Here is a 144,179-nt window from a genome sequence, read left to right as displayed (position 1 = left end):
AGGATTCACATCCCTTCCTGGTCTCTCCTGCTTGCTGTTCATTTCAACAAAGATAAGTTCTGGCTTTGTTTTTGCAGCCCACATGCTGTGGGCCTTATTGTTCAGTGCATTTCATGTATTTTCTTGTCCAGCTTTGTCTGTGTAAGGATTTATGCAGCCAAGCTGGTATCTCTGGAGATGCAGATATACCCTCCATATCTTTAGTTAGATGTGGAGATTTTGTATTTTCTGTGGTGGATATTTTCTAGTGTTTTAATACTGACTGCATAGTACTCTGTCCTATCCTTTCTATCTAGCTAGAAGTGGCCTCCTTTGCTTAATCCTGATTTCAGTCTGCGTTTATTATTTCCCTCTCCTCTCACAGTCAATATTTGTGGGGGGCTGTCTATCCTTTGGGGATTTTCTCTGAGGCAAGATAGTTTTCCCTTTTCTATCTCTAGGGGTATTTAGTCCTCCGGCTGTGTCGAGATGTCTAGGGAGTCTTAGGTACATTCCACGGCTACTTCTAGTTGCGGTGTTAAGTTCAGGGTCTGCGGTCAGTACAGGTACCACTTTCTCCAGAGTACGTCTCATGCTGCTCCTAGGCCACCAGATCATAACAATCATGCAAATTATGCAACACCAGAAAACGACAATCTTCCTGATGGGTCGGCGCCATGCACATGGTCACCTGTGTCCAAAACTGGGGTTTATTTTTGGCCAAAGGTGTAGCATCAATGCCCCTTAAAGGAATAGGGTTCTGCAAAGACTGCAAGGGGAAACCACAACGCTTGGCAAATTCAGTGTCCATTAAGTTCAAAGCGGCACCTGAATCCACAAACGCCATGACAGAAAATGACGACAATGAGCAGATCAAGGTCACAGATAACAGAAATTTAGGTTGTACAGTACTGATGGTAACTGAACTAGCGATTCTCTCTGTACGCTTAGGGCATACTGAAATGATATGAGAGGCATCGCCACAGTAAAAACACAACCCATTCTGACGTCTGAATCCCTGTTGTTCCGCTCTAGACAGAATCCTATCACACTGCATAGGCCCAGGTATCTGCTCAGAGGACAACGCCACAGTGCGCACAGTTCTGCGCTCCCGCAAGCGCCAATCAATCTGAATGGCCAGAGACATGGAATCACTCAGACCAACAGGCGTGGGAAACCCCACCATAACATCTTTAACAGATTCAGAGAGACCCTTTCTGAAAATTGCCGCCAAAGCATCCTCATTCCATTTAGTCAGCACAGACCATTTTCTAAATTTCTGACAATACAATTCTGCCGCTTCTTGACCCTGAGACAGAGCCAACAAGGCCTTCTCCGCATGATCCACAGAATTTGGTTCATCATATAATAACCCTAGAGCCTGAAAAAAGGCGTCTACATTATGCAAGGCTGGATTCCCAGATTCCAGGGAAAATGCCCAATCCTGAGGATCGCCACGCAGCAAGGAGATGACAATTTTAACCTGCTGAATGGGATCACCAGAGGAACGAGGTTTAAGAGCAAAAAACAGTTTATAGTTGTTTTTAAAACTCAAAAATTTTGACCTGTCCCCAAAAAACAAATCAGGAGTAGGTATCCTAGGCTCTAAAACCGGAGTGTGAACAATATAATCTGAAATACCCTGTACCCTAGCAGCAAGCTGGTCTACACGAGAAATTAATCCCTGAACATCCATGCTAGCACAAAACTCCTCAGTCACCCAGAGGAAAAGAGGGAAGAAAAGACAAAACAGGCTACAGAAAAAAAAAATGGCTAAAACCTTTCTTCCCTTCTTCTGAGATGCATTTAACTCATTGTTGGCCAGTTGTACTGTTATGATCTGGTGACCTTGGAGCATTGTTTGGCCCCAAAGCCATAATCCAGGGTCACACTCGCTCTTGGACTATATCTCTGGGTGCCTCCAGCCAATTCAATGGCAATTCCTGGTCCCTTTTGAATTGCTTCTGGTTGAATTACTCGAGGATCGGCTATGGTAAGGAAAGCTCCAGTGTCACGGAAGCCAACAACTTTTTGGCCATCCAGCATGACCTCCTGTAGATGTTTGTGCTGAAGATCAGAAGAACAGGTGGCTGGGGCTCGCACCCCATAGACTCCTGGTAGGGGAGCCAGGATATCAGAGTCACTTGGCAAGTCATCAGGGACGTAATCCAGCGCTTCTCCTGGTGAGGGGGCCTGTAGATAATGAACAGGCAAAGGCGGTCTGTAGCTGTTCTGCCTCCGAACACCTGGACATTGGAATTGCAGATGCCCAGGCTGCCCACATCCATAACATCTGCGCTCTGGTATTCTTCCTCCACGTCGTATTCCCAAAGGTGGAGCAGGAGTAGTGCGAGGCACAGTCACACAAAGGTCACCATGAGTTGATGGTCTAGTGGGATGGTGAATATTGGAGGCCGAAGGACCAGGGGCCGCCAGTGTTGGGGGGCTGGTAGTTTTTTTCTCACTGAGTAGTAGTTTTTTCCACTGAGGCTTGATGGTGAGAGCCTCATCAGCTAGAGCTTCCTCTACAGTGGCTGGTCTCCTCTCACGCACCCATTCCCGGATCTCAGCAGGGCACTTGAAGTAAAACTGCTCTTTTAGGATAACCTGGAGGAAGGTCTCCCAGGTTAAGGCCTCCTCTGCCTCCAGCCAGCGATGACATATTTGTTTGAGTCTGTGGGCATACATCTTGAAAGACACTTCCTCATCACAGACTAAAGTACGGAACTGAGTCCTGTAAGTGTCTGGGGTAACAGCATAATGTTCTAGAATAGTCTGTTTAATCTCCGCATACTCACAGTTCCCCCGAGGGTCCATAGCTGTATAGGCTGCGGCAGCTCCACCCTCTAAGAGCCCCACCAGATGTCGGACTCGCTCCCTTTCCGGGACTTCCATTAATCGACACTGTTGCTCAACGTCCTGGAAGAAGCCCTCAAAGTTGCCTGCAGCCTCATTATACAGCTTGAAGTCTTTGCGGGACACTCTGGGGAATTACCTCACGGTGGGTGCTGGGGTTACAGTCTGTCTGGAGCTTCTAGCTGCTTCCAAAGCGATCTTCCTCTCCAGCAATGCCATCTCCTGAGCTCTGTGAATGGCCTCCCTCTTATCGTCTATGGTGGCCTCTTCTCCCAGCAATGCCAACTCCTCCTCGTACCACACAACCCACTGACTTTTTTGGGTATTTACCTCTGGCTGCCGTCTTTCCTCTGTTTGCTGTGGGGATCCTTCCTCAGCGTAATCTTGCAGGCGAACTTCTTCCAAAGCCTCAATTAGCTGCTCCTTGGAGACTCCCTTGCAGCTGACTCCCAGTTCACGGGCCTTTGTTTGTAGGTTCATCGCAGTCCAGTTCTTGTACTCTGCGGTGCTGGTTCCCGATGTTGATGGGCCTTTGTCCTCCATTCCTTCTGCTCTGATCCCACTGCTGCCACCAGTTTGTGACGGGGTGTACGGCAGAGCAAGAAGGGACAACAGGCCAAGGGATGATTCAACAGATTTATTATCAAGAACGCTGGAACAACACATGCAGGTAGATCTACAGAGTCCACCATTAGTCCAACGGAACAGGTTCGGGCACCTCCCAATAATCCTTGTGCCAGCTAACAAAGCAATAGTCCACACGAGTCCAAAGGAACAGATTCAGGGGCACCTCCCGATAATCCTTGTGCCAGCTAACAAAGCAATAGTCCACACGAGTCCAAGGGATCCCAAAACAATCCCACGAACGACGAGATATGTCCTCGGCTCAAGTCTTGCCCCGTTCGCTTCCGCAGTCACAGATGGACGTGGGGACTTGACTCGGCTAAGAATCCCCACTCCTTCTCCTTCAAGGGTCAACTCACATCTGATCTCAAAAATATGAATGGATTGTCTGAGCTCCTGGGATCAGCCCATGAAAGGGGTACGGGTCACACCTTCTATTCAATGGTTGGGTCCACTAGAAGATTCTAGACTGGTCGGCTCCGCTTAGTCTATCCAGTATGTGCCTTTGACTAGCCACCTGCTGTGAGGAAGAATGGCTATTCCTTGACTAGTGGTGTTGACAAAGCTTAATTACATTATAGCTTAGGCTAGGTTCACATTGCGTTAGGGCAATCCGTTTAGCGCTAGCGCTAGCGGATTGCGATAACGCAATGTAGTTTTATGGATCGCGTTTGGGGGTCGCGTTAACGTCCCCGCTCTCGCAGATCCCCGATCTGCGAGAGCGGGGAACGGACCTCGGGCGCGCCGCGGACGCTGCAAGCAGCGTCCGAGGCGTGTCACAGAAGAACGGCACATCACTAGCGCGAGCCGAAAAAGGCACGCGCTAGTGATGCGCTGCTGGTGAAATTAACATTGCTGTCAATGGGTGCGCTAACGGACCCGTTGCACGGCGCTAATTGCGACATTTTCGCCGTGCAACGCTGTCCGTTAGCGATCACCCATTAACGCAATGTGAACCTAGCCTAAGGGCTGCAAGTATTGGGGGAAGGAGACAGGTTAAGTTACATACATCCCATGACACTGCAAAGTGTACAGTAAATACAACCAAAGAGAAGTCGCACCACATCATGACATATTATACAAAATAAAGGACAGGGAAAAAAGTACATATCATGACACTCCCGAGTATAATGCAACCCCCCAGAGAATATAATGCAGCCCCCTCATAGAGCATAAGGCAGCCCCCTATAGAATATAATGTAGCCCCTCCATAGACTACAATGCAGCCCTCCTCATATAGTATAATGCAGCTCCCCATAGAATATAATGTAGCCCCCTCATAGAGTATGATGCAATCACCCCTCATAGAATATAATACAGCCGCCCATAGAATATAATGTAGCCCCCAGAGAATGTAATACAGCCCCCAATAGAACATAATACAGCCCCCCCATAGAATGTACTACAGCCCACCTCCCCACAAAATATAATACAACCCCCCATGAAATATAATGTAGCCCCCATAGAATGTAATACAGCCCCCCATAGAATGTAATACAGCACAGCCCCCATAGAATGTAATACAGCACAGCCCCCATAAAATGTAATGCAGCCAGCCCCCATAGAATGTAATAAAGCCCCCCCCCCATAGAATGTAATACAGCACAGCCTCCATAGAATGTAATGCAGCCAGCCCCCATAGAATGTAATAAAGCCCCCCATAGAATGTAATACAACACAGCCCCCGTAGAATGTAATACAGCCCTTCCCCATAGTATGTAATACAGCACTGCCCCCATAGAATGTAACACAGCCCCCCCATAGAATGTAATGCAGTCAGCCCCATAGAATGCAATACAGCACAGCCTCTATAGAATGTAATAAAGCTACCCCCAATAGAATGTAATACAGCAATGTAATGCAGCCAGCCCCCATAGATTGTAATACAGCCCAGCCCCCATAGAATGTAATACAGCACAGCCCCCATAGAATGTAATAAAGCCCCCCATAGAATGTAATACAGCACAGCTCCCATAGAATGTAATGCAGCCAGCCCCCATAGAATGTAATACAGCACAGCCCCCATAGAATGTAATACAGCACAGCCCCCATAGAATGTAATACAGCCCTTCCCCATAGAATGTAATACAGCCCTTTCCCATAGAATGTAATACAGCCCAGCCCCCATAGAATGTAATACAGCCCAGCCCTCATAGAATGTAATACAGCACAGCCCCCATAGAATGTAATACAGCACAGCCCCCATAGAATGTAATACAGCACAGCACCCATAGAATGTAATGCAGCCAGCCCCCATAGAATGTAATAAAGACCCCCATAGAATGTAATACAACACAGCACCCATAGAATGTAATGCAGCCAGCCCCCATAGAATGTAATACAGCCCACCCACAGAATGTAATACAGCACAGCCCCCATAGAATGTAATGCAGCACAGCCCCCATAGAATGTAATACAGCCCTTCCCCATAGAATGTAATACAGCACTGCCCCCATAGAATGTAATACAGCCCCCCATAGAATGTAATGCAGCACAGCCCCCATAGAATGTAATATAGCACAGCCCCCATAGAATGTAATAAAGCTACCCCCAATAGAATGTAATACATCAATGTAATGCAGCCAGCCCCCACAGAATATAATACAGCCCAGCCCCCATACAATGTAATACAGCCCAGCCCCCATAGAATGTAATACAGCACAGCCCCCATAGAATGTAATACAGCACAGCCCCCATAGAATGTAATGCAGCCAGCCCCCATAGAATGTAATAAAGCCCCCCCATAGAATGTAATACAGCACAGCACCCATAGAATGTAATGCAGCCAGCCCCCATAGAATGTAATACAGCCAGTCCCCATAGAATGTAATACAGCACAGCCCCATAGAATGTAATACAGCCAGCCCCCATAGAATGTAATACAGCCCTTCCCCATAGAATGTAATACAGCATAGCCCCCATAGCATGTAATACAGCCAGCCCCCATAGAATGTAATACAGCACAGCCCCATAGAAAGTAATACAGCACAGCCCCATAGAAAGTAATACAGCACAGCCCCCATAGAATGTAATGCAGCCAGCCCCCATAGAATGTAATAAAGCCCCCCCATAGAATGTAATACAGCATAGCCCCCATAGAATGTAATACAGCCCTTCCCCATAGAATGTAATACAGAACAGCCCCCATAGAATGTAATGCAGCCAGCCCCCATAGAATGTAATACAGCCCCCGCATAGAATGTAATACAGCACAGCCCCCATAGAATGTAATACAGCCCTTCCTCATAGAATGTAATACAGCACTGCCCCCATATAATGTAATACAGCCCCCCATAGAATGTAATGCAGCACAGCCCCCATAGAATCTAATACAGCACAGCCCCCATAGGCTGTAATAAAGCTACCCCCAATAGAATGTAATACAGCAATGTAATGCAGCCAGCCCCCATAGAATGTAATACAGCACAGCCCCCATAGAATGTAATACAGCACAGCCCGTATAGAATGTAATACAGCACAGCACCCATAGAATGTAATGCAGCCAGCCCCCATAGAATGTAATACAGCCAGTCCCCATAGAATGTAATACAGCACAGCCCCATAGAATGTAATACAGCCAGCCCCCATAGAATGTAATACAGCCCTTCCCCATAGAATGTAATACAGCATAGCCCCCATAGCATGTAATACAGCCAGCCCCCATAGAATGTAATACAGCACAGCCCCATAGAAAGTAATACAGCACAGCCCCATAGAAAGTAATACAGCACAGCCCCCATAGAATGTAATGCAGCCAGCCCCCATAGAATGTAATAAAGCCCCCCCATAGAATGTAATACAGCATAGCCCCCATAGAATGTAATACAGCCCTTCCCCATAGAATGTAATACAGAACAGCCCCCATAGAATGTAATGCAGCCAGCCCCCATAGAATGTAATACAGCCCCCGCATAGAATGTAATACAGCACAGCCCCATAGAATGTAATACAGCACAACCCCCATAGAATGTAATACAGCCCTTCCTCATAGAATGTAATACAGCACTGCCCCCATATAATGTAATACAGCCCCCCATAGAATGTAATGCAGCACAGCCCCCATAGAATCTAATACAGCACAGCCCCCATAGGCTGTAATAAAGCTACCCCCAATAGAATGTAATACAGCAATGTAATGCAGCCAGCCCCCATAGAATGTAATACAGCACAGCCCCCATAGAATGTAATACAGCACAGCCCGTATAGAATGTAATACAGCACAGCCCCCATAGAATGTAATGCAGCCAGCCCCTATAGAATGTAATAAAGCCCCCCCCATAGAAAGTAATGCCGCCAGCCCCCATAGAATGTAATAAAGCCCCCCCATAGAATGTAATACAGCACAGCACCCATAGAATGTAATGCAGCTAGCCCCCATAGAATGTAATACAGCCCCCCATAGAATGTAATACAGCACAGTCCCCATAGAATGTAACACAGCCCTTCCCCATAGAATGTAATACAGCACTGCCCCCATAGAATGTAATACAGCCCCCCATAGAATGTAATGCAGCACAGCCCCCATAGAATGTAATACAGCACAGCCCCCATAGGCTGTAATAAAGCAAACCCCAATAGAATGTAATACAGCAATGTAATGCAGCCAGCCCCCATAGAATGTAATACAGCACAGCCCCCATAGAATGTAATACAGCACAGCCCATATAGAATGTAATACAGCACAGCCCCCATAGAATGTAATGCAGCCAGCCCCTATAGAATGTAATAAAGCCCCCCCATAGAATGTAATGCCGCCAGCCCCCATAGAATGTAATACAGCACACCACCCATAGAATGTAATGCAGCCAGGCCCCATAGAATGTAATACAGCACCCCATAGAATGTAATACAGCACAGCCCCCATAGAATGTAATACAGCACAGCCCGTATAGAATGTAATTCAGCACAGCCCCCATAGAATGTAATGCAGCCAGCCGCCATAGAATGTAATAAAGCCCCCCATAGAATGTAATGCCGCCAGCCCCCATAGAATGTAATAAAGCCCCCCATAGAATGTAATACAGCACAGCACCCATAGAATGTAATGCAGCCAGCCCCCATAGAATGTAATACAGCCCCCCATAGAATGTAATACAGCACAGTCCCCATAGAATGTAACACAGCCCTTCCCCATAGAATGTAATACAGCACTGCCCCCATAGAATGTAATACAGCCCCCCATAGAATGTTATGCAGCACAGCCCCCATAGAATGTAATAAAGCTACCCCCAATAGAATGTAATACAGCAATGTAATGCAGCCAGCCCCCACAGAATACAGCCCAGCCCCCATAGAATGTAATACAGCACAGCCCCCATAGAATGTTATACAGCACAGCCCGTATAGAATGTAATACAGCACAGCCCCCATAGAATGTAATGCAGCCAGCCCCCATAGAATTTAATAAAGCTCCCCCATAGAATGTAATACAGCATGGCACCCATAGAATGTAATGCAGCCAGCCCACATAGAATGTAATGCAGCCAGCCCCATAGAATGTAATGCAGCCAGCCCACATAGAATGTAATAAAGCTACCCCCAATAGAATGTAATACAGCAATGTAATGCAGCCATCCTCCTGACCATAACCCTTCCACTTGACCAAATACTGAAGCTTCCGCCTCGAAAAACGAGAATCCAAAATCTTCTCCACCACATATTCCAACTCCCCCTCAACCAATACCGAAGCAGGAGGATCAACGGAAGGAACCATAGGCGCCACATATCTCCGCAACAAAGATCTATGGAACACATTATGAATGGAAAAGGAAGCAGGAAGGGCCAAACGAAAAGACACAGGATTGATAATTTCAGAAATCCTATAAGGATCAATAAAGCGAGGCTTGAACTTAGGGGAAGAAACCTTCATAGGCACATGACGAGAAGATAACCAAACCAAATCCCCAACACGAAGCCGGGGACCAACACACTGACGACGGTTAGCAAAACGCTGAGCCTTTTCCTGAGACAACGTTAGATTGTCAACCACATGAGTCCAAATCTGCTGCAACCTGTCCACCACAGAATCCACACCAGGACAGTCAGAAGGCTCAACCTGCCCCGAAGAAAAATGAGGATGAAAACCAAAGTTACAAAAGAAAGGCGAAACCAAGGTAGCAGAACTAGCCCGATTATTAAGGGCAAACTCGGCCAACGGCAAAAAGGTCATCCAATCATCCTGATCAGCAGACACAAAGCATCTCAAATAGGTTTCCAAGGTCTGATTGGTTCGCTCCGTTTGGCCATTTGTCTGAGGATGAAATGCCGAAGAAAAAGACAAATCAATGCCCATTCTAGCACAAAAGGACCGCCAAAACCTAGAAACAAACTGGGAACCTCTGTCTGACACAACATTCTCCGGAATGCCATGCAAACGAACCACATGCTGAAAAAACAACGGAACCAACTCAGAGGAGGAAGGCAACTTAGGCAAAGGCACCAAATAGACCATCTTAGAAAACCGGTCACAAACCACCCAGATGACAGACATCCTCTGAGAAACAGGAAGCTCAGAAATAAAATCTATGGAAATATGCGTCCAGGGCCTCTCAGGGATAGGCAAGGGCAAAAGCAACCCACTGGCACGGGAACAGCAAGGCTTGGCCCGAGCACAAATCCCACAGGACTGCACAAAAGAACGCACATCCCGCGACAAGGAAGGCCACCAAAAGGACCTAGCAACCAAATCTCTGGTACCAAAAATCCCAGGATGACCAGCCAACACCGAGCAACGAACCTCAGAAATTACCTTACTGGTCCATCTATCTGGAACAAACAGTTTCCCCACTGGACAGCGGTCAGGTTTATCCGCCTGAAACTCCTGAAGCACCCGCCGCAAATCAGGGGAGATGGCAGAAAGAATCACCCCCTCCTTGAGAATACCAGCCGGCTCAAGGACTCCCGGAGAATCAGGCAAAAAACTCCTAGAAAGGGCATCAGCTTTCACATTCTTAGATCCCGGAAGATACGAGACCACAAAATTAAAACGGGAGAAAAACAAAGACCATCGAGCCTGTCTAGGATTCAACCGCTTGGCAGACTCGAGGTAAATCAAATTGTTATGATCTGTCAAGACCACAACACGATGCTTGGCTCCCTCAAGCCAATGTCGCCACTCCTCAAATGCCCACTTCATAGCCAACAATTCCCGATTGCCGACATCATAATTACGCTCAGCAGGCTGAAACTTTCTAGAAAAGAAGGCACATGGTTTCATCAAAGAGCCATCAGAACTTCTCTGAGACAAAACGGCTCCTGCCCCAATCTCAGAAGCGTCAACCTCAACCTGAAAAGGGAGAGAAACATCTGGCTGACGCAACACAGGGGCAGAAGTAAAGCGACGTTTAAGCTCCTGAAAGGCCTCAACAGCCGCAGAGGACCAATTCACCACATCAGCGCCTTTCTTCGTCAAATCGGTCAGGGGCTTAACCACACTGGAAAAATTAGCAATGAAGCGGCGATAAAAATTAGCAAAGTCCAAAAATTTCTGAAGACTATTCACAGACGTGGGTTGAGTCCAATCATGAATGGCCTGGACCTTAACAGGGTCCATTTCAATAGCAGAGGGAGAAAAAATGAAACCCAAAAAGGAAACCTTCTGAACTCCAAAGAGGCACTTAGACCCCTTCACAAACAACGCATTAGCACGAAGGACCTGAAAAACCATCCTGACCTGTTTCACATGAGACTCCCAGTCATCGGAAAAAAACAAAATATCATCCAAATATACAATCATGAATTTATCCAGATAATTCCGGAAAATATCATGCATAAAGGACTGAAACACAGATGGAGCATTAGAGAGCCCGAATGGCATCACAAGGTATTCAAAATGGCCTTCGGGAGTATTAAATGCTGTTTTCCATTCATCACCCTGTTTAATGCGAACAAGATTATATGCCCCTCGAAGGTCAATCTTGGTAAACCAACTAGCCCCCTTAATCCGAGCAAACAAATCCGAAAGCAAAGGTAAAGGGTACTGGAACCGTGATCTTATTGAGAAGGCGATAATCTATACAGGGTCTCAGGGAACCATCCTTCTTGGCAACAAAAAAGAACCCCGCTCCCAACGGTGAGGAAGACGGGCGAATATGCCCCTTCTCCAAAGACTCCTTTACATAACTCCGCATAGCGGCATGCTCTGGCACAGACAGATTAAAAAGTCGGCCCTTAGGGAACTTACAGCCAGGAATCAAATTTATAGTACAATCACAATCCCTATGAGGAGGTAGGGAACTGGACTTGGGTTCATCAAATATATCCTGGAAATCCGACAAAAACTTAGGAACTTCAGAAGAAGAGGAAGAAGAAATCGACATTAAAGGAACATCAGTATGTATCCCTTGACAACCCCAACTAGTCACAGACATAGATTTCCAATCCAGCACTGGATTATGTACCTGTAACCATGGAAAACCCAGCACAACAACATCATGCAAATTATGCAACACCAAAAAGCAAATATTTTCCTGATGTGCTGGAGCCATGTACACGGTCAACTGTGTCCAGTACTGAGGTTTATTCCTGGCCAATGGCGTAGCATCAATTCCCCTTAAGGGAATAGGGCTCCTCAAAGGCTCCAAGGAAAAACCACAGCGTTTGGCAAATTCTAAGTCCATTAAGTTCAGGGCAGCTCCTGAATCCACAAATGCCATAACAGAAAAGGATGACAATGAGCAAATCAGAGTAATAGACAAGAGAAATTTAGGCTGTACAGTACTAATGGTAACAGACCTAGCGACTCTCTCAGTACGCTTGGGACAGTCAGAAATAGCATGAGTTGAGTCACCACAGTAAAAACACAGCCCATTTTGACGTCTGAATTTCTGCCGTTCTGCTCTAGTCAAAATCCTATCACATTGCATAGGCTCAGGACTCTGTCCAGAGGACACCGCCATATGGTGCACAACCTTGCGCTCACGCAAGCGTCAATCAATCTGAATGGCCAAAGACATAGACTCGTTCAAACCAGCAGGCGTGGGGAACCCCACCATCACATCTTTAAGGGCTTCAGAAAGACCATTTCTGAAAATCGCTGCCAGGGCATCCTCATTCCATTTTGTGAGCACAGACCACTTTCTAAATTTCTGGCAATAAACCTCTGCTGCTTCCTGACCCTGACACAGAGCCAGCAAGGTCCTTTCAGCCTGGTCCACAAAATTAGGTTCGTCATACAGCAATCCTGAAAAAATGCGTCCACATTAAGTAATGCAGGATTTCCTGGCTCAAGGGAGAATGCCCAGTCCTGCGGGTCGCCGTGCAGCAGAGAAATAACAATCTTCACCTGCTGCATGGGATCACCAGAGGAACGAGGTCTCAGAGCAAAAAACAATCTGCAATTATTTTTAAAGTTCAAAAATTTAGATCTATCCCCGGCAAACAAATCAGGAATAGGAATTCTAGGCTCTAAAACCGGAGACTGGACAACATAATCCTGGATACTCTGTACCCTTGCAGCGAGATGATCCACCCGCAAGGACAGACCTTGAAACTCCATGTCAGCACCTGAATCCTGAACCACCCAAAGATCAAGGGGAAAAAAAAGACAAAACAAACTGCAAAGGAAAAAAAAAAATGACTCAGAACTTTCCTTTCCCTCTTTTGAGATGCATTTAACACATTGCGGGCCAGCTGTACTGTTATGCTCCGGTGGCTAAGGAGCAACACTGATATGACCTGGTGGTTAAAAGGTAACATGGACAAGCTCTGAGGAGGTGGTAACTTTACTGACCGCAAACCCTACTCCTATCACCAAACACTAGAAATAGCCGTGGGACGTTCCTGTCACTGCCTAGACGCCTCGTCACAGCCTAAGAACTAACTACCCCTAAGATGGAAACAGAAAACCTATCTCGCCTCAGAGAAATTCCCAAAAGGAAAGATAGTCCCCTACATATATTGACGGTGACTATGTACTCCACATTTTGCTGTAGGTTAGAATATATTGACGGTGAGTGGAGTGAGAAATGACATACACAGGGATGAGAACAGACTTTAGCAAAGGAGGCCAATTTCTAATCTAGATAGACAGAAATAGGACAGGGCACTGTGCGGTCAGTATTAAAAATCTAAAAATCCACGCAGAGTTTACAAAAATGGTCTCCACACCGACTCACGGTGTGGAGGGGCAAATCTGCTTCCCCAGAGCTTCCAGCTAGCCTGAATATATCACATAGTGACAAGCTGGACAAAGAAACATAACATAAGCGAGCAATTAGGTCCAAAGCAAATGGACTAACATAAACTAGCAAGAACTTATCTTTTGCTGAGATGAACAGACCATGAGAAAATATCAAAAGAGTAAACTGAATCCAACCCTGAGACATTAACAGCTGGCATGAAATGGAGGCCAGAGCCAAGTTAAATAGCAAGGGTAGGAGAGACGATTAAGTGAAGGCAGCTGCTACAGCAAAGCTCAAAGAGCAGCAATACCACTCGAAACCACCAGAGGGAGCCCAAGGGCCGAACTCACAAAAGTACCGTTCACAACCACAGGAGGGAGCCCAAAAACAGAATTCACAACACCTTCCCCATAGAATGTAATACAGCAAAGCCCCCAGAGAATGTAATACAGCACAGCCCCCAGAGAATGTAATACAGCACAGCTGTAGGAAGGAAGAGAGACATCAGGCTGACACAAAACTGGAGCCGAAGAAAACCGGCGCTTCAGCTCCCGAAAGGCTTCCACGGCCGCAGGAGACCAATTAGTCACATCAGAACCCTTCTTGGTCAAATCCGTCAAGGGTTTAACCACACCAGAAAAATTAGCAATGAAGCGACGGTAAAAATTAGCAAAACCCAAGAACTTCTGAAGACTCTTAACAGATGTAGGCTGAGTCCAGTCATGAAGAGCCTGGACCTTGACTGGGTCCATCTCAATAGTAGAAGGAGAAAAAATAAAACCCAAAAAGGAAACCTTCTGTACTCCGAAGAGACATTTTGAGCCCTTTACAAATAAGGCATTAGCACGCAGGACCTGAAATACCATCCTGACCTGCTTCACATGGGACTCCCAGTCCTCAGAAAAGACCAAAATGTCATCCAGATACACAATCATAAATTTATCCAGATATTCTCGGAAGATGTCATGCATGAAGGACTGGAACACAGAAGGAGCATTAGAGAGTCCAAAAGGCATCACCAAGTACTCAAAATGGCCTTCGGGCATATTAAATGCTGTTTTCCATTCATCCCCCTGCTTAATACGCACAAGGTTATACGCACCACGAAGATCTATCTTGGTGAACCAACTGGACACCTTAATCCGAGCAAACATATAAGATAATAATGGCAAAGGATACTGAAATTTGACCGTGATTTTATTTAGAAGACGATAATCTATACAAGGTCTCAGAGAACCATCCTTTTTGGCCACAAAAAAGAATCCTGCACCAAGAGGGGAGGAGGACGGGCGAATATGTCCCTTCTCTAAAGACTCCTTTATATAACTCCGCATCGCGGCATGTTCTGGTACAGACAAATTAAAAAGTCGTCCCTTAGGGAACTTACTACCAGGAATCAAATTTATAGCACAATCACAATCCCTGTGAGGAGGCAGGGCACCGGATCTGGGCTCATCAAATACATCCTGGTAGTCCGACAAAAACTCAGGAACCTCAGAAGGAGTGGAAGAAGCAATTGACACCAAAGGAGCATCGCCATGAATCCCCTGGCAACCCCAACTTGAAACAGACATAGCTTTCCAATCCAGAACTAGATTATGGGCCTGCAGCCATGGTAGACCCAAAACGACAACATCATGCAAATTATGCAGCACAAGAAAGCGAATCACCTCCTGATGTACAGGAGTCATGCACATGGTCACTTGAGTCCAAAACTGAGGCTTATTCTCAGCCAATGGTGTAGCATCAATTCCCCTCAGTGGAATAGGGAATTCTAAAGGCTCCAGAACAAAACCACAGTGCCTGGCAAACGACAAATCCATCAGGTTCAGGGCAGCACCTGAATCCACAAAAGCCATAACCGAGTAGGATGACAAAGAACAAATTAAAGTAACAGACAAAATGAATTTAGGCTGTATAGTACCAACGGTGACAGATTTAGCGAATTTTTTTACGCGCTTAGAGCATGCTGAGATAACATGAGTTGAATCACCACAGTAAAAGCACAACCCATTTTGACGTCTATGATTTTGCCGCTCAATTCTGGTCAGAATTCGGTCACATTGCATAGACTCAGGTCTCTGTTCAGAAAACACCGCCAGATGGTGCGCAGATTTGCGCTCCCGCAAGCGCCGATCAATCTGAATGGCCAAAGCCATTGAGTCATTCAGACTTGCAGGCGTGGGGAACCCCACCATAACATTCTTAATGGCTTCAGAAAGACCTTCTCTGAAATTTGCAGCCAGGGCACACTCATTCCATTGAGTAAGCACCGACCATTTCCGAAATTTTTGACAATACTCCTCAGCTTCATCCTGGCCCTGAGAGAGAGCCAGCAAGGCCTTTTCTGCCTGATTCTCAAGATTAGGTTCCTCATAAAGCAAACCAAGCGCCAGAAAAAACGCATCCACATTCAGCAATGCAGGATCTCCTGGCGCCAGGGAGAAAGCCCAATCTTGAGGGTCGCCACGTAACAGGGAGATAACAATTCTAACTTGCTGAGCGGAATCACCAGAGGAAGGAGGTCTCAAAGAAAGAAATAATTTACAATTATTCTTAAAATTCAGAAACCTAGATCTATCTCCAGAAAACAACTCAGGAATAGGTACTTTTGGCTCAGACATAGGACTGTGAACAACAAAATCCTGAATGCTTTGCACCCTTGCAGCAAGATGATCCACACTAGAAGTCAGACTCTGAATATCCATGTCTGCAGCTGAACTCAAAGCCACCCAGAGATTAAGGGGATGAGAGAAGCTGGACAGACTGCAGCAAAGGGAGAGGAAAAAAAAAAAAATTGTACTCAGGGCTTCTCTCATCCCACTTCTGCGATGCATTAAACACTTTATGGCCTGCTGTACTGTTATGATCCTTAGTGGCTGAGGATCACAGAATGAACTATCTAAGTTACTGAACATAGAACGAGCTCTAGGGAGGTGGTAACTGGACTGACCGCAAAACCTGATCCTAACCAAACACACTGAAGGTAGCCGGTGAACGTGCCTAAATTCCTGGACGTCTCGACGCAGCCTGAGAAACTTGCTACCCCTATAAAGTAAGACCTCACTTGCCTCAGAGAAATGACCCCAAAGATATAGTAAGCCCCCAACAAATATTAACGGTGAGGTAAGGGGAAAATACAAAACGTAGAAATGAAAACAGATTCAGCAAATGAGGCCCACTAATACTAGATAGCAGAAGACAGGCAGGGAACTGTGCAGTCAGTAAAAAACCCTATACAAAATATCCACGCTGAGAATACAAGAACCCCCACACCAACTAACGGTGTGAGGGGAGAAACTCAGCCCCCTAGAGCTACCAGCAAGCAAGGAAATCACATATTAGCAAGCTGGACAAGGACAAGTAAATAACCAAGAAACATATTGAACACTAATGAGCAAAAAATAACCAAACAGAAAACTTAGCTTCTCTTGGAGAGACTGATAGCGAAAGAATTCAGGAGGATCAAGATAGCACTGAATACATCGACAGCAGGCAAACACTGAAAGTCCAGGTGAGCTAAATAGGAAACCAGCTAACAGATAACGAGACAGCTGATCCGCCTCAGACCTGCAGAAAGACACAAAGAGCCACCAGAGGGAGCCCAGACAGCACTCACACAGTACCACTTGTGACCACAAGAGGGAGCCCAAAAACAGAGTTCACAACAACAGCCCCCATAGAATGTAATACAGCCAGCCCCCATAGAATGTAATACAGCACAGCCCCCAGAGAATGTAATACAGCATAGCCCCCATAGAATGTAATGCAGCCAGCCCCCATAGAATGTAATAAAGTCCCCCATAGAATATAATACAGCACAGCCCCCATAGAATGTAATACAGCACAGCCCCCATAGAATGTAATACAGAAAGCACCCATAGAATGTAATACAGCCAGCCCCCATAGAATGTAATACAGCACAGCCCCCATAGAATTTACTACAGCACAGCCCCCATAGAATGTAATACAGCCAGCCCCCATAGAATGTAATACAGCCAGCCACCATAGAATGCAATGCAGCCAGCCCCCATAGAATGTAATAAAGCCCCCCATAGAATGTAATACAGCATAGCCCCCATAGAATGTAATACAGCCCTTCCCCATAGCATGTAATACAGCACTTCCCCCATAGAATGTAATATAGCCCTGAATAGAATGTAATACAGCACAGCCCCCATAGAATGTAATAAAGCTACCCCCAATAGAATGTAATACAGCAATGTAATGCAGCCAGCCCCCACGGAATGTAAGGCAGCCAGCCCACATAGAATGTAATAAAGCTACCCCTAATAGAATGTAATACACCAGTGTAATGCAGCCAGCCCCCATAGAATGAAAGGCAGCCAGCCCCATAGAATGTAATGCAGCCAGCCCACATATAATGTAATAAAGTTACCCCCAATAGAATGTAATACAGCAATGTAATGCAGCCAGCCCCATAGAATGTAATGCAGCCAGCCCACATAGAATGTAATGCAGCCAGCCCCCATAGAATGTAATGCAGCCAGCCCCCATAGAATGTAATACAGCACAGCCCCCATAGAATGTAATGCAGCACAGCCCCCATAGAATGTAATGCAGCACAGCCCCCATAGAATGTAATAAAGCCCCCCCATAGAATGTAATACAGCAGACCCCATAGAATGTAATACAGCACAGCCCCCATAGAATGTAATACAGCACAGCCCCAATAAAATGTAATGCAGCACAGCACCCATAGAATGTAATACAGCCAGCCCCCATAGAATGTAATACAGCACAGCCCCCATAGAATGTAATACAGCATAATACAGCACAGCCCCCATAGAATGTAATACAGCCAGCCCCCATAGAATGTAATGCAGCACAGCCCCTATAGAATGTAATACAGCACAGCCCCCATAGAATGTAATACAGCACAGCCCCCATAGAATGTAATGCAGCACAGCCCCTATAGAATGTACTACAGCACAGCCCCCATAGAATGTAATACAGCACAGCCCCAATAAAATGTAATGCAGCACAGCCCCCATAGAAAGAAATACAGCACAGCACCCATAGAATGTAATACAGCCAGCCTCCATAGAATGTAATACAGCACAGCCCCCAGAGAATGTAATACAGCACAGCCCCCAGAGAATGTAATGCAGCCAGCCCCCATGGAATGTAATAAAGACCCCCCATAGAATGTAATACAGCACAGCCCCCATAGAATGTAATACAGCACAGCCCCCATAGAATGTAATACAGCCAGCCCCCATAGAATGTAATACAGCACAGCCCCCAGAGAATGTAATACAGCACAGCCCCCATAGAATGTAATACAGCCAGCCCCCATAGAATGTAATACAGCCAGCCCCCAAAGAATGTAATACAGCACAGCCCCCATAGAATGTACTACATCACAGCCCCCATAGAATGTAATACAGCCAGCCCCCATAGAATGCAATACAGCCAGCCACCATAGAATGCAATGCAGCCAGCCCCCATAGAATGTAATAAAGCCCCCCATAGAATGTAATACAGCATAGCCCCCTGTTGTGAACTGTGTTTCTGGGCTCCCTCTGGTGGTCACTAACGGTATTGTGTTAGGCATGTCTTGTTGCAGGCCTGAGCTCCAGCTGTGTCGTTAAGCAGCGGGTGTTCCCTATTTAAGTCTCCTCTGGACTCAGTCTCTTGCCTGGCATCGTTGTATCCAGACCTATATGGTCTCCTCCGGATTCCTTTCAGTCTGCCTCATGCAAGAAAAGCTAAGTCTGTTTTGTACAATTTGGATCGTTTGCATTATTCAGTGTTTTTGTCCAGCTTGCTTTACATTTGATTTTCTGACTCGCTGGAGGCTCTAGGGGGCTGATATTCTCCCTCCACACCGTCAGTCGGTGTGGGGGTTCTTGAATGTTCAGCGTGGATGTTTTTGTAGGGTCAGGGAGATGAATGGAAAACGGAATTTAACACGCCCGAGGGTCATTTTGAGTACCTGGTGATGCCTTTCGGATTATCTAATGCTCCTTCTGTGTTTCAGTCCTTCATGCATGACATCTTCTGGAAATATCTGGATAAATTTATGATTATTTATCTGGATGATATTTTGTTTTTTTCTGATGATTGGGAGTCCCATGTGAACCAGGTCAGGATGGTGTTTCAGGTTCTGCGGGAGAATGCTCTATTTGTGAAGGGCTCAAAATGTATCTTTGGGGTACAGAAGGTTTCTTTTTTGGGTTTTATTTTTTCCCCTTCTACTGTGGAGATGGACCCAGTCAAGGTCCGTGCCATTCATGACTGGACTCAGCCCACGTCTGTTAAGAGCCTGCAGAAGTTCTTGGGCTTTGCTAATTTTTACCGTCGTTTTATCGCTAATTTCTCCAGCGTGGTTAAACCTTTGATGGATATGACTAAGAAGGGTTCTGATGTTGCGAACTGGTCTCCTGCGGCCGTGGAGGCCTTTCGGGAGCTGAAGCGTCGGTTTACTTCAGCGCCAGTCTTGTGCCAGCCGGATGTCTCTCTTCCCTTCCAGGTTGAAGTTGATGCTTCTGAGATTGGTGCAGGGGCTGTTTTGTCGCAAAAAAGTTCTGATGGCTCCGTGATGAAGCCATGCGCCTTCTTTTCAAGGAAATTTTTGCCTGCTGAGCGGAACTACGATGTTGGTAATCGGGAGTTGTTGGCTATGAAGTGGGCATTTGAGGAGTGGCGACATTGGCTCGAGGGAGCTAGACATCGTGTGGTGGTCTTGACTGATCATAAAAATCTGATTTACCTCGAGTCTGCCAAGCGCCTGAATCCTAGACAGGCTCGTTGGTCATTGTTTTTCTCCCGTTTTGACTTTGTGGTCTCGTACCTGCCTGGTTCGAAGAACGTGAAGGCTGATGCACTTTCTAGGAGTTTTGTGCCTGACTCTCCGGGAGTCTCTGAGCCGGCTGGTATTCTCAGAGAGGGAGTGATTTTGTCTGCCATTTCCCCAGATTTGCGACGAGGGCTGCAAAAATTTCAGGCTGATAGGCCTGATCGTTGTCCACCGGAGAGATTGTTTGTCCCTGATGGATGGACCAGCAGAGTTATTTCTGAGGTTCATTCTTCGGTGTTGGTGGGACATCCTGGGATTTTCGGTACCAGAGATTTGGTGGCTAGGTCCTTTTGGTGGCCTTCCTTGTCGCGGGATGTGCGTTCTTTTGTGCAGTCCTGTGGGATTTGTGCTCGGGCTAAGCCTTGCTGTTCTCGTGCCAGCGGGTTGCTTTTACCCTTGCCTATCCCAAAGAGGCCTTGGACGCACATTTCCATGGATTTCATTTCGGATCTTCCGGTATCTCGGAAGATGTCTGTCATCTGGGTGGTGTGCGATCGTTTTTCTAAAATGGTCCATTTGGTGCCCTTGCCTAAGTTGCCTTCCTCCTCTGATTTGGTCCCTTTGTTCTTTCAGAATGTGGTTCGTTTGCATGGCATCCCTGAGAATATTGTATCTGACAGAGGATCCCAGTTTGTGTCCAGATTCTGGCGATCCTTTTGTGCTAAGATGGGTATTGATTTGTCTTTTTCGTCGGCTTTTCATCATCAGACTAATGGCCAGACCGAGCGAACTAATCAGACGTTGGAGACTTATTTGAGATGTTTTGTTTCTGCTGATCAGGACGACTGGGTTACCTTTTTGCCACTGGCCGAGTTTGCCCTTAATAATCGGGCTAGTTCTGCCACCTTGGTTTCACCCTTTTTCTGCAACTCTGGTTTTCATCCTCGTTTCTCCTCGGGCCAGGTTGAACCTTCTGACTGTCCTGGGATTGATTCTGTGGTGGATAGGTTGCAGCGGATTTGGAACCATGTGGTGGACAATTTGAAATTGTCACAAGACAAGGCCAAGCGTTTTGCCAACCGCCGCCGCGGTGTGGGTCCCCGACTTCGTATTGGGGATTTGGTTTGGTTGTCTTCTCGGCATGTTCCTTTGAAAGTCTCCTCTCCTAAGTTCAAGCCTCGCTTTATCGGTCCTTATAAGATTTTGGAAATCCTTAACCCGGTGTCTTTTCGCTTGGACCTTCCAGCGTCATTTGCTATTCATAATGTGTTCCATAGGTCCTTGTTGCGGCGGTACGTGGTGCCTATGGTTCCTGCTGTGAGCCTCCTGCCCCGGTTTTGGTTGAGGGCGAGTTGGAGTACGTGGTGGAGAAGATTCTGGATTCTCGTATCTCTAGACGGAAACTCCAGTATTTAGTTAAATGGAAAGGCTATGGTCAGGAGGATAATTCCTGGGTTGTCGCCTCTGATGTTCATGCGGCTGATTTGGTTCATGCCTTTCACGCTGCTCATCCTGATCGCCCTGGGGGTCTTTGTGAGGGTTCGGTGACCCCTCCTCAAGGGGGGGTACTGTTGTGAACTGTGTTTCTGGGCTCCCTCTGGTGGTCACTAACGGTATTGTGTTAGGCATGTCTTGTTGCAGGCCTGAGCTCCAGCTGTGTCGTTAAGCAGCGGGTGTTCCCTATTTAAGTCTCCTCTGGACTCAGTCTCTTGCCTGGCATCGTTGTATCCAGACCTATATGGTCTCCTCCGGATTCCTTTCAGTCTGCCTCATGCAAGAAAAGCTAAGTCTGTTTTGTACAATTTGGATCGTTTGCATTATTCAGCGTTTTTGTCCAGCTTGCTTTACATTTGATTTTCTGACTCGCTGGAAGCTCTAGGGGGCTTATATTCTCCCTCCACACCGTCAGTCGGTGTGGGGGTTCTTGAATGTTCAGCATGGATGGTTTTGTAGGGTTTTCTGCTAACCGCATAGTCCACTATCTATTTTCTGCTATTTAGACTATTGGGCCTCACTTTGCTGAATCTAGTTCATCTCTACGTTTGTGCTTTCCTCTTGCCTCACCGTTATTATTTGTTGGGGGCTTTCTATATCTTTGGGGTTCAATTTCTCTAGAGGCAAGTGAGGTCTTATTTTTTCTCTCTAGGGGTAGTTAGTTCTCCGGCTGGCTCGAGACGTCTAGAACCAACGTAGGCACGTTCACCGGCTACTTTTAGTTGTTTGTGTTAGGATCAGGTATGCGGTTAGCCCAGTTTCCACCTCCCTAGAGCAGTATTTATATTTTTGCTATCTTGCCGGAATATCAGAGATCCTCTGCCATTGGGATCATAACAGCCCCCATAGAATGTAATACAGCCCTTCCCCATAGAATGTAATATAGCCCCCCATAGAATGTAATACAGCACAGCCCCCATAGAATGTAATAAAGCTACCCCCAATAGAATGTAATACAGCAATGTAATGCAGCCAGCCCCCATAGAATGTAAGGCAGCCAGCCCACATAGAATGTAATAAAGCTACCCATAATAGAATGTAATACACCAATGTAATGCAGCCAGCCCCCATAGAATGAAAGGCAGCCAGCCCCATAGAATGTAATGCAGCCAGCCCACATAGAATGTAATAAAGTTACCCTCAACAGAATGTAATACAGCAATGTAATGCAGCCAGCCCCCAAATAATGTAATGCAGCCAGCCCCATAGAATGTAATGCAGCCAGCCCACATAGAATGTAATGCAGCCAGCCCCCATAGAATGTAATACAGCACAGCCCCCATAGAATGTAATGCAGCACAGCCCCCATAGAATGTAATGCAGCACAGCCCCCATAGAATGTAATAAAGCCCCCCATAGAATGTAATACAGAACAGACCCCATAGAATGTAATAAAGCCAGCCCCCATAGAATGTAATACAGTACAGCCCCCATAGAATGTAATGCAACACAGCCCCCATAGATTGTAATGCAGCACAGCCCCCACAGAATGTAATAAAGCCCCCCCATAGAATGTAATACAACAAAGACCCCATAGAATGTAATACAGCACAGCCCCCATAGAATGTAATACAGCACAGCCCACAATAAAATGTAATGCAGCACAGCCCCCATAGAAAGTAATACAGCACAGCACCCATAGAATGTAATACAGCCAGCCCCCATAGAATGTAATACAGCACAGCCCCCATAGAATGTAATACAGCACAGCCCCATAGAATGTAATACAGCACAGCCCCCATAGAATGTAATACAGCCAGCCCCCATAGAATGTAATGCAGCACAGCCCCCATAATGTAATACAGCACAGCCCCCATAGAATGTAATACAGCCAGCCCCCATAGAATGTAATACAGCCAGCCCCCATAGAATACATCACAGCCCCCATAGAATGTAATACAGCACAGCCCCCATAGAATTTAACGCAGCACAGACCCCATAGAATGTAATGCAGCACAGCCCCCATAGAATGTAATATAGCACAGCCCCCATAGAATGTAATATAGCACAGCCCCCATAGAATATAATACAGCCAGCCTCATAGAATGTAATACAGCACAGCCCCCATAGAATGTAATACAGCACAGCCCACATAGAATGTAATGCAGCCAGCCCCCATAGAATGTTATACAGTACAGCCCCCATAGAATGTAATACAGCACAGCCCCCATAGAATGTAATGCAGCCAGCCCCGATAGAATGTAATAAAGCCCCCCATAGAATGTAATACAGCACAGCCCCCATAGAATGTAATACAGCACAGCCCCCATAGAATGTAATGCAGCACAGCCCCCATAGAATGTAATACAGCCAGCCCCCATAGAATGTAATGCAGCCAGCCCCCATATAATGTTATACAGCACAGCCCCCATAGAATGTAATGCAGCACAGCCCCCATAGAATGTAATACAGCACAGCCCCCATAGAATGTAATACAGCACAGCCCCCATAGAATGTAATGCAGCCAGCCCCGATAGAATGTAATAAAGCCCCCCATAGAATGTAATACAGCACAGCCCCCATAGAATGTAATACAGCCAGCCCCCATAGAATGTAATACAGCACATCCCCCATAGAATGTAATACAGCCAGCCCCCATAGAATGTAATACAGCCAGCCCCCATAGAATGTAATATAGCACAGCCCCCATAGAATGTACTACAGCACAGCCCCCATAGAATGTAATACAGCCAGCCCCCATAGAATGTAATACAGCCAGCCACCATAGAATGCAATGCAGCCAGGCCCCATAGAATGTAATAAAGCCCCCCATAGAATGTAATACAGCATAGCCCCCATAGAATGTAATATAGCCCCCCATAGAATGTAATGCAGCACAGCCCCCATAGAATGTAACGCAGCACAGCCCCCATAGAATGTAACGCAGCACAGCCCCCATAGAATATAATACAGCACAGCCCCCATAGAATACAGCACAGCCCACATTGAATATAATACAGCACAGCCCACATAGAATGTTATACAGCACAGCCCCCATAGAATGTAATACAGCACAGCCCCCATAGAATGTAATGCAGCACAGCCCCCATAGAAAGTAATGCAGCACAGCCCCCATAGAATGTAATACAGCACAGCCCCCATAGAATGTAATATAGCACAGCCCCCATAGAATATAATACAGCCAGCCCCCATAGAATGTAATACAGCACAGCCCACATAGAATGTAATGCAGCCAGCCCCCATAGAATGTTATACAGTATAGCCCCCATAGAATGTAATACAGCACAGCCCCCATAGAATGTAAGACAGCACAGCCCCCATAGAATGTAATGCAGCCAGCCCCAATAGAATGTAATAAAGCCCCCCCATAGAATGTAATACAGCACAGCCCCCATAGAATGTAATACAGCACAGCCCCCATAGAATGTAATACAGCCAGCCCCCATAGAATGTAATGCAGCCAGCCCCCATATAATGTTATACAGCACAGCCCCCATAGAATGTAATACAGCACAGCCCCCATAGAATGTAATACAGCACAGCCCCCATAGAATGTAATGCAGCACAGCCCCCATAGAATGTAATACAGCACAGCCCCCATAGAATGTAATACAGCACAGCCCCCATAGAATGTAATGCAGCCAGCCCCGATAGAATGTAATAAAGCCCCCCATAGAATGTAATACAGCACAGCCCCCATAGAATGTAATACAGCCAGCCCCCATAGAATGTAATACAGCACAGCCCCCATAGAATGTAATACAGCCAGCCCCCATAGAATGTAGTACAGCCAGCCCCCATAGAATGTAATATAGCACAGCCCCCATAGAATGTACTACAGCACAGCCCCCATAGAATGTAATACAGCCAGCCCCCATAGAATGCAATGCAGCCAGGCCCCATAGAATGTAATATAGCCCCCCATAGAATGTAATACAGCACAGCCCCCATAGAATGTAATAAAGCTACCCCCAATAGAATGTAATACAGCAATGTAATGCAGCCAGCCCCCATAGAATGCAAGGCAGCCAGCCCACATAGAATGTAATAAAGCTACCCCTAATAGAATGTAATACACCAATATAATGCAGCCAGCCCCCATAGAATGTAATGCAGCCAGCCCAATAGAATGTAATAAAGCTACCCCCAATAGAATGTAATACAGCAATGTAATGCAGCCAGCCCCATAGAATGTAATGCAGCCAGCCCACATAGAATGTAATGCAGCCAGCCCCCATAGAATGTAATGCAGCCAGCCCCCATAGAATGTAATACAGCCATCCCCCATAGAATGTAATACAGCACAGCCCCCATAGAATGTAATGCAGCATAGCCCTCATAGAATGTAATGCAGCACAGCCCCCATAGAATGTAATAAAGCCCCCCCATAGAATGTAATACAGCACAGCCCCCATAGTATGTAATACAGCACAGCCCCCATAGTATGTAATAAAGCACAGCCCCCATAGAATGTAATGCAGCACAGCCCCCATAGAATGTAATGCAGCACAGCCCCCATAGATTGTAATAAAGCCAACCCATAGAATGTAAAACAGCACAGCCCCCATAGAATGTAATACAGCACAGCCCCCATAGAATGTAATACTGCACAGCCCCAATAAAATGTAATGCAGCACAGCCCCCATAGAAAGTAATACAGCACAGCACCCATAGAATGTAATACAGCCAGCCCCCATAGAATGTAATACAGCACAACCCCCATAGAATGTAATACAGCACTGCCCCATAGAATGTAATACAGCACAGCCCCCATAGAATGTAATACAGCCAGCCCCCATAGAATGTAATGCAGCACAGCCCCCATAGAATGTAATACAGCACAGCCCCCATAGAATACAGCACAGCCCCCATAGAATTTAACGCAGCACAGCCCCCATAGAATGTAACGCAGCACAGCCCCCATAATATGCAACGCAGCACAGCCCCCAAAGAATGTAATACAACACAGCCCCCATAGAATATAATACAGCACAGCCCACATAGAATGTAATGCAGCCAGCCCCCATAGAATGATATACAGCACAGCCCCCATAGAATGTAATGCAGCACAGCCCCCATACAATGTAATGCAGCACAGCCCCCATAGAATGTAATAAAGCCCCCCATAGAATGTAATACAGCACAGCCCCCATAGAATGTAATACAGCACAGCCCCCATACAATGTAATACAGCCAGCCCCCATAGAATGTAATACAGCACAGCCCCCATAGAATGTAATACAGCACAGCCCCCATAAAATGTAATGCAGCACAGCCCCCAAAGAATGTAATGCAGCACAGCCCCCATAGAATGTAATGCAGCCAGCCCCCATAGAATGTAATACAGCCAGCCCCCATAGAATGTAATACAGCACAGCCCCCATAGAATGTAATACAGCCAGCCCCCATAGAATGTAATACAGCCAGCCCCCATAGAATGTAACGCAGCACAGCCCCCATAGAATGTAACGCAGCACAGCCCTCATAGAATGTAATACAGCACAGCCCCCATAGAATGTAATGTAGCACAGCCCCCATAGAATGTAATGCAGCACAGCCCCCATAGAATGTAATGCAGCACAGCCCCCATGGAATGTAATGCAGCACAGCCCCCATAGAATGTAATGCAGCCAGTCCCCATAGAATGTAATACAGCACAACCCCCATAGAATGTAATACAGCACAGCCCTCATAGAATGTAATACAGCCAGCCCCCATAGAATGTAATACAGCCAGCCCCCATAGAATGTAATACAGCACAGCCCCCATAGAAAGTAATGCAGCACAGCCCCCATAGAATGTAATACAGCACAGCCCCCATAGAATGTAATGCAGCACAGCCCCATAGAATGTAATGCAGCCCCCCCCCAATTGCCCCACAATTCAGTTATTCACTCACTGATATATTTAAAAAAACAACTCTCTTCGGCTCTCCTCGTGCCCCAGCGCTACTCCTGGCTCCAGTCTCAGCAGCTGCAGTCTGCCCGGCCACACAGCAGGTGCGCGATGATATGACATCATCGCGCACCCGCAGTGTCAGCGCGAGGCAGAGTGGGGAATGATGGGAGAGGGAGTGACATAGGACGCTCTCCTCCATCATTGCATTCAACTGTACCGGCATCATGGACGCCGGTATAGTTGAATGCGGGGCGAACGATCGGGGGGTGAGTCGGCACTGGCTGGAGGAGTCGGCCCTCTCCTGGCACCGGCCCTTCTGGCATTTGCCAGAAGTGCCCGATGGCCAGTCCGGCCCTGCCTCAAACTATATACTTTCCATATTCAGGCTATGTGCACACGTCAGGATTCTTTGCAGAAATTTCCTGAACAAAACCAGAATTTTTCTGCAAGAAATCCACTCTCGTTTTTTATGCGGATTTTTCCAGAGCTTTCCACTACTATATTATATAGTGACAAATCCGGAGATTTTCTGTAAAATTAATGAACATGCAGCGTTTTTTTTCGAGATGCGTTTTTTTTGCCGAAAAAAACGCAACATGTGCACAAAAATTGCAGATTGCATTCTAATAATATGATACTTAATGTAAGCTTTTTTTAGCGTTTTTTTATGCGGAAAACCGCTGAAAAAAAACGTGAAAAATCCTGAATGTATGCACATACCCTCATACTAAATAATGGCACGGATCTTCCAGACATTATGATTGCACACATCCCTAGTCTTTATAACGATATTGCACTCATTCCTTGACAGACCACAGCATGGCCATTAGTTTGAAGCTGCTATTGATCTTTGGAGCAGGTAAGTTTTCCCTGAGTGGTACATATTGGGCTGTCTGAAAACGGAGTTTAGTCTAGAACAATTTGTCTGCACTACTAATTAAAAGCAGTTACAATACCAAACTAGGGCAGTCCCTATAGGAGAAAAACACAAGAATTATACTGTATTGTCACATACTATCTATTCCTGACACTGGAGTGGCTTAGAAAACTTACTAAGTATATAGTTTGAGGTCTGGGATCTTCCAATATGTGGCTGGTTTTCTGACTGTTTCGGATAACATGATACATGATTTTAGTTTTTTTTTGTCTAGTCTCGCTTGAATATAATCAATATTAAATAGTCTCCTGATGAGTCGCCTTTGGTGAGGACGATGAAACCAGTAGAAATGAGAGGCTTGGAGAGTGAGTGTGTATACGTTACCTCACCCTATATACTGAACTGTGGGGTACATGATTTTTCTATTAGTCACCTTCTGACTAACCTTCAAGGGAGAAATTATGGGTATAGTTTTACATTTGGAATTAATAAAATTTAGTTTTATCCTTTTTTTCAGCAAACATGAGGAATGACAAGAGACAAGATTCAATTTTGGTTAAAACTATTCCAACATTATGAACATAAAAAAGGCTTCTCCCCTATGTGACGTCTCTGATGTTTATTAATAGTTGATTTCCAAGTAAAATAGTTCCCACATTAAGAAAATGTTAAAGTTTTCTCCTCTGTGTGAGTTCTATGGTGATTAACAAAATCTATTTTCGATTTAAAACATTTTCCACATTCTGAACATGAAAAAGGCTTCTCCTCTGTGTGACTGCTCTGATGTCTAACAAGAAGCGCTTTCCGGTTAAAACATTTCCCACATTCTGAACACGAAAAAGGATTCTCCCCTGTGTGAGTTCCCTGGTGACTAACAAGATGCGATTTCTGGGTAAAACATTTCCCACATTCTGAACATGAAAAAGGCTTCTTTCCTGTGTGAGTTATTTGGTGTCTAACAAGATTCTCTCTGAGGGTAAAAAATTTCCCACATTCTGAACAGGAAAAAGGCTTCTCTCCTGTGTGAGTTCTATGGTGCTTAACCAACTCTGGTTTATGCTTAAAACATTTCCCACATTCTGAACAGGAAAAAGGCTTCTCTCCTGTGTGAGCTATTTGGTGTCTAACAAGATTCTCTCTGAGGGTAAAACATTTCCCACATTCTGGACAGGAAAAAGGCTTCTCTCCTGTGTGAGTTCTATGGTGCTTAACCAACTCTGACTTATGTTTAAAACATTTCTCACATTCTGAACAGGAAAAAGGCTTCTCTCCTGTGTGAGTTCTTTGGTGTGTAACAAGACGCGATGTCCATTTAAAACATTTCCCACATTCTGAACAGGAAAAAGGCTTCTCTCCTGTGTGAGTTCTCTGGTGACTAACAAGATTCCCTTTGTTGGCAAAACATTTCCCACATTCTGAACAGGAAAAAGGCTTCTCCCCCGTGTGAGTTCTATGGTGTGTAACAAAATTTGATTTCTGGTAAAAACATTTCCCACATTCTGAACAGGAAAAAGGCTTCTCCCCCGTGTGAGTTCTATGGTGTCTAACAAAATGTGATTTCCAGTTAAAACATTTTCCACATTCTGAACAGGAAAAAGGCTTCTCCCCTGTGTGAGTTATTTGGTGAGCAACAAAATGTGATTTCTTGTTAAAACATTTCCCACATTCTGAACATGAAAAAGGCTTCTCCCCCGTGTGAGTTCTTTGGTGTCTAACAAGAGTCTCTTTGACAGTAAAACATTTCCCACATTCTGAACAGGAAAAAGGCTTCTCCCCCGTGTGAGTTCTATGGTGTCTAACAAAATTTGATTTCTGATAAAAACATTTTCCACATTCAGAACATGAAAAAGGCTTCTCCCCCGTGTGAGTTCTATAGTGATAAACAAACTCTGATTCCCAGTTAAAACATTTCCCACATTCTGAACAGGAAAAAGGCTTCTCCCCTGTGTGGGTTGTCTGGTGCTTAACCAAATCTGATTTCCAGTTAAAACATTTTCCACATTCTGAACAGGAAAAAGGCTTCTCCCCCATGTGAGTTCTCTGGTGATTAACCAAATCTGATTTCCAGTTAAAACATTTGCCACATTTTGTACAGGAAAAAGGCTTCTCTCCTGTGTGAGTTCTATGGTGAGCAACAAAATGTGATTTCTTGTTAAAACATTTCCCACATTCGGAACATGAAAATGACTTCTTTGCTTTAGGAGCAGTTTGTGTTTTAATGCCTCTTTTGTGACTTTGATTTTCCTTAGTAGTCGGTAATGAATCAGAAGATGGGACCTGTTTCATAGGATCAGATGATAGATCTTTGCTGTGAATGGATGATGATATATCTGGAGTAATGGCATTCACTTCAGTTGTATCTTGTAGGATCTCAAGATCATCAGATTTAAAAATTGAAGATGTCAGCTGTCCCTCTGATCTCCTGGTACACTCATCTGCTAAGATAAAAACAATTATTTTTAATAAAATATCATTGAGTCTTATATTTTTGAACATTTCTACTTAAACTGTCCATAAAAATGGCAAGCTACGTAAAAAACTTTAATTACACTATGTAATATTTTTTTTCCTGGGTAGAAAGTGTGTTTTCCTAACCCGTTATGCCTAATACAAATAGAAAATAGTTGTTCCAACAAAACATTGCTTCTGTGATAACGACAATGAAATTTTGAAATTTGTCTGTTTTTGGTAAAAATCTCGATTCGTATTCAATACTGAGTAGTCAGAATATTCTTGAACTGCTAGAATTGTGCAGAAATTTCTCTAATTTTCCAGAAACTTTTAGAATTTTCTAGAACATTCTCTGACTGTTCAATAGTAGTCATACAAGTATAAAAGCACAGGTGACTCAAACCAACATTTCGGTTTATGTTATTGCTGAGTAAGAGAATAACGAATCGTAGTTAACCCCTTTACCCCCAAGGGTGGTTAATGACCAGGCCAATTTTTACAATTCTGACCACTGTCCCTTTATGAGGTAATAACTCTGGAACGCTTCAACGGATCTTGGTGATTCTGACATTTTTTTCTCGTGACATATTGTACTTCATGATATTGGTAAAATTTCTTTGATATTACCTGCGTTTATTTGTGAAAAAAAATGGAAATTTGGCAAAAATTTTGAAAATTTTGCAATTTTCCAAATTTGAATTTTTATGAAATTAAATCACAGAGATATATCACACAAAATACTTAATAAGTAACATTTCCCACATGTCTACTTTACATCAGCACAATTTTGGAACCAAAATTTATTTTTGTTAGGGAGTTATAAGGGTTAAAAATTGACCAGCAATTTCTCATTTTTACAACACCATTTTTTTTTAGGGACCACATCTCATTTGAAGTCATTTTGAGGGGTCTATATGATAGAAAATAACCAAGTGTGACACCATTCTAAAAACTGCACCCCTCAACAAGGTGCTCAAAGCCACATTCAAGAAGTTTATTAACCCTTCATGTGTTTCACAGGAATTTTTGGAATGTTTAAATAAAAAAGAACATTTAACTTTTTTTCACAAAAAATTTACTTCAGCTCCAATTTGTTTTATTTTCCCAAGGGTAAGAGAAGAAATTGGACCTCAAAAGTTGTTGTACAATTTGTCCTGAGTACGCTGATACCCCATATGTCGGGGTAAACCACTGTTTGGGCACATGGGAGAGCTCGGAAGCGAATGAGCGCCGTTTGACTTTTCAATGCAAAATTGACAGGAATTGAGATGGGACGCTATGTTGCGTTTGGAGAGCCACTGATGTGCCTAAACATTGAAACCCCCCACAAGTGACACCATTTTTGAAAGTAGACCCCCTAAGTAACTCATCTAGATGGGTTGTGAGAGCTTTCAACCCCCAAGTGTTTCCCTACAGTTTATGACGCAGAGCCGTGAAAATAATAAGAAAAAAAATTCCACAAAAATTATTTTTTAGCCCCCAGTTTTGTATTTTTCCAAGGGTAACAGTTGAAATTGGACCCCAAAAGTTGTTGTCCAATTTGTCCATATGTGGGGGGGAACCACCGTTTGAGCGCATGGCAGAGCTCGGAAGGGAATGCAGACAGATGGATTGGTCTGCAGGCATCACATTGCGTTTGCAGAGCCCCTAATGTGCCTAAACAGTAGAAACCCCCGACAAGTGACCCCATATTGGAAACTAGACCCCCCAAGGAACTTATCTAGATGTGTTATAAGAACTTTGAACCCCTAAGTGTTTCACTACAGTTTATAATGCAGAGCTGTGAAAATAAAAAATCCTTTTTTTTTCCATAAAAATGATTTTTTAGCCCCCAGTTTTGTATTTTCCCAAGGGTAACAGGAGAAATTGGACCCCAGAAGTTGTTGTCCAATGTGTCCTGAGTACGCTGATACCCCATATGTTGGGGTAAACCCGTTTGGGCGCACGGGAGACCTCGGAAGGGAAGGAGCACTGTTTTACTTTTTCAACGCAGAATTGGCTGGAATTGAGATCGGACGCCATGTCGCGTTTGGAGAGCCCCTGATGTGCCTAAACAGTGGAAACCCCCCAATTATAACTGAAACCCTAATCCAAACACATCCCTAACCCTAATCCCAACGGTAACCCTAACCACACCCTTAACCCTGACACACCCCTAACCCTAATCCCAACCGTAAATGTAATCCAAACCCTAACCCTAACTTTAGCCCCAACCCTAACTGTAGCCTTAACCCTAGCCCCAACCCTAATTGTAGCCCTAACCCTAGCCCTTGCCCTAACCCTAACCCCAACCCTAACTGTAGCCCTAACCCTAGCCCTTGCCCTAACCCTAGCCCTAACCCTAATGGGAAAATGGAAATAAATAAAAAAATTTAATTTTTTGCTAATGGATGATGAAGAGGGGTTTTATTTCCTTTTATAGCGGGTTTTTTAGCGGATTTTTATGATTGGCAGCCGTCACACACTGAAAGACACTTTTTATTACAAAATTTTTTTTTGCGTTGCCACATTTTGAGAGCTATAATTTTTCCACATTTTGGTCCACAGAGTCATGTGAGGTCTTGTTTTTTGCGGGACGAGTAGACGTTTTTATTGGTGACATTTTCAGGCACGTAACATTTTTTGATCGCTTTTTATTCTGATTTTTGTGAGGCAGAATGACCAAAAACCAGCTATTCATGAATTTCTTTTTGGGGAGGCGTTTATACCGTTCCGCGTTTGGTAAAATGGATAAAGCAGTTTTATTCTTCGGGTCAGTACGATTACAGCGATACCTCATTTATATCATTTTTTATGTTTTGCTGCTTTTATACGATAAAAACTATTTTATAGAAAAAATAATTATTTTTGCATCGCTTTATTCTGAGGTCTATAACTTTTTTATTTTTTCTTTGATGACACTGTATGGTGGCTAGTTTTTTGCGGGAAAAGATGACTTTTTCAGCGGTACCATGGTTATTTATATCCGTCTTTTTGATCGCGTGTTATTCCACTTTTTGTTTGACGGTATGATAATAAAGTGTTGTTTTTTGTCTCTTTTTTTTTTTACGGTGTTCACTGAAGGGGTTAACTAGTGGGACAGTTTTATAGGTCGGGACGTTACGGACGCGGCTATACTAAATATGTGTACTTTTATTATTTAGATAAAGAAATGTATTTATAGGAACAATATATATATATATTTTTTGAATTTTTTGGGGGATTTTTTTTTATTTTTTTTTACACATGTGAATATTTTATTTTTTTTTACACTATAACATTGCCCCGGGGGGGGGGGGGGGGGGGCATCATGTTATAGTGTAAGATCGCCGATCTGACACTTTGCTGTGCACTGTGTCAGATCGGTGATCTGACTTACACATCTCCTGCAAGCTTCCCAGCGCCTGCTCTGAGCAGGCGCTGTGAAGCCACCTCCCTGCAGGACCCGGATGCCGCGGCCATCTTGGATCCGGACAAGCCAGATGGTATGTCACTCTCCATAAGGAGAAACATTAACCCTTAGACCCCAGTCCAGAGCCTCTCACCTAGCCAAATCAGTTCTTATGCTTCGCACTGACGAGGGCCAACAGCCCGAAACACCGTGTCTGCGAATTGAGATACTGATTTGGCTTTTATCCTAAGTCATATTGCACGACTCGTTAGAGGGTTGATTGTGACTTGTAGGATCGCTACTTCCAACAGGTGGCGCTATAGAGTTAAGTCCTCTTTTTCTCAGAAGAGGCAATTTGCATATTTAATTTCCCAGAGGAGCATTGTACGGCAAATAAGCCTCCTTACCTTGACAAGCCAGAGATGGTATGTCACTCTCCATAAGGAGAAACGATACCTCTTAGTATGCAGCATCAATAATTAAAACATATGATGTTAAAAATAATAATAACAAAAAAAAAATTATATTCTCACCAGCCTTTCACACTACTCGCAACAATCCGGTCCAAATAATGCATTGCGGCATTACCCGAACATAACGTAGCATTCACGCAAGACGCAATAATCACGTGTTATGGCCGCATGACATTACTGGCAATGGAGCGTCACGACGAGCATCGCTTAAGGGCATGGCCTGGATGCGGGGGATGCTGGAAGGTGAGTATATAACTATTTTTTTATTTTTCAAAAACAGGAATATGGTGCCCACATTGCTATATACTATGTGGGCTTTGTTATATACTACGTAGGCTGTATTATATACTACATACATATTCTAGAGTACCCGATGTGTTACAATCTGTCCAACATCTAGTAAATCTTATTCACGCAGCTTTTCCCAGTTGAAAACAAAACGGCAAAATACTAGGCAGAAACAAGTGTTAACGCTGTGATAAAGTGCATAGTGCTAATAAGGTGATACATATAGTGCTTACTCATGTGGGTATGGTGCCCGCTGAGTACGTAGCTCCAACGCACGTTTCACAACATTTGCTTCTTCGGGAGGCTTGTGTACTGCTGCTTCAGATTGTTGTGTCATCACCAATTATCCATAATTTTGACAGCTATTTTATGACTTTGTGTATTGTTCAATCAGCTTGCAGAAAGGGCTTAATAAACAATAAGTTTATGTAATAAAAAAAAAAAAAACGGCATGGGCTATCGTGCAATTTTCTGTGCCAGAGGGGGAAAGCTGACGGCCGGGGGCCAATATTTGTAGCCTGCTATGAATATCAGCCCGCAGCTGTCTGCGTAGCCTTTACTGGCTATTAAAATAGGGGGACCCCCCAAAAAAATGACGTAGGGTCCCCCTATATTTTATAGCAAGAAAGGCTACGCAGACAGCTGCGGGCTGATATTCATAGCCTAGAGAGGGGCCATGGATATTGCCCCCCCCCCGGCTACAAATACCAGTCAGCAGCCACCCTGGAAATGGCACATCTGTAAGATGCGCCAATTCCGGCACTTAGCCCCTCTCTTCCCACTCCCCTGTAGCGGTGGGATATGGGGTAATAAGGGGTTAATGTCACCTTGCTATTGTAAGGTGACATTAAGCCGGGTTAATAAAGGAGAGGCGTCAATAAGACGCCTATCCATTAGTAATCCAATACTAATAAAGGGTTAGTAAAACACACACACATTAGGAAAAAAGTATTTTAATATTCTTCATTTCACCATACTTACCATATTTCAGAGCCTGCAAAAAACGTAAAATAATAAACCATATACTACCTGTCCGCCGTAGTCCAATTAATAACGAGTGTCCCACGACGATCTCCCCCTTAGAACAGTGACATCGGGTGATGTCACTGCTCTATAGGACACTGAGTGACACACTGACAGGAGACAATGGCTCTTGCAGTGTATCACTGAACTATAGTAACCTCTGAGTCTCACTTTATGGCAATTGCTGCCTGGGAAAATTTCTCAACAGCAATGGCATAAAGTGAGACTAGGGACTATTTTCTCACAGGGGCGTAGGAATACATTGTGAGGAATTGTGGAAGAATACCTTCCATCATTGTATTCCTGGAGCCCCTGGAGAGCAGTCGCATCAACAGATGCTCCTGCTATCCACGGGAGATCGTCGAGGGACATTCGTTTTAATTGGATTTCTGCGGATCAGGGAGTATATTGGTTGTTTATTATTTTAATATTTTTTACAGATGACATTGGCTTCGGGGAACAAAGTGACAAGTGATGGCGAGTATGTACTCTATGTTATATGTACTGTATGTATGTTGTATGTATGTACGTACTGTATGAGGCATGGTGCATGTCGCATGTCGTCACATCGTGCATGTTGTCACATGTCGCATGTCGTCGCATCGTGCATGTCGCATGGTGCATGTCGACACATGGTGCATGTCGACGCATGGTGCATGTCGCATGATGCATGTCGTCGCATGGTGCATGTCGCATGGTGAATGTCGTCGCATGTCGACGCATGGTGCATGTCGTCGCATGGTACATGTCGTCCCATGGTGCATGTCACATGTCGTCGCATGGTACATGTCGTCGCATGGTGCATGTCGTCACATGGTGCATGTTGACGCATGGTGCATGTCGTCGCATGGTGCATGTCGACGTATGGTGCATGTCGACGCATGGTGCATGTCGCTGCATGGTGCATGTTGTCACATGTCACATGGTGTGTGTTGTATGTATGTATGTACTTGTAGTCCCATCGGACAATGCCTGCACACAGAGACACACACACATCCCAAAGACCACCCCCCCGCCGCAAACCCAGCACATACCGGCGCCGGCCCCCACATACCGGCACCGGCCCCCACATACCGGCACCGGCGCAAGCCCCAGCACCGGCACGCAGAGCCCCGGCGCCAGCACGCAGACACCAGCGCCGACACGCACATACCCAGAGCCCCGGCGCCCGCACAATCATCCCTGCCTAGCCCCGCCCGCCCCCAGCACACACAGCCCCACAGTCAGCCCCGCCCACAGCCCAGTCACTCTTGATGAGAGTCTGCTGACTGTGCGGATGGGTCACGCCTGCTGCTGATGTCACGTCAATTTCCAGAGTCTGGAAATTGACGTGACGTCGGCGGAAATAAGCGGTGGCTGCAGCCTGGGGATCACGTGACCCGGACTCAGCCGCCGGAATAGCGCCGCTCACAGGCGAAAACGGCAACAGAAGGTATTTGCACAATTCATCAGGGGCCACGGGGGGATACATTGGGGGGGTTAATTGAAAGTAGTGGACAACCCCTTTAAACATCAGCAGTTAAATATTACACTTGGAAGCCAAGAACATAAATTGTGTCACATGGTGTTATTTAACAAGCAATGACTGTTCACAGTTGAATAGAAAACCTTGTTGGATGAGACAGCAGTTTGTGGTGTTCAACTGTTTGTTCATTCTACCTCCCAAATATCGAATAAAAAGAAACCAGTCAATGTTATGTAGGCGAAAATAATACCAATTCTCATCTCACATAAAAACAAGTCCCCACTCAGGTCCATCATCTGTCAGTGAAAAAACAGAGGTTCCTACACTATTAGTTCCTCAAAGGCTGTTGAAAAGCAACAGAGTTTCTGTTTTGGAACCCCACAGCACCCAGAATATGTTGTGCAGTTATATGTATGTATAATAGGTTCCATCTGAGATGCATGTCCCTAATGCATCAGCCCACAGGCTGCGCCCCTGGGCAGAGGGGACAAGATATCCCAGATTTGAAATCCCCCACCTTTGTAATTCCCACAGTAAATATCGGCAGGCTCCGGCCACCTGCAGATATTGTAATGTATGTCTGGCCTGCCGGTTTTCAATTGGCCTGCCTTCTGTATCTGTGTGATATATTCTGTGTCCTGTGTTGTCATACTGGAAATACGTGGAGAAGCAGTGATCTTTTATATGCGCCCATGTAACCAAGCGATTCCAGCCAGCGTCCTTCATTCAGACTCCAGCCAAAGCAGAGTGGACCTCCTGAAACACGGGGTGGTACTGAAAGAGGTACTCCAGCACGGTAGACCCCGTTACACTGGTGGCAGACAGCGGGATGTGATACCTGTTGTGAATTCCGTTCTTGGGCTCCATCCTGTGGTTGCGAATGGTATTTTTGGGAGTTCTGCTCTTGGGCTCCCTCTGGTGGTTTCAAGTGGAACTTAGCAGCTGCTTTCACTAATCGGTTCCCTGGCCTTGTTATTTAACTGGGCTTTTGGCTGTAGTTGATGCCAGCTGTCAATGTTTCTTCCTGTGGATTTAGTCCTCTCCTGGAAGTTCTCTGTTGGCCAGTCCATTTCAGCTTAAGATAAGTTCTGCTAGTTTTTGGGTGTTTCCCTGCTTATGACCTTCTGTTCAGTTTAAGTTATGTCTCTTTTGTCCAGCTTGTCATTATGAAATATTTCGGCTAGTTGGTAAGCTCTGGGGTTACAGATTTGCCCCTCCACGCCGTGAGTCGGTGTGGAGGTTATTTTTGTAATCTCTGCATGGATTTTTTAGTTTTTATACTGACCGCACAGTAGCCTTTTCTATCTCTGTCTATTTAGATAGTTTTGGCCTCCTTTGCTAAAACCTAGTTTCATTTCTGAGTTTGTAATTTCCCTCTTCACTCACCGTCATTATTCGTGGGGCTGTCTTACCTTTTGGGGTTTCTCTGAGGCGAGATAGTTTTCCGTTTCCATCTTCAGGGGTAGCTAGTTCTTAGGCTGTGAAGAGGCGTCTAGGCAGAGATAGGTACGCTCCACGGCTATTTCTAGTGTTGGTGTCAGGAGTAGGGATTGCGGTCAGTAAAGCTACCACCTCCTCAGAGCTAGTACATTATTTGTTTTACCCACTAGGTCATTTCAGTGCTGCTCCGTAATCACTAGGTCATATCTGTGATTACTGTCTGTGGAGCTGCCACCTCCTCTGAGCTTGTCCATGATTGGTTTTACCAATCAGGTCATCTCAGTACCACTCCGTACCTACCAGGTCAGAACAGTACAGCTGGCCCACAATGTGTTAAATGCATCTCAAAAGAGGGAAGAGAAAGTTCTGAGTCATTGTTTTTTTTTTTTTTCTTGTTGCTTGTTTTGTCTTTTTTTTCTCCTTGATTTTTGGATGGAGCTTGGTGCTGATATGGAGGTTTAGGGTCTGTCTGCGCGTGTTGATCATCTCGCTGCAAGGGTACAGAGTATCCAAGACTATGTTGTTCAAACTCCTGTTTCTGAACCTAGAATTCCTATCCCTGATTTGTTTTCTGGGGATAGATCTAGGTTTTTGAACTTTAAAAATAATTGCAGATTGTTTTTTGCTCTGAGACCCCGTTCCTCTCGTGACCCCATTCAGCAGGTGAAGATTGTTATTTCTCTGCTGCTTGGCGATCCGCAAGATTGGGCATTCTCCCTTGAGCCAGGGAATCCTGCATTGCTCAATGTAGATTCATTTTTTCAAAAACTTGGATTGCTTTATGACGAACCCAATTCTGTGGATCAGGCAGAGAAAATTTAGCTGGATCTGTGTCAGGGTCAGGAAGCGGCAGAGATATATTGTCAGAAGTTTAGAAAGTGGTCTGTGCTTACAAAATGGAATGAGGATGCCCTGGCGGCTATTTTCAGAAAGGGTTTTTCTGAAGCTCTTAAAGATGTTATGGTGGGGTTCCCCACGCCTGCTGGTTTGAACGAATCAATGTCTCTGGCCATTCAGATTGATCGGCGCCTACGTGAACGTAAGGTTGTGCACCATATGGCGGTGTCCTCTGGGCAGAGTTCTGAGCCTATGCAATGTGATAGAGTTTTGACGAGAGCAGAACGGCAGGAGTTCAGACGTCGGAATGGGCTGTGTTTTTACTGTGGTGACGCTACTCATACTATCTCTGACTGCCCGAAGCAAAATAAGAAGGTTACTAGGTCGGTTACCATCAGTACTATACAGCCTAAATTTCTTTTGTCTATTACCCTGATTTGCTCATTGTTGTTTTTTTCTGTAATGGCTTTTGTGGATTCTGGCGCTGCCCTGAACTTAATGGACCTAGAATTTGCCAAGCGCTGTGGTTTTTCCTTGGAGCCTTTGCAGAATCCTATTCCCTTGAGGGGGATTGATGCTACGCCATTGGCCAGGAATAAACCTCAGTACTGGACACAGTTAGCCATGAACATGGCTGCAGCACATCAGGAAAATATTCGCTTTTTGGTGTTGCATAATTTGCATGATGTGGTTGTGCTGGGGTTTCCATGGTTACAGGTACATAATCCAGTGCTGGATTGGAAATCTATGTCTGTGACTAGTTGGGGTTGTCAGGGGATACATAGTGACATTCCTCTGATGTCAATTTCCTCGTTCCCTTCTGAAGTTCCTGAGTTTTTGTCGGATTTCCAGGATATATTTGAGGAGCCTAAATATAGTCCTTTGCCTCCTCATAGGGACTGTGATTGCGCTATTAATTTGATTCCTGGCTGTAAGTTCCCCAAGGGTCGACTTTTCAATGTCTGTGCCAGAGCATGCCGCTATGCGGACTTATGTAAAGGAGTCCTTGGAGAAAGGGCATATTCGCCCGTCTTCGTCACGGTTGGGAGCGGGGTTCTTTTTTGTTGCCAAGAAGGATGGCTCCTTGAGGCCCTGTATAGATTATCGCCTTCTCAATAAGATCACGGTCAAATTCCAGTACCCTTTGCCTTTGCTTTCTGATTTGTTTGCCCGGATTAAAGGGGCTAGCTGGTTTACCAAGATTGACCTTCGAGGGGCGTATAATCTGGTCCGCATTAAACAGGGTGATGAATGGAAAACAGCATTTAATACGCCCGAAGGCCATTTTGAATATCTTGTGATGCCTTTCGGGCTCTCTAATGCTCCATCGGTGTTCCAGTCCTTTATACATGATATTTTCCGGGAGTATCTGGATAAATTTATGATTGTATATTTGGATGATATTTTGTTTTTGTCCGAGGATTGGGAGTCTCATGTGAAACAGGTCAGGATGGTATTTCAGATTCTTCGTGCTAATGCACTGTTTGTGAAGGGGTCTAAGTGCCTTTTTGGCGTTCAGAAGGTTTCTTTTCTAGGGTTCATTTTTTCTCCCTCGGCTATTGAAATGGACCCTGTTAAGGTCCAGGCTATTTATGATTGGACTCAACCTACATCTGTGAAAAGCCTTCAGAAATATTTGGGCTTTGCTAATTTTTATCGCCGCTTCATTGCTAATTTTTCTACTGTGGTTAAACCTCTGACCGATTTGACCAAGAAAGGTGCAGATGTGGTGAATTGGTCCTCTGCGGCTGTGGAGGCCTTTCAGGAGCTTAAGCGTCGTTTTACTTCTGCCCCTGTGTTGCGTCAGCCAGATGTTTCTCTCCCTTTTCAGGTTGAGGTTGACACTTCTGAGATTGGGGCAGGAGCTGTTCTGTCTCAGAGAAGTTCTGATGGCTCTGTGTTGAAGCCGTGTGCTTTCTTCTCCAGAAAGTTTTCGCCTGCTGAGCGTAATTATGATGTCGCCAATCGGGAGTTGTTGGCTTTGAAGTGGGCATTCGAGGAGTGGCGAGATTGGCTTGAGGGAGCCAAGCATCGTGTTGTGGTCTTGACCGATCATAAGAATCTAATTTACCTTGAGTCGGCCAAGCAGTTGAATCCTAGACAGGCTCGGTGGTCTTTGTTTTTCTCCCGTTTTGATTTTGTGGTCTCGTATCTTCCGGGATCTAAGAATGTGAAGGTTGATGCCCTGTCTAGGAGTTTTTTGCCTGATTCTCCTGAAGTCCATGAGCCGGCTGGTATTCTCAAGGAGGGGGTTATTCTTTCTGCTATCTCCCCTGATTTGCGGCGGGTGCTTCAGGAGTTTCAAGCTGATAGACCCGACCGCTGTCCTGTGGGGAAATTGTTTGTTCCTGATAGATGGACTAGTAAGGTGATGTCTGAGATTCATTGTTCGGTGTTGGCTCTTTGGTACCAGAGATTTGGTTGCCAGGTCCTTTTGGTGGCCTTCTTTGTCACGGGATGTGCGTTCCTTCGTGCAGTCCTGTGGGATCTGTGCTCGGGCTAAGCCCTGCTGTTCTCATGCTAGTGGGTTGCTTTTGCCTTTGCCTGTCCCTGAGAGGCCCTGGATGCATATTTCCATGGATTTTATTTCTGATCTTCCTGTTTCTCAGAAGATGTCTGTCATCTGGGTGGTTTGTGACCGGTTTTCTAAAATGGTCCATTTGGTACCTTTGCCTAAGTTGCCTTCCTCCTCTGATTTGGTTCCTTTGTTTTTCCAGCATGTGGTTCATTTGCATGGTATTCCAGAGAATATTGTGTCTGACAGAGGTACCCAGTTTGTTTCTAGGTTTTGGCGGTCCTTTTGTGGTAGAATGGGCATTAATTTGTCTTTTTCTTCGGCGTTTCACCCTCAGACAAATGGACAGACGGAGCGAACCAATCAGACCTTGGAAACCTATTTGAGATGCTTTGTGTCGGCTGATCAGGATGATTGGGTTACCTTCTTGCCTTTGGCCGAGTTTGCCCTTAATAATCGGGCTAGTTCGGCTACTTTGGTTTCGCCTTTTTTTTGTAATTTCGGTTTTCATCCTCGCTTTTCTTCAGGACAGGTTGAGCCTTCGGACTGTCCTGGGGTAGATTCTGTGGTGGACAGGTTGCAGCGGATTTGGACTCATGTGGTGGACAATTTAACATTGTCTCAGGAAAAGGCTCAACGCTTTGCTAACTGCCGTCGGTGCGTTGGTCCCCGGCTTCGGGTTGGGGATTTGGTCTGGTTGTCTATGTTCCTATGAAGGTCTCTTCCCCTAAAATCAAACCTTGTTTTATTGGTCCTTATAGGATTTCGGAAATTATCAATCCGGTGTCTTTTCGTTTGGCCCTTCCTGCTTCGTTTTCCATTCATAATGTGTTCCATAGATCTTTGTTGCGGAGATATGTGGTGCCTATGGTTCCCTCCGTTGACCCTCCTGCTCCGGTGTTGGTTGAGGGGGAGCTGGAATATGTGGTGGAGAAGATTTTGGATTCTCGTCTTTCAAGACGGAAACTTCAGTATCTGGTCAAGTGGAAGGGTTATGGCCAGGAGGATAACTCTTGGGTTTTTGCCTCCGATGTCCATGCTGCCGATTTGGTACGTGCTTTTCATTTGGCTCGTCCCGATCGGCCTGGGGGCTCTGGTGAGGGTTCGGTGACCCCTCCTCAAGGGGGGGGTGGGGTACTGTTGTGAATTCCGTCCTTGGGCTCCATCCTGTGGTTGCGAATGGTATTTTTGGGAGTTCTGCTCTTGGGCTCCCTCTGGTGGTTTCAAGTGGAACTTAGCAGCTGCTTTCACTAATCGGTTCCCTGGCCTTGTTATTTAACTGGGCTTCTGGCTGTAGTTGATGCCAGCTGTCAATGTTTCTTCCTGTGGATTCAGTCCTCTCCTGGAAGTTCTCTGTTGGCCAGTCCATTTCAGCTTAAGATAAGTTCTGCTAGTTTTTGGGTGTTTCCCTGCTTATGACCTTCTGTTCAGTTTAAGTTATGTCTCTTTTGTCCAGCTTGTCATTATGAAATATTTCGGCTAGTTGGTAAGCTCTGGGGTTGCAGATTTTCCCCTCCACGCCGTGAGTCGGTGTGGAGGTTATTTTTGTAATCTCGTGGATTTTTTAGTTTTTATACTGACCGCACAGTAGCCTTTTCTATCTCTGTCTATTTAGATAGTTTTGGTCTCCTTTGCTAAAACTTAGTTTCATTTCTGAGTTTGTCATTTCCCTCTTCACTCACCGTCATTATTCGTGGGGCTGTCTTACCTTTTGGGGTTTCACTGAGGCGAGATAGTTTTCCGTTTCCATCTTCAGGGGTAGCTAGTTCTTAGGCTGTGAAGAGGCGTCTAGGCAGAGATAGGTACGCTCCACGGCTATTTCTAGTGTTGGTGTCAGTAGTAGGGATTGCGGTCAGTAAAGCTACCACCTCCTCAGAGCTAGTACATTATTTGTTTTACCCACTAGGTCATTTCAGTGCTGCTCCGTAATCACTAGGTCATATCTGTGATTACTGTCTGTGGAGCTGCCACCTCCTCTGAGCTTGTCCATGATTGGTTTTACCAATCAGGTCATCTCAGTACCACTCCGTACCTACCAGGTCAGAACAGATACCCCGTCTACAGGAGGAAAGGAATGAATGGAAAACAACTACCAGAAGTTAAAGAGGACTACATTAAAAGATCTGGTGGAAGCCCGAGGGTTAATCGCCAGTAACAAAACAAAAGCAGATTTGATAGCAGCCATCATGGAACACGACAGTGCAGCGCCCCCCAATGTGAACGTGGAGGAGACTGAATTCCAGAGGGAGGTAAAGAACAGACTGGCGTTCTATGGCCCAAACCCTGCAGTAGAGATCATACGAGAGGTGATGGCTGATGTGCGTACCGATCTGAAGGAAAAGATGGCCGAGCGGACCAGGATAGAGCTAGCCAAGATGGAGTTGGCAGAGCGGACCAAAGTGGAGCTGGCCAAGATGGAGAGTCAGTGAGCATCGGGAGCTCTGGCCTCCGCCCAGGTACCTTCAACAGTAAGCCACAAAAAGATCCAGTATAATGCCTTCCGACAGTTGGGGGAGGCAGAGGAAGACATTGATGGCTTTCTGCAGGACTTTGAGCGGCAGTGTGCCCTTCATCAAGTGAAGCCGGAGGAACGGGCTCAGATTCTGGCCAGCAAGCTGACAGGCCGGGCAGCGGACACCTATCGCATGGTACCTGATGAGGACTGTATAAACTATGAGCGGATCAAATAAGTGATCTTGGCCCGGTATGCGCTGACACCAGAGGCATACTGCTAAAAGTACCGCGGACTTATAAAACGAGTAACCGATACCCACGCTGAATGGGCCTGTAAATTACGGCGATCATTGCTACAGTGGGTACAAGGGAGCCAAGCAACCACTAAGGACGTCCTCCAGCTCTTTTTGTTAGAACGATTCTTTAATGGACTAACCCCCGAGACACAGGAATGGCTTCGGGACAAGCAGCCAACGACTCTTGAGGAAGCCGCTCGTCTGGCCGATGAACATCATGATGCCAGGAGGCCTCAGCTGTCTGGATCAAAGATGGTCACTAGGGGTCCGCCCATGAACCTGGAGGCCCCCAAACCACAGAAGATTGTAGGGGGACCAGCTAAAAACTCGGCCTACCACAGTCCCCCTGGGGCACGATGCCACACCTGCCATCAGCTGGGCCACCTGCAAAGACAATGTCCCAACCGGACTCAGCATACCCAGTGGCCAAAGGCGGGAACAGCTACCTTCAGCCGGGCAGCTGTACACTGCTACCAAGGCAAAGCTGACCCGGCGTTGGGGGCTACGACTAACCAGGGGGTGGAAGAGATGGAGGAAGTGCTGCATGAAGTAGACCCCGTGCAGGCAGCGATAATCGACAACAGCATCGACAGGTCTTGTGGGTTAATGGGAATCGTATGCAGGGACTAAGAGATTCCGGGGCAACTTTGACCCTTGTGAAGCCTCATCTTGTCTGGGACCAAGAGAAGACGGACCGGACAGTGGCAGTCCGTGTAGCAGGGGGAGCCATACATCGACTGCCCACTGCCAGGATTCACCTGAACTGGGGAGTCGGGGATGGCCTTGTTGAGGTCTGCTTGATGGAGGATTTGCCTGCAGACGTCTTGCTGGGAAATGACTTGGGGCCCATGTTGTCTGCCTTCTCGGTTGCCCCTCTGGCTGAGACATATCCTGTGACCACCCGGAGACAAGCTCGAACTGAGGAGGTGGAATCACACTCAGAGGAGGCCCAGGTAAGACATCCCAGCCCTACACGTATTCCCATAGCCAGACACATTTCTTGGGCCACTCCAGCTGAATTTAAGAGGGAGTTACTTGAGGATCCTTCATTAGAGGGATATCGTGGGAAGGCACAGGAGGGGAGAGGGGTACAGGGACGAGCCCCACTGTAAAATGACAGCTGGTAGTTCCCAAGAAGTATAGGCAGGAGTTACTGCGAATCTCTCATGACATACGCTTGGCCGGGCACTTCGGCATCAGTCGCACCAGGCATCGTCTGACACAAAACTTCTTTTGGCCGGGGGTAACATATGATGTTCGTCAGTACTGCCAGACCTGTGACAGTTGCCAGCACATTGGCAAGAGGGGAGATCAATGCAACGCTAAATTACGCCTCCTCCCCATTGTGGAGGAACCATTTAGCCGGGTAGCGGTTGATCTGATAGGGCCGTTAGCCAAACCCAGTCCGTCAGGGAAAAGGTATATATTGACAGTGATAGATTATGCCACACGGTATCCAGAGGCGGTTGCGTTACCTAACATTCTGGCAGAGACGGTGGCGGCTGCCCTGCTCCAGGTTTTCTCACGGGTTGGATTTCCCCGGGAGATTATCTCGGACCAGAGTACCCAGTTTACAGCAGAGGTGACCAACCAACTGTGGAAGCTGTGCGGCGTAAAGTCCATTAGAAGCGCCCCGTACCACCCGCAAACCAATGGGTTGTGTGAACGCTTTAACGGGACGTTAAAACAACTCATTGGGACTTTTACCAGGACCTACAGGGACTGGGAGAAATTCTTGCCACACCTCCTGTTTGCCTATCGGGAGATGCCCCAAGAATCCACGGGGTTCTCCCCATTCGAACTGGTATACGGGAGGCGGGTAAGGGGACCCCTAGACTTAGTGCTAGAACACTGGGAAGGGGAGGGCATCATGGAAGGGGTAACTATTGTACCCTATGTGCTGTAATTCCGGGACCGCCTACAGGAGCTGACCCAGGCTGTGCGTGGGAACATGCAGGTGGCCCAGCGGCGCCAGCGCGTATGGTACGATCGGAGGGCCAGAGAACGCACCTTGGAAATAGGACAGAAGGTCCTGGTGTTGGAGCCCACTAGGCAGAACAAGTTCCAAGCTGCATGGCAGGGGCCCTACCAGGTAGTGGGGAAATAGCAGACACCACCTATAATGTCGCTGATTGTGATGACCCCAGGGTTATCCGCATGTTCCACGTGAATATGCTGAAGCCCTACCGGGAGCTCCCTGAAGAGGTAGTGGCCATCTGTGCACCTGAAGCAGAGGATTTATCCGGACTTCCCTTGCCTGATGTCTTAGGGGAAACAACTCAGTCTAAAACATGGGACCAGGTACACTTGGGTGAAGACCTAGGTCCGCGGGAGAGACAGCAGGCGGAAGCGTTGTTGAGGCAGCAACAGAGGATGTTTTCGGGGAGACCAGGGTACACTCGCCTGGCACAACACAAGGTTGAGACCCAGGATCAGTCCCCCCTGCGACAACCCCCCTTCCGCGTCCCTGAGTCTGTACGAGTAGGGATGCGACAAGAGATACAAGAGATGTTGCGTTTAGGGGTCATTGAAGAGTCAGATAGTCCCTGGGCATCCCCCGTAGTGTTAGTGCCCAAGAAGGATGGGACTACACGGTTTTGTGTAGACTATCGTAAGCTCAATGAGAAAACGGTGACGGATGCGTATCCCATGCCGCGTGTGGATGAGTTGTTAGACCGGCTGGCGGGGGCAAAGTATTTGACCACCATTGATCTATGCAAAGGCTACTGGCAGATTCCCCTTAGTCCTGACACTATTCCCAAGTCTGCATTTGTCACCCCGTTCGGCTTATTCCAGTTTCGAGTTATGCCATTCGGGATGAAGAATGGCCCGGCGACCTTCCAGAGGCTGGCTGACCGGCTTCTGGATGGTCTCCAGGACTATGCTTGTGCCTACCTGGATGACATCGCCATCTACAGCGTGACATGGGAAGAGCATCTAAATCACCTAGAGACAGTATTGGACAGGATCCACAAGGCCGGAATCACCCTGAACCCAAACAAATGTCACGTGGGTAAAGCAGAGTATTCAGTATTTAGGGCATTGGGTGGGAAGTGGGAAACAGCGACCAGAACCAGCCAAGATTGAGGCCATAGCCAAATGGCCCACCCCACGCACTAAAACCCAGGTCATGGCGAATCTAGGGACAGCGGGGTATTACAGGAAATTCGTTCCCAATTACAGCAGCGTAGCCAAGCCCCTCACTGATCTGACCCGTAAGAACCAACCCCGCCAGGTTTCCTGGACCCCAGAGTGTGAGGAAGCCTTCCGCCAGCTAAAGGACGCCCTCACCAATACCCCTATATTGGCCGCACCCGATCCAACAAAACGTTTTCTTGTTCACACAGACGCTTCTATGTTTGGATTGGGGGCAGTACTGAGCCAAGTCGGGCCAGATGGCCAAGAACACCCGGTAGCTTACCTCAGTTGGAAACTACTGCCCCGTGAAGTAAGCTATGCGGCCATCGAGGAGTGCCTGGCGGTAGTATGGGCACTCAAAAAGTTGCAACCATATTTGTATGGACGACAGTTTTCCCTCCTAACGGACCATAATCCCCTAGTCTGGCTTAATCGGGTTTCCAGAGACAACGCCAGATTACTGCAGTGGAGTTTAGCCCTACAACCTCTGGACTTCACCATCCACTACAGACCCGGCAAACAAAACGGTAAAGTCGATGGACTAAGTCGACAAACGGAACTTGTACCAACCCCATAAACTTCGGTCATCCCCAAACCAATCCGTTAAGGATCAGACTGTGTATGCCGATCGCATCGCTGAAAAGGGGAGCCGTGTTACGGAACCTCCCAGCACCCAGAATATGTTGTGCAGTTATATGTATGTATAATAGGTTCCGTCTGAGATGCATGTCCCTAATGCATCAGACCACAGGCTGCGCCCCTGGGCAGAGGGGACAAGATATCCCAGTTTTGACCTCCCCCGCCTTTGTAATTCCCACAGTAAATATCGGCAGGCTCCGTCCACCTGCGGCTATTGTAATGTATGTCTGGCCTGCCGCTTTTCAATTGGCCTGCCTTCTGTATCTGTGTGATATATTCTGTGTCCTGTGAGTAAAGTGTTGTCAGACTGGAAATACGTGGAGCAGTGATCTTTTATATGCGCCCATGTAACCAAGCGATTCCAGCCAGCGTCCTTCATTCAGAATCCAGCCAAAGCAGAGTGGACCTCCTGAAACACGGGGTGGTACTGAAAGAGGTACTCCATCACGGTAGACCCAGTTACAGTTTCTATAAACCAAAACAGCAAAATCCGCTCTCACTTCTGAGTCTTGCAGTGTGCTCAATCAACATTTAGGATCCCTGTATTTAGCAATATTATATAGTGAGAAGAATCCACTTACCGTAATTTGCGGTATGTGTCTCCTGGAGCACAATCTATGAGCTGGGTAATAAAATGGCAGATGTGTAATTTTCACTCTCCAACATCCACTGCGTGTTAAATTCCGGAAAGTGGCTGTGGAGTCAAAATATTCCTTCCTCTTACACACGTGATCTAAATTGTTGGTACCCCTCGTTTAACCTCTTTCTGACCTCGGACGGGATAGTACGTCCGAGGTCAGATACCGTACTTTGATGCAGGGCTCCGGTGGTGAGCCCGCATCAAAGCCGGGACATGTCAGCTGTTTTGAACAGCTAACATGTGCCCGCAATAGCAGCGGGTGAAATCGTGATTCACCCGCCGCTATTAACTAGTGTAATGCCGCTGTCAAACACTGTCAGCGGCATTTAACCGGCGCTTCCGTCCGGAAATGAGCGCATCGCCGACCCCCGTCACATGATCGGGGGTCAGCGATGCTTCTGCATTGTAACCATAGAGGTCCTTGAGACCTCTATGGTTACTGATGCCGGCCTGCTGTGAGCGCCCCCCTGTGGTAGGCGCTCATAGCACACCGGCATTTCTGCTGCATAGCAGTGATCTGATGATCGCTGCTATGTAGCAGAGCCGATCGCGTTGTGCCAGCTTCTAGCCTCCTATAGAGGCTATTGAAGCATGGCAAATATAAAAAAAAAAATATATATAAAAGTTTAAATCACCCCCCTTTCACCCCATTCAAAATAAATCAATAAAAAAAAAAATACACATATTTGGTATCGCCGCGTTCAGAATTGCCCGATCTATCAATAAAAAAAGGATTAACCTGATCGCTAAACGGCGTAGTGAGAAAAAAATTAGAAAAGCCAGAATTATATTTTTTTGGGTCGCCGCGACACTGCATTAAAATGCAATAACGGGCGATCAAAAGAACGTATCTGCACCAAAATGCTATTATTAAAAAAGGCCAGCTCAGTACGCAAAAAATAAGTTCTCACCTGACCCCAGATCATGAAAAATGGAGATGCTACGGGTATCAGAAAATGGCGCAATTTTATTTGCACCTAGTAAAAAAGCCAATCAAAAAACAAGTGTGTGATTGCACTTTTTTTGCAATTTCACCGCACTTGGAATTTTTTTTCCCATTTTCTAGTACACAACATGCTAAAACCAATGATGTCGTTCAAAAGTACTACTCGTCCCGCAAAAAATAAGCCCTCGCATTGTCATATTGATGGAAAACTAAAAAAGTTATGGCTCTGGGAAGAAGTGGAGCAAAAATGAACACGGAAAAATGGAAAATCCCAAGGTCATGAAGGGGTTAATGGCAGAAAAACCCACAATGGTCACAGAAATAACTTGAATCTGACAAAAGTAATAATAAATAAATCTATGAAAATTCCCTTAACCTTCTGGCTATTCCAGAAACCTGGATACAGGACTCAGACACCACCGCCGCTGCCGCTCTCTCATTTGGTGTGCTGAAATTTTCACATACCACCAGACCTGAGAACAGACAGGGTGGAGGTGTTGGTTTGCGCCTCTCATCACAATGTGCTTTCCAGGTCATCCCCCCGGTTCCCTCACTCACATTTCCTTCCTTTGAAGTCCACGCCATCAGACTCTTTAAGCCCTTCTCCTTGCGAGTGGCGGTTATTTATCGCCCTCCAGGCTCCTCCCGCCAGTTTCTAGACCACTTTGCCACCTGGCGTACTCACTTTCTATCCTGTGACATCCCCGCCCTCATCATGGGAGACTTTAACATCCCCATCAATGATCCCCTCTCCCAATCTGCCGCTCATCTTCTTTCTCTAACTTCTTCATTCGGCCTCTCACAGTTTACTAATTCTCCTGCATGAGGACGGGAATACTCTGGACCTGGTCTTCTCCCGTCCCGGCTCGCTGCACGACTTTACAAATGCCCCTCTCCCACTCTCGGACCACAACCTTCTTTCCTTCTCTGTCAAGAATTGTCTCCTCACCCGGGACACCCCCACTTACCACACTTATCGGAGTACACGTACCATTAATACCCAGCAGCTTGTGGACAATCTCCACACATAGGGCCGGCGTCAGCACCCGGCGTACCCGGGCAAGTGCCGGGGCCCTGGCGAGACGGGGGGGGGGGGGCATTTAAGGTAGTAACAGTACAGACACGGACGGTACTACACTGATGACCTGGGGGGCCCACGCAGCCAGACTACATCCGGCTGTGCTGTGTGTGTATTAGCATACAAGATCAGCTCCGTGATCTCGGTCTCCCAGCCAGGACTCGGAGGTGGAGCCATCCCTGGCAGCAGGCGCGGCACAGATCTCTCTCTGTGACTGAGTTTCGCTGCGCAGGTGCTGGAATACTCACCACACCGTCACCATGGATATGAAGAGTCACTTCCAGGCCGGCGGTCGTCTGTGTCGTCACTTCCAGGTGAGCTCAGGCGCTCAGCAATCGTCCACTGTCCAGCCAGGTCCGGCACCAAGCAGGAAGACGATGATGAGCACGAGCAGCCAGCAGTCAGTAAACGGTGCACCCGGGCCGTCCCTGTACAACGTGGGCGACGACGTGAGTGATGGTGAAAGCAGTGAGTCTTCCTTCCAAGTTCCAGGCTGGTCCCAAAGCATTGCGGGGGGATGCAGCTTGGGAGGACAAGGACAAGGGGCCACCACAGACCTACAGTATGGCATCTGAGTGATGCTGGGTGTGGGTGGGACTTATAGACTATATACATGACAGCCTGTGCTATATACTACATGGATGTTATATACTCCGTGGGCTGTGCTATATACTCCGTGGGCTGTGCTATATACTACGTGGGCTGTGCTATATACTACGTGGGCTGTGCTATATACTACGTGGGCTGTGCTATATACTACGTGGGCTGTGCTATACAATACGTGGCTGTGCTATACACTACGTGGCTGTGCTATACACTATGTGGCTGTGCTATATACTACGTGGCTGTGCTATATATTACACGGGCTGTGCTATATACTGCATCGGCTGTGCTATATACTACGTGGGCTGTGCTATACACTTCGTGGGCTGTGCTATATACTACGTGGCTGTGCTATATACTACGTGGCTGTGCTATATACTACGTGGGCTGTGCTATATACTACGTGGGCTGTGCTATATACTACGTGGCTGTGCTATACACTACGTGGCTGTGCTATACACGTGGGCTGTGTTATATGCTATGTGGGCTGTTATACACTACGTGGGCTGTGCTATATACTACGTGGCTGTGCTATATACTATCTGGGTTGTGTTATATGCTATGTGGGCTGTTATACACTACGTGGCTGTGCTATATACTACGTGGGCTGTTATACACTACGTGGCTGTGCTATATACCACGTGGGCTGTGCTATATACTACGTGGGCTGTGTTATATGCTACGTGGCTGTGCTATATTTCTCTCCTGTATCTGTACATTATGAATCGTGGTATGTGTTATAAGGGGGGGGCCCACTGAGACTTTCGCCCGGGGCCCTCAGAAACCTGGAGCCGGCCCTGTCCACACATCTCTAGCCCCAATCTCCTCCCTCTCCTGTCCAGACTTAGCATTGTCACACTTCAATAATACACTCAAGAATGCCCTAGATGAAGCAGCACCTTCTACACGCAGAAAGACACGACACAGACAACGGCAGCCCTGGTACACTATGCAAACACGCTTCCTGCAGCGTTGCTCAAGGTGTGCAGAGCGGCAGTGGAGAAAATCTCTCTTAGCAGAAGACTTCATCCACTATAAGTTCATGCTCAAAACCTATAACTCTGCCCTTTATCTGGCCAAACAATTCTACTTCACCACCCTCATCACCTCACTATTCAACAACCCAAAACAACTTTTTGAAACCTTAAACTCCCTTCTGAAACCTAAAGTACAGGCCCCCATCACCAACCTCAGCGGTGAGGATCTGGCCACTTATTTCTTAGAAAAAATCAACCACATCCATCAGGATATCTTAGCGCAATCTCCTCAGTGCCTGGATCCCCTTCCCTGCCGCACCTCAAGCTCACTAGACATCTTTGAGCCTGTCTCAGAAGAAGAAGTTTCCAAGCTCCTCGCTTCTGCTCGGCCTACAACCTGCAACAGTGACCCCATTCCTTCACAAATCCTGCAGTCTCTCTCACCAGTGGTCACCACTCACCTGACTAAAATATTTAATCTCTCTCTTTCTTCAGGTATCTTTCCCTCCTCATTTAAACATGCCATCATAACCCCTTTACTTAAAAAGCCATCCCTGGACCAGAACTGCACTGCTAATTACAGACCTGTCTCTAACCTTTCCTTCATCTCTAAACTCCTGGAACGCTTGGTCCACTCCCGTCAAATCCGTTATCTCTCGGATAACTCTCTTCTTGACCCCTTACAATCTGGTTTCCGCACTTTACACTCCACTGAAACTGCCCTCACTAAAGTCTCTAATGATCTAATAACAGCTAAATCCAAAGGTCATTGCTCTCTGCTGATTCTCCTGGATCTATCTGCCGCATTCGACACTGTGGATCACCAGCTCCTTCTCACTATCCTCCGCTCCATAGGCCTCAGGGACACAGCCCTCTCCTGGTTCTCCTCCTACCTATCTGAACGCTCCTTCACTGTATCTTTTGCCGGCTCCTCTTCCTCTCCTCGTCCCCTATCGGGGTTCCGCAAGGCTCAGTCCTAGGCCCCCTCCTCTTCTCTCTTTACACGGCCCCCATTGGACAAACAATCAGCAGATTTGGGTTCCAGTATCATCTCTATGCTGATGACACCCAATTATACACTTCTTCCCCCGACATCACCCCTACCCTAATTCAAAATAACAAGGATTGTCTGTCTGCTGTCTCTAACATCATGTCCTCCCTCTACCTGAAACTAAATCTCTCCAAAACGGAACTTCTTGTGTTTCTCCCTTCTACTAACCTCACTCTACCCAACATCGAAATTACCCTGGAGGGTTCAACCATAACTCCCAAGCAACATGCCCGCTGTCTTGGGGTCATATTCGACTCCGAACTTTCCTTTACTCCCTACATCCGATCACTCACTCGCTCTTGTCACCTGCATCTTAAAAACATCTCCAGAATCCGACCTTTTCTCACCGTTGAAACTGCTAAGACTCTTACTGTCGCTCTTATTCATTCTCGTCTGGACTACTGCAACTCTCTTCTAATTGGTCTCCCTCTTCGCTACAGGGTCCAGTTTAAACTCATCTCTCTCACCCACAAAGCTCTCCACAGTTCTGCACCGCCTTATATCTCCTCTCTCATCTCTATCGCCCTACACGTGCCCTCCGTTCTACAAATGACCTAAGGCTAACATCCCCCGTTATCCGAAACTCACACCTCCATCTCCAAGACTTCTCTCGTGCTGCGCCAACTCTCTGGAATGCACTTCCCCAGACGATCAGACTGATACCTAGCCCTGACCTATTCAAGCGAGCTTTAAAAACCCATCTCTTCAAACAAGCCTACCACACCAGCTACTCAGTAAACTAACTTTGCCCTGTTCACTCCCTCCAAATATTACTCTGAATCTGCACCCTATTATTCATCTGTCTCCACACCCTCCATGCACACGATTAACTGCACTTGATACTTGACTATTGCACTTAAACACACGGGCTGATGACCGGATCATGCAGCTTTAACTGAAAATCCCTATTTATTATAATTGCCAGACCTGAAATAACAGCACTTTACACCTATTGTGTCCCCCCATTTCCTTGTAGATTGTAAGCTTGCGAGCAGGGACCTCACTCCTAATGTCACGGTTTAAATTGTCTTAACTCTTACCGAATTTATTGTTTGTACATGTCCCCGCTTAATTGTAAAGTCCTGCGAATATGTTGGCACTATATAAATAAAAATTATTATTATTTTTATAAGTAAGTCATTGCTTTTCAACCAAGCTTCCACAGAATTTAAAAAAATTAAAAAACTCATGAAATAGGCCTGGACAGAAATGATGGGACCCGTAACTTAACATTTTGATGCACAACCTTTTGAGGCAATCACTTCAATCAAACAATTCCTGTAACTGTCAATGAGACTTCTGGGAAAAAAGCGACACTCAGACAAAGTCCTGCTTACCCATGTCGCCTGTCAGCATGTGTCCAAGGCAGCTCCGATGCTTGTTCAGTAGGCAGCCTCCCGAAGAAGCCCACGCGAAACTTGTGTCGGAAACACACTGACAGTTGACATGGGTAAGCAGGACTTTGTTTGAGTGTCGCTTTTTTCCCTAGGGTAGTGATATTTGGCTAATGGATTTATTTAGAGTGATGTATACTCTCCCACATTAAGCCATATTAAGCCCTCTACTTTTTTGGCTAATTGGTATAATGTTTGCACGTTATTTGCACTATGCACTTTTTTGCTATTGCATTGAAGTTTATTGAGGTTGAGATTTATGACCTCTGTTTGCTTGCCCAGCCTGCTCTCAGTGCCACTGTTTTTGTGTCCTTCACACAGAAGCTCTCCATGTGCCTTGTCATTGGTAAGCTGTTTTTATCATTATTTTTTTGTGATTTTCGTGTAATATCATGTTTTTAATAAACTTTGTTATTTTTAGGAAATAACTCTTTTTGGACAGTGAGTACCTGTAGCCGTATATATAGGCCACTCATTGATTCCAAGATTGTAGACACCTGTGATGCTAGTTAGTGGACACACCACGATTTAACGTCCCTTTTGTCACATTATTTTCAGGGGTACCATCACTTCTGTCCAGGCCTATTTCATGAGTTTTATTTTATTTATTTTTTTAATTCTATGAAAGCATGGTTGAACAGCAATGTCTGACTTTCATTTGTTCATTTTCTTAGATGTTTTATTTCTTTATTACTTTCAGCTTGCGGCTTGTGTATTTGTTTACTGTTGTGACCATGGCCCGTTTACTGACTACTCTTGTGTCTTCTGATTCTGTATTTTGTCCTCTGGTTCTGACCCAGCTACTTGACTATTCTTCTTGCCATCGAATACCACAGGATAGCAGGTAACACCATGGTCCAAGCCTAGGGGTCCCAGTGTAAGTCCAGATCCATGTAATGGTGTTAAAGGGCAATGAGCAAAGCGATCCTTGGGATATGGAAAGCAGAGAAGATAGTGCCAAGCATGTTCATGGTGGAGATCTTTTGAGCTGCCAGTTGACCACGAACAGTGCTCCCAATACATGGTGTCTGCAAACTATTCCAGCTAGATCTGCATTCAAACAGCTAAATGGCGCTCCTTCCCTTCTGAACACTGCCATGTGCCCAGAGAGTAGTGCACAATCGTATGTAGGGTATTGTGAGAAGATGAAAAATAATTTGTAAGATCCATTTGTTTTCTATTATCCTTTGTGAATAATTCCAAAGTTATCACCACATAAAGTGACACACGTCAAATTGTAAAAATGGGGCCTGATTAAGAACACAAAACTGGCTGTGGGAAGAGAATAAATCGGAGTATTTTGGACACTACTGTAATCAAAAACTGTGACTATAGACAATAACAGCTACTGAAATAATCAAACTCAACAGTCTCCATTAGTAATAAATGAGTAGCTAGTGGTGAAACCTCTCTGGGGTAATTAGGGCACGGGGCTCGGTGACTTCACAATCTAAACTATCGTAAGCTCCAATATTTTCTGTCAGATGAGTTTCAAGAAGAAATATTACACATTTAAAGAGAACTGTGTATAATAGTTGTCAGTTCTTTTAGAACTCCTAAAGTGAACCAGCAGAACCACGACAACAAACCTCCCAAGGGTGAGCTCGCCTGGTGGACCACCCCCAATACAGGGAGTGTTAGTGGCAGGCCCGAGGGAGACTATTGCCGCAGAAGCTGATACCCGGCGACAGGAAGTAGGAGCGGAAAAGACGCAGAACTGGCTATAATGGAGACACAGGACAGACTGGCAATGACTGAGACTAAGAATAGGCAGGACATGGTGGACGCCCAGGACAGACTGGATATGGCAGAGACACAGGACAGGCAGGTTATGGCGAATGCCCAGGACAAACTGGATATGACAGACAAAGAATGGGCAGGATATGGCGGAAGCCCCGGACAGACTGGATATGGCTTAATCACAGGACAGGCAGGGTATGGCAGAAACACAGGACAGGCAGGGTATGGCTGAGACACAGGACAGGCAGGATATGGCGGACACACAGGACAGAGCAAGGCACCGAAGGACCTGGGTCAAATGAGGACAAATGACAATCAGACATGGAGCAGAGGAAGGAGTTACCTTAAATAGACCGAGTGCTGCAGAACTTCTGGGTCAAGATCCTCCAGAATCATAGAGTGCAGGAATGGAGCGTCTGCAGACCAGAGAGAGGAAGTGTGCGTGCGCAGTGAGAGGCGCGCACCCGACGAGAGCCAGGAGAAGAGACCGGAAGGCGCGTGCACACCCCTGGAGAGCGCCGGGACGGGTAAGTATGTTGGCACGCAGAGTGAGCGGCAGGAGCAGCGGCAGGTGGCGCCGTGACAGTACTCCTCCCCTTACACCCCCTCCTTCTAAGACCGGAAAGAAATTTGGCCAAAATCTGAGGAGCCTGTATGTTTTCACGGGGTTCCCAAGACCTCTCCTCAGGACCAAAACCCTTCCAATCGACCAAGAAGAAAGTCTTACCTCTAGACTTTTTCATGGCAAGAATATCTTCAACGACATCTTGAGTGGAAACTTGCAGAGGTGATTGACCAGGAAAATGGAATTGATTGAAAATGACAGGTTTCAAAAGGGAGACATGAAAAGAATTGGGAATGCGAAGTGAAGGAGGTAGTTTCAGTTTGTAGACAACATCGTTGATACGAACCAAAACCTCAAATGGACCAATGTACCGTGGACCTAATTTATACGAAGAAATCTTAAGACGGATGAACCTGGACGACAACCACACTTTATCACCAGGCTGGTATAATGGAGGGTCCAGGCATCTTTTGTCGGCATGTCTCTTAATCCTGTTCTGTGCCTGTTCTAACGTGACTTTGGTCTCCTGCCAAACCCTGGAGAACTCCTCGGACCAAAGATCGGCCGCCGGCACACCCGAAGCAGGAAGTACCAGCAGAGGGACACCAGGATGTTGCCCATAAACGATGAAGGGTGATTTGGTAGAAGAGTTATTAATGTGGTTACTGTAAGCAAACCCGGTCCAAGGAAGCAAATCAGACCAATTGTTGTGATGGACATTGGAAAAATGACGGAGATAGGTCATTAGAACCTGGTTTGTGCGCTCCGCTTGTCCGTTAGTTTGAAGATGGTAGGCTGAGGAGAAATCCAAAGTTACATTCATCAGTTTGCAAAGAGCTCGCCAGAACCGAGAGGTAAATTGAACTCCTCTATCAGAAACTATGTGAAGAGGAAAGCCGTGAATCCGAAAAATATGAGCAATGAAGATTCTTGCCAATTCAGGAGCGGAAGGTAATCCAGGCAAAGAGACAAAATGAGCCATCTTGGAGAATCGATCCACTCCTACAAAAATGACCGTATGACCAGAAGACCGAGGCAGATCAGTAATAAAATCCATAGCAATGTGTTGCCAGGGGACTGAGGGAACAGGCAGCGGATGCAGAAGACCGGAGGGCAGATGTCTAGGAACCTTGTTCTTTGCACAGGAAGGACAGGATACCACAAAACTTCGGACATCTTGTAGAAGGGAGGGCCACCAATAATAGCGCGAGATAAGAGTGTTTTCTTGAATCCCACATGGCCTGCCAGCTTAGAGGCGTGACCCCAACGTAAAACTCGACTCCTCTTGTTCTCCTGCACAAAGGTTTTACCCGGAGGTAAGGAAGACATGCTGATAGGAGCTACAGGAATGATCTTGCTGGAATCCACGATGTGTAAAGGTTCCTCCATAACGTCGGTTACGAGAAAGGATCTGGACAAAGCATCAGCTTTGCAGTTCTTATTACCAGGATGAAAATGTAGCTCAAAGTCAAAATGGGCAAAGAATAAAGACCAACTGGCTTGGTGAGGATTAAGTCTTTGCGCAGAGCGGATATATTCCAGATTTTTGTGGTCAGTGTAGATTTTGATAGGATGAACGGCTCCCTCCAACAAATACCGCCACTCCTCTAGTGCCAATTTAATGGCCAATAGTTCCTTGCCGCCAATGGCGTAATTCCTCTCCGAGACGGAAAACATCTTAGAAAAGAAACAGCAAGCAGCCAATTGTCCGGAAGAAGATCTCTGGGAAAGAACTGCACCAGCGCCTATGGCAGAGGCATCTACTTCAAGAACGAACGGCTTGTTGATCTCTGGACAATGAAGCACGGGAGCTGAGGCAAAGGCTTGTTTCAAGGACCGAAAATTGTCTTCAGCTTCAGAGGACCAGATGTGAGGGTTGAACCCTTTGTGAGTCAAGGCGGAAATAGAAGCAGCCAGAGTGAAGAAATGTGGGATAAACTGCCGGTAGTAGTTAGCAAAGCCAAGGAAGCGTTGAATTGCCTTAATCCCCTGGGGACGTGGCCAATCAAGCACAGCAGACACTTTATCTGGATCCATTCGCAAGCCTGAGTCAGAAATTATATAACCAGGAAACGGTAACGAAGATTGCTCAAAGATGCACTTCTCGAGTTTGGCATAAAGATGGTTCTCCATAAGACGAGACAAGACTTGGCGGACTTCTCTTCTGTGAGAAGCAAGATCCAAAGGAAAACACGAGAATGTCGTCCAAGTATACCACCACACAGGAGTAGAGTAGATCCCGGAAAACATCATTCACAAACGCCTGGTACACCGCAGGAGCGTTACACAAACCGAAGGGCAAGGCTAAATACTCATAATGGCCGTCACGGGTGTTAAAGGCAGTCTTCCACTCGTCTCCTGAATGAATAAGAATTAGGTTGTACGCTCCGCGAAGATCCAATTTCGTGAAGATACGAGCTCCCCTAAGGCGGTCAAACAACTCCAGAATAAGCGGTAGCGGATACTTGTTCTTAATTGTGAGATTGTTAAGACCTCGGTAGTCAATACATGGACGGAGGGAGCCATCCTTTTTCTTGACGAAGAAAAAACCTGCACCTGTAGGAGAGGAGGACTTGCGAATAAAGCCTCTAGCTAAATTCTCCCAGACATATTTGGACATAGCTTGCGTCTTGGTGGGAGACAATGGGTAAATTCGGCCTCTGGGCTGAGTAGAACCTCGGAACAAGATCGATTGGGCAGTCATGTGGACGATGCGGTGGTAAGAGCTCTGCTTCTTTTTTATTGAAGACATCCTGGAAGGACCAATAGCTGGAAGGTAGATTGGGAGACAACGGATTTGGACGTGAAGAATTCCTCGACAGAACTGGCCGCAGACAGTTGCTCTGGCAAAACAGTCCCCAACGCAGAATATCACCAGACCACCAGTCAAGATAAGGTTCGTGAGTCCTCAACCAAGGAAGTCCAAGCAAAATTGTGTGGGACAACGAAGGCAGCACATAAAAGACTATCTTCTCCCGATGCAAGATTCCTATTTGAAGTTCCAGTTCTTCGGTCACCAAAGTAACGGACTCCCGCAAGTGCTGACCGCTGACCGACGCAATCTGCCGAGGAGTCTCCAGGGATCTGACCGGCATCCATAGTCTCCTAACCGTCTCGAGTTGGATGAAATTCCCGGTCGCCCCAGAATCTATATAAGCTAAATCAGAAAAACGTTTAGAACCCAGATGCAAAAGAACAGAAAGAGTAAGGGGTCGAGAGGATTCAGGAACACCTAGGGAGACCTCTCTTACCTGACGTAGGTGGAGGCGTTTCCCGGCCTCAAAGGACAGGAACGCAGAAGATGAGCAGCACTGCCACAATAGAAACAGAGACCTTGAGCCAGTCTCTCGTTCCGGGGCTTTTCCGCCGGTTTGAGACGATCCACCTGCATGGGCTCTGGGACAGAAACAGCAGAAGTCTTCACAGGACGCGGACGGGAAGGACTCAGTAGCCGAAGGAAGACGAGGAACTCTTCTCTCTCTAGCAGATTATCGGGTGCGCTCTTGGAAACGTAAGTCTATGCGGGTTGCCAGGGATATAAGATCTTCCAAGGAAGTCGGAGTATCCCGACCCGCCAATTCGTCCTTAATTCGAGACGAGAGCCCTCACCAAAAGGCTCCCACCAGTGCCTCATTATTCCATCCTAATTCAGACGAAAGTGTGCGAAACCGAATGGCATTTTGACCCACAGAAAGAGCCTCCTGGTGAAGGTTAAAAAGGGACTCTGTGGTAGAGGCCAAACGACCTGGTTCGTCGAATACTTTACGAAAAGTATCTAAAAAGATGGATAGTTGAGAGACAAGAGGGTCATCTCGCTCCCAGAGGGGGTTTACCCAGGCTAAAGCCTCTCCCTCTAAATGGGAAATCACAAAGGCCACCTTTGCTCGGTCAGTAGGGTACTGCAACTCAAAATGGAGTTGGCACTGGTTCAGAAACCCTCTACATAATTTTGGATCCCCACTGTAACGAGGTGGTTTAGCCAGGTGAGGCAGTGGGTGAGGGGCCGAGGACAGAGAGGAAACAGGAGCAGAAGACTGGAGGGCACGAAGACGATCATCCACGGATGCCATGAAATTAAGGATGTGGGCTTGAGTGTCACACTGCTGAGCAAGCTCCTGTTGGAGACCTGCCAGCTGCGGAGCACTCCCAGGGTCGGAGGCCTGCAGAGACAAGAGACGAGGCTCCATGGATTTTAAGAAGGACATGATCCTTGACTGATTCTCCCGGAGGAACAGTAGTTCCTTTTGGATAGGAGTCGGGGTACCAGCGGGGTCCATGGCCTGATTGTAGTCAGATCTTTTAGAACTCCTAAAGTGAACCCGCAGAACCACGAAAACGACCCTCCCAAGGGTGAGCTGGCCTGCTGTACCACCCCCAATACAGGGTGTGTTAGGGGCAGGCCCGAGGGAGACTATTGCCGCAGAAGCTGATACCCGGGGACAGGAAATAGGAGAGGAAAAGACACAGAACTGGCTATAACGGAGACACAGGACAGACTGGCAATGACTGAGACTAAGAATAGGCAGGATAAGGCGGACGCCCAGGAGAGACTGGATATGGCGGAGACACAGGACTGGAAATGACTGACACAGAATGGGCAGGATATGGCGGAAGCCCCGGACAGACTGGATATGGCGAAAAAACAGGACAGGCAGGGTATGGCGGAGACACAGGACAGGCAGGGTATGGCAGAGACACAGGACAGGCAGGATATGGCAGACGCACAGGACAGAGCAAGGCACAGAAGGACCTGGGTCAAATGAGGACAAATGACAATCAGGCATGGAGCAGAGGAAAGAGTTACCTTAAATAGACCGAGTGCTGCAGAACTTCCGGGTCAAGATCCTCCAGAATCATAGAGTGGAGGAACGGAACGTCTGCAGACCAGAGAGAGGAAGTGCACGTGCGCAGTGAGAGGCACGCACCCGACGAGAGCCATGGACCGGCTGCGAGTCAGGAGAAGAGACCGGAAGGCGCACGCACACAGCTGGAGCGAGCCGGGACGGGTAAGTATGTCGGCGCGCAGAGTGAGCGGCAGGTGGCGCCGTAACAATAGTGCAGAGCGGAGATGTCTTAAAGGGAACCTGTCAGGATTGTGTACAGCAACCTACAGACACTGTATACCTGGTCATGAAATCCGTCTTGTGGTTGTTGTTTAATCTGTATTTGTTGTTTTCAGTTGATAAAATGCTCGTGCTCTGGGGCAGGGCTTTATGCGGTGCTCTGATTATATATGCATCTGTATTGGCTTATAACAGGTCATAAGGTGTTAGGTGTCGAGTTCCCGCCCCTGCACAGGGGGAATCTCGAGCCTCCTCCACTGCGGTCTGCCATTCTTCTTCAGCCGCAGTGGTGCCTGCTCAGCAGAGATGTCGGTCCCAGCGTCTGGCTCAGGCAGATACCTTGCGCTTGGTTGCTGCTGCCCTTGCAGGCTCAGCCATTGTAGCCAGTACTGGTCAGCGGCGAGCAGACGCTTCTGGGACTAAGTCCTACTTTTCTCCTTCTGAGCATGCCCAAAGGAGGACCTTTCATTGGAGGTTGGGGATCACACGCTTAGGTCCTGTAGCAGCTCCCATTGGTCCTCTAGAAAGGTCCTGAAGTTGCTGCAACTGTAAAAGGTTTGCATGACCGCATGGCCATGAGCTAGTATCATTTATGTTTGAGCTTGTCGCCAGTGAATACTCTGCCACTCAGGCTACATGTGGGGTGTGTCCGTCTAGCCGTGGGAATTGTTCAGGCAGGCAGCTAGCGTCAGTGGGGGCAATTAGTCACTTGGCTTGGCTCTGGTTCCTTCTTGTGTGCGGTTAGCACAGAAGTGTACCGAGCAAACACAACCCTAGATAGGGTATTAGTCCCACTAATATTATACGACTCTGTGAAGCAACAGGGTTCGTCCTTGTACTGACCGAGTGACGGAACTTGGTGGGGCCGCCATTTCACTAGCAGCAGGTCTCTCTCCTGCTGGACCCCGGCTGCGAACGCAATAATATCAACTTCACATTTACTCGGAGCAGTCCGCCAGCCATAACTGAAAACTAGCGCCAGAGTCTGGCTAGTAAATGGCGGACGATCAGCGTCTACAACGGTACATCCAGCAGCTGGAGAGTAGGTTGGCGGCTCTAAAACGCACAACCTCAGCTGTGGATGTAACCACAGTCGCTGTTCAGGCTGCAAGTGTAGCTGCAGCAAGTTTGTCCCCTGCTCCGACATTATCCCGTCTCCCGTTACCAGACAAGTTTGCTGGTGACAGTAAGCTATGTTGGGGATTCGTGAGCCAGTGTGCCATACATCTAGAGCTCCTGGCCGCACATTATCTCTCCTAGAGATGGAGGCAATATCGCAGTACATCCTGGAGAATCTGGCAAGAGGATTCATTAGGAAGTCAGTGTCTCCTGCAGGGGCTGGGTTCTTCATGCAGAAGAACAACTACGTCCATGCATAGACTACAGGGGTCTTAACGCCATCACCGTTAAGAATAAATATCCACTGCCCCTGATATCTGAGCTCTTTGATAGGCTTCGGGGAGCAAGGGTATTTACGAAACTAGATCTGAGGAGTGCTTACAACCTGATTCGCATCCGTTAGGGGGATGAATGGAAGACGGCTTTTAACACCAGGGATGGGCACTATGAATACCTAGTGATGCCCTTCGGGCTCTGTAATGCCCCAGCCGTTTTCCAAGACTGCTCTCCACCTCGGTTGAAGTCTATCTGGATAATATTCTCATCTACTCTCCAGATACTGACTCCCACCGGAGAGATGTTTGCAAAGTCTTCGACCTCTTATGGGTAAACTCCCTCTACGCCAAGTTGGAGAAATGTGTGTTTGAGTAGGAGTCCTTACCTTTCCTTGGCTATATCATCTCCGCCCAGGGATTGGCTATGGATCCTGCCAAACTACAGACTGTGATGGACTGGCAATAACCCCATTCTCTTAAAGCGGTGCAGCGCTTTATGGGGTTCATTAACTATTATCGTCAGTTCATCCCTCATTTCTCAATTTTGGTAGCTCCCTTGGTTACCCTCACCAAGAAGGGGGCAAATCCCAAATTCTGGTCGTCGGAGGTCTCCAAGGCCTTCACCTCTATTAAGTCTCATTTTGCTAGCGCTCCCATCCTACATCGCCCCGATGTAGATAAGCCGTTTATAATGGAGGTGGATGCATCATCTGTTGGTGCTGGAGCAGTCCTCTTCCAAAAGGATGCTCAAGGTCGAAAGCATCCTTGCTTCTTCTTCTCCAAGACCTTCACACCAGCGGAGAGGAATTATTCCATCGAGGACAGGGAGTTGCTAGCCATGAAGTTTGCTTTCTCAGAGTGGAGACACCTCCTGGAGGGGGCTCGCTTTCCCTTCCAAGTTTATACAGACCACAAGAATTTGGTGTACATTCAGACTGCCCAGCAGCTAAATTCTCGCCAGGCTAGATGGTCCCTGTTCTTCTCCCGGTTCCATTTCACCCTCCATTTTCTCTCCGGGGAGAAGAACATTCGTGCCAACGCTCTCTCTCTCTCCATTGTGTCATCTGAGGAGGTGGAAGAGGAGCCTCGGCTTATTGTCCCTTCTGAGAGCCTGAGAACCGTGGCTCCGGTCTCACTAGAGTCTGTGCCCCCAGGCAAGACTTTTGTACCATCACATTTGCAACCGGAGGTTCTCTCTTGGGCTCATTCGTCCAGGGTGGTGGACATTTTGGGACCAAGAGGACATCTGAGCTGTTGGCGAGGACATACTGGTGGCCGCATATAGCCCGTGACGTCAGGGACTATATTCGGGCATGTGTCTCCTGTGCCAAGAATAAGTCCCCTCGACAACGGCCAGCTGGTTTACTTTACCCCCTGCCGGTGGCAGACAGACCCTGGGAGATGGTCGGGATGGAATTTGTGGTGGGCTTACCCAAGTACCGTAGCTGCACCATTATTTGGGTGATCACCGACCATTTTTCCAAAATGGTGCACTTGGTGCCTCTTCCACGGCTACCTACTGCACGGGCTCTGGCAGCATTGTTTATTAAACACATATTTCGCCTACACGGTATGCCAGACAAAATTGTCAGTGACTGGGGTCCCCAGTTTGCATCTCGGTTCTGGAGAGAGCTTTGTCGTCTACTCAGCAATGAGCTGAATCTCTCTTCCGCATATCATCCCGAGACGAATGGGTTGGTAGAGGGTCAACCAGACCTTGGTCACATATCTGCAACATTTTGTTTCAGCCAGGCAGGATGACTAGGCATCCTTGCTACCATGGGCGGAGCTTGCGCTGAACAATGCCGTAGCCGACTCCACTGGGCAGACCCCATTCCTCCTTAACTACAGCCAGCATCCGCGGGTTCCTGTGCCTATGCCCGTGTCTTCCGCCGACTCCAGGGTGGCAGACTGGGCTGTGGAGGCACGTGACATTTGGGACCGCACTCAGGATGCCATTCGGGCCTCCAAGGAGAGAATGAGATCCTCCGCGGATGCACATCGGCGCCCCGCTCCGACCTTTGCTCCTGGCGATTTAGTGTGGCCCTCAGCCTGTAATATCAGGCTGTGCGTTGAGTCCACTAAGTTTGCACCTCGCTACTTGAGTCCCTTCAAGGTCCTGGAACAGGTTAACCCTGTGGTCTACTGTCTGGCCCTTCCTCCACACCTAGGTATCACCGACACCTTCCATGTGTCCCTCTTAAAGCCCTTACACATGTCCCAGTTTTCAGAGTCATCTGCCGGGACATCGGGTTCGTCTATGGACGATTACGAGGTGAACGATCGATATCCTGGGGTGTAAGGTGGTACGTGGTAAAAAATTTTATTTGGCGGACTGGAAGGGTTAGGCTTAGTTCACATTGCGTTAGCAGCAGCCCGTTCAGCACATACACTAACGGGCTGCTGCTAGCGCAAATACCGGCGTTTTCATCCCGCTAGCGCAGATAGAGCTCTGCTAGCTCCATCTGCGCTAGCAGTGACGGACCCGGAAACACTGCAGCCCGCGTCTCCGGGTCCGTCACTCAATGACGGCACATCCCTAGCGCACTCCCATTGTGTGCATTCAATAGCGGCGTTAACGGACTACGTTACACCGCGTTATGCCACGGTGTAACGTAGTCCGTTAAACGGGTCACACTAGCGCAGTGTGAACCCAGCCTTATGGTCAAGAAGACAGGTCCTGGGAGCCTGCTGAGCACATTCGAGCTCTGCAGCTCATTGCTGCATTCGAGTATAGCGAGGTCCAAGGAGGAGGGGTAATGTTAGGTGTCGAGTACCTGCCCCTGCACAGGGGGAATCTCGAGCCACCTCCGCTGCATTCTCCCATTCTTCTTTAGCCACAGTGGAGCCAACTCAGCGGAGACGTTGGTCCCAGTGTCTGGCTCAGGCAGATACTGCGCGCTTGGTTGCTGCTGCCCTTCCAGGCTCAGCCATTATAGACAGTATTGGTCAGCGGCGAGCAGACGATTCTGGGACTAAGTTCTACTTTTCTCCTTCTGAGCATGTCCAAAGGAGGACCTTTCACTGGAGGTTGGGGATCACACGCTTAGGTCCTGTAGCAGCTCCCATTGGTCCTCTAGGAAGGTCCTGAAGTTGCTGCAACTATAAAAGGTTCGCATGGCCGCACAGCCATGAGCTATTAACAACAAAACCAAAATGCCCCAAAGAGTAAATAGGACATAAACTCAATAAGGCATAAGTTCAACACGCGGTACAGAGACCACACATAGAGTATAATCCTTGTATAAATATTTTATTAAAGCAAGTAAATAAGAACAAGTCAAAGACACAAGATAAAATAAACTACTGGAGACCACAATCAACAGGGACACTGTGACCAGCATAAACCAATGCCCAAATTTAAAGATCAGTGCTCCAACCTCAAAACAAATAAAATATAAAGTGTGAATAAGAGTAAATACAAAAAGTTAAATTTTTAAGTAGCAGCTTTTACAAAAAAGTGCAATGTGCAGCATGTCCGTAGTGGACTATTTTGAAAAGCTAAAAGCCAACTTAACAGAAAATAAGAGGTGCGCAATACTTACAGTTAGATTAAACAGGCACGGTGCTGGTAACAGGAGGTCCCTGTAAGCATTGCTCACCTCTTATTTTCTGTTAAGTTGGCTTTTAGCTTTTCAAAATAGTCCACTACGGACATGCTGCACATTGCACTTTTTTGTAAAAGCTGCTACTTAAAAATTTAACTTTTTGTATTTACTCTTATTCACACTTTATATTTTATTTGTTTTGAGGTTGGAGCACTGATCTTTAAATTTGGGCATTGGTTTATGCTGGTCACAGTGTCCCTGTTGATTGTGGTCTCCAGTAGTTTATTTTATCTTGTGTCTTTGACTTGTTCTTATTTACTTGCTTTAATAAAATATTTATACAAGGATTATACTCTATGTGTGGTCTCTGTACCGCGTGTTGAACTTATGCCTTATTGAGTTTATATCCCATTTACTTTTTGGGGCATTTTGGTTTTGTTGTTAATAGTAACCTTTCCCTGTTTTTTGAACAGAGTAACTGGTGTCCCTGTTACTACTATGGATCACAAAGCCAGGGAGAAAACCTGGCAAGATCGTATTGGTGACGTTTTTAAATGTAGAATTACTGGGGCTACTAATGATGTCTCTAATAATTTTAAGGATATGACTCGAAAATATCGAAATCTATTACATAAAAAATTAGAATATGGTGGACCCGTGCTTCACTGCAGAATTATCAAAAATGTAATATTATCCCAAGAGGGCTTCGTATACAGCTTTATCCCACGTTTGAGCTTGGTGACATTGCATTGAATACTAGATGGGAGGAGGCCGCTACAACCTGCTCTTTGAAATTCATGGAGATTATTAATGACAAAAATACTGCATTATTGAATGAATTGGATTTACAAATTGCGTCCATGCAGACCCAAATGTCCAATGAATTCTCTAAGGAACAGATGGACCAATTTTTTCTTGAGGTATCCAGAGACATGGAAAAATGGGAGAAGGATGTATGTGAAACAAAGACTAAAAAATACGAGCGTGATCTTAATGATTATGAAGTAAAAAGAATTTTCAAGTGGCAGTATAGAAAGGAGGATAAATTGCAGTCTTCAAGAAGCTCATCTGTTACCTCCATCACTTCCCTTTCAAGCTAAGCCTCTATACAGGAATGTGATACACCTAGACCATTCAATATGAAAACTAGATTTGGCGGGAAATGGACTAACCAGGGCCCCTTTAGGCAACATCAGGGATCAAAGAATAGACAACCTCAGGTAATCAATTTGTCAGATCACATACTCACCCCAAAGCAGGAGGATCTCCTGCAGCGGGGTTTAACCTTTTCTCCCGCTAAATCTCTAGATGCCTTCACGGCGATAAAAGATGTTCATCTTTTCGCCCGAAAATTGGTCCTAAAAAGATATTTTGAAAAATCTATATCAGATTCCCAGACCGATGTGGCTGATGACCAACAGGTGGTGGCTATGCTGGAATCTCTGTTGGATGAGCAAAATCCAACTCCGGTAAGCAGTTTTCCTACTCATTTGTACTCTAAATCCCAAAATTTCCCTCCTTTAAGTACGTGCCCGGCTATTGATGTATTTGTTAAGATGGTGTCTGGCGATGTTGAACAACTGTGTGCTAAGAAGGTGTATAATAAAAACCCCCAAATTGATGAGACAATAAAAGAGATACAAAAATGGTCTGATGTAACAATTAAACAGGCCGATAAAGGAGGCAATGTTGTCATCTGGCCCAATAAATTATATGAAAAACAGGCACAAAAACTGCTGACAGATAAGGCGTGCTATAAGAAGTTGTACTATAATCCGCTGACTGAGTTTCAGCAAGAATTGGTGACTATTGTTACACATGCTTTTGAGGCCGGTACTATCCCCAAAAAACTTATGGATGCAATTGCCCTCGTTAAGCCAAGAATGCCAACTCTGTACCTCATTCCCAAAATTCACAAGGATCCCCTTAATCCACCAGGGCGGCCAATTGTTTCTGGGAATGAGGGACTATGTGAACTGGCATGTAAGGTCATAGATTTTTACTTGAAGCCCTTGGTACATACCCTTCCATCTTTTATCCAAGACACCACGGCTGCTTTGCGCAGCTTTGATGGGCTTGTTATACATGACGAGATGATGCTTGTAACAGCAGACATTGAGAGTCTGTATACGTCTATTAAGCATCAGGATGGACTTAGGGCGGTCTCCTGGTTCCTTGAGGCTGGGGGTTTTGAAGGAGATCTGGCTGATTTTATTCTACAGCTGCTTCATTACATCCTAACACATAACTGCTTTATGTTTTCTGACCAGATTTACCTCCAGCTTCAGGGGACTGCTATGGGGGCCGCCTGTGCTCCGTCCTATGCAAATTTGTTTTTGGGGGCTTGGGAGAGGGGCATTTTTCTTAGCGATCCAGTGGTGCACATTGACAAGGTGCACCACTGGATTTGCTATATCGATGATGTATTTTTTGTTTGGGAGGGGACGATTGAACAACTTAATGACTTTATGTCTAGCCTTAATACAAATGATCTCAACATTAGATTGACTTTTTCTTATGGCCGCCAAGTTAATTTTTTAGATTTGGATGTTTGTGTTTCCTCCCAAGGATTCATTGAGACTAATGTGTACCGAAAGCCCACAGCAACTAATACACTATTACATGCGAGTTCATCTCATCGCCAATCAACCATTAAAGGCATTCCCATTGGGCAACATCTACGGATTAAACGGATTTGTTCAAGCCAAGAGAAATTTCGAGATCAGGCGCATGATCTATACCAGCGCTTCAGGGAACGCGGCTATAGCCATAGACAGATCCGTACAGGCTATAAAAGAGCCTGCTCAACTTCTCGAAATGAGCTGTTGTATCAGTCTACGTCTAAGAAAAATGATGATGCCCAGGTGAGATTAATTACTCCGTTTAACAGCCAATGGCATGAATTCACCCAAATAATCAAGAAACATTGGGCTGTGTTGAGGTCTGACCCGATTCTAAATAAGGTCCTTCCAGACAGACCCATGATTACAGCTAAAAGGTCCAATAATCTTCGGGACTTACTCGTTCACAGCCATTATTCCCCAAAGGATAAAAAGAAGGCTATGAATGAGCCCATTAATGGGTTCTTCCCATGTACCTTTTGCAAGGGCTGCCAGAACCACATTAAAAGTAAGGAATTCTCTAACCCCCAGGAGGGTCGTGTCTTTAAAATCCGCCATCAGCTTACTTGTGCCTCCAAGGGCGTGATTTATCATGCACAATGTCCTTGCAATAAAGTGTACATTGGAATGACAACACGTGAATTAAAATTGAGAACAAGGGAACACGTACGGGATATTGAAAGGGTTAAGACCATAAAGGATGTTGACATTAAATCCCTCAAAACTCTCGCTCGGCACTTTTATATACATCATGAATGCAATGCAAGCAAGCTTAAAATTAAGGCCATTGATCAAGTCTCGTTGGGACCTCGTGGTGGAGACTTATTTAAAGCCCTCGCAAAGGTCGAAAGCCGGTGGATTTACCGACTTAATACGGTTACCCCGGTCGGCCTTAATGAAAATTTCGGGTTCGGGTCCTTTTTATAATTGACATCATTCACGTTTTTTAGGGGGGTTCGGGTTTCTACTGTATATTTTTGTTTTTAATTCTCTTTTTAAATTTTATAGTTCTGGTCAATTGATGTTTGATTCAGTGAAGCACATCCACGTCCAGATTGCCTGATTTACCATTGAGAGAAGCTCCATACATGGATTCTAAGAATTATTTTTCATCTTGACTGCTATCAATGCACTGTTTTGTTTTGCTGTTTGTTCACAGGCATTTTTTTATATATATTGATGTATGTGCGTATATGTATATTTATTAATATTCACGTTCTGCACTGATTCATGCATATATATGTTCACTTGATACACATATTATGATATGCACTTTTTTGGTGCAATCACGTTTATGTTATTTTTAGAGACATATTATCTCCTTATGCAGCACTTATTAATGGTAGTTCTTTACTACAATGTTTTTTATACCTATGTGCATTCACATTATGTTTTTGTCCGTTTTAAGATGCAACTAGTAGGATAGTTATGGCACATATTTCTATGTCAATGTGCACCCTTTTAAATATGGTTATTTTTAAGCTTATTCTTCATGTTAAATGTGGCGTTGTTCTGATTTACACATTGCTCACCTCTTATTTTCTGTTAAGTTGGCTTTTAGCTTTTCAAAATAGTCCACTACGGACATGCTGCACATTGCACTTTTTTGTAAAAGCTGCTACTTAAAAATTTAACTTTTTGTATTTACTCTTATTCACACTTTATATTTCATTTGTTTTGAGGTTGGACCACTGATCTTTAAATTTGGGCATTGGTTTATGCTGGTCACAGTGTCCCTGTTGATTGTGGTCTCCAGTAGTTTATTTTATCTTGTGTCTTTGACTTGTTCTTATTTACTTGCTTTAACCCCTTCCCGACCTGTGACACAGCGTATGCGTCATGAAAGTCGGTGCCAATCCGACCTGTGACGCATATGCTGTGTCACAGAATGATCGCGTCCCTGCAGATCGGGTGAAGGGGTTAACTCCCATTTTACCCGATCTGCAGAGACAGGGGGAGTGGTACTTCAGCCCAGGGGGGGTGGCTTCACCCCCCCGTGGCTACGATCGCTCTGATTGGCTGTTGAAAGTGAAACTGCCAATCAGAGCGATTTGTAATATTTCACCTATGAAAATGGTGAAATATTACAATCCAGCCATGGCCAATGCTGCAATAGCATCTGCCATGGCTGGAGACCCCGATCTGCCCCCACCCCACCCCACCGATCGCCTCCCCAGTCGTCCTTTTTGCCCCGATCTCCGTTCCGCTCCCCTCCTCCCTCCTGTCGGCTCCCCCGGTCCTCCTGTCCGCTCCCCAGGTCCTCCGATCCCCCCCCCCGTGTTCCGGTCCCACACCCCCATACTTACCTAGCTCCGATGTCCCTCCCGGTGTCCGGCCATCTGCTTCATGGGCGCCGCCATCTTGGAAAATGGCGGGCGCATGCGCAGTGCGCCCGCCGAATCTGCCAGTCGGCAGATTCGTTCCTGCACATTTTGGTCGCTGTGATAAGTTCTATCACAGTGATCAAAATAAAAAAAATAGTAAATAAATCCCCCCCTTTATCACCCCCATAGGTAGGGACAATAATAAAATACAGAAAATATAATTATTTTTGTTTTTCCATTAGGGTTAGGGTTAGGGTTAGGGGTACGGTTAGGGGTAGGGTTAGGGGTAGGGTTGCACTTAGGGTTGCACTTAGGGCTAGGGTTGCACTTAGGGTTGCACTTAGGGTTGCACTTAGGGTTGCACTTAGGGCTAGGGTTGCACTTAGGGTTGCACTTAGGGCTAGGGTTGCACTTAGGGTTGCACTTAGGGCTAGGGTTGCACTTAGGGCTAGGGTTGCACTTAGGGCTAGGGTTGCACTTAGGGCTAGGGTTGCACTTAGGGCTAGGGTTGCACTTAGGGCTAGGGTTAGAATTAGGGTTAGGGTTGGAATTAGGGTTAGAATTAGGCTATGCGCACACGGTGCGGATTTGGCTGCGCATCCGCAGCGGATTGGTCGCTGCGGATTCGTATCAGTTTTCCATCACGTTTACAGTGCCACGTAAACCTATGGAAAACCAAATCCGCTGTGCCCATGGTGCGGAAAATACAGCGCGGAAACGCTGCGTTGTATTTTCCGCAGCATGTCAATTCTTTGTGCAATTCCGCAGCGTTTTACACCTGCTCCATAATAGGAATCCGCAAGTGAAATCCACACAAAAAACACTGGAAATCCACGGTAAATCCGCAGGTAAAGCGCAGTGCGTTTTACCTGCAGATTTTTCAAAAACTGCGGAAAAATCCACACAATTCCGCAACGTGAGCACATAGCCTTAGGGTTGGAATTAGGGGTAAGACTAGGGTTAGGGGTGTGTTGGGGTTAGGGTTGTGGTTAGGGTTGGGATTAGAGTTAGGGGTGTGTTGGGGTTAGTGTTGGAGTTAGAATTGAGGGGTTTCCACTTTTTAGGCACATCAGGGGGTCTCCAAACGCGACACGGCGCCACCATTGATTCCAGCCAATCTTGTGTTGAAAAAGTAAAATGGTGCTCTCTCCCTTCCGAGCCCCGACGTGTGCCCAAACAGTGCTTTACCCCCACATATGGGGTACCAGCGTACTCAGGAGAAACTGATCAACAACTTTTGGGGTCCAATTTCTCCTGTAACCCTTGGGAAAATAAAAAATTGCGGGCTAAAAAATTATTTTTGAGGAAAGAAAAATGATTTTTTATTTTCACGGCTCTGCGTTATAAACTTCTGTGAAGCACTTGGGAGTTCAAAGTGCTCACCACACATCTAGATAAGTTCCCTTGGGGGTTTAGTTTCCAAAATGGGATCACTTGTGGGGAGTTTCTACTGTTTAGGCACATCAGGGGTTCTGCAAACGCAACGTGATGCCCGCAGAGCATTCCATCAAAGTCTGCATTTCAAAACATCACTACTTCACTTCCAAGCCCCGGCATGTGCCCAAACAGTGGTTTACGCCCACATATGGGGTATCAGCATACTCAGGAGAAACTGGAGAACAACTCTTGGGGTCAAATTTCTCCTGTTACCCTTGGGAAAATAAAAAATTCAGGGCTAAAAAAATTTTTTTGAGAAAAGAAAAATTATTTTTTATTTTCATGGCTCTGCGTTATAAACTTCTGTGAAGCACTTGGGGGTTCAAAGTGCTCACCACACATCTAGATTAGTTCCTTGGGAGGTCTAGTTTCCAAAATGGGGTCACTTATGGGGAAGCTCCAATGTTTAGGCACACAGGGGCTCTCCAAACGCGACATGGTGTCCGCTAATGATTGGAGCTAATTTTCCATTCAAAAAGCCAAATGGCGTGCCTTCCCTTCCAAGCCCTGCCGTGCACCCAAACAGTGGTTTACCCCCACATATGGGGTATCATCGTACTCAGGACAAACTGGACAACAACATTTGGGGTCCAATTTCTCCTGTTACCATTGGGAAAATAAAAAATTCTGGGCTAAAAATCATTTTTGAGGAAAGAAAAATTATTTTTTATTTTCACGGCTCTGCGTTATAAACTTCTGTGAAGCACTTGTTGGTTTAAAGTGCTCACTATGCATCTAGATAAGTTCCTTGGGGGGTCTAGTTTCCAAAATGGGGTCACTTGTGGGGGAGATCCAATGTTTAGGCACACAGGGGCTCTCCAAACGCGACATGGTGTCCGCTAACGATTGGAGCTACTTTTCCATTCAAAAAGTCAAATGGCGCGCCTTCCCTTCCGAGCCTTGCCATGCGCCCAAACAGTGGTTTACCCCCAAATATGAGGTATCGGCGTACTCAGGAGAAATTGCCCAACAAATTTTAGGATCCATTTTATCCTGTCTCCCATGTGAAAATTAAAAAATTGAGGCTAAAAAATTTTTTTGTGAAAAAAAAGTACTTTTTCATTTTTACGGATCAATTTGTGAAGCACCTGAGGGTTCAAAGTGCTCACTATGCATCTAGATAAGATCCTTGGGGGGTCTCCTTTCCAAAATGGGGTCACTTGTGGGGAAGCTCCAATGTTTAGGCACACAGGGGCTCTCCAAACGCGACATGGTGTCCGCTAACGATGGAGATAATTTTTCATTCAAAAAGTCAAATGGCGCTCCTTCCCTTCCGAGCCTTACCTTGTGCCCAAACAGTGGTTTACCCCCACATATGAGGTATCAGTGTACTCAGGAGAAATTGCCCAACAAATTTTAGGATCCATTTTATCCTGTTGCCCATCTGAAAATTAAAAAATTGAGGCTAAAAGAATTTTTTTGTGAAAAAAAAGTACTTTTTCATTTTTACGGATCAATTTGTGAAGCACATGAGGGTTTAAAGTGCTCACTATGCATCTAGATAAGTTCCTTGGGGCGTCTAGTTTCCAAAATGGGGTCACTTGTGGGGGAGCTCCAATGTTTAGGCACACGGGGGCTCTCCAAACGCAACATGGTGTCCGCTAAAGATTGGAGCCAATTTTTCATTCAAAAAGTCAAATGGCGCTCCTTCCCTTCCGAGTTCTGCCGTGCGCCCAAACAGTGGTTTACCCCCACATATGAGGTATCAGCGTACTCAGAACAAATTGGACAACAACTTTCGTGGTCCAGTTTCTCCTTTTACCCTTGGGAAAATAAAAAAATTGTTGCTAAAAGATAATTTTTGTGACTAAAGTTAAATGTTCATTTTTTCCTTCCATGTTGCTTCTGCTGCTGTGAAACACCTGAAGGGTTAATAAACTTCTTGAATGTGGTTTTGAGCACCTTGAGGGGTGCAGTTTTTAGAATGGTGTCACTTTTGGGTATTTTCAGCCATATAGAACCCTCAAATTGACTTCAAATGTGAGGTGGTCCCTAAAAAAAATGGTTTTGTAAATTTTGTTGTAAAAATGAGAAATCACTGGTAAAATTTTAACCCTTATAACTTCCTAGCAAAAAAAAATTTGTTTCCAAAATTGTGCTGATGTAAAGTAGACATGTGGGAAATGTTATTTATTAACTATTTTGTGTCACATAACTCTCTGGTTTAACAGAATAAAAATTCAAAATGTGAAAATTGCAAAATTTTCAAAATTTTCGCCAAATTTCCATTTTTTTCACAAATAAACGCAGAAATTATTGACCTAAATTTACCACTAACATGATGCCCAATATGTCACGAAAAAACAATCTCAGAATCGCTACGATCCGTTGAAGCGTTCCCGAGTTATTACCTCATAAAGGGACACTAGTCAGAATTGCAAAAAACGGCAAGGTCATTAAGGCCAAAATAGGCTGGGTCATGAAGGGGTTAAAGGGAACCTGTCACCACGTTTTTGGAAGATGGGATAAAAATAGCGTTAAATAGGGGCAGAGGTGGGCGTTACATTAGTGTGTGTGTTATGCGTTTATTACCCACCTAAGTTGCCGAAATAACTTTGCAAAGTCTCCGTTTTCGCCTGTCAATCAGGCTGGTCAGGTCACATGGGCGTGGTGTCTTCACCCAGATTTGGCGTAGTTTTCCGTTGGTGGCGTAGTGGTGTGCGCATGCCCAAAGTCCGGAATCCTCTTCCAGGGGATTTAAAATAGCGCGGTGTTCGTTATTGCATTGGTGATCGGTGGGCGCGGCCATCTTCCTTTGGCCGCGCGTGCGCAGAAGCGGCGCTCTGCTGGCCGCGGCTTCAGGAAAATGGCCGCGGGATGCCGCGCGTGCGCAGATGGAGATCTCGGCGGCCATTTTCCTGAAGCCGCGGCCAGCAGAGCGCCGCTTCTGCGCACGCGCGGCCAAAGGAAGATGGCCGCGCCCACCGATCACCAATGCAATAACGAACACCGCGCTATTTTAAATCCCCTGGAAGAGGATTCCGGACTTTGGGCATGCGCACACCACTACGCCACCAACGGAAAACTACGCCAAATCTGGGGGAAGACAACGCCCATGCGACCTGACCAGCCTGATTGACAGGCGAAAACGGAGACTTTGCAAAGTTATTTCGGCAACTTAGGTGGGTAATAAACGCATAACACACACACTAATGTAACGCCCACCTCTGCCCCTATTTAACGCTATTTTTATCCCATCTTCCAAAAACGTGGTGACAGGTTCCCTTTAATAAAATATTTATACAAGGATTATACTCTATGTGTGGTCTCTGTACCGCGTGTTGAACTACGGCCATGAGCTAGTATCACTTATGTTTGAGCTTGTCGCCAGTGAATACTCTGCCACTCAGGCTACATGTGCAGTGTGTCGTCTAGCCGTGGGAATTGTTCAGGCAGGCAGCTAGCGTCAGTGGGGGCAATTAGTCGCTTGGCTTGGCTCTGGTTCCTTCTTGTGTGCGGTTAGCACAGAAGTGTTCCGAGCAAGCACAACCCTAGTTAGGGTATTAGTCCCACTAATATTACATGACTCTGTGAAGCAACAAGGTTCGTCCTTGTACTGACCGCGTGACGGAAGTCGCATCTAATTTGGCATTGTACCGCCATATGGGGCCGCCATTTCATTAGCAGCAGGTCTCTCTCCTGCACGGTGGACCCCGGGCTGCGAACACACCAATATCAACTTCACATTTACTCGGTGCGTTCCGCCAGCCGTGATATAAGGTCAATGGCGGCACTTACGCAGTAGCATCTATAAGTAAGAGATAGAAGCTACTGGACAGGCGCCGCTGGTGTCATTTTGCTGGATGTAATTTTTTTTTCTAAGCCTCCCAATAGTCACAATATTATAGGCATTATCAACAATAATATCAACATTATTATATGCATTATGTAAAAATGGGGGCAGGTCAGTGAGGGATCAGCGACATGTCATAGGCCAATACAGATGAATATGTAATCAGTGCAGCACATAAAGCCCCGTCCACAGCCCCGCCCCAGAGCACCACATAAAGCCCCGCCCCAGAGCACCACATAAAGCCCCGCCCACAGCCCCGCCCCAGAGCACGAGAACCTCATTAACTGAAAACTACAAACAAAGATTAAACAACAGTAAACCAGAGTTGCATTCATTTATGGTGGACCATTGGAGCTACTACGAATCCTGAGCAGAAGATTAGAGAAAATAATAGTGCTCCCCATTTCAGGAGAGATTGTGCAGTAATCTGAATTCCTTAGGATCAAAAACAATGTAATTTATGAGGTGGAGTAAATCCATGAAACCAGGGCTGGAGCCAACTCATCTCCTGCTCAAAAAAATAAAGGGAGCACTTAGACAACAGAATATAACTGCAAGTAAATCAAATTTCTGTGAAATAAAACTGTCCACTTAGGAAGCAACACTGATTGACAATCAATGTCACATACTGTTGTGCAAATGGAATAGACAACAGATGGAACTTATTGGCAATTATCAAGACCCCTCAATAAAGGAGAGGTTCTGCAGGTGGGGACCACATACCACATCTCGGTACCAATGCTTTCTGGCTGATGTTTTGGTCACTTTTGAATGTTGGTTGTGCTTTCACACTCGTGGTAGCATGAGACGGACTCTATACCCCACACAAGTGGCTCAGGTAGTGCAGCTCATCCCGGGTGGCACATCAACGCGAGCTGTGGCAAGAAGGTTTGCTGTGTCTGTCAGCGTAGTGTCCAGAGGCTGGAGGCGCTACCAGGAGACAGGCCAGTACACCAGGAGCCATGGAGGAGGTTGTAGGAGGGCAACATCCCAGCAGCAGGACCGCTACCTCAGCCTTTGTGCAAGAAGGAACAGGAGGAGCCCTGCCAGAGCCCTGCAAAATGACCTACAGCAGTCCACAAATATGCATGTGTCTGAACAAAAGGTTAGAAACTGACTCCATGAGGATGGTCTGAGTGCCCGACGTCCACAGATGGGGGTTGTGCTCACAGCCCAAGATCGTGCTGGACGCTTGGCATTTGCCACAGAACACCAGGATTGGCAAATTCGCCACTGGTGCCCTGTGCTCTTCACAGATTAAAGCAGGTTCACACTGAGCACATGTGACGGACGTGACAGAGTGTGGAGATGCCGTGGAGAGCGATCTGCTGCCTGCAACATCCTTTAGCATGACCGGTTTGGCAGTGCGTCAGTAATGGTGTGGGGTGGCATTACTTTGGAGGACCGCACAGCCCTCCATGTGCTCGCCAGAAGTAGCCTGACTGCCATTAGGTACTGAGATGAGATCCTCAGACCCCCTTGTGAGACCATATGCTGGTGCAGTTGGCCTTGGGTTCCTCGTAATGCAGGGCAATGCCAGAACTCATGTGGCTGGAGTGTGTCAGCAGTTCCTGCAGGATGAAGGCATTGAAGCTATGGACAGGACCACCCGTTCCCCAGACCTGAATCCAATTGAACACATCTGGGACATCATGTCTCGCACCATCCACCAACGTCACGTTGCACCACAGACTGTCCAAGAGTTGGCGGATGCTTTAGTCCAGGTCTAGGAGGAGATCCCTCAGGAGACCATCCACCGCCTCATCAGGAGCATGTCCAGGCATTGTAGGGAGGTCATACAGGCACGTGGAGGCCACACACACTACTGAGCATCATTTCCATGTCTTGAGTCATTTCAAGTGAAGGTGGATCAGCCTGTAACTACATTTTCCACTTTGATTTTGAGTATCGTTCCAAATCCAGACCTCCGTGGGACATTCATTTTGATTTACATTGATCATTTTTATGTTTTATTGTTCTCAACACATTCCACTATGTAATGAATAAAGATTTACAACTGGAATATTTCATTCAGCGATATCTAGGATGTGGAATTATAGTGTTCCCTGTCATGGTTCTCAATGGCAAGAGAACGTAATTAAGCATACAAAAGGACTAGCTCTTGGAAGATGGGAACTCGAGCTGACCATGAGCTAAACCTACCGCACAACTAACAGTGGCCGGGTAGCGTGCCTACGTTTTATCCCTAGACGCCCAGCGCCAGCCGGAGAACTGACTGACCCTAGCAGAGGAAAATACAGACCTGGCTTACCTCTAGAGAAATTTTCCCCAAAAGGCAGACAGTAGCCCCCACATATATTGTCGGTGATTTTAGAGGAAAATGACACACGAAGTATGAAGATAGGTTTAGCAAATTGAGGTCCGCTTACTAGATAGTAGGAGGACAGAAAAGGGAACTTCACAGTCAGCTGAAAACCCTTTCAAAATACCATCCTGAAATTACTTTAAGACTCTAACATCAACTCATGACACCAGAGTGGCAATTTCAGCTCACAAGAGCTTCCAGCCTCAGAAATATTCAATCACAGAGAACTGGAACAAAAATGCAAAACAAACTTAGGACAACAAGTCCAACTTAGCTGATAGTAGTCTAGGAGCAGGAACATGCAACAGAAAGGCTTCTGGTAACATTGTTGGCCGGCATAGAAATGACTGAGGAGCAAGGCTAAATAGAAAACTCCCACATACTGATGGAAAACAGGTGAACAGAGGAGATGAAGCACACAAGTGCAGTACCACCAGAAACCACCGGGGGAGCCCAGAAACCAAATTCACAACAGTACCCCCCCCTCAAGGAGGGGGCACTGAACCCTCACCAGAACCACCAGGGCGATCAGGATGAGCCCTATGAAAGGCACGGACCAAATCGGAGGCATGAACATCAGAGGCTGTCACCCAAGAGTTATCCTCCTGACCGTAGCCCTTCCACTTGACCAGATACTGAAGTCTCCGTCTGGAAACACGGGAGTCCAAGATCTTCTCGACAACGTACTCCAACTCACCCTCAACCAACACCGGAGCAGGAGGCTCAACGGAAGGCACAACCGGTACCTCATACCTGCGCAACAATGACCGATGGAAGACATTATGAATAGAAAAAGATGCAGGGAGGTCCAAACGAAAGGACACAGGGTTAAGAATCTCCAATATCTTGTACGGGCCGATGAACCGAGGCTTAAACTTAGGAGAAGAAACCTTCATAGGGACAAAACGAGAAGATAACCACACCAAGTCCCCAACACAAAGACGAGGACCAACACGACGACGGCGGTTGGCAAAATGCTGAGTCTTCTCCTGGGACAACTTCAAATTGTCCACCACATGCCCCCAAATCTGATGCAACCTCTCCACCACAGCATCCACTCCAGGACAATCCGAAGACTCCACCTGACCGGAAGAGAAACGAGGATGAAACCCCGAATTACAGAAGAAAGGAGAAACCAAGGTGGCAGAACTAGCCCGATTATTGAGGGCAAACTCCGCCAAGGGCAAAAAGGCAACCCAATCATCCTGATCCGCAGACACAAAACACCTCAAATAAGTCTCCAAGGTCTGATTAGTTCGCTCGGTCTGGCCATTAGTCTGAGGATGGAAAGCAGACGAAAAAGACAAATCAATGCCCATCCTAGCACAGAACGCTCGCCAAAATCTAGACACGAATTGGGTTCCCCTGTCAGAAACGATATTCTCCGGAATACCATGCAAGCGCACCACATTTTGAAAAAACAGAGGAACCAGCTCGGATGAGGAAGGCAATTTGGGCAAGGGAACCAAATGGACCATCTTAGAGAAACGGTCACACACCACCCAGATGACAGACATCTTCTGAGAAACAGGGAGATCAGAAATAAAATCCATGGAGATGTGAGTCCAAGGCCTCTTCGGAATAGGCAAAGATAACAACAATCCACTAGCCCGAGAACAACAAGGCTTGGCTCGAGCACAAACATCACAAGACTGCACAAAACCTCGCACATCTCGCGACAGGGAAGGCCACCAGAAGGACCTAGCCACCAAATCCCTGGTACCAAAGATTCCAGGATGACCTGCTAACGCAGAAGAATGGACCTCCGTGATGACTCTACTGGTCCAATCATCAGGAACAAACATTCTACCAGGCGGGCAACGATCAGGTCTATTCGCCTGAAACTCCTGCAAGACCCGTCGCAAGTCTGGGGAAACAGCAGATAATATCACTCCATCCTTAAGGATACCTGTAGGTTCAGAATTACCAGGGGAATCAGGCTCAAAACTCCTAGAAAGAGCATCCGCCTTCACATTTTTAGAACCTGGTAGGTAAGAAACCACAAAATTAAACCGAGAGAAAAATAACGACCAGCGCGCCTGTCTAGGATTCAGGCACCTGGCAGACTCAAGATAAATCAAATTCTTGTGGTCGGTCAATACCACCACCTGATGTCTAGCCCCCTCAAGCCAATGACGCCACTCCTCAAAAGCCCACTTCATAGCCAAGAGCTCCCGATTACCAATATCATAATTTCGCTCAGCGGGCGAAAATTTACGAGAAAAGAACGCACAAGGTCTCATCACGGAGCAGTCGGAACTTTTCTGCGACAAAACTGCCCCAGCTCCGATTTCTGAAGCGTCAACCTCAACCTGAAAAGGAAGAGTAACATCAGGCTGACGCAATACAGGGGCGGAAGAAAAGCGGCGCTTAAGCTCCCGAAAGGCCTCCACAGCAGCAGGGGACCAATCAGCAACATCAGCACCCTTCTTAGTCAAATCAGTCAACGGTTTAGCAACATCAGAAAAACCAGTTATAAATCGACGATAAAAATTAGCAAAGCCCAAAAACTTCTGAAGGCTCTTAAGAGAAGAGGGTTGCGTCCAATCACAAATAGCCTGAACCTTGACAGGGTCCATCTCAATGGAAGAGGGGGAAAAAATGTACCCCAAAAACGAAATCTTTTGAACCCCAAAAACGCACTTAGAACCCTTTACACACAAGGAATTAGAGCGCAAAACCTGAAAAACCCTCCTGACCTGTTGGACATGAGAGTCCCAGTCATCCGAAAAAATCAAAATATCATCAAGATACACAATCAAAAATTTATCAAAATAATCACGGAAAATGTCATGCATAAAGGACTGAAAGACTGAAGGGGCATTTGAAAGACCAAAAGGCATTACTAAATACTCAAAATGGCCCTCAGGCGTATTAAATGCGGTTTTCCACTCATCCCCCTGCTTAATTCGCACCAAATTATACGCCCCACGAAGATCAATCTTAGAGAACCACTTGGCCCCCTTTATTCGAGCAAACAAATCAGTAAGCAGTGGCAAAGGATACTGATATTTAACCGTGATTTTATTCAAAAGCCGATAATCAATACACGGCCTCAAAGAGCCATCTTTTTTAGATACAAAGAAAAAACCGGCTCCTAAGGGAGATGACGAAGGACGAATATGTCCCTTTTCCAAGGACTCCTTAATATATTCCCGCATAGCAGCATGTTCAGGCACAGATAGATTAAATAAACGACCCTTTGGAAACTTACTGCCCGGAATCAGATCTATAGTACAATCGCAATCTCTGTGCGGAGGTAGTGAACCAAGTTTAGGCTCCTCAAAAACGTCACGATAATCAGATAAAAATTCCGGAATCTCAGAGGGAATAGATGACGAAATGGAAACCAAAGGTACGTCCCCATGAGTCCCCTGACATCCCCAGCTTAACACAGACATTGCTTTCCAGTCGAGGACTGGGTTATGAGATTGCAGCCATGGCAATCCAAGCACCAACACATCATGTAGATTATACAACACAAGGAAGCGAATAATCTCCTGGTGATCCGGATTAATACGCATAGTTACTTGTGTCCAGTATTGTGGTTTGTTACTAGCCAATGGCGTGAAGTCAATACCCTTCAGAGGTATAGGAACTTCCAGAGGCTCTAAATCAAACCCACAGCGTTTGGCAAAGGACCAATCCATAAGACTCAAAGCGGCGCCAGAGTCGACATAGGCGTCCGCGGTAATAGACGATAAAGAGCAAATCAGGGTCACAGATAGAATAAACTTAGACTGTAAAGTGCCAATTGAAACAGACTTATCAACTTTCTTAGTACGTTTAGAGCATGCTGATATAACATGAGTTGAATCACCACAATAGAAGCATAACCCATTTTTTCACCTAAAATTCTGTTGTTCGCTTCTGGACAGAATTCTATCACATTGCATAATCTCTGGCGCCTTCTCAGTAGACACCGCCAAATGGTGCACAGGTTTGCGCTCCCGCAAACGCCGATCAATCTGAATAGCCATTGTCATGGACTCATTCAGACCTGTAGGCACAGGGAACCCCACCATAACATCTTTAATGGCATCAGAGAGACCCTCTCTGAATTTCGCCGCCAGGGCGCACTCATTCCACTGAGTAAGCACAGACCACTTACGAAATTTTTGGCAGTATATTTCAGCCTCATCTTGCCCTTGAGACAGGGCCATTAAGGCTTTTTCAGCCTGAATCTCTAAATGAGGTTCCTCATAAAGCAACCCCAAAGCCAGGAAAAACGCATCCACATTGAGCAACGCAGGATCCCCTGGTGCCAAAGCAAATGCCCAATCCTGAGGGTCGCCCCGGAGCAAGGAAATTACAATCCTGACCTGCTGTGCAGGATCTCCAGTGGAGCGAGATCTCAGAGACAAAAATAATTTACAATTATGTTTGAAATTCTGGAAGCGAGATCTATCCCCAGAGAAAAATTCAAGTAAAGGAATTCTAGGTTCAGATGTAGGAGCATGAATAACGAAATCCTGTAAGCTTTGAACCTTCATAGCGAGATTATTCAAACCTGTAGCTAAACTCTGTGGATCCATATTAATCAGGTGAAATCAGAACCATTCAAGGATTAGAAGGAGAGAGAGACGAAGGCTGCAGTAAGCAGAGATGCTAGTGAATCAACTAATGAGCAAACTCAGGAAAAAAAAAAAAAAAAATTCTCTGCAGACTTCTTTTCTCTCCTTTCTTCTGCCAATTATTTTAACCCTCGTCCGGCCAAACTGTCATGGTTCTCAATGGCAAGAGAACGTAATTAAGCATACAAAAGGACTAGCTCTTGGAAGATGGGAACTCGAGCTGACCATGAGCTAAACCTACCGCACAACTAACAGTGGCCGGGTAGCGTGCCTACGTTTTATCCCTAGACGCCCAGCGCCAGCCGGAGGACTGACTGACCCTAGCAGAGGAAAATACAGACCTGGCTTACCTCTAGAGAAATTTTCCCCAAAAGGCAGACAGTAGCCCCCACATATATTGGCGGTGATTTTAGAGGAAAATGACATACGAAGTATGAAGATAGGTTTAGCAAATTGAGGTCCGCTTACTAGATAGAAGGAAGACAGAAAAGGGAACTTCACAGTCAGCTGAAAACCCTTTTCAAAACCATCCTGAAATTACTTTAAGACTCTAATATCAACTCATGACACTAGAGTGGCAATTTCAGCTCACAAGAGCTTCCAGCCTCAGAAATATTCAAACACAGAGAACTGGAACAAAAATGCAAAACAAACTTAGGACTACAAGTCCAACTTAGCTGATAGTAGTCTAGGAGCAGGAACATGCAACAGAAAGGCTTCTGGTAACATTGTTGGCCGGCATAGAAATGACTGAGGAGCAAGGCTAAATAGAAAACTCCCACATACTGATGGAAAACAGGTGAACAGAGGAGATGAAGCACACAAGTGCAGTACCACCAGAAACCACCGGGGGAGCCCAGAAACCAAATTCACAACAGTTCCCTATATTTTTTTCAGCAGTGTATATTACAGCCATCAGCCACGCACAGCTCAGAGATATATCATGGCACCGGTGTGATGGGTTTATGTAGATTATCACAATCCTTCTTGAAGTTAGTCGGTTTTAATACAAATTGAAAAGTCCGGATAAAGGGAAACTCTGTTATTGTCCAGAAATTCACACTTGGCCTCACTGCACATTTAATGTTGTCGATCATAAAAGTGAAGTTTGGCCAGAAAGACTGGACCTGGTCTTGTAGGGACCATATGATCACATTCAGCAGCACAGAAGGGAGAGAAGGGAGATTCATCCGATAAGATCTCAGGGTTCTAGGAAGCCAACAGCATCATTACCCTCCGCTTTCTCTTACAGAACCATCATAATATTTTTCTTCAAATGATTTTCTATCTTGTCAGCACATTCTACGTACGCTGTCATTTGGCTAAACTAAATCTGAACTAATTATCTTTCCTCCATCTCGCATATCTTCCCTACCTGATCTATCTATTCCCCTTTCCCGGAATCCGCTGTGTCAGAGTAACCCTTGACTCTGCCTTGTCGTTCAAACCGTACATCCAAGCTCTCGCCACCTTCTGTCGCCTCCAGCTCAAAAATATTTCCAGATTTCGTCCTTTCCTCATCCCTCACTCTACCAAAATGCTTGTGCATGCCCTAATCATCTCCCACCTTGACTACTGCAACATCCTCCTCTATGGCCTACCTTCTAACACTCTCGCACCTCTCCAGTCCATCCTTAACTCTGCTGCCGACTAATTAATCTCTCTCCTCGCTACACTCCTGCTCCCCCTCTTTGCAAATCCCTTCACTGGCTCCCAATTTCCCAGTGTATCCAGTTTCAACTACTAACACTGACCTACAAAGCCATCCATAACCTTTCTCCTCCGAACTAATCTCTCAATATCTTCCCTCACGTAATCTCCAGTCCTCCCAAGACCTCCTTCACTCATCCACGCTTATTTGCTCCTCACCCACTCACCTCCAAGACTTCTCCCGAATATTCCCCATCATCTGGAATTCTGTTCCCCAATACGTCCGGTTATCCAGCACATTTGTATCCATCAAACAGAACCTGAAAACCCACCTCTTCAGGAATGCTTACAACCTGTAATGACCACACGGCCACCTCAACACCATCAGAGCTACTGCAACCCCTGACCTATTGTCTCCTTTCCCATAATCCTGTAGAATGTAAGCCCGCAAGGGCAGGGTCCTCACCCCTCTATATCAGTCCGTGATTGTTAGTTTGTTTACTGTAAGCGATATTTGTATCTTGATGTAACCCATTCTCATGTACAGCACCATGGAATTAATGGTGCTATATAAATAAATAGTAATAATAATTTGGCTTTATAGTTCACAGATCTGGGCAGGTAACAGCGTCTCCTAAACCCGGAGGTAGGTGGATCTACCAGGTTGTAAGTTCTATAGAAAAGGGCTTTCAATGACCAAAGTCATTTGAACAGTTTTGGGTGGAGGAGAATGTTGTGGTCTAGAGGCAAAATGGTGATCATGGTAATACGGCCGGACTACACCACCGATAAAGCAGCCACAGCCGGTGATGAGAAGAATCTGTGACCTCTCTGCATTTAGTGGTCACTACTCACCTGGGTAGCCATATGTAGGAATCTCCTCTGTACACCACTCATCACCCCTCACATATGTCTCTGTAGTATTAATATGGGTCAGATCTTCACCCTGAAACAAATATTATAAAAGTCACCGACAGATGGAGAAGTCCCATCTATGATCAGCTCTAATCCTGCCATCTCCACCGTTCTCATCACACAAGTATAAAACATATAATACTGGTGGATAAAACAAGACTGAGCACAAGACCTTCACCGGCGTCTACACATCATAGGGGAGATCTCCTGACACCTTCTCTCCATCTACCTGATGATCCTGAGGAGCATTGGGATCTTCTTGTTTACAGTCCTGTGGAAGAAGAGGACGGGGACATCTCTCTGGTGTTGTCCTCTTACTGGATAGATCTGGAGGAAACACATACAGGGAGTGAATTCATTCTTTACATACAGATAATTATAGGCCGTGTTTATTTAGTCCTGTCTATTACCTGGAGATGTGAGGGGCTGGGGAACCTCCATTATGACGTTCTTGTACAGATCTCTGTGTCCTTCTAAATACTCCCACTCCTCCATGGAGAAATAGACAGCGACATCCTGACACCTTATAGGAACCTGACACATACAATGATACCGTCATCCCCCCGATCCCTTCATAGTGTTACTGTATAATGTCCCAGCATTCCCAGCAGTGTCACCTCTCCAGTCAGCAGCTCAATCATCTTGTAGATGAGTTCTAGGATCTTCTGGTCAATGATGTCCTCATGGATCAGGGGGTGAGGTGGAGGCCCCGTGATTGGGCTCAGGGGTCTATCCCATCCCTCAGACACAGGGTCCTGACAGCGATCACTAGAGGTCTTCTTCACCACTGTGTAATCCTGGTAATGGAGAGACACATTAATAAATCTCACTACAGACATTTCCAGAGTCCTCACCTCTCCAGTTCTCTCCATCTGTTATTCCCATAGATAAGAATGATGTAATGTGACGTCATCAGACTCTCTCACCTCTCCAGTAAGCCGGAAGAGGATCTCTAGGGTGAGGTGTAATATCCTCTCCGCCATCTTGTCTCTGTCCATAGCCATCTGTGATGGGTAAATCAGGAAAATTCTCTTTTGTAGAAGATCTTCACTGAGAGGATCCGATATTGTAGAGACCTGAATGAGAAGATGAGCCGATGTAGCATCATAAGAATCCAGTGTAATATATGGGGGCACACGGAGCCAGTACTAATATACGGGGGCACATGGGGGACAGTACTAATATATGGGGGCACATGGAGAATAGTACTAATATATGGAGGCACACAGGGGCCAGTAGTAATATATGGGGGCACACGGGAAAAAAGTGATAAATGGGGGCACACAGGGGCCAGTAGTAATATATTAGGGCATACAGGGGCCAGTAGTAGTATATGTGGGCACACAGGAGCCAGTAGTAGTATATGGGGGCACACAGGGGAGACCTCCTGATACCTTCTCTCCATCTACCTGATGATCCTGAGGAGCACTGGGATCTTCTTGGTTACAGTCCTGTGGAAGAAGAGGACGGGGACATCTCTCTGGTGTTGTCCTCTTACTGGATAGATCTGGAGGAAACACATACAGGGAGTGAATTCATTCTTTACATACAGATAATTATAGGCCGTGTGTATTTAGTCCTGTCTATTACCTGGAGATGTGAGGGGCTGGGGAACCTCCATTATGACGTTCTTGTACAGATCTCTGTGTCCTTCTAAATACTCCCACTCCTCCATGGAGAAATAGACAGCGACATCCTGACACCTTATAGGAACCTGACACATACAATGATACCGTCATCCCCCGATCCCTTCATAGTGTTACTGTATAATGTCCCAGCATTCCCAGCAGTGTCACCTCTCCAGTCAGCAGCTCAATCATCTTGTAGATGAGTTCTAGGATCTTCTGGTCATTGATGTCCTCATGGATCAGGGGGTGAGGTGGAGGCCCCGTGATTGGGCTCAGGGGTCTTCCCCATCCCTCAGACACAGGGTCCTGACAGCGATCACTAGAGGTCTTCTTCATCACTGTGTAATCCTGGTAATGGAGAGACACATTAATAAATCTCACTACAGACATTTCCAGAGTCCTCACCTCTCCAGTTCTGTCCATCTGTTATTCCCATAGATAAGAATGATGTAATGTGACGTCATCAGAATCTCTCACCTCTCCAGTAAGTCGGAAGAGGATCTTCAGGGTGAGGTGTAATATCCTCTCCGCCATCTTGTCTCTGTCCATATCCATCTGTGATGGGTAAATCAGGAAAATTCTCTTTTGTAGAAGATCTTCACTGAGAGGATCCGATATTGTAGAGACCTGAATGAGAAGATGAGCCGATGTAACATCATAAGAATCCTGTAATAATACAATTACTGGAGATAATAAGGGAAACATATGAGGAGATTTATTATTTTACAGTATTTAGTTTCCTTCTTTACATCTACTAATAAATCCTATATATTTAGGCCACAGACAACAAGCAGTTTCCTCCTCGGAGTCGGCAGCTGAATACGTTCCTCATAGACTCATCTTCCATATCGCTAATTCTCGTCTCATTTCCCGACCCTGGAATCGGCATTAGCAATACTGCAGGAGATATTTATTACACGCGACATGAGAAATAACTACTTCATGATGAGGACGACATCTTCCTTTTCTACTGCGTGTCATGGTACAGGACACGGTTCATGTCCTGCTCTCTCAGTGTTAATATTGCTGGCCTCTCTTTGGATCTGGAAGGGTATTTATACACACTCCAGACTAGGATTCCCTGTCAGCTATACTTTTCTTTAGCCTGTGTGTCTGACCCCTTGAGTGTGTGCTCGGTTCGCATTTGCTTGTTTTGCTCTACTTGTTCTGTTGGCTTTCTGACCTTTGGCTCCCTTTCTCACTATCCCTCCACCTTAGGCTACATTTCCACTGGCGAGGAAAACGGACGAGTGCAATCCGATAAAAAATCGGATTGCACTCGGACCAATGTTATTCAATAGGTGTCTTTTCATTTGCGATTTTTTTCTCGGCCGAAATCGGACTGAGAAAAAAATCGCAGCTTGCTGCGATTTGCTGCGAGTCTCGGACGAGACTCGCCAATGCAAGTCAATGGGTGCGAGAAAAAAAATCGCACAGCACTCGCACCATGCGAGTTCTGTCCGATTTTTACGCACCGGTGTCCTTTGAAAAGCCGGCAATTCAGCGCGGTGTACAGTAAAATCACACTGACAGGTTAGAATAGAGTAGATATATGCACATAGAATGTGTATATATACATATATATATGTCAGTGAGACACCTACATATGTATATTTATATTTAATGCAGCGCTAGATAGCATAAAAGCCGCTAATTCAATTGCCGGCTTTTGCTCTCTCCTTCACAAACCCGACATGATATGAGACATGGTTTACATATAGTAAACCATCTCATATCCTCTTTTTTTTTTGCATATTCCACACTACTAATGTTAGTAGTGTGTATGTGCAAAATTTGGCCGCTGTAGCTGCTCAAATAAAGGGTTAAATGGCGGGAAAAATTGGCGTGGGCTCCCGCGCAATTTTCTCCGCCAGAATGGTAAAGCCAGTGACTGAGGGCAGATATTAATAGCCAGGAGAGGGTCCATGGTTATTGGCCCCCCCGTGGCTAAAAACATCTGCCCCCAGCCACCCCAGAAAAGGCACATCTGGAAGATGCGCCTATTCTGGCACTTGGCCACTCTCTTCCCACTCCCTGTAGCGGTGGGCTATGGGGTAATGAAGGGTTAATGCCACCTTGCTATTGGAAGGTGACATTAAGCCAGATTAATAATGGAGAGGCGTCAATTATGACACCTATCCATTATTAATCCAATTGTTGGAAAGGGTTAAAGAACACACACACATGATTGAAAAGTAGTTTAATGAAATAAACACAGCGGTTGTTGTAATAATTTATTGTTCTCTCAATCCATCAGGAACACCCTCGCTTGGAAAAATAATAAACGCACAAGATACATACCTTCTGATGAACTGTCACGTCCCACGAAGTAATCCATCTGAAGGGGTTAACTAATATTACAGGCACGAGCTGCGATAAACCACTCGCTGGTGCCTGTAATCCCCGGGTGCTGAAAGGAAAGCAGTGATCTGTACTTACATTCAGTCGCGGTGAGGCGCCCTCTGGTGGATGTTCTCATGAACTGCAGCCTGGGAACTTTTTCCCACGCTCCAGGTCATATGAGGACATCCACCAGGGGGCGCATCACCACGACTGAAGGAAATGTAGGTCAATGACCTACATTTCATTCATTCGCTGGGGAATTACAAGCACGAGCACCGCTGCATTTAGCAGGGCTCCTGCCTGTAATATTAGTTAACCCCTTCAGATGGATTACTTCGTGGGACGAGACGGTTCACCAGAAGGTATGTATCTTGTGCGTTTATTATTTTTCAAAGCGAGGGTGTTCCTGATGGATTGAGAGAACAATAAATTATTACAACAACCGCTGTGTTTATTTCATTAAACTACTTTTAAATCATGTGTGTGTGTGTTTTTTAACCCTTTCCAACAATTGGATTAATAATGGATAGGTGTCATAATTGACGCCTCTCCATTATTAATCTGGCTTAATGTCACCTTCCAATAGCAAGGTGACATTAACCCTTCATTACCCCATGTCCCACCGCTACAGGGAGTGGGAAGAGAGTGGCCAAGTGCCAGAATAGGCGCATCTTCCAGATGTGCCTTTTCTGGGGTGGCTGGGGGCAGATGTTTTTAGCCACGGGGGGGCCAATAACCATGGACCCTCTCCTGGCTATTAATATCTGCCCTCAGTCACTGGCTTTACCATTCTGGCGGAGAAAATTGCGCGGGAGCCCACGCCAATTTTTTCCGCCATTTAACCCTTTATTTGAGCAGCTACAGCGGCCAAATTTTGCACATACACACTACTAACATTAGTAGTGTGGAATATGCAAAAAAAAAGGGGATATGAGATGGTTTACTGTATGTAAACCATGTCTCATATCCTGTCGGGTTTGTGCAGGAGAAATGAAAAGCCGGCAATTGAATTAGCGGCTTTTATGCTATCTAGCGCTGCATTAAATATAAATATACATATATAGGTGTCTCACTGACATATATATATGTATATACACACATTCTATGTGCATATATCTACTCTATTCTAACCTGTCAGTGTGATTTTACTGTACACGGCGCTGATTTGCCAGCTTTTCAAAGGACACTGGTGCGTAAAAATCGGACAGCAATACGGATGTCATACTGATGTCATACGGATGATGCGATTAAAAATCGCATTGCACTCGCATTGCACTTGCATAACAATCGCATACGTTACATCCGTTTTTTCGGTCCAGATTACGGACCGATTTGTCTCTCGGCAGTGGAAATGTACCCTTACCCCTAGGTTACCTTGTTATCTTTTGGTTTTGACCTTGGCACGTTTAAAGCTAACCTTTTTCAAGCTACACTGAACCGAAATATCGCCATCATGGGCTAAATAAAATAGCTCCTTATTCACAGACAGTAATGTGCTCTTCCTTGTTTGGACTACTACATGCAAGGTTTGGTATATAATAATAATAAGAAGAAAAATAATCTTTATTTTTATATAGCGCTAACATATTCTGGTTGCACACATTATCATCGCTGTCCCCGTTGGGGCTCACAATCTAAATTATCAGTATGTCTTTGGAATGTGGGAGGAAACCGGAGTACCCGGAGGAAACCCACGCAAACATGGAGAGAACATACAAACTCTTTGCAGATGTTGTCCTTGGTGGGATTTGAACCCAGGACTCCAGTGCTGCAAGGCTGCTGTGCTAACCACTGCACCACCGTGCTGCCCCTGTGGAAGCTCTTTTGCACACAGATTCTTTCCATGCTGCATGTGCTGCTCTATTTTTCTATTTCTTGCATCTATCTATTTATCTACCTATCTATCTATACACTGTTCGAAAAAATAAAGGGTACACTTAAACAACAGAATCTAACTCCAAGTAACTCAAACTTCTGCGAAACCAAACTGTCTACTTAGGAAGCAACACTGTTTGACAATCAATTTCACATGCTGATGTGCAAATGGAATAGACAACAGATGGAAATTATTGCCAATTATGAAGACCCCCTCAATAAAGGAGTGGCTCAGCAGGTGGGGACCACAGACCACATCTCAGTACCAATGCTTTCTGGCTGATGTTTTGGTCACTTATGAATGTTAGTCGTGCTTTCACACTCGTAGCATGAGACAAACTCTACAACCCACACAAGTGGCTCAGGTTGTGCAGCTCATCCAGGAAGGCACATCAATGCAAGCTGTGGCAAGAAGGTTTGCTGCGTCTGTCAGCGTAGTGTCCAGAGGCTGGAGGCGCTACCATGAGACAGGCCAGTACATCATCAGACGTGGAGGGGGCTGTAGGAGGGCAACAACCCAGCAGCAGGACCACTACCTCAGGCTTTGTGCAAGGAGGAACAGGAGGAGCACTGCCAGAGCCCTGCAAAATGACCTCCAGCAGGCCACAAATGTGCATGTGTCTGCACAAACGCTTAGAAACCGACTCCATGAGAATGGTCTGAGTGCCCGACGTCCACAGATGGGGGTTGTACTCATAGCCCAACACTGTGCAGGATACTTGGCATTTGCCACAGAACACCAGGATTGGCAAATTCACCACTGGTGATCTATGCTCTTCACAGTTGAAAGCAGGTTCACACTGAGCACATGCAACAGACATGACAGTCTGGAGATGCCATGGAGAGAAATCTGCTGCCTGCAACATCCTTCAGCATGACTGGTTTGCCAGTGGGTCAGTAATGGTGTGGGGTGGCATTTCTTTGGTGGGCCGCACAGCCCTCCATGTGCTAGCCAGAGGTAGCCTGACTGCCATTAGGTACCGAGATGAGATCCTCAGACCCCTTGTGAGACCATATTGCTGGTGCGGTTGGCCCAGGGTTCCTCCTAATGCAGGACAATGCCAGACCTCATGTGGCTGGAGTGTGTCAGTTACTGCAAGATGAAGGCATTGAAGCTATGGATTGGACCGCCAGTTCCGCCGACCTGAATCCGATATACATCTGGGACATCATGTCTCGCACCATCCACCAACGAAATGTTGCACCACAGACTGTCCAGGAGTTGGCAGATGCTTTAGTCCAGGTCAGGAGACCACCCGCAGCCTTATCAGGAACATGCCCAGGCGTTGTAGGGAGATCATACAGGCACGTGGAGGCCACACACATTACTGAGCATCATTTCCTTGTCTTGAGGCATTTCCACTGAAGTTGGATCAGCCTGTAACTTCATTTTCCACTTTGGTTTTGAGCATCATTCCAACTTAAGACCTCCGTGGGATATTATAATTTTTAGGTTTTTTTTTGTTCTCAACACATTCCACTATGTAATGAATAAAGATTTACAACTGGAATATTTCATTCAGAGATATCTAAGATGTGGGATTTTAGTGTTCTCTTTATTTTTTTGAACAGTGTATTTATGATATTGTATATTTCACCTCGTAATCACCATGTTTTATATTATTCACTGTTGCTATAGTTATCACAATTCCACCATTATCAGGGAAATAAATAATGATATTGGTTACTTCTGCCTTGTGTTTGTATGTTGTATCTGGTCACTCAATACAGGGACATAATGGGGGCATTACACTGTGAGGGGGATGGCAGTACTGTGGGAACATTAGACTGTGGGGGATTGTGGCACTGTGGGAACATTACACTGTGTGTAGGGGGAGGGCGGTACTTTGGGAACAATACACTGTGGGGGGATGGTGGTACTGTGGGAATATTACACTGTGTGGGGGGATGGCGGTACTGTGGGAACATTATACTGTGTGGGGAGGATGGTGGTACTGTGGGAATATTTTACTCTGTGGGGGATGGTGGTACTGTGGGAACATTATACTGTGTGTGGGGGTATGGTGGTACTGTGGGAACATACTGTGTGGGGAGGATGGTACTGTGGGAATATTTTACTCTTTGGGGGGATGGTGGTACTGTGGGAGCATTATACTGTGTGTGGGAAGGTGGTACTGTGGGAACATTACACTGTGTGGAGGGATGGAGGTACTGTGGGACTATTACACTATGTTCCAAATTATTATGCAGATTATATTTTTCTCGGATTTTCCTAAATGGTCGGTGCAAATGACAGTCAGTCTAATAAAAGTCATCACCCTTTAGAGTATACATCGAATTTTATTGAAGAAACCTCCCAATGATAACAGTATAATCTCCAAAATGAATAAAAACTCACAATGCACTGTTCCAAATTATTAGGCACAGTAGAATTTCTAAACATTTGATCTGTTTTAAAGAACTGAAAATGCTCATTTGTGGAATTTGCAGCATTAGGAGGTCACATTCACTGAACAAAAAAGCTATTTAACTCCAAAACATCCTAAGGGTATGTGTCCACGTTCAGGATTGCATCAGGATTTGGTCAGGATTTTTCATCAGTATTTGTAAGCCAAAACCAGGAGTGGAACAATTAGAGGAAAAGTATAATAGAAACATATGCTCCACTTCTGCATTTATCACCCACTCCTGGTTTTGGCTTACAAATACTGATGAAAAATTCTGACCAAATCCTGATGCAATCCTGAACGTGGACACATACCCTAACAGGCCAAGTTACATGTTAACATAGGAGCCTTCTTCACAATTCTTGCATTCTTGAGTTTTTGGAGAGTTTCTGCTTGTACGTCTTTGCATGAAGTCAGAATAGCTTCCCAGAGCCGCTGTTTTGATGTGAACTGCCTCCCTCCCTCATAGATCTTTTGCTTGATGATTCTCTAAAGGTTCTCTATAGGGTTGAGGTCAGGGGAAGATGGTGGCCACACCATGAGTTTATCTCCTTTTATGCCCATAGCAGCCAATGACTCAGATTCTTTAGGCCATGTGCACACGTAGGTTCGGGTCCCTGCGGGTTCTCCCGCAGCGGATTTGATAAATCTGCAGGGCAAAACCGCTGCAGTTATCCCTGCAGATTTATCGCGGTTTGTTTTGCGGTTTCCACTGTGGGTTTTGCTCCTATACTATTGATGCTGCATATGCAGCAATATGCAACATCAATAGTAATATTAAAAATAATAAAACATGGTTATATACTCACCCTCTGACGTCCCAATCTCCTCGGCGCTGAATGCGGCGGCCCGGTTCCAAAGATGCTGTGCGAGAAGGACCTTCGTGACGTCATGGTCATGTGACCGCAGCGTCATCATGGTCATGTGACCGTGACGTCACCGCAGGTCCTGCTCACATAGCAAACCTGAGACCGGACGGCCGCGTGCAGCGCTGAGAGTTGAGTATATCATTATTTTTTATTTTATTTTTTACCACAAATATGGTTCCCAGGGCCTGGAGGAGAGCCTCCTCTCCTCCACCCTGGGTACCGACCGCACATTATCCGCTTACTTCCCGCATCGTGGGCACAGCCACATGCGGGAAGTAAGCGGATCAATGCATTTCTATGTGTGCAGAATCGCTGCGATTCTGCACAAAGAAGTGACATGCTGCGGGTTGTAAACCACTGCGTTTCTGCGCGGTTTTTCCCGCAGCATGTGCACAGCGGTTTGCGGTTTCCCATTGGTTTACATGTTTACTGTAAACGCAATGGAAACTGCTGCGGACCCGCAGCTGCAGAAACGCTGCGGTTCCGCGGTAAAAACCGCTATGTGTGCACATAGCCTTACAGCATGAGATGGGGCATTGTCAGCATGAAGATGATTTTGCTCCTGAAGGCACATTTCTGCTTTTTATACCATGGAAGAAAGTGGTCAGTCAGAAATGCTATTTACTTTACAGAGGTCATTTTCACACCTTCAGGAACCTTAAAGGGCCCCACCAGCTGTTTCCCCATGATTCTGGCCCAAAACATGACCCCTCCACCTCCTTGCTGATGTTGCAGCCTTATTGGGACATTGTGGCCATCCACCAACCATCCACTACTCCATCCATCTGGACCATCCAGGGTTGCTCGACACTCATCAGTAAACAAGACTGTTTGAAAATTAGTCTTCATGTGTGTCTGGGCCCACTGCAACCGTTTCTGCTCATGAACACTGTTTAAGGGTGGCCGAATAGTAGGCTTATGCACCACAGCAAGCCTTTGAAGGATCCTACACCTTGAGGTTCGAGGGACTCCAGAGGCACCAGCAGCTTCAAATAACTGTTTGCTGCTTTGTAATGATATTTTGGCATCTGCTGTCTTAATCCAATGAATTTGTCTGGCAGAAACCTTCCTCATTATGCCTTTACCTGCATGAACTCTGTCTGTGCTCTGTTTCAGTCATAAATCTTTTCACAGTATGATGATCACTCTTAAGTTTTCGTGAAATATCTAATTTTTTCATACCTTGTCCAAGGCATTGAACTATTTAACGCTTTTCAGCAGCAGTGAGATCCTTTTTATTTCCCATATTGCTTGAAAACTGTGGCCTGCTTAATAATGTGGAACATCATTTTTAAGTAGTTTTCTTTTAATTAGAATCACCTGGAAAACTAATTATCACGTGTTTAAGATTGATTTCAGTGATCTATTGAGCCCTGAGACACAATACCATCCATGAGTATATTTGAAAAACAAAACAATTAAATCTTTATGACACTTAAATCCAATTTGCATAATAATTTGGAACACAGTGTAGTGTGTGTAGGGATGACAGTAATGTGGACACATTATACTATGTGGGGGGATGGAGGTACCGTAGGAACATTATACTGTGTGGGGGGCATCATACATACTACATAAGGAGCATTACACTGTGTGGGGCCAAGAAAGGGGCCCTGTACTAGGAGAACACTCCGCTCCTCACTTCCTGTCCTCCATAGTTGGCTCGTATGTATCTATTACAGGAAACAGAACAACAACGTTATGGTTCTTATAAAGAGTCTCCTCCGTGCAGAAGGGGTTAATGTCCCCGGCTGCGCTCAGTACTGGGGAATCTCCACATACCTCCACCTGCAGAGCCGCACTCCACAGATATGGCTGCTCTGTGCGCACAGGACCTGTGATGAGGTCACAGGGGAGGAGTCAGGGGTCACGTGATCCGCAGTGAAGACGCTACATGGAGACTTCTCCTCAGTCAGTGACATTCCCGCCATTATTCGCCCTCACTACTGGCACAATCACCTCGCGCCGCCTTTTCTACACAATGTTCTGTGTGGAATGTAACGTGTGATTTCTCTGGAGACAAATAGACCCCACACATGAGGGGATTATCAGCCCCAATTTGTTTTTATTTTCACAAAGGTAACTGGACGAATACTACTATGTGACGACAAATTTCTCGTGACATATTCTACTTCATTACAGTGGTAACATTTCATTGATATGACTTCTGCTTATTTGTAAAAAAAAAAAATTTGATGAAAATTTGGAAAATGTTGAAATTATTAAATTTTTAACTTTTATGCAATTAAATCACAGAGAGATGTCACACAAAATAGTTACTAAATAACATTCCCCACATGTCTGCTTTACATCAGCTCAATTTTTTAAACAGATTTTTTTTGTTAGGAAGTTATAATGGTTAAAAGTTGACCGGCGGCTTCTTATTTTTACCCACAAATTTACAAAACCATTTTTTTAGGGGCCACATCACATTTAGGCCGGCGTCACACTAGAGTTTTACGGATGTATGCGAGGCGCAAAAACAACTCACACGGACCAATGATTCTCTATGGGGCAGCTCCTATCTGGTGTATATTACGCAGCTGTATTTTACGGCAGTAGAAAGTCGCAGCATGCTGCGCAAAATATCCGCCAATGAAAGTCAATGGGTGCGAGAAAAATATGGATTACACACGGACCAATCAAAAGACGCAAGAGTTCAGCAGGTGACAGGAAATGTGCCAAGCCCTCAATCAGGAAGCTCAGACATGCTAATTAGCTGAAAAAGCCAGACAGACCTCCCGGAAGTCAGCCGCACGCCTCCACGGAGTCTCCTGCATCATGGCTAATGTTATTAATGTCGAAATGCTGCTGGTCCTGGTGCAAGAGAGGCCAGAAATCTGGGATCAGCGAGATGCCAGGAAAGAGGCGGCATGGAGGAGCATCTGTGGGATCCTTTTCCCAGAATATGAGCAGCGGCCCCGTGAGGTCCAGAGGCAGATGAGTAAGTACACTCATGTTTCTCTATGAATTAATATTGCAAACTGCATTACCTACATGAATTTGGGCCTATTGTTATTTTCATTAAGATTATTATCATTTATTTATCTAGCACCATTAATTCCATGGTGCTGGGCATGAGAAAGGGGTTACGTACAGGGTTATAGAGGTCGCTTACATTAACCAAATTTACAATGACAGACTGCTACAGAGGGGAGAGGATAATAACCAAAATGCCGAAATCATGTCAAAAAATCTGGGAGAAGATGTCAATATATATAGTAAATGCCCAGATTATAATTACCGCTCCATAAACTGAGTACACAAAAGGAGAAGGACCAGGAGCATATGGTAAAAGTATATACAAAAAGTCTTTATTAATACAAAACATTAAAATTTGGACAGCAGTAATAGTATGCATTCCAAGACATCACAAAAAAAGATCCCAAACCTCACTACCCCCCAACTAGAAGGCATGTATAGGTAGAAAGGCTAGGAGCGACAAGCTCCATGAAACCGATGGTAATGGCACGGGAAGCAAGAAGGATTAATGCTCTGCCAGGTAATAGCAGTAACTGTCAGGCAAGTGCACCATACTGAATAGACTAAAAAAAACCGTACCACAGCAATAGAAAGTGAACCATAGGCTTACCCGTGCAGAGGGGAGGGGAGGTGAGGGAGTCCCGCCGGTGAGATGGCCCCAGAGGGGAGAGGACCCTGTCCTTATGGCCTGAAATTCTTGGTATTTTCCATTATATCGTTTTGTGCTTACAATATCTACGTTGATGATATTTTTTAATAAATGCAGGTGTAAGATTGCTCTTACTGAGTGTATTGGGGGACACTCGCTTAGCACGGGGTTCAAGCACACGGGCACGGTTTTTTCCACTTAAACAGTCCACATGGTTTATTTTCAAGTCATAAACCGCGCCGTAAGCCAGGTTACAAATCACCGGCTTACATATAGTCCATTACACACTGTATCATTGGCTTGCATTATCCCTTTGCAGCAACTAAACACGCTGGTCCTCTCCTGACCAGTTGCCTTGGGTTACCACACAGTTCATATCACAAGTACCAACAGTCTGTACAGGTACCTGACGGGCACTCCTGCTCCACCTGCTGACTCCTTGTCAGTCCTCTCTTTCTGGAAAGCTGCCTCACAGGAATCACCAACTTGCCTTTGCGGCATATCTTAGTCCAGACCCACCCAAGGATGGTAGCTTCCCCTAGGGATCTGGTCCTACTCCCAGGACCTCCCAACACCAGCATGTGGCCTGTCCAGGTGCTATTCAGGACGTTAGTCCAACACCCCAGGCCACCAGGTCTGAAGCCCCACCATGTGCTCTTCAGGAAGCCTCCTCCCAGGCGTTCCAACACAGGCTTTAAACAGGAAACTCACAGCGAACATGTGACCCACACCCTGGTCACATCATATACCTTTTAACCACTCCCCTGGGTGGGAGTGGGTGTGCGGCTAGTTTGTCCCGCCCATCTCACATAACTGGCCCTGCCAACCTCCCATGACTATTATACAACACTAACTATAGGACTACAGGTCCCAGAACACCACATCGCTTCAGGCTGGCAGCGCAGAGTCTCCTCCTCTGCGACACACGTATCAGCCATTCACCACAATGCCGGACTTTGTCACATAATCACATCTATGCATGCAACTGCCATGCACTCTCACAGCCTCAATACGCCTCCGTGCGTATACTGGGGAGACCATGCAGCGCCCCCTACCTGTTACAGGGGTCACTGCATCACACTGGTTACTAGGCCACATTAAAATCTGTTATATCACTGACACCTTATGTTACCACTGTGCACAATGGCCTTATACATTATTTTCTTCTCTTTCATTGCATTGGAAGATGTTATGAGACCAATATAGGAGAGAAAGGAAGCAGAGGGCCAGGAGTGGGTCAGCAGCGCCTACAAAAAAAATGCGCAAATATATTTATTACGAGTGACTCTCATTTTTGGATCCCAGTATGAATCTGAGACCATAAGTAAAAACATCAAAACACATTACACATATGTTTTATAAAGGTAAAATTTAAAATTTAAATTAATTATTCTCAAAATTTACTAACAGAATACAGTCAAACCTCACTGAGAGGGAGACCGGCTCAGACTCGGAGGCCCTGATAGATCCGGTTGGGGAAGGAGAAGAGGTGGCTGGCCCATCTTCACATCCTTCCAGTGTCATCCCTCCTGCAACATCTTCAGTTGCAACTCAAAATCCGGCAACAACTGGACAAGAAACTGCAGCACCACTCACAGCAGCACCACATCCAGGAAGCCAGGAGGAAGCAGGAAACAGTAGCAGTCCTACTGTTCCTCTGGAGACATCCCCACAGCCTGCTGTCATTTCCCGCCGTGGCCACAGGAGGAGAGAGCTACAAGAAAGTCGCAGGAATGTGGACACTGGGGTCCTAAATTATTTGGCCAGGGCTGCACAGGATGATGGTGAGAAGGCTTTTGCGAGGAGCCTGGCCCGGTACCTCCGTCCCGTACCCCGTGAGGCAAGGCTACGTGTGAGAGGGTGTATTCAAATACTTATCGATTCATGGACCCCCCCAAATGATCCATATGAATTGTTTGAGATCATTGAGAGGTGGCAGCTCTCATCACGTAAGCTCCTGCACATTCCATCATCTCACCAGGTGCATGATCAACAAGTATTTGAAGCACCCCCTCCACGTGTGCCTACACCTCTACCCCTTCCCACTCAAAAGCAACCAAGGCCATCACATTACAATAATCCAACATTCCAGCAACCTTTCCAATATGGCCACTTGTCCAGACCCAGTGCTGGAGGCTGGTCCCAATCTGGTTTTGGACGACATGGCCATATTGGGTGGGGTTATGAGCCAAGGCCTTTTTTTCAACCTCATGAGGGCCAGACTCAAAACATGTATTATTCTAGCCAATACCCAACTGGCCAATATGATCAAGGGCATCATTTTGAGTATGGTCAAACATCCAACACACAGGATGGTGTACAATTGGCCCAACAAAGGCCACCTGACCAGAACCCTGAGCTTCCACCATCTCCTCCACCAACGCACAGAAATCTGTAATGCTTTTTTGTTTAAATTTTGCTTATTTTTTACATTTCATTTTCTTACAGTTTTATGTTTTAATCTGCTGTGATAGCACTTGGTTATATATATATATACAACATGGAAACAGCATTATCTTGCCAGGGAGTAGCTCCATGAGTTGACACAAAATAATTTGTCAACATATCCCTAACTTTTAGGCCAGAAAGGGGACGCCGCTGAGGAAGGACTTGTGTTGTAGGCCTACCCACAGTAGGCGACATGCCTTTACCACTGTCAGTTGAGGAGCACTCATGTATTCTTGTGAAGTTGTGTAGAACAACACAAGCTTTTACGACTTCATTAACATTTGCCTCACTCAGCTGAATGGCAGACTGGAGAACACGCCATTTTGCTGCCATAATGCCAAAGGCGCACTCCACCAGTCGCCGTGCCCGTGAAAGTCTGACATTAAAGACATGCCGCCGGTGATCCAGGTTGCGCCGGGGATAAGGCCTCATGACATGCCTGGTCAATTGGAAGGCCTCATCTGCCACAAGTACATATGGCACTGGTTCAGCATTGGAGCCTTGTAGTTGTCATGGTGGTGGGAGGTCCAACAGGTTTTCACGTAGCCGCCGACCCATAATGGACGCATTGAAGACTCTAGAGTCTCCAGTTCACCCATAGGCCCCAATGTCTACAATTATAAACCTGTAGTTACTGACAACTACAGCTAACAGAACTGCAGAGAAAAACTGCTTATAATTATAGAATTGGGTGCTCGAGTTCGGTGGCTTACGCACCCTGATATGTTTCCCATCCAGGGCTCCAATACAGTGCGGAAATTGACAAGATTGTGAAAAAGCATGGGCTATTTTGAGCCAATCCTCCATTTTAGGCTCCGGCATCACAAGTCCATGCAGTCTGTTCCAGATTTCCATACAAGTGTTAAGTACAAAGTGCAGCGCCCCACAGTCTTGGTCGTTGCAGTAATGTCGCTTCTCCACCTGGGGGAGTGATGTTACATCTGATGGTACTAAAGGAGTTCACCTGACCAGGTATCACAGTCACACACTATACTTCACACTCCAGTCCACCAGGGGGAGCAAAGGTGCTATTTATTAGGCCACTCCTCACACACGGGTAAAACTGGTGGGTTGGATAGGAAGTTAATCAGAAAGCACCTGGGTTTGACCCAGAGAAGACCTGTCAGGCAGACAGGGGGAGAAGGAGGAACATCTGAGCTGCAGACAGAGGTCCCTGTCAGGGGTGGGATCCTGACAGAGACAGAGCAAGAGATAGATCGTTACGGAGCTGCGCTTGCTCCTCATTGCGGCAGCATCTTAAAAAAGGACACGAAGCGAAGTATATTGTGGAGAAGTGAGAAACGAGATCACAGCACAAGTAGATAACACCGGGAGGAGTTGTGCCCTAAGATTGGCAACATCCTTCTGAGGCGTGTAGCCGGTGGCCGGAACGCCGAGGGAGTAATTGGCTCTACGCATTACTCTGAACCACGGCAGGGCAGTTAATTCCAAGTTGGCTGTCCAACCTTTAGACCTAATGAAGACAACGGAGGCAATTGTGGGAGAGGGGCGTCACTAGGGTCCCTATAAAACAGCTCCAGGCCTACCCCGTCATACGGGTTGTCCTAGCCATACCATCTGGGGGACAGAGAGAGAACATCAGAAACACACACGACAGTTGTGAGTACTATCCCGTGGTGCTCAGCAGGGAAGTGCTACAACACACAGGCGCTAGTAGGAAGGCTACTGATTTCCACCTGGATAAGGGAACTCTGGATGTGCCTTCGGACCGGCCGGACTCAGCCAGCCCTGTGAACAGTACTCTGGACTGTGGACTTTGAGATCTTCAGTAAAAGGTAAAGAGACTGCAACCTTGTGTCCACGTTATTCACTGCGCCTTACATCGTCCACCATCATCACCTACACATCAGGGAAGCCCTGGGGACATACTTCACCTGTGGGAAGGTATACCATCTAGCTGCCATTCCATCACCTCAGCGGACCCCTAGCAGCATCGGTCACCCTGACCGAACACCAAAGGTGGCGTCACGAACACTTGACAAACTTTCTCCTTTAATTGGGCGCCCCTCAGCAGGGCCACAGACCGGGTCGGGCCATCGTGACATCCCCATCGAGTACAGAAGGACCCGGTACCGAGTACCCCATTGCCCTTACGTGAGGGCGCTCCAAATCTTGGCGTCACAAACAGGATCTACTTAAGCCTGAAAATTGGGTCATGTGCGCCTAGGAACTGTGACAGAACTGTATTGGAACTGTGATTTATTGCAAAGACTGTGTATTGCCATTTGCCGCCAAAAATTCCTGCCAAAACCGCCGCCATTACAACGCCACGAGGAGCGCAAGAGAAGAAGAAGGGCGTGGAGTTGTGAGCGTGGACAAACTGAGAAGCGCGAAAAGCAATGGCCGCCCAGTCTAAGTATTCCTGTATCCTGAGGACGTGTCCTGTTGTGAATTCTGTTGAGGGTTCTGCTCTTGGGCTCCCTCCGGTGGTTATAAGTGGTAGTGCTGCTGTTTGTCTTTCACAGCAGTCATCAGGTGCGTCCACTTCGGACGGGGCTATTTAGTCTGGCTTCACCCTTTAGTGAGTGCCAGTTGTTCATTGTTTCTGGAGGATTCACATCTCTTCCTGGTCGCTCCTGCTTGCAGTTCATTTCTTCAAGATAAGTTCTGCTTGTTTTTCTGTCCACATGTTGTGGGCCTCATTGTTCAGTGCATTGCATGTTTTTTCTTGTCCAGCTTAATCTGTGTAAGGATTTATGCAGCCTAGCTGGAATCTCTGGAGAGGCAGATTTACCCTCCATGTCTTTAGTTAGATTTGGAGTTTTTTGTATTATCTGTGTTGGACATTTCTTAGTATTTTAATACTGACCGCATAGTTCTCTGTCCTATCTTTTCTATCTAGCTAGATTGGCCTCCTTTGCTAAATTCTGTTTTCAGCCTGTGTATGTTCTTTCCTCTCCTCTCACAGTCAATATTTGTGGGGGCTGCCTATCCTTTGGGAATTTTCTCTGAGGCAAGATAGTTTTCCCTTTTCTATCTATAGGGTTAATTAGTCCTCCGGCTGTGACGAGGTGTCTAGGATTGGTAGGTACATCCCACGGCTACTTCTAGTTGCGGTGTTAAGTCCAGGGTCTGCGGTCAGTACAGTTACCACATTCTCCAGAGTACGTCTCATGCCGCTCTTAGGCCACCAGATCATAACAGTACAACTGGCCAACAATGAGTTAACCGCATCTCAAAAGAAGGGAAAGAAAGTGCTGAGCCATTTTTTTTTTCTTTACTCTGTTGTGTTTTTTTTCCCTTCTTTACCTCTGGGTGGCTCAGGAGTTAGGCGCTGACATGGATGTTCAGGGACTTGCTTCTCATGTGGATCAACTTGCTGCTAGAGTTCAGGGTATTTCTGATTATAGACTGATTGCAGACTCCTGTTTTAGAGCCTAGAATTCCTACCCCTGATCTGTTTTTTTGGGATAGGTCCAAATTTTTGAGCTTTAAAAATAATTGTAAACTGTTTTTTGCTCTGAAGCCCCGTTCCTCTGGTGATCCTATCCAGCAGGTAAAAATTGTCATATCTCTGTTGCGTGGCGACCCTCAGGATTGGGCATTTTCCCTGGAATCTGGGAATCCGGCCTTGCTTAATGTAGACGCCTTTTTTCAGACGCTTGGGTTATTGTATGATGAACCTACTTCTGTGGATCATGCTGAGAAAACCTTGGTGGCCCTGTGTCAGGGTCAAGAAGCGGCAAAATCGTATTGCCAGAAATTTAGAAAATGGTCTATGCTTACTAAATGGAATGAGGATGCTTTGGCGGCAATTTTCAGAAAGGGTCTTTCTGAATCTGTTAAAGATGTTATGGTGGGGTTCCCCACGCCTGCAGGTCTGAGTGATTCTATGTCTCTGGCCATTCAAATTGATCGGCGCTTGCGTGAGCGCAGAGTTGTGCACACTATGGCGTTGTCTTCCGTGCGGAGCCCTGAGCCTATGCAGTGTGATAGGATTGTGTCTAGAGCTGAACGCCAAGGATTCAGACATCAGAATAGGTTGTGCTTTTACTGCGGCGATTCTGCTCATGTTATTTCTGATTGCCCTAAGTGTGCCAAGAGAATCGCTAATTCCATTACCATCAGTACTGTACAACCTAAATTTCTGTTATCTGTGACCCTGATCTGCTCATTATCGTCATTTTCTGTCATGGCATTTGTGGATTCAGGCGCCGCTTTAAATTTAATGGACTTAGAATTTGCCAGATGTTGTGGTTTTCCCTTACAGCCTTTGCAGAGTCCTATCCCTTTGAGGGGCATTGATGCTACACCATTGGCTAAAAATAAACCTCAGTTTTGGACACAGTTAACCATGTGCATGGCGCCAGCCCATCAGGAAGATTGTCGTTTCCTGGTGTTGCATAATTTGCATGATGCTATTGTGCTGGGGTTTCCATGGTTACAGGTACATAATCTGGTGTTGGATTGGAAATCTATGTCTGTGACTAGTTGGGGTTGTCAGGGGGTTCATGATGACGTTCCGCTGATGTCAATTTCCTCCTCCCCCTCTTCTGAAATTCCTGAGTTTCTGTCAGATTTCCAGGATGTTTTGGATGAGCCCAAGTCCAGTTCCCTTCCACCGCATAGGGACTGTGATTGTGCTATTGACTTGATTCCAGGCTGTAAGTTCCCTAAGGGCCGACTTTTCAACCTGTCTGTGCCTGAACATGCCGCCATGCGGAGATATGTTAAGGAGTCTTTGGAGAAGGGGCATATTCGGCCATCTTCTTCTCCATTGGGAGCAGGTTTTTTTTTTGTTGCCAAGAAGGATGGCTCCTTGAGACCCTGTATTGATTATCGCCTCTTGAATAAGATCACGGTCAAATTCCAATACCCTTTGCCTTTGCTTTCTGAGTTGTTTGCCAGGATTAAGGGGGCTAGTTGGTTTACTAAGATTGACCTTCGAGGGGCATATAATCTTGTTCGTATTAAGCAGGGTGACGAATGGAAAACTGCGTTTAATACGTCCGAGGGCCATTTTGAAAATCTTGTGATGCCATTCGGACTCTCTAATGCCCCATCTGTGTTTCAGTCCTTCATGCATGATATTTTTCGGAATTATCTTGCTAAATTCATGATTGTATATTTGGATGATATTTTGATTTTTTCAGATGATTGGGTGTCTCATGTGAAACAAGTCAGGATGGTATTTCAGGTCCTTCGTGATAATGCCTTGTTTGTGAAGGGGTCTAAGTGCCTCTTTGGAGTACAGAAGGTTTCTTTTTTGGGCTTCATTTTTTCTCCATCATCTATAGAAATGGATCCGGTTAAGGTTCAGGCCATTCATGATTGGATCCAGCCCACATCCGTGAAGAGCCTTCAGAAATTTTTGGGCTTTGCTAATTTTTATCGCCGTTTCATTGCCAACTTCTCTAGTGTGGTTAAACCCCTGACCGATTTGACGAGGAAGGGCGCTGATGTAACGAATTGGTCCTCTGAGGCTGTTTCTGCCTTTCAGGAGCTTAAGCGCCGATTTACTTCTGCCCCTGTGTTGCGTCAGCCGGATGTTTCTCTTCCTTTTCAGGTTGAGGTTGACGCTTCTGAAATTGGGGCAGGGGCCGTTTTGTCTCAGAGGAATTCTGATGGTTCCTCGATGAAACCGTGTGCCTTCTTCTCTCGGACGTTCTTGCCTGCGGAACGCAATTATGATGTCGGTAATCGTGAGTTCTTGGCTATGAAGTGGGAATTTGAGGAGTGGCGACATTGGCTTGAGGGGGCCAAGCACCCTATTGTGGTCTTGACTGATCATAAGAATCTTATTTACCTCGAGTCTGCCAAACGGCTGAATCCTAGACAGGCTCGATGGTCCCTGTTTTTCTCTCATTTTGATTTTGTTGTCTCGTATCTTCCGGGTTCTAAGAATGTTAAGGCTGATGCCCTCTCTAGGAGTTTTTTGCCTGATTCCCCTGGGGTTCTTGAGCCGGTTGGTATTCTGAAGGAGGGGGTGATTCTTTCCGCTATCTCCCCTGATTTACGACGGGTTCTTCAGGAGTTTCAGGCTGATAAACCTGACCACTGTCCAGTGGGGAAACTGTTTGTTCCTGACAGATGGACTAGTAAAGTGATTTCTGAGGTTCACTGTTCTGTGTTGGCTGGCCATCCTGGGATTTTTGGTACCAGAGATTTGGTTAGTAGGTCCTTTTGGTGGCCTTCTTTGTCACGGGATGTGCGTTCTTTTGTGCAGTCCTGTGGGACTTGTGCGCGGGCTAAACCTTGCTGCTCCCGCGCCAGTGGGTTGCTTTTGCCTTTGCCGGTCCCTGAGAGGCCTTGGACGCATATTTCTATGGATTTTATTTCGGATCTTCCTGTTTCCAAGAGGATGTCGGTTATCTGGGTGGTCTGTGACCGGTTTTCTAAGATGATTCATTTGGTACCTTTGCCTAAATTGCCTTCCTCTTCTGAGTTGGTTCCGTTGTTTTTTCAGCATGTGGTTCGTTTGCATGGCATTCCGGAGAATATTGTGTCCGATAGAGGTTCCCAGTTTGTTTCTAGGTTTTGGCGGTCCTTTTGTGCTAAGCTGGGCATTGATTTGTCTTTTTCTTCCGCATTTCATCCTCAGACAAACGGTCAAACCGAGTGAACTAACCAGACTTTGGAGACTTATTTGAGATGCTTTGTGTCTGCTGATCAGGATGATTGGGTGGCTTTCTTACCATTGGCCGAGTTTGCCCTTAATAATCGGGCTAGTTCTGCTACCTTGGTTTCACCCTTCTTTTGTTATTCTGGGTTTCATCCTCGTTTTTCTTCAGGGCAGGTTGAGTCTTCTGATTGTCCTGGGGTGGACTCTGTGGTTGACAGGTTGCAGCAAATTTGGGCTCATGTTGTGGACAATTTGGTGTTGTCTCAGGAGGAGGCTCAGCGTTTTGCCAACCGTCGTCGGCGTGTGGGTTCCCGGCTTCGGGTTGGGGATTTGGTCTGGTTGTCTTCCCGTCATGTTCCTATGAAGGTTTCTTCCCCGAAGTTCAAACCTCAGTTTATTGGTCCTTATAGGATTTCTGAGATTATCAATCCAGTGTCTTTTCGTTTGGCCCTTCCAGCCTCTTTTTCCATCCATAATGTTTTTCATAGATCTTTGTTGCGGAAATATGTGGTGCCCGTGGTTCCCTCTGTTGATCCTCCTGCCCCGGTGTTGATTGATGGGGAGTTGGAGTATGTTGTGGAGAAGATCTTGGATTCTCGTTTTTCAAGACGGAGGCTTCAGTATCTTGTCAAGTGGAAGGGTTATGGCCAGGAGGATAATTCTTGGGTTGTTGCCTCCAATGTTCATGCTGGCGATTTGGTTCGTGCCTTCCATTTGGCTCATCCTGATCGGCCTGGGGGCTCTGGTGAGGGTTCGGTGACCCCTCCTCAAGGGGGGGGTACTGTTGTGAATTCTGTTGTGGGTTCTGCTCTTGGGCTCCCTCCTGTGGTTATAAGTGGTAGTGCTGCTGTTTGTCCTTCACAGCAGTCATCAGGTGCGACCACTTTGGACGGGGCTATTTAGTCTGGCCTCACCCTTTGGTGAGTGCCAGTTGTCCATTGTTTTCTGGAGAATTCACATCTCTGCTTGGTTTCTCCTGCCGGATTGTCCAAATCATCAAAGATAAGTCCTGGCTTTGTTTTTGCAGTCCACATGTGGTGGACTTTATAGTTCAGTGAATTGCTATGTTTTTTCTTGTCCAGCTTTGTCTGTGTAAGGATTTATTCAGCCAAGCTGGAAGCTCTGGAGTTGCAGAGTTACCCTCCATGCCTTTAGTTAGGTGTGGAGATTTTTGTATTCTCTGTGGCGGATTTTTGTAGTATTTTAATACTGACCGCACAGTACTCTGCCCTGTCTTTTCTTTCTAGGTAGCGTGGCCTCCTTTGCTAAATTCTGTTTTCAGTCTGTGTTTGTAATTTCCCTCTCCTCTCTCAGTCAATATTTGTGGGGGGCTGTCTTTCCTTTGGGAATTTTCTCTGAGGCAAGATAGTTTTCCTGTTTCTTTCTTTAGGGGTCATTAGTCCTACGGCTGTGACGAGGTGTCTAGGGAGTGACAGGAACATCCCACGGCTACTTCTAGTTGCGGTGTTAAGTTCAGGGTCTGCGGTCAGTATAGAGGCCACCTACTCCAGAGCTCGTCCACGCTGCTCCTAGGCCATCAGATCATAACAGAGGACTATAACTTTTTTATTTTTTCGCTAATGACGCTGTATGGTGGCTCATTTTTTGCGGGACAAGATGACGTTTTCAGCGGTACCATGTCTATTTATATCCGTCTTTTTGATCGTGTGTTATTCCACTTTTTGTTCAGCAGTATGATAGTAAAGCGTTGTTTTTTGCCTCTTTTTTTTTACGGTGTTCACTGCAGGGGTTAACTAGTGGGACAGTTTTATAGGTCAGGACGTTACAGATGCGGCTATACTAACAGGCACTGCGATATGACAGGCAGTGCTGCAGGCTTGCAAGCCACCTCCCTGCAGGACCCGGAAGGAGCCCCGCGACCATTTTGGATCTGGGGCCTGGAGGAAGGAGACGCTTGGAACAACGTGATCACATCGCATTGTTTTTCCGAGGGCCTCAGGGAAGCATGCAGGGAGCCCCCTCCCTGTGCGATGCTTCCCTATGTCACTGGAACACTGCGATTATACTTGATCGCAGTGTTCCGGGGGTTAATGTGCCGGGAACGGTCAGTGACCACTCCTGGCACATAGTGCCGGATGTCAGCTGTAATAATCAGCTGACACCCGCGGTGATCGGCCGCGCTCCCCCCGTGAGTGCGGCTGATCGCCCATGAAGTACTATCCCATCATCCCTGGGAATTAAGTCCCAGGTCACCTCGACGGGATAGTACGTCATATAGCAGAAAGGGGTTAATACTCCAATCATAAAATGTAACTGTTTAGCGTTGTGACACACACAGCAAAAAAGGTGAATGGAGGCCTCAAATGCCCCAATTTGTAGCCCACAGATAGATGAGGCGTGTGACAGAGATACACAGGCCTCATATTTGAAAGTGGGCTTTTTTTTTTTGGGACAGCAAAATTGTGTCAATCAGTAGGCAATGGCACAACAAAAAAAATCATTGGAGCCCTGAAATGGCACAATATTGAGAGCAGTGATATGTGATCCGTGTGGCGTACAAAACTCAGTTTACAATATCCGCCCTGTTGCTAAATATTTTTGGGGCAGCAAAATGGTGTCAAGAAATTGGATAAGACACTCCAAAAAAAATGTTAACAGTACCACAAAAAATGGCACAATTTTCTGTGCACTCAGATGTGATCGCTGGGACGGGCAAACCTGTGTAAAATAACTGGATTTTTAGGCTGAACTATGAAAAGGATTTGGCTGTATTCCGCAGTGTCAACAAGCAAATGGAGAAAAAAAGGGGCTTTGGAATAAAATAATCAGGATTAAGATGGAAAAAAATTATTCCTGGCCACTGATACCTGGGGCTATGTATATATGTAATAGGCAGCAGCAGACAGTAATGGATTGGACCCTCTCGATGTATGCACTGATATCTATATACCCACATACAGTGCCTGCAGGCCTTGCACTGATATGTATAGAGCCACATACACTCCCCTGCCTACCTAGCACTGCAATCTATATACTCCGTAATTAGTCCTTAGAAGGACTGTTGGTTTAGCGGGATTTGTGGATTCTATGATGGTAGACCCTCACTAACTGAAAACCCCCCACATCTGACCCGATCTCGGCAGAAGCTCTCCCTACACTGTCTGATTCCGGAGCTGAATGTGACGAGCAGGGCGGTGCCAAGTCTCTTATAGACCTGATGATGCTGTGCGGCCAGCCAATCACTGTAGTGCCACAACCAACATGGCTACGGCATTACAGTGCGTGGCAGACAATCCCTGCATGTTTATTGGTTCTCTAAAGAGCGCCAAACATGGAGGGCGGGGACCCAAACTCCCACCGAGCAAACCCAGAAATGCTCGTTGCTCCCCAAGTACAGTGATGTTCGGGCCAGTAACCACCATTACCGAGTATGCTCGCTCATCACTAGTGTAGTTCGTTCCCCCAGTTTTTCGTTGTCTCTGGCATCCAGAGTGCTCCTCCAATGGATCCTCCATTCTGTAGCCTGAGTGATCAGCCGACGCTCTTTGTATCACATTATTCACCTCATCAACACCTCCCTCATTTTCCCTCACTCCCATTCACTACACATTCTATCAGCTTCCACCATAGTAGCTGACCACGATACATGCTCACTAGGTTTATGTCTCCTGTTACCAGAACAGCCGCGATCAGGAACCAACACGCGCTCTTCGAATAGACAGCCGTCACATACAAGATTCAGTCACATTCTTGTGTTGTCAGCACTTCCATTTCTCACTATGTAACACCCCAGGCTGACATTCATTCTTATTACTTATTAACCATTGGGTTACGGATTTGTCTTCTGGTTCTATGGATTCTTTTCCAATAATCCTATTTTTTCAGTCCAATGCTGATCCATCCAGTTCTCTAGTGGTGCCCAGCTTTACACCACTATACCTGTGACTTCAGAACCTTCCAGAACACCAGGTCACATCTCATATAGGAAACTACTGACACAACTCAATAACACCATTTATAAAGGATTTATTTACTGGGAAGAACTTTCTCATTCACATCACATACATGTTTATTCATTCTTTTAGGTGACCTCACTTCATTCATAAGCACTTTTTAATATAATTAATGTATGTAAATGTTGTTGTTTTTTTCATGAACCATAATTTATCTTTGTTTGATGGAATTTCTCATGAACTTTGACATATCGCGCTTTGTTTAGCTTTTTTTTTTTTTAACAGCAGGTACAGACACATTATACCCGGATCAGCTCTTCTGCTCGGTCTTTGGCCCCGTGTCCGGCAGCAGCTGATTTATGCATTGAACATGTTGCTGAGGTGCCGCTCTATCAGGTGAGTGTAAGAGTACCGTCACACAGTGAAATTTCCATCGCTACGACGGCACGATTCGTGACGTTCTAGCGATATCGTTACGATATCGCTGTGTCTGACACGCTACTGCGATCAGACATCACGCTGAGAATCGTATGTCGTAGCAGATCGTTTGGAACTTTCTTTCGTCGCTTGATCACCCACTGACATCGCTGGATCGTTGTGTGTGACACCGATCCAGCGATGTGTTCGCTTGTAACCAGGGTAAACATCTGGTAACTAAGCGCAGGGCCGCGCTTAGTAACTCGATGTTTACCCTGGTTACCAGCGTTAACGTAAAAAAAACAAACAGTACATACTTACATTCCGGTGTCTGTCCCCGGCGTCTCAGCTTCTCTGCACTGTGAGCGCCTGCCAGCCGGAAAGCGAGCACAGCGGTGACGCGGTGACGTCACCGCTCTGCTTTCCGGCTATGGCGCTTACACAGTGGAGAGAAGCAGAACGCCGGGGACAGACACCGGAATGTGAGTATGTACTGTTTGGTTTTTTTACGTTAACGCTGGTAACCAGGGTAAACATCGGGTTACTAAGCGCGGCCCTGCGCTTAGTAACCCGATGTTTACCCTGGTTACTCGGGGACTTCGGCATCGCTCCAGCGCCGTGATTGCAAAGTGTGACCGCAGTCTACGACGCTGGAGCGATATTCATACGACGCTGCGACGTCACGAATCGTGCCGTCGCAGCGATGGAAATTTCACTGTGTGACGGTACCCTAATACTCCTCTATTTTCACTATATCTTGTTATCAGATAAGACCCTATTTTTCGCTTGTTTGTTCCTCTGTATCTCGACTACAAGAGATCTCTGTAAGGCCGGTTTCACACGTCAGGGGCTCCGGTACGTGTGGTGACAGTTTCCTCACGTACCGGAGACACTGACTCACGTAGACACATTAAAATAAATGTGTCTCTGCACATGTCAGCGTGTTTTCATGGACCGTGTGTCGATTTGCAAAACACGGAGACATGTCAGTGTTCGTGGGAGTGCACGGATCCCACGGACCCATTAAAGTGAATGGGTCCGTGTAAACACGTACCGCACATGGATGCTGTCCGTGTGCCATCCGTGTGCCGCCTGAGGACCACACGGACCGTGCAGGAGACAGCGCTACAGTTAAGCGCTGTCCCCTGCTTTTGGTGCTGAAGCCGGCATTCATTCCTTCTCCCCAGCAGCGTTAGCTGGAGAGAAGGAATGAAAAATCAAGTTTTTGTTAATTTGTTTTTGTTAAAAATAAAGTTTGGGGTCACCTCCCGCCTCCCACCCCCGTGCGCCCAACCACTTGCAGGGAAATACTCACCCAGCTCCCGCGATGCCTCCTCTCAGTGCCGGCAGCCTGTCCTGTGTGAGCGGTCACGTGGTACGCTCATTACAGTGATGAATATGCAGCTCCACCCCTATTTTTCAATCCTTCTCTCCAGCAAACGCTGCTGGGGAGAAGGAATGAATGCTGGCTTCAGCACCAAAAGCAGGGGACAGCGCTTAGCTTTAGCGCTGTCTCCTGCACGGTCCATGTGGTCCACAGTCGGCACACGGGCGGCCACACCGATGTGCCACGTGAGCACACGGACAGGGATAACTCCAGTTCCGGAATTATCTGGATGTGTGAGACTGGCCTAACGCTTTCAGGTTCCTTGGTTAGAAGCAATCAAGGACTGCTTGGACCTTAACGGGGTCCATCTGAACCCCCAATGCAGAAGCCAAATGTCCTGAGACCTGGACCTGCTGTACCACAAATTGACATTTCTCCAGGTTAGCAAATAAATAGTTGTCACGTAGAACCTGGAGAACCTGTCTGACATGCTCACCATGCTCCTCCAGAGCACGTGAGGAACTCAATATATCATCCAGGAAAATTACCACAAATCTACAAATCAGTGAGAAAAAATATAATTAATGACATTTTCAGAGACTGGCGAAGCATTGGTTACCCCGAATGGCAGCATCAAGTGTTCAATCTGCCCCTCAGGTGTATTGTGTGCGGTCTTCCATCCCTCACCATGGCGATACCTATAAGGTTATATGCCCCTCTCACGGTAAGTCTGTAAAACCATTTGTCTCCAGGTAATTGGCTAAACAGGTCAGGTGTAAGGGGTAAAGGATAGGGAAGGTGAGCTGTGATTTTATTACTCTCTCTGAAGTCCAAGCATGGACGCCGCCCTCCATCCTATTACCAAACCCCACAGTGACTGGAGAGGGGCATGGCCTTATATGACCCTTAGCCGGACACTGGAAGGGGGTAAATAAGCGAGATTTCAGCATTTTAGCTCCTGGTGTGGAGTCGATAGCAGGGCCGGACTGGCCATCGGGCACTTCTGGCAAATGCCAGAAGGGCCGGTGCCAGGAGTGGGCCGCTGCCACTATCAGCAGTGCCAGGGCTGACTCCCCCCACCAGCGCCGACTCCCCCCGATCGCCCGCCCCACCCCGCATTCAACTATACCGGCGTCTATGACGCCGGTACAGTTGAATGCAATGATGGAGGAGAGCGTCCTCTGTCGCTCCCTCTCCCATCGTTCCTTGCTCTGCCTCACGCTGACACAGCAGGTGCGCGATAACAACATATCATCATGCAGCTGCTGAGACCGGAGCTGGGAGCAGCGCGGGGCACGAGGAGAGGTGAAGAGAGTGTGTTTTTTTTTAAATATATCAGTGAGTGATAACTGGATTGTGGGGCAATTGGGGGGGGGGCTGTATTACATTCTATGGGGCGGGCTAGCTGCATTACATTCTATGGGGGCTGGCTGTATTACATTCTATGGGGGCTGGCTGCATTACATTCTATGGGGGCTGGCTGCATTACATTCTATGTGGGCTGGCTGCATTACATTCTATGGGGGCTGGCTGCATTACATTCTATGGGGGCTGGCTGCATTACAGTCTATGGGGGCTGGCTGCATTACATTCTATGGGGGCTGTGCTGTATTACATTCTATGGGGGCTGTGCTGTATTACATTCTATGGGGGCTGGCTGCATTACATTCTATGGGGGCTGTGTTGTATTACATTTTATTCGGGGAGCTTTATTACATTCTATGGGGGCTGGCTGTATTACATTCTATGGGGGCTGTGCTGTATTACATTCTATAGGGGCTGTGCTGTATTACATTCTATGGGGGGGCTGTATTACATCCTATGGGGTGCTGTATTATATTCTATGGGGGGGTTGTATTACATTCTCAGGGGGCTACATTATATTCTATGGGGCGCTGTGTTGTGAATTCTGTTCTCGAACTCCCCCCTGTGGTTGTGAATGGTACTTCGGCGAGTTCTGTCCATGGACTCCCTCTGGTGGCTGTGAGTGGAGCTGCTGGTTCTGAGGTTCCTTCCCCAGCTGACCTCGTTTAGGTCTTGGCTGGCTGCTCTATTTAACTCCACTCAGATCGTTACTTGATGCCAGCTGTCAATGTCCTAGTACTGGTTCAGTTCTCTTGGATCTTTCAGATGACCTGTCTACTTCAGCAAAAGCTAAGTCCCTGCTAGCTTATTTGTTACCACTGTTTTTTGTCCAGCTTGCTTTCATGATTTTGTCCTGTTAGCTGGAAGCTCTGGGATGCAGAGTGGCACCACCGCGCCGTGAGTGGTTTCTTTTGCACACTCTGCGTGGTTTTTTGTTAGTTTTTATGCTGACCGCAAAGATACCTTTTCTATCCTCAGTCTGTTCAGTTGTCTGGCCTCCTTTGCTGAAACCTATTTAATTCCTGTGTTTGTGACTTCCATCTTAACTCACAGTCAATATGTGTGGGGGGCTGCCTATTTCTTTGGGGAATTTCTCTGAGGCAAGGTAGGCTGTATTTTCTATCTTTAGGGGTAGTTAGCTCTTAGGCTGTGAAGAGGCGTCTAGGCAGAGTCAGGAACGCTCCACGGCTATTTCTAGTTGTTGTGATAGGATTAGGGGTTGCGGTCAGCAGAGCTCCCACTTCCCAGAGCTCGTCCTGTATTACTGTTTTGCTCATCTGGTCATTTCTAGTGCTCCTAACCACCAGCTCATCATAACAGCGCTGTATTATATTCTCTGAGGGGTAATTGCATCATACTCTGAGGGGGCTACATTATATTCTATGGGGAGCTGCATTATACTATATGAGGATGGCTGCATTGTATTCTATGGAGGGGCTACATTACACTCAGGGGGCTACAATATATTCTGTGGGGTGGCTGCATTATACTCTGGAGTGGCATCATTATACTATATGTGAGCTGCATCATACTGTATCGAGGACTATGGGGAATACATTATACTATATGAAGAACTATGGGGTGCATTATACTATGGGAAGTGATTTGTACTACATGGATGACAATGGCTTTGCATTATACTATATGGAGCATTATGAGGAGTTTTTTATACTATTTCGAGGACTGTGACAGTACATTATACTATATGGAGGACTGAGGAGTGTATTTTAATATATGGAGGACTATGAGGAGTGTATTATACTATATGGAGGACTATGAAGAGTGTATTATACTATATGGAGGACGGAGGAGTGTACTATACTATATGGAGGACTGAGGAGTATATTATACTATATGGAGGACTGTGGTGCACATTATACTATATGGAGGACTATGGGGTGTATTATACTAAACAAGCAAAATGCTGCCTATTCATCGAGTGATTGGATTGTTTATGTGGGAACAGAAATCCTTGTTCTCAGTAGCACATCGCCGGTGTAAACTGTAGTTGTGCTACTGATGACATGATACTGTATGGGGACAGATTGATCTAATTGTGATTGTTCTGTTCCCTTCATTCTTTCTCAGTGGGTGTAAAGAGGCCGGGAAACAAGCGAACGACTTCACTATATTCGATCACACTCGTTTAGCGGCCTGAGATCAACGCCTGTAAATACAGAAATGCTTCGTAGGGAGACAAGGCAAGGATGATGACAGTTGTAGTTAGCACCCCGCGCCTAGGAATAGACCTAACTCTGATGCTTTTCTCGGCCGCCAGAGCATTTAATTCTGGTATGTGTAATGATTTTTGGGTTGATGTCAGCTGTGTAATGTCAGCAGCTATCAATACCTGGTGTAAGTAATGGAGAGGTGTCTATCAGACACCCCCACTACTAGCCCAGACCTGGCGAGACCCAGCAACTCTGGAGGGCAGTGACGGTAGTAACAATACCGCTCTTCACAGTCGCCGAGCTCAGCGCAAGACCCGGAATATCTGAAGAGCGGTGACTTTACTGATGTCACCGCTCTTCAGAGTCACCGGGTCTCGTGCTGCGCAGCGGAACCAAAAGAGGCTGTAGGCAAAGTATATGGAGCATCAGAATGAGGTTCCATAATCCCTTCATTATCTACGAGATCCAGTCATGTAGGTAAAGTAGCAGCTTTTCTTGGTCCTGCAACTAAAAGCAATAAATAGGGCCGAGCAGTAATGCTGGATACAGCTGTGATTATATTTTATATAGTCGTGTTACACTCCCCTCACTTCTTGTAACCTACAAGTGTACAAAGATATTATACAGTCACCATGTGACAAGTGGGCCTGTGTGACTTCAATGCCAGGGCTGAATGTTAGTCCCAGTCTGGCCCTGGTCGATAGCACAATCATATGCCGCCATATACTAGACGTCCGGTAACCGGTGATAATCCCCTCATGTGTGGGGTCTATTTGTCTCCAGAGAAATCACACGTTACATTCCACACAGAACATTGTGTAGAAAAGGCGGCGCGAGGTGATTGTGCCAGTAGTGAGGGCGAATAATGGCGGGAATGTCACTGACTGAGGAGAAGTCTCCATGTAGCGTCTTCACTGCGGATCACGTGACCCCTGACTCCTCCCCCTGTGACCTCATCACAGGTCCTGTGCGCACAGAGCAGCCATATCTGTGGAGTGCGGCTCTGCAGGTGGAGGTATGTGGAGATTCCCCAGTACTGAGCGCAGCCGGGGACATTAACCCCTTCTGCACGGAGGAGACTCTTTATAAGAACCATAACGTTGTTGTTTCCTGTAATAGATACATACGAGCCAACTATGGAGGACAGGAAGTGAGGAGCGGAGTGTTCTCCTAGTACAGGGCCCCTTTCTTGGCCCCACACAGTGTAATGCCCCCATTATGCCCTGTAAGCAGGTTCTGCCCCACACCCAGCTGCCTCGGGCACTGTACCATGATTTTTCAGTCCTCTTTTTGTGTCTCTGAGCTTTTACTCCATGTTTAGCGTTAGGACCCTTGACGTGGGTTGCCGGCTTACGTATTGAGGCCCCAATATAAACTAATACCTTACATACATTGATATGTGGTTTATTTTTGCACTTTATCTTGCAGGGCGCAGTCGGACCAGGATGGCTTTGTAAACTGTAGGCCTCTGGTCACACAGCATGCATTCTGTAGCACTGGACGGCCGCCTGTATGTGCGTCAGTAATAGGCTGTAAACCAGATGCTCTGCATTGCCTGTGTGAACAATGCCACATACAGACTATTATCGCTTATCTTTTTGTGCACTAATGCCAAACAGCCAACACTGGACTGAAAGTGGTTGTTTGATCGGTATTTTTTGCACCTGTGTTGTTGCCATCATTGATCGGGTCCGATGCGCCCTGCTGGTGCATTTGTTTGGAGGCTTCTGCTTTTTTCTCTGTGATTTTTTTTCAATGCTCTGGTCTTTATAATATAAGTAACTGCGCCATCAAGGTCTCCTGACCAGGTGCACCCTCTAGACTCTTCCCTCCGGAAACCCTCCCTCTTCCCATTGGTGTCACATGGTCCCGTCTGGACGGCAGATAGCAGTCTGTACAAATGCAGCACAGCCCTGAGGAGGCTTTTATGACTCTCCTTATTACACCCCTTATGTAATATATATGATGGCGCTCACACAGTATAATGTTTCCACAGTACTGGCATCTCTCGTAAAAAAGGTATTTTCACACTACCGCCATACCCCCCACAGAGTATAATGTTCTCATAGTACCACCATACCCCCACACACACAGTATAATGTTCTCATAGTACCGCCATACCCCCCACACAGTATAATGTTCTCATAGTACCCCCATACCCCCCCACAGTATAATGTTCTCATAGTACCGCCATACCCCCCCACACTGTATAATGTTCTCATAGTACCGCCATACCCCCACACACAAAAGTATTGAGGCAAGCATATTTTGATTAAGAATAGTCAATATCATATCTCCCATATGGAGCTAAATACAATATGCATAGAGGACTAATAAGGATCAGCTGCAAAAATGCAACACAAGAAAACCAAAGGAAAACAGCCATAAAGATCCTATATAAGTAATTTTATTGAATAAACATTAAAAACACCAGACAGGAACAGGTAAAGAGGCATAAGGAAAGGGGGCACCCATAAACCATGAACAGGCCAAAACACGGGACCAGGTACCCACCCGCTACCGAGTCACTAGCAGGGGTGCAGCATTATGTAATGTTGTTTAAATCAAATGCCCATGTTAATAAGAGACAATGCTCATAAATAAATATTTACACCATGGGCATATTTAATATACCATATATAAAATCATTGCCGTAACGGCATAGCTACATACCTAATACCTGCAGGACCGGTACACAGGTGGAGCAGCTGGACCCGACCCCGACGCGCGTTTCGGAGCAGAAAAAACGCTCCTTCCTCAGAGGGTAAGAGAATCGTCGCCATAGTGTGCTTTTTATACCGCCATAAAGCGGAAATAAGTGTACTAACTTGCCGCACCTGCGCATCAGCGGCACAAATGACATCCGACATGGCCGCCGGCAACAAGAACACGCAGGGTCCCACGTGACTATGCGCCGGACGGCGAGAGGGAGCGCTCAAACCGCCGAATGACCAGGCGCGTGCGCACACGGCTAAAATTCATTAAGGATGCCATATTGGAAAAGGGCAGAAGTCAGGGAAAATGCGAACCAAAGGACAGAGATCATAATAATAACAACAGAAAAGGGGGAGGGATACAAAAAACAATCACCAATGCATAGCTATAATGTAATCCTGCACTGAAAGACATATTCGCATAAATGGAGAATCTTACAGATATAACATTGTGCACAAACAAACACATCATATACTGTATATAAAGAGTACACAGAGACCATACATTATATATTGTATACATCCATATAATAAAACACCCCCAAAAACAAAACTATACACACTACGTAAAAATGTCCAATATAATCAGCACAAGGAAATGACAACAGCCGATGAAAGATGTTGACACGTAGCCGCACGAATTAGCACTTGATAGAGAAATCCATAAGTATTCCAGTATTCATAGTATTCGGATGCTAAATAGAACAAATATCATAAAATAAGCGCACAGAAAAAACACACATGAATAAAAAACAGACCAATATAAAAATACAAACTGCTAAAATACAACGACCGGGCCATGGCTCATGATGCCACATGACACACAGCAAAGTAGTGGATCACAAAAATGGGGCGAAAGAAATATTCTCATTCAGCCCATCCGGGTGGATGGTCCGTAAAGTCCACATCCACCTAGTTTCTAGTTGGGCAAGGCGTTTAGAAAGGGCACCCCCCCTGATGTTAATATTAAGGAGTTCAATGCCTCTTACCCTCAGCAGTGTTGCATCGCAAGAGTAAAATGCCTGGGTAGTGTTTTAAGAGTGGTGATATCCTTACATTCAACCGCCGCCAATATACCAAGAACGTGCTCTGTCATGATCTCAATGGCAAGAGATCATAGCATCAGCATATATAGGAACTAGCTCTTGGAAGATGGAAACTGAGCTGACCATGAACTAAACCTAACGCACAACTAGCAGTGGCCGGGTAGCATGCCTACGTTGATTCTAGATGCCCAGCACCAGCCGGAGGACTAAATAAAGCTAGCAGAGGAAAATATTAGTCCTAGCTCACCTCTAGAGAAATACCCCGAAAGGAGACAGAGGCCCCCCACATGTATTGGCGGTGAATCAAGATGAAATAACAAACGTAGTATGAAAATAGGTTTAGCAAATTTGAGGTCCACTTACTACATAGCAGAAGACAGAAAGGACACTTTCATGGTCAGCTAAAAACCCTATCAAAACACCATCCAGAAATTACTTTAAAACTCTGGCATTAACTCATAACACCAGAGTGGCAATTCCTGTTCACAAGAGCTTTCCAGACACAGTAACGAAACTACAGCTGTGAACTGGAACAAAAATGCAAAAACAAACATGGACAAGAGTCCAACTTATCTAGTAGTTGTCTAGGAGCAGGAACAAGCACAGAGAGGCTTCTGATAACATTGTTGACCGGCAAGCAACTAACAGAGCAGCAAGGTTATATAGCGAATCCCACATCTTGATGGGAACAGGTGAACAGAGAAGATGAAGACACCAGTTCAATTCCACCAGTAGCCACCGGGGGAGCCCAGAATCCAAATTCACAACAGTACCCCCCCCTCAAGGAGGGGGCACCGAACCCTAACCAGAACCACCAGGGCGATCAGGATGGGCCCTATGAAAGGCACGAACCAGATCAGAGGCATGAACATCAGATGCATTCACCCAAGAATTATCCTCCTGGCCGTATCCCTTCCACTTGACCAGATACTGGAGTCTCCGTCTGGAAACACGAGAGTCTAAGATTTTCTCCACAACGTACTCCAACTCACCCTCAACCAACACCGGAGCAGGAGGCTCAACGGAAGGCACAACCGGTACCTCATACCTGCGCAATAATGACCGATGAAAAACGTTATGAATAGAAAAGGATGCAGGGAGGTCCAAACGGAAGGAAACAGGGTTAAGAATCTCCAATATCTTATACGGGCCGATGAACCGAGGCTTAAACTTAGGAGAAGAGACCCTCATAGGGACAAAACGAGAAGACAACCACACCAAGTCCCCAACACGAAGACGAGGACCAACACGACGACGGCGGTTAGCAAAAAGCTGAGTCTTCTCCTGGGACAACCTCAAATTGTCCACCACCTGCCCCCAGATCTGATGCAATCTCTCCACCACAGCATCCACTCCAGGACAATCCGAAGATTCCACCTGACCAGAGGAAAATCGAGGATGAAACCCCGAATTACAGAAAAACGGGGACACCAAAGTGGCAGAGCTGGCCCGATTATTAAGAGCGAACTCCGCCAATGGCAAAAAAGCAACCCAATCATCCTGGTCAGCAGACACAAAACACCTCAGATATGTCTCCAGGGTCTGATTAATCCGCTCAGTCTGGCCATTCGTCTGAGGATGGAAAGCGGACGAAAAAGATAAATCTATGCCCATCCTAGCACAGAATGCCCGCCAAAATCTAGACACGAATTGGGTCCCTCTGTCAGAAACGATATTCTCAGGAATACCATGCAAACGAACAACATTTTGAAAAAACAGAGGAACCAACTCGGAAGAAGAAGGCAACTTGGGCAGAGGAACCAAATGGACCATCTTAGAGAAACGGTCACACACCACCCAGATGACAGACATCTTCTGAGAAACAGGCAGATCTGAAATAAAATCCATCGAGATGTGCGTCCAAGGCCTCTTAGGAATAGGCAAGGGCAACAACAATCCACTAGCCCGAGAACAACAAGGCTTGGCCCGAGCACAAACGTCACAAGACTGCACAAAGCCTCGCACATCTCGTGACAGGGAAGGCCACCAGAAGGACCTTGCCACCAAATCCCTGGTACCAAAAATGCCAGGATGACCTGCCAACGCAGAAGAATGAACCTCAGAGATGACTCTACTGGTCCAATCATCAGGAACAAACAGTTTATCAGGTGGGCAACGATCAGGTCTATCCGCCTGAAACTCCTGCAAGGCCCGCCGCAGGTCTGGAGAAACGGCTGACAATACCACTCCATCCTTAAGGATACCTGTGGGCTCAGAGTTACCAGGCGAGTCAGGCTCAAAACTCCTAGAAAGGGCATCCGCCTTAACATTCTTAGAACCCGGTAGGTATGACACCACAAAATTAAACCGAGAGAAAAATAATGACCAGCGCGCCTGTCTAGGATTCAGGCGCCTGGCGGTCTCAAGATAAACCAAATTTTTGTGGTCAGTCAATACCACCACCTGATGTCTGGCCCCCTCAAGCCAATGGCGCCACTCCTCAAAAGCCCACTTCATGGCCAAAAGCTCCCGATTCCCAACATCATAATTCCGCTCAGCGGGCGAAAATTTACGGGAAAAGAAGGCACAAGGCCTCATCACGGAGCAGTCAGAACTTTTCTGCGACAACACTGCCCCAGCTCCGATCTCAGAAGCGTCGACCTCAACCTGAAAAGGTAGAGCAACATCAGGCTGACGCAACACAGGGGCAGAGGAAAAACGGCGCTTAAGCTCCCGAAAGGCCTCCACAGCATCAGGGGACCAATCAGCAACATCAGCACCCTTCTTAGTCAAATCGGTCAATGGCTTAGCAATATCCGAAAAACCAGCAATAAATCGACGATAAAAGTTAGCAAAGCCCAAAAATTTCTGAAGACTCTTAAGAGAAGAGGGCTGCGTCCAATCACAAATAGCTTGAACCTTGACAGGATCCATTTCAATGGAAGAGGGGGAAAAAATATATCCCAAAAAGGAAATCCTCTGTACCCCAAAAACACACTTAGAACCCTTCACACACAAAGAATTAGACCGCAAAACCTGAAAAACCCTCCTGACTTGCTGGACATGAGAGTCCCAGTCATCCGAAAAAATCAGAATATCATCCAGATACACAATCATAAATTTATCCAAATAATCGCGAAAAATATCATGCATAAAGGACTGGAAAACTGACGGAGCATTTGAAAGACCAAAAGGCATCACTAAATACTCAAAGTGGCCCTCGGGCGTATTAAATGCGGTTTTCCACTCATCCCCCTGCCTGATTCGCACCAAATTATACGCCCCACGAAGGTCAATCTTAGAGAACCACTTGGCCCCCTTTATGCGAGCAAACAAATCAGTCAGCAACGGCAATGGGTATTGATATTTAACAGTGATTTTATTCAAAAGCCGATAATCAATACATGGTCTCAAAGAGCCGTCTTTTTTTGACACAAAGAAAAAACCGGCTCCTAAGGGAGATGACGATGGACGAATATGTCCCTTTTCCAAGGACTCCTTTATATATTCACGCATAGCAGCATGTTCAGGCACAGACAGATTAAATAAACGACCCTTTGGGTATTTACTACCCGGGATTAAATCTATGGCACAATCGCACTCTCGGTGCGGAGGTAACGAACCAAGCTTGGATTCTTCAAAGACGTCACGATAGTCAGACAGGAACTCAGGAATTTCAGAGGGAATAGATGATGAAATGGAAACCACAGGTACATCCCCATGAGCCCCCTTACATCCCCAGCTCAACACAGACATAGCTTTCCAGTCGAGGACTGGGTTGTGAGATTGCAGCCAAGGCAATCCTAGCACCAAATCATCATGTAGATTATACAGCACCAGAAAGCGAATAATCTCCTGGTGATCCGGATTAATACGCATAGTTACTTGTGTCCAGTATTGTGGTTTATTATTAGCCAATGGGGTGGAGTCAATCCCCTTCAGAGGAATAGGAGTCTCCAAAGGCTCTAAATCATACCCACAGCGTTTGGCAAAGGACCAATCCATAAGACTCAAAGCGGCGCCAGAGTCGACATAGGCGTCCGTGGTAATAGATGACAAAGAGCAAATCAGGGTCACAGATAGAATAAACTTAGACGGTAAGGTGCAAATGGAAACAGATTTACCAAGCTTTTTAGTGCGCTTAGAGCATGCTGATATAACATGAGTAGAATCACCACAATAGAAACACAACCCATTTTTCCGTCTAAAATTCTGCCGCTCGCTTCGGGACAGAATTCTATCACACTGCATACTCTCTGGCGATTTCTCAGTGGACACCGCCAGATGGTGCACTGGTTTGCGCTCCCGCAAACGCCTATCGATCTGAATAGCCATTGTCATGGACTCATTCAGACCCGCAGGCACAGGGAACCCCACCATAACATCCTTAATGGCATCAGAGAGACCCTCTCTGAAAGTCGCCGCCAGGGCGCACTCATTCCACTGAGTAAGCACAGACCATTTACGGAATCTTTGGCAGTAAATTTCCGCTTCATCTTGCCCCTGACATAGGGACATCAAAGTTTTTTCTGCCTGAAGCTCCAAATGAGGTTCGTCATAAAGCAACCCCAAGGCCAGAAAAAACGCATCCACATTGAGCAACGCAGGATCCCCTGGTGTCAATGAAAAAGCCCAGTCTTGAGGGTCGCCCCGGAGCAAGGAAATCACAATCCTGACCTGCTGTGCAGGATCTCCGGCAGAGCGAGATTTCAGGGACAAAAATAATTTGCAATTATTTCGAAAATTCTGAAACCCAGATCTATTCCCCGAGAAAAATTCCGGCAAAGGAATTCTCGGCTCAGATACAGGTGCATGACAAACAAAATCTTGCAAATTTTGTACCTTCGTGGCGAGATTATTCAAACCTGCAGTTACACTCTGAAGATCCATTGCAAACAGGTGAACACAGAGCCATTCAAAGGAGAGAAAAAAAAAAAAAAAATTTCAGCAGACTACTTATTTCTCTCCTTTCTCAGCCAAGGATTTTAACCCTTTAGTGGGCCGGTCAAACTGTCATGATCTCAATGGCAAGAGATCATAGCATCAGCATATATAGGAACTAGCTCTTGGAAGATGGAAACTGAGCTGACCATGAACTAAACCTAACGCACAACTAGCAGTGGCCGGGTAGCATGCCTACGTTGATTCTAGATGCCCAGCCCAGCCGGAGGACTAAATTAAGCTAGCAGAGGAAAATCTTAGTCCTAGCTCACCTCTAGAGAAATACCCCGAAAGGAGACAGAGGCCCCCCACATGTATTGGCGGTGAGTTGAGATGAAATAACAAACGTAGTATGAAAATAGGTTTAGCAAATTTGAGGTCCACTTACTACATAGCAGAAGACAGAAAGGACACTTTCATGGTCAGCTAAAAACCCTATCAAAACACCATCCAGAAATTACTTTAAAACTCTGGCATTAACTCATAACACCAGAGTGGCAATTCCTGTTCACAAGAGCTTTCCAGACACAGTAACGAAACTACAGCTGTGAACTGGAACAAAAATGCAAAAACAAACATGGACAAGAGTCCAACTTATCTAGTAGTTGTCTAGGAGCAGGAACAAGCACAGAGAGGCTTCTGATAACATTGTTGACCGGCAAGCAACTAACAGAGCAGCAAGGTTATATAGCGACTCCCACATCTTGATGGGAACAGGTGAACAGAGAAGATGAAGACACCAGTTCAATTCCACCAGTAGCCACCGGGGGAGCCCAGAATCCAAATTCACAACAGTGCTCTCTCACTCTAACTTTCAACTGCCTTGTGGTTAGACCAATATAAATAAGGCCACATGGACACGTAGCATAACATATCACGTACCTAGAGGTACATGATATATATTGCTTAATAGTGTAGATCTTAGTGCCATCAGAGCTAGAGAAAGAAGAGCACCGTTCGATATTCGGGCAGGCAACACACTTAACACAGGGGGAACATCCACTCCGCGAGGCAGCACTGCTGAGGAATGTAGTCAGTGGCTGCCCAACATAATGACTGTGAGTAAGGTGATCTTTAAGGTTTCTAGCCCTCCGAAATGTAAGTAACGGATGGGCTGGGAGAAACTTGTTGATAATTGGGTCAGCCTGCAAAATTGGCCATGCTCTCCTTATTGCTGCCCGCATAGTATTGTGTTGGGGATGAAAGGATGTAAAAAATCTTATCTGATTACCTCTCATGGGTCTAACCTTAGTCCTCCCATAGAGAAGGTCATCCCTATCCAAGTATTTTGCTCTATGGTAGGCTTTTTTCAGGCTACGTCCACTATATCCTCTGGAAAGGAAACGCAATCTTAACTCATTTGCACGAGCCTCAAAGTCCTGTTCATTCGAGCAAATACGTCTCAGACGTAGGAATTGACCGACAGGGGTAGACCTAATCATTTGGGAGGGATGACAGGATGAGGCATGCAAGAGGGTATTAGTAGCTGTAGGCTTCCTGAAAATGTCAGTTTGAAGCATACCCTCCGCATCCTTACTGATAATAACATCCAGGAAATCAGTCTTCCTCATATCCCACACCGGGGTGAGACGTATATTTAGGTCATTGTTGTTCAAACCGGAGATAAATTGCGCAAGGTCGATGGAGGTGCCCTGCCAGACAAAGAAGATATCGTCGATATAGCGTGCCCATAGCAGAACACGCTCAATCGACCCCTGTTTGTCCGACAGGAATAGGTCCCTCTCCCACAGACCCAGGAAAAGATTGGCATAAAAGGGCGCAAAGGCCGCCCCCATGGCTGTCCCCTGGATCTGTAGGTAGAAGGAACCTTTGAACATGAAAAAATTGTGCGTAAGAGTGAACTCTAGTAGCTCAATGATGAGATCCCTCAATGGTAAAGCAAGAGTAGAAGAGTCCAAGAAGAACCGGACCGCTTTAATACCATCTTGATGTCTAATATTGGTATAGAGGGATTCAACATCAACTGAAGCTAGAAGAGTATCACTCTCAAAACACAGTCCATCGATCCTGCGCAAAAAATCCCCAGTATCCTTCAAAAAGGAAGGCAAGGAGGACACAAGTGGCTGTAAGTAGTAGTCAATCCATCCGTTGACATGCTCAAGGAAATTTCCCCTCCCAGACACGATAGGTCGACCGGGTGGTACCAATGAGTTTTTGTGTATTTTCGGTAGGAGGTATAGGGTAGGGATGGTAGGCTCCTTCACTACCAGTGCTGAAGCCAGGTCCTTGGTGACAACCTCGTTGTCTAAGGCCCTCTTTATGATAGAATCTAATTTTGCCATAAATGCAGAGAGGGGGTTATAGGTTAGCTTCCTATAACAAGCAGTATTATTAAGTTGTTTACCCCCACACACAGTATAATGTTCTCATAGTACCGCCATACCCCCACACACATTATAATGTTCTCATACTACCCCCACACACATTATAATGTTCTCATACTACCGCCATACCCACCACACACAGTATAATGTTCCTACAGTACCGCCATACCCCCACACACAGTATAATGTTCTCATTGTACCGCCATACCTCCACACAGTATAATGTTCTCATACTACCGCCATACCCACCACACACAGTATAATGTTCCTACAGTAACGCCAAACCCCCACACAGTATAATGTTCTCATAGTACCGCCATACCCCCACACACAGTATAATGTTCCTACAGTACCGCCATACCCCCACACACAGTATAATGTTCTCATAGTACCACCATACAGCCACACAGTATAATGTTCTCATAGTACCGCCATACCCCCACACAGTATAATATTCTCATAGTACTGCCATACCCCCACACACAGTGTAATGTTCCTACAGTACCGCCATACCCCCACACAGTATTATGTTCTCATAGTACTGCCATACCCCCACACACAGTATAATGTTCCTACAGTACCGCCATACCCCCACACACAGTATAATGTTCTCATAGTACCACCATACCGCCACACACAGTATAATGTTCTCATAGTACCACCATACCGCCACACACAGTATAATGTTCTCATAGTACCGCCATACCCCCACACACAGTGTAATGTTCCTACAGTACCGCCATACCCCCACACAGTATAATATTCTTATAGTACCGCCATACCCCCACACAGTATAATGTTCTCATAGTACCGCCATACCCCCACACACAGTATAATATTCTCATAGTACCGCCATACCCCACACACAGTATGTTCTCATAGTACCGCCATACCCCCACACACAGTATAATGTTCTCATAGTACCGCCATACCCCCACACACAGTATAATGTTCTCATAGTACTGCCATACCCCCACACACAGTATAATGTTCCTACAGTACTGCCATACCCCCACACACAGTATAATGTTCTCATAGTACCGCCATACCCCCACACACAGTATAATGTTCCTACAGTACCGCCATACCCCCACAGACAGTATAATGTTCTCACAGTACCGCCATACCCCCACACACAGTATAATGTTCCCACAGTACCACCATACCCCCACACACAGTATAATGTTCCTACAGTATCGCCATACCCCCACACACACAGTATATTGTTCTCATAGTACCGCCATACCACACACACAGTATAATGTTCTCATAGTACCGCCATACCCCCACAAACATTATAATGTTCCTACAGTACCTTCATGCTACCACACACAGTATAATGTTCTCATAGTACCGCCATACCACCACACACAGTATAATGTCCTCATAGTACCGCCATACTCCCACACACAGTATAATGTTCTCATAGTACCTCCATACCCCCACACACAGTGTAATGTTCTCATAGTACCGCCATACCCCCACACACAGTATAATGTTCTCATAGTACCGCCATACCCCCACACACAGTATAATATTCTCATAGTACCGCCATCCTACCACACACAGTAATGTTCTCATAGTACCGCCATACCCCCACACACAGTATAATGTTCTCATAGTACTGCCATACCCCCACACACAGTATAATGTTCCTACAGTACCGCCATACCCCCACACACAGTATAATGTTCTCATAGTACCACCATACCCCCACACACAGTATAATGTTCCTACAGTACCGCCATACCCCCACAGACAGTATAATGTTCTCACAGTACCGCCATACCCCCACACACAGTATAATTTTCCCACAGTACCACCATACCCCCACACACAGTATAAGGTTCCTACAGTATCGCCATACCCCCACACACACAGTATATTGTTCTCATAGTACCGCCATACCACACACACAGTATAATGTTCTCATAGTACCGCCATACCTCCACACAGTATAATGTTCTCATACTACCGCCATACCCACCACACACAGTATAATGTTCCTACAGTAACGCCATACCCCCACACAGTATAATGTTCTCATAGTACCGCTATACCCCCACACACAGTATAATGTTCCTACAGTACCGCCATACCCCCACACACAGTATAATGTTCTCATAGTACCACCATACCGCCACACACAGTATAATGTTCTCATAGTACCACCATACCCCCACACAGTATAATGTTCTCATAGTACCGCCATACCCCCCACACAGTATAATGATCCTACAGTACCGCCATACCCCCACACACAGTATAATGTTCTCACAGTACCGCCATACCCCCACACACAGTATAATTTTCCCACAGTACCACCATACCCCCACACACAGTATAAGGTTCCTACAGTATCGCCATACCCCCACACACACAGTATATTGTTCTCATAGTACCGCCATACCACACACACAGTATAATGTTCTCATAGTACCGCCATACCTCCACACAGTATAATGTTCTCATACTACCGCCATACCCACCACACACAGTATAATGTTCCTACAGTAACGCCATACCCCCACACAGTATAATGTTCTCATAGTACCGCTATACCCCCACACACAGTATAATGTTCCTACAGTACCGCCATACCGCCACACACAGTATAATGTTCTCATAGTACCGCCATACCCCCACACAGTATAATGTTCTCATAGTACTGCCATACCCCCACACACAGTGTAATGTTCCTACAGTACCGCCATACCCCCACACAGTATAATGTTCTCATAGTACTGCCATACCCCCACACACAGTATAATGTTCCTACAGTACCGCCATACCCCCACACAGTATTATGTTCTCATAGTACTGCCATACCCCCACACACAGTATAATGTCCCCACAGTACTGCCATCCCCCCACTTTCTAATGTTCCTACAGTACTACCCCCTACATGCACAATATGGTACCATCCACCTCACTGACTACCTCTGACCACTGACAATTAATAAATACTCACTTAGCCTCATTCTTGGTGCAGATACTAATGAACCCAGGATCTATGAGATATTTACCATACAATAGTTGGATAGGCAGGAGTGTATCATCCATAAAGGTAGCCCACTCGGTTGCTATGATGCCTATGAAGTGACAGGGCTCGGTGGGGTGTGGTATTGGTCACCCTCTCCTTCCCATCATCACAATTTCAGTGATATCCACATTCCCATGACGGTGATACCGCTGAATAGATTAGTGAATCAGGGAGTGGAAAGCTCCTGATCCACCATTCAGCCTTCACTTCTGAGTCTGAGACTCCGTGCACTGCAGGCACAATGACGTCACTACATCACACCTGTAGTACGGAGCCTCAGTACTCACACCGCACAGACCAGAGCAGCGCTCCTCAGGAACCGGGTTGGCTGAGTAGTGTGTGGTTTATATCAGGAATTGTGGGGGCATCATATTAAGAGAAGAGCTGTTGGGACTCTCATACTGAATGTGTGGCTGGTAGGGGCCATTATACTGGGGTTGTGGTGGACTGTAAATGCCTCCATACTGAGTGAGGGTTATTATTTTGAGGAGCAGGTTGTGGTGGCCATAATTAGAGATGAGCGAATATGTTCAGAAAACGATCACCAAACATAAATTCAGCACAAATATGGTACATCCGGATTCATGGTCGGTAAAACGAGCATGTTTCTTAAGATCGGAAAAAGTCGGTAACATTCGGTAAAGGATATAATAGAAGCCGACAATACATGTGCCGCGTTTAGTAAAATCACAGCCACCAATGTGGGAGACTGGGTATCAAATCCTGTCTCCGCCCGGTTGGACATAATATACCAGTAGTGGTCCATAACACTATGGTGCCTGCCTCAATAAACATGAGAGTGTCACGAGCAAAGAGAGTCATGCCGGCTCAGACGTCACCTGGATTAACAAGGTCCGCGTCAGATAGCGAGGAACCAGGACAATCTGATAATAAATGGGCTACTGGACCAAGCCATACATGGACAAGACAAGAGGGAATGGGAGCCAGTGAAGAGATTTGCAGAGGGGAGAAGCTGAGGAGTAGCGAGGAGAGAGATGAATTAGTCGGGCAGCAGAGTTAAGGATGGACTGGAGAGGCGCAAGGGTTTTAGCAGGGAGGGCACAGAAAAGGATGTTGCAGTAGTCGAAGCGGGAGATCATCACACATCCTGCATCCCATAGTCAAGTGTCCATCATACACATCCTCCATCCCATAGTCCAGTGCCAATATACCCATCACACATCCTCCATCCCATAGTCCAGTGCCCATATACCCATCACATATCCTCCATCCCTCAGTCCCATGCCCATATACCCATCATACATGTCCTCCGTCCCATAGCCCAGTGCCCATATACCCATCACACATCCTCCATCCCATAGTCCTGTTTCCATATACCCATCATAATCCTTCATCCCATAGTCCAGTGCCCATATACCCATCACACATCCTCCATCCCATAGTCCCGTGCCCATATACCCATCACACATCCTCCATCCCATAGTCCCGTGCACATATACCCATCACACATCCTCCATCCCATAGTCCCGTGCCCATATACCCATGATACATATTCTCCATCCCATAGTCCTGTGCCCATATACCCATCACACATCCTCCATCCCATAATTCCGTGCCCATATACCCATCATACATATCCTCCATCCCATAGTCCAGTGCCCATATATGCATCACACATCCTCTATCCCATAGTCCAGTGCCCATATACCCATCACACATCCTCCATCCCATAGTCCAGTGCCCATATATGCATCACACATCCTCTATCCCATAGTCCAGTGCCCATATACCCATCACACAACCTCCATCCCATAGTCCCATGCCCATATACCCATCACACATCCTCCATCCCATAGTCCCGTGCCCATATGCCCATCATACATCCTCCATCCCATAGTCCAGTGCCCATATACCCATCATACCTATCCTCCATCCCATAGTCCTGTGCCCATATACCCATCACACAACCTCCATCCCATAGTCCCATGCCCATATACCCATCACACATCCTCCATCCCATAGTCCCGAGCTGGCTGGCGCTGAGCAGGGAGTTCCTGGAGATGTGCTGTGTTATAATCTGGTGACCTTGGAGCCGCATGAGACTTTCTCAGGAGTAGGTGGTACCTGTACTGACCGCAAACCCTAAACTGACACCGCAACTAGAAGTAGCCGTGGGGTGTACCTAACACATCCTAGACACCTCGACACAGCCGGAGGACTAAATACCCCTATAGATGGAAATGGGAATTCTATCTTGCCTCAGAGCAGAACCCCAAAGGATAGGCAGCCCCCCACAAATATTGACTGTGAATATAAGAGTAAAGACACACACAGGCAGAAAACAGGATTTAGCAAAAGAGGCACCTCTAGCTAAATAGAAAAGGATAGGACAGAGTACTAAGCAGTCAGTATTAAAATCCTAAAAATATCCACAGCAGATAATACAAATATTCCACATCTAACTAAAGACATAGAAAGTATATCTGCATCTCCTGAGAATCCAACTTGACTGAAACAATCCAAACACAGTCTAAGCTGGACAAAAAACACAATGAATTGCACTGAATTGTAAAGCACACAGCATGTGTGCTGCAGAGACAAAAACCAGAAACTTATCTTAGCTGAATTGGCAGCAGAGCAGGAGGAACCAGACAGAGATGTAGCACCTCCAAGAACAATGGACAACTGGCAAGGGCTAATGGATCCTGCACACCTAAATAGCCCAGTCAGAGCTGCAATCAGCAGAAACACCTGCCCAGGATTGCAACCCAGAGGCAACTGCACTACCACCAACAACCACTGGAGGGAACCCAAGAGCAGAATTCACAACAGTGCTGTTAACCTGGCAGTGCGGCTCTATGTGCGGCCGCTGATGATGCGATTTTCTACGCCGGTAACAATAGAGCGCGGCAATAATAAAGGAGGGGGATTCATTTCTGTCATGTGCTCTCTGCTCCTTTCTGGGGGGCAGACAATGGCTGGAGCTTATGTTCCCAGGGATGATAGATTTCTCCCACCCGGTCAGTGTCTGCTGAGGTGTTGTGGAGTGGGAAAACTGATGCTCATAGCAACCAATCACAGCTCAGCTTCTTTTAACCCCTTAGTGACAGAGCCAATTTGTTACTTAACCCCTTTCTGCCATTGGACGTACTATTCCGTCCATGTGGGGTGGGCCCTAATTCCCAAGGACGGAATAGTACATCCAGCGCGATCGGCCGCGCTCACGGAGGGAGCGCGGCCAATCGCGGCCGGATGTCAGTTGCCTATCGCAGATGACATCCGGCACTATGTGTCAGGAGCGGTCACAGACCGCCCCCGGCACATTAACCCCCGGCACACCTCGATCAAACATGATCGCGGTGTGCCAGCGGTACAGGGAAGCATCGCGCAGGGAGGGGGCTCCCTGCGGGCTTCCCTGAGACCCCCGGAGCAACGCGATGTGATCGCGTTGCTGTGAGGGTCTCTTACCTCCTATCCCTGCAGGCCCCGGATCCAAAATGGCCACGGGGCTGCATCGGGGTCCTGCAGGGATTACTTCCGGGTGCCGTGCAGGCGCTGGTAAGCCTGCACGGCTGTATGTCAGATCGGTGATCTGACAGAGTGCTGTGCACACTATCAGATCATCGATCTGTGATGTCCCCCCCTGGGACAAAGTAAAAAAGTAAAAAAAAAAAAATTCCCACATGTGTAAAAAAAAAAATTCCTAAATAAAGAAAAAATATATATATTATTCCCATAAATACATTTCTGTATCTAAATAAAAAAATATCAAACAATAAAAGTACACATATTTAGTATTGCCGCGTCCGTAATGACCCAACCTATAAAACTATATCACTTGTTAACCCCTTCAGTGAACACCGTAAAAAAAAAAAAAAAAAAAAACGAGGCAAAAAACAACACTTTATTCTCATACTGCCAAACAAAAAGTGGAATAACACGCGATCAAAAAGACGGATATAAATAACCATAGTACCGCTGCAAACGTCATCTTGTCCCGCAAAAAACGAGCCACCATACAGCATCATCAGCAAAAAAATTAAAAAGTTATAGTCCTCAGAATAAAGCGATGCACAAATAATTATTTTTTCTATAAAATAGTTTTTATCGTATAAAAGCGCCAAAACATAAAAAAAGATATAAATGAGATATCGCTGTAATCGTACTGACCCGAAGAATACAACTGCTTTATCAATTTCATCAAACGCGGAGCGGTATAAACGCCTCCCCCAAAAGAAATTCATGAATAGCTGGTTTTTGGTCATTCTGCCTCACAAAAATCAGAATAAAAAGCGATCAAAAACTGTCATGTGTCCAAAAATGTTACCAATAAAAACGTCAACTCGTCCCGCAAAAATCAAGACCTCACATGACTCTGTGGACTCAAATATGGAAAAATTATAGCTCTCAAAATGTGGTAACGCAAAAAATATTTTTTGCAATAAAAAGCTTCTTTCAGTGTGTGACGGCTGCCAATCATAAAAATCCGCTAAAAAACCCGCTATAAAAGTAAATCAAACCCCCCTTCATCACCCGCTTAATTAGGGAAAAAATCAAAAATTTAAAAAATGTATTTATTTCCATTTTCCCATTAGGGTTACGGCTAGGGTTAGGGCTAGGGTTAGGGCTAGGGTTAGGGCTAGGGTTGGGGTTAGGGTTGGAGCTAGGGTTAGGGCTAGGGTTAGGGTTGGGGCTTGGGTTAAGGCTACAGTTAGGGTTGGGGCTAAAGTTAGGGTTGGGGCTAAAGTTAGGGTTAGGGTTTGGATTACATTTACGGTTGGGAATAGGGTTGGGATTAGGGTTAGGGGTGTGTCTGGGTTAGAGGTGTGGTTAGGGTTACCGTTGGGATTAGGGTTAGGGGTGTGTTTGGATTAGGGTTTCAGTTATAATTGGGGGGTTTCCACTGTTTAGGCACATCAGGGGCTTTCCAAACGCGACATGGTGTTCGATCCCAATTTCAGCCAATTCTGCGTTGAAAAAGTAAAACAGTGCTCCTTCCCTTCCGAGCTCTCCTGTGCGCCCAAACAGGGGTTTACCCCAACATATGGGGTATCAGCGTACTCGGAACACATTGGAGAACAACTTATGGGGTCCAATTTCTCCTGTTACCCTTGGGAAAATACAAAACTGGGGGCTAAACAATAATTTTTCGGGGACATTTTTTTTCAATTATTTTCACGGCTATGCGTTATAAACTGTAGTGAAACACTTGAGGGTTCAAAACTCTCACAACACATCTAGATGAGTTCCTTAGGTTCCAAAATGGTGTCACTTGTGGTTTTTTTTTTTTACTGTTTAGGTACATTAGGGGCTCTGCAAACGCAATGTGACGCCTTCAGACCATTCCATCTAAGGCCGGTTTCACACGTCAGTGGCTCTGGTACGTGAGGTGACAGTTTCCTCACGTACTGGAGACACTGACACACGTAGACCCATAAAAATCAGTGCATCTGTGCAGATGTCATTGATTTTTTGCAGACCGTGTGTCCGTGTGCCAAACACGGAGACATGTCAGTGTTCGTAGGAGTGCACGTATTACACGGACCCATTAAAGTCAATGGGTCCGTGTAAAACACGGACCACACACGGACCTTCTCCGTTTGCAGTCCGTGTGGCGTGCAGGAGACAGCGCTACAGTAAGCGCTGTCCCCCCCACTGGTGCTGAATCCGCGATTCATATGTTCCCTGCAGCAGCGTTTGCTGCAGAGAAAATATGAATAATAGTGTTTAAAATAAAGATCTATGTGTCCGCCGCCCTCCCACCCCCTGTGCGCCCCCCCGCTGTTCTGAAAATGCTCACCCGCCTCCCTCGCAGTGTTCTGTGCTGGCCGCCCCTTCTACTGTATGCGGTCACGTGGGGCCGACGATTAGAGTCATGAATATGTGGCTCCACCTCCCAAAGGGGTGGAGCCGCCTATTCATGACTGTAAATGAGCGGCTCCACGTGACCGCATACAGGAGAAGATGGGGCCAGACCAGGAAGGAGCGAGAGCCAACGAGGGAGCGGGTGAGTATTTTCAGAACAGCGGGGGGGGGGCGCACAGGGGGTGGGAGGGCGGCGGACACATAGATCTTTATTTTAAACACTATTATTCATATCTTCTATGCAGCTGCAGAGAAGATATGAATCGCGGCTTCAGCACGATGCAGGGTACCACACGCGTGGGTACCACACGCTCTGTGTGGTACCCACTCGGCACACGGGCAGCACCCGTGTGCCGCACGTATGGCCTGCGTGAGCTCACGGGCACACGGACACGGATAATTCCGGTACCGGAATTATCTGGACGTGTGGGACAGCCCTAAGTCTGCATTTCAAATGGCGCTCCATCCCTTCCGAGCCCTTCCATGCGCCCAAACAGTGGTTCCTCCCCACATATGGGGTATCAGCGTACTCAGGACAAATTGGACAACAACTTTTGGGGTCCAATTTCTCCTGTTACCCTCGGGAAAATACAAAACTGGGGGCTAAAAAATAATTTTTGTGGGAAAAAATTTTTGTTTTATTTTTACGGCTCTGCATTATAAACTTCTGTGAAGCACTTGGTGGGTCAAAGTGCTCACCACACCTCTAGATAAGTTCCTTAGGGGGTCTACTTTCCAGAATGGTGTCACTTGTGGGGGGTTTCAATGTTTAGGCACATTAGTGGCTCTCCAAACGCAACATGGCGTCCCACCTCAATTCCTGTCAATTTTGCATTGAAAAGTCAAACGGCACTCCTTCCCTTCCGAGCTCTCCCATGCGCCCAAACAGTGGTTTACCCCCACATATGGGGTATCGGCGTACTCAGGACAAATTGTACAACAACTTTTGGGGTCCAATTTCTTTTCTTACCCTTGGGAAAATAAAAAATTGGGGGCGAAAAAATAATTTTTGTGAAAAAATATGATTTTTTATTTTTACGGTTCTGCATTATAAACTTCTGTGAAGCACTTGGTGGGTCAAAGTGCTCACCACACCTCTAGATAAGCTCCTTAGGGGGTCTACTTTCCAAAATGTGTCACTTGTTGGGGGTTTCAATGTTTAGGCATATCAGGGGCTCTCCAAACGCAACATGGCGTCCCATCTCAATTCCAGTCAATTTTGCATTGAAAAGTCAAATGGCGCTCCTTCCCTTCTGAGCTCTGCCATGCGCCCAAACAATGGTTTACACCCACATATGGGGTATCGGCGTACTCAGGACAAATTGTACAACATCGTTGGGAAAACATTTTCTCCTGTTACCCTTGGTAAAATAAAACAAATTGGAGCTGAATTAAATTTTGTGTGAAAAAAAGTTAAATGTTCATTTTTATTTAAACATTCCAAAAATTCCTGTGAAACACCTGAAGGGTTAATAAACTTCTTGAATGTGGTTTTGAGCACCTTGAGGGGTGCAGTTTTTAGAATGTCACACTTGGTTATTTTCTATCATATAGACCCCTCAAAATGACTTCAAATGATATGTGGTCCCTAAAAAAATGGTGTTGTAAAAATGAGAAATTGCTGGTCAACTTTTAACCCTTATAACTCCCTAACAAAAAAAGTTTTAGTTCCAAAATTGTGCTGATGTAAAGTAGACATGTGGGAAATGTTACTTATTAAGTATTTTGTGTGACATATCACTGTGATTTAATTGCATAAAAATTCAAAGTTGGAAAATTGCGAAATTTTCAAAATTTTCGCCAAATTTCCGTTTTTTCCACCAATAAACGCAGGTAATATCAAAGAAATTTTACCACTATCATAAAGTACAATATGTCAGGAGAAAACAATGTCAGAATCAGCAGGATCCGTTGAAGTGTTCCAGAGTTATAACCTCATAAAGGGACAGTGGTCAGAATTGTAAAAATTGGCCCGGTCATTAACGTGCAAACCACCCTTGGGGGTAAAGGGGCTAATGACCGGGCCAATGTTTACAATTCTGACCACTGTCCCTTTATGAGGTTATAAATCTGGAACGCTTCAACGGATCCTGCTGATTCTGACATTGTTTTCTCATGACATATTGTACTTCATGACAGTGGTAACATTTCTTTGAGATTACCTGCGTTTATTTGTGAAAAATCAGAAATTTGGCAAAAATGTTGAATATTTCGCAATTTTCCAACTTTGAATTTTTATGCAATTAAATCAGAGAGATATGTCACACAAAATACTTAATAAGTAACATTTCCCACATGTCTACTTTACATCAGCACAATTGTGGAACCAAAATTTTTTTTGTTAGGGAGTTATAAGGGTTAAAAGTTGACCAGCAATTTCTCATTTTTACAACAAAATTTACAAAACCATTTTTTTAGGGACCACATCACATTTTAAGTTACTTTGAGGGGTGTACATGACAGAAAATACCCAAAAGTGACACCATTCTAAAAACTGCACCCCTCAAGGTGCTCAAAACCACATTCAAGAAGTTTATTCACCCTTCAGGTGCTTCACAGGAAGTGAAACAATGTGGAAGGAAAAAAACTAACATTTACCTTTTTTTTTTACAAACATTTTACTTCAGAGCCAATTTTTTTTATTTTCACAAGTGTAAAAAGAGAAAAAGAACCACAAAAGTTGTTGTACAATTTGTCCTGAGTACGACATATGGGGATATGTGGGGGTAAACCACTGTTTGGGCACACAACAGAGCTTGGAAGGGAAGGAGCGCCATTTGACTTTTTCAATGCAGAATTGGCTGGAATTGAGATCGGACACCATGTCACGTTTGGAGAGCCCCTGATGTGCCTAAACAGTGGAAACCCCCCACAAGTGACACCATTTTGGAAACTAGACCCTTTAAGGAACTTGTCTAGATGTGTGGTGAGCACTTCGAACCCCCAAGTGCTTCACAGAAGTTTATAACGTAGAGCTGTGAAAATAAAAAATCTAATTTTTTCTACAAAAGTGATCTTTTCGCCCCCAAATTTTTATTTTCACAAGTGTAACAGGAGAATTTAGACAATGAAAGTTGTTGTGCAATTTGTCCTCAGTACGTCGATACCCCATATGTGGGGGTAAACCACTGTTTGGGCGCATGGCAGAACTTGTAAGAGAAGACGTTCCGTTTGACTTTTTCAATGCAAAATTGGCTGGAATTGAGATCGGACGCAATGTCGCGTTTGGAGACCCCCTGATGTGCCTAAACAGTGGAAACCCCCCACAAATGACACCATTTTGGAAACTAAACCCATTAAGGAACTTATCTAGATGTGTGGTGAGCAATTTAAACACACTAAGTGCTTCTCAGAAATTTATAACGTAGAGCCGTGAAAATAAAAAATCTTTTTTTTTCCTCAAAAATGATTTTTTAGCTTGCAATTTTTTATTTTTACAAGGGTAACAGAAGAAATTGGACCCCAAAAGTTGTTGTCCAAATTGTCCTGAGTTCGCTGATACCCCATATGTGGGGCGGGGGGCACTGTTTGGACACACATCGGGGCTTGGAAGGGAGGTAGTGACGTTTTAAAATGCAGACTTAGATGGATTGGTCTGCAGGCGTCACATTACATTTGCAGAGCTCCTGATGTACCTAAACAGTAGAAACCCCCCACAAGTGACCCCATTGTGGAAACTAGGCCCCCAAAGGAGCTTATCTAGATGTGTAGTGGGCATTATGAACCCCCAAGTGCTTCACATTAGTTTATAACGCAGAGCCATGAAAATAAAAAAATCATATTTTTTCCACAAAAATGATTTTTTCACCCCCAAATTTTTACTTTCACAAGGGTAACAGGAGAAATTGGACCCCAAAATTTGTTGTCCAATTTTTCCTGAGTACACTGATGCCCCATATGTGGGGGTAAACCACTATTTGGGTGCACGGCAGAGCTCAGAAGGGAGGAAGCACCATTTGACTTTTTGAACACAAAATTGTCTGGAATCAATGGTGGAGCCATGTCGCGTTTGGAGACCCCATAATGTACCTAAACAGTGGAAACCCCCCAATTCTAACTCCAACCCTAACCCCAACACACCCCTAATCCCAACCCTAACTATAACCCTAATTGCAACCCTAAGCCCAACACACCCCTAACCCTAATCTCAACCCTAACTTTAAACCTAACCCTAATCCCAACCCTTATCCCAATACACCCCTAACCCTAATCCCAACCTTAACCATAACCCTAATTCCAAACCTAACCCTAATGCCAACCCTAACCCTAATTCCAACACTAACCCTAATTCCAACCCTAACCCTAATCTCAATCCTAACCCTAATCTCAACCCCAACCCTAATCCAAACCCTAATCCTAACTTTAGCCCCAACCCTAGCCCTAACCCTAACTTTAGCCCAACTCATTTTAGCCCAACTGTAACCCTAATTGGAAAATGGAAATAAATACATTTTTTTAATTTTATTATTTTTTTTCCTAACTAAGGGGGTGATAAAGGTTAGGTTTATTTACTACTTTTTCTATTTTGTCACTGTGATAGGGTGACCAAAATGAAACAAAAGGAAAAATCTTCCTCTAGTTGCCAGCCGGCAGATCACGGCGGGTGTACTGCGCATGCGCCCGCCATTTTCTTACCGGAGGAGGACGCCGGCAGCCATGAGGGGAAGCAGGAGGACCCAGGGACACCGGGAGACTCTGGTAAGTATCGGGGGGGAATCGGGTACCCTATTTCTCTGTCCTCTGATCACACTTTTTTTTTTGCGGTCGCCTGTAAACGGTTAATACTGGCGATCGCAAAACAGGGGTCGGTAAAAACCAACCCGGATCATGTTCTTTGGGGTCTCGGTTACCCCTGGCAACCAAGACCCCAGAGAAAATCTGACTCTGGGGGGCGCTATACACTTTCTACAGTGCAGTAAAAGTACCCTTAACTACCGCCGTTAAAAGGCGTATCGGCGGTCGTTATGGGATTAAAATTCAGGATGTCAGATCCTTCTCTGCCCTGACATCATCTGTCGGGAGGCCCCCACAATACATTATATAGTCGCCCAAACCCCCGAAATCAGTGATTTCATGGAACTTTAGTCTAAGGTGTATGGGGGCGGTAAAAGGTAACTTATTGGACGCTGCCTCTGGCCTAATAGACCGTCATACATTGCAGCCCCGTCACCATTATTATACATGTAAGTATCTTAATCACTAGGCCGCCCCATACTATCCAGTACTTGGGGGCGGGGGGCATTCAGCCAAACTCTGTCACCTTCTTAGATGCCATGTTTGCTTTTCACAGCAGCAAGTGGATAAACTGCCAGGGTTTTTGTTGAAGCCTCATCTGTGCCGTCCCTGCGGTGCACATCTATGTTCTGGGGCACAAAAAGATTAATTTCTTTTTAATAAATGTTTAACATGTTAAAAATTATAAAATGTGTCTTCTGCTTTTTCTGGTGTTTTTCCTGTAATATCGGAAAACCTAAGGCCAGAAATAATCCCCATAAATCTCTGTACATGGAGACTTTGGGATCGGATCATTTCTGTCCGCGTTGATTGTGGAAACAAAAAATCTTTTCTAAAAGCCTCAAACTTCTGTTTGTGAATCAGAGCTGAGATCTAACGTGATAGAAGATTACAGTGCGGGGAAGACGGGAAACCTTCATATAGACGGCCGGCGGTGATGGAGTCAGTGACCGACTCTGGCCACATATGTCTCTAGAGCCGTAGTAGAAGATGAAGATGTCGTCCTCACC

At 46.1% G+C, this 144,179-nt stretch overlaps 2 protein-coding genes across 2 annotated transcripts in view; one reads left to right on the top strand and one right to left on the bottom strand.

Annotated features, from left to right (window-relative positions):
- Nucleotides 1-29,114: 29,114 nt before the first annotated feature.
- Nucleotides 29,115-98,645, bottom strand: LOC143766948 (uncharacterized). Its single transcript, XM_077254964.1, has 11 exons — nt 98,507-98,645; nt 89,707-89,856; nt 89,398-89,577; nt 89,192-89,315; nt 89,011-89,108; nt 88,528-88,677; nt 88,219-88,398; nt 88,012-88,135; nt 87,831-87,928; nt 87,542-87,632; nt 29,115-31,008 (listed from the first exon to the last, which is right to left on the bottom strand). The coding sequence occupies exons 2-11, from the start codon at nt 89,782-89,784 to the stop codon at nt 29,231-29,233; spliced, it is 2,901 nt and encodes a 966-aa protein (XP_077111079.1). The 5' UTR covers nt 89,785-89,856; nt 98,507-98,645; the 3' UTR covers nt 29,115-29,230.
- A 17,087-nt stretch (nt 98,646-115,732) lies between these two features.
- The window catches only part of LOC143768303 (oocyte zinc finger protein XlCOF29-like), a 29,270-nt gene continuing 823 nt past the window's right edge, over nt 115,733-144,179 (top strand). The window contains exon 1 of the mRNA XM_077256996.1: nt 115,733-115,768. Within this exon, the coding sequence (XP_077113111.1) occupies nt 115,733-115,768 (36 nt within the window). The remainder of the gene's footprint in view (nt 115,769-144,179) is intronic.

The sequence above is a fragment of the Ranitomeya variabilis genome, chromosome 4 (genome assembly GCF_051348905.1).
Source record: "Ranitomeya variabilis isolate aRanVar5 chromosome 4, aRanVar5.hap1, whole genome shotgun sequence".
Classification (NCBI taxonomy): domain Eukaryota; kingdom Metazoa; phylum Chordata; class Amphibia; order Anura; family Dendrobatidae; genus Ranitomeya; species Ranitomeya variabilis.
This window is presented reverse-complemented; position numbering and strand designations above follow the sequence as displayed.

Bases quoted from the DNA above. Each gene is read 5' to 3' on its own strand.
- LOC143766948 (XM_077254964.1), bottom strand. From the start codon at position 89,784: ATGGATATGGACAGAGACAAGATGGCGGAGAGGATATTACACCTCACC. The intron at 88,399-88,527 runs GTGAGAGAGTCT...CTCCATTACCAG, and splicing joins TCTTCCGGCTTACTGGAGAG to GATTACACAGTGGTGAAGAA. The intron at 87,633-87,830 runs GTAGATGGAGAG...TATTTGTTTCAG, and splicing joins ATGCTCCTCAGGATCATCAG to GGTGAAGATCTGACCCATAT.